The sequence below is a fragment of the Oncorhynchus nerka genome, linkage group LG3 (assembly GCF_034236695.1).
Source record: "Oncorhynchus nerka isolate Pitt River linkage group LG3, Oner_Uvic_2.0, whole genome shotgun sequence".
Taxonomy (NCBI): Eukaryota; Metazoa; Chordata; class Actinopteri; order Salmoniformes; family Salmonidae; genus Oncorhynchus; species Oncorhynchus nerka.
In genome coordinates this window covers 69100443-69244621 of record NC_088398.1, presented here as the reverse complement: position 1 = coordinate 69244621, position 144179 = coordinate 69100443, and the positions used below count along the sequence as shown (strand labels likewise).

General features: G+C 46.0%; 1 protein-coding gene across 1 annotated transcript; it reads right to left on the bottom strand.

The window, feature by feature from the left end:
* Positions 1-42105: 42105 nt before the first annotated feature.
* Positions 42106-136577, bottom strand: LOC115116665 (interphotoreceptor matrix proteoglycan 2-like). Its single transcript, XM_065015072.1, has 19 exons — positions 132135-136577; positions 131794-132045; positions 124833-124999; positions 122971-122996; positions 122795-122827; positions 118580-118617; positions 112780-112985; positions 106181-106239; positions 104154-104174; positions 94896-95149; positions 91081-91139; positions 84900-87026; positions 84411-84665; positions 84036-84255; positions 82581-82791; positions 45434-45622; positions 44337-44538; positions 43969-44048; positions 42106-43298 (listed from the first exon to the last, which is right to left on the bottom strand). Exons 1-19 carry the CDS (start codon positions 132211-132213, stop codon positions 43214-43216), a joined length of 4563 nt encoding a protein of 1520 aa, XP_064871144.1. The 5' UTR covers positions 132214-136577; the 3' UTR covers positions 42106-43213.
* Between the last annotated feature and the right edge of the window lie 7602 nt (positions 136578-144179).

Here is a 144179-nt window from a genome sequence, read left to right as displayed (position 1 = left end):
CCTGAAGATGACAGTCAGGATAGAGCAGAGGACTCTGAACCTGAAGATGACAGTCAGGATAGAGCAGAGGACTCTGAACCTGAAGATGACAGTCAGGATAGAGCAGAGGACTCTGAACCTGAAGATGACAGTCAGGATAGAGCAGAGGACTCTGAACCTGAAGATGACAGTCAGGATAGAGCAGAGGACTCTGAACCCGAAGATGACAGTCAGGATTATAGCAGAGGACTCTGAACCTGAAGATGACAGTCAGGATAGAGCAGAGGACTCTGAACCTGAAGATGACAGTCAGGATAGAGCAGAGGACTCTGAACCTGAAGATGACAGTCAGGATAGAGCAGAGGACTCTGAACCTGAAGATGACAGTCAGGATAGAGCAGAGGACTCTGAACCTGAAGATGACAGTGTCACGAACCGGCTCAAAGCCCGTAACAAAGGGAGACAACGTGGAGATAAGGAGTAGCAAAATATGTATTTATTACCTAAAGCAACTAAGTATAATATACAATGGTGTGTGTAATCAGTAATCAGTAGTGTAAGTGAGTGTTTTGCATGCATGAATGTGATAATGCAGGGTGATGAAAGGTGCCAAAGCAAACAAACAAACAAACGGCCACCAAGAACCACAACACAATCTACAAAGGGTGTCTGCATGGAGAGAGTCTCCTCCATGAATGGGGAAGTGGTGTATTTATCCTGGGAGACACCGGGCCCAGGTGTTTCCCATAGCTGACGACCCTCCCAACTCCGCCCACCAGCATCCTAATAAGGAAATAACAGAGAGAATACGGCAGACAGAGTGGGAGGGTCGTCACAACAGTCAGGATTATAGCAGAGGACTCTGAACCTGAAGACGACAGTCAGGATTATAGCAGAGGACTCTGAACCTGAAGATGACAGTCAGGATAGAGCAGAGGACTCTGAACCTGAAGATGACAGTCAGGATTATAGCAGAGGACTCTGAACCTGAACATGACAGTCAGGATTATAGCAGAGGACTCTGAACCTGAAGATGACAGTCAGGATAGAGCAGAGGACTCTGAACCTGAAGATGACAGTCAGGATAGAGCAGAGGACTCTGAACCTGAAGATGACAGTCAGGATAGAGCAGAGGACTCTGAACCTGAAGATGACAGTCAGGATAGAGCAGAGGACTCTGAACCTGAAGATGACAGTCAGGATAGAGCAGAGGACTCTGAACCTGAAGATGACAGTCAGGATTATAGCAGAGGACTCTGAACCTGAAGATGACAGTCAGGATAGAGCAGAGGACTCTGAACCTGAAGATGACAGTCAGGATTATAGCAGAGGACTCTGAACCTGAAGATGACAGTCAGGATAGAGCAGAGGACTCTGAACCTGAAGATGACAGTCAGGATAGAGCAGAGGACTCTGAACCTGAAGATGACAGTCAGGATAGAGCAGAGGACTCTGAACCTGAAGATGACAGTCAGGATAGAGCAGAGGACTCTGAACCTGAAGATGACAGTCAGGATAGAGCAGAGGACTCTGAACCTGAAGATGACAGTCAGGATAGAGCAGAGGACTGAACCTGAAGATGACAGTCAGGATAGAGCAGAGGACTCTGAACCTGAAGATGACAGTCAGGATTATAGCAGAGGACTCTGAACCTGAAGATGACAGTCAGGATAGAGCAGAGGACTCTGAACCTGAAGATGACAGTCAGGATAGAGCAGAGGACTCTGAACCTGAAGATGACAGTCAGGATAGAGCAGAGGACTCTGAACCTGAAGATGACAGTCAGGATTATAGCAGAGGACTCTGAACCTGAACATGACAGTCAGGATTATAGCAGAGGACTCTGAACCTGAAGATGACAGTCAGGATAGAGCAGAGGACTCTGAACCTGAAGATGAAAGTCAGAATAGAGCAGAGGACTCTGAACCTGAAGATGACAGTCAGGATAGAGCAGAGGACTCTGAACCTGAAGATGACAGTCAGGATAGAGCAGAGGACTCTGAACCTGAAGATGACAGTCAGGATAGAGCAGAGGACTCTGAACCTGAAGATGACAGTCGGGATAGAGCAGAGGACTCTGAACCTGAAGATGACAGTCAGGATAGAGCAGAGGACTCTGAACCCGAAGATGACAGTCAGGATTATAGCAGAGGACTCTGAACCTGAAGATGACAGTCAGGATAGAGCAGAGGACTCTGAACCTGAAGATGACAGTCAGGATTATAGCAGAGGACTCTGAACCTGAAGATGACAGTCAGGATAGAGCAGAGGACTCTGAACCTGAAGATGACAGTCAGGATTATAGCAGAGGACTCTGAACCTGAAGATGACAGTCAGGATAGAGCAGAGGACTCTGAACCTGAAGATGCCAGTCAGAATAGAGCAGAGGACTCTGAACCTGAAGATGACAGTCAGGATAGAGCAGAGGACTCTGAACCTGAAGATGACAGTCAGGATAGAGCAGAGGACTCTGAACCTGAAGATGACAGTCAGGATAGAGCAGAGGACTCTGAACCTGAAGATGACAGTCAGGATAGAGCAGAGGACTCTGAACCCGAAGATGACAGTCAGGATTATAGCAGAGGACTCTGAACCTGAAGATGACAGTCAGGATAGAGCAGAGGACTCTGAACCTGAAGATGACAGTCAGGATAGAGCAGAGGACTCTGAACCTGAAGATGACAGTCAGGATAGAGCAGAGGACTCTGAACCTGAAGATGACAGTCAGGATAGAGCAGAGGACTCTGAACCTGAAGATGACAGTGTCACGAACCGGCTCAAAGCCCGTAACAAAGGGAGACAACGTGGAGATAAGGAGTAGCAAAATATGTATTTATTACCTAAAGCAACTAAGTATAATATACAATGGTGTGTGTAATCAGTAATCAGTAGTGTAAGTGAGTGTTTTGCATGCATGAATGTGATAATGCAGGGTGATGAAAGGTGCCAAAGCAAACAAACAAACAAACGGCCACCAAGAACCACAACACAATCTACAAAGGGTGTCTGCATGGAGAGAGTCTCCTCCATGAATGGGGAAGTGGTGTATTTATCCTGGGAGACACCGGGCCCAGGTGTTTCCCATGTAGCTGACGACCCTCCCAACTCCGCCCACCAGCATCCTAATAAGGAAATAACAGAGAGAATACGGCAGACAGAGTGGGAGGGTCGTCACAACAGTCAGGATTATAGCAGAGGACTCTGAACCTGAAGACGACAGTCAGGATTATAGCAGAGGACTCTGAACCTGAAGATGACAGTCAGGATAGAGCAGAGGACTCTGAACCTGAAGATGACAGTCAGGATTATAGCAGAGGACTCTGAACCTGAACATGACAGTCAGGATTATAGCAGAGGACTCTGAACCTGAAGATGACAGTCAGGATAGAGCAGAGGACTCTGAACCTGAAGATGACAGTCAGGATAGAGCAGAGGACTCTGAACCTGAAGATGACAGTCAGGATAGAGCAGAGGACTCTGAACCTGAAGATGACAGTCAGGATAGAGCAGAGGACTCTGAACCTGAAGATGACAGTCAGGATAGAGCAGAGGACTCTGAACCTGAAGATGACAGTCAGGATAGAGCAGAGGACTCTGAACCTGAAGATGACAGTCAGGATAGAGCAGAGGACTCTGAACCTGAAGATGACAGTCAGGATTATAGCAGAGGACTCTGAATCTGAACATGACAGTCAGGATTATAGCAGAGGACTCTGAACCTGAAGATGACAGTCAGGATAGAGCAGAGGACTCTGAACCTGAAGATGAAAGTCAGAATAGAGCAGAGGACTCTGAACCTGAAGATGACAGTCAGGATAGAGCAGAGGACTCTGAACCTGAAGATGACAGTCAGGATAGAGCAGAGGACTCTGAACCTGAAGATGACAGTCAGGATAGAGCAGAGGACTCTGAACCTGAAGATGACAGTCGGGATAGAGCAGAGGACTCTGAACCTGAAGATGACAGTCAGGATAGAGCAGAGGACTCTGAACCCGAAGATGACAGTCAGGATTATAGCAGAGGACTCTGAACCTGAAGATGACAGTCAGGATAGAGCAGAGGACTCTGAACCTGAAGATGACAGTCAGGATTATAGCAGAGGACTCTGAACCTGAAGATGACAGTCAGGATAGAGCAGAGGACTCTGAACCTGAAGATGACAGTCAGGATTATAGCAGAGGACTCTGAACCTGAAGATGACAGTCAGGATAGAGCAGAGGACTCTGAACCTGAAGATGCCAGTCAGAATAGAGCAGAGGACTCTGAACCTGAAGATGACAGTCAGGATAGAGCAGAGGACTCTGAACCTGAAGATGACAGTCAGGATAGAGCAGAGGACTCTGAACCTGAAGATGACAGTCAGGATAGAGCAGAGGACTCTGAACCTGAAGATGACAGTCAGGATAGAGCAGAGGACTCTGAACCCGAAGATGACAGTCAGGATTATAGCAGAGGACTCTGAACCTGAAGATGACAGTCAGGATAGAGCAGAGGACTCTGAACCTGAAGATGACAGTCAGGATAGAGCAGAGGACTCTGAACCTGAAGATGACAGTCAGGATAGAGCAGAGGACTCTGAACCTGAAGATGACAGTCAGGATAGAGCAGAGGACTCTGAACCTGAAGATGACAGTGTCACGAACCGGCTCAAAGCCCGTAACAAAGGGAGACAACGTGGAGATAAGGAGTAGCAAAATATGTATTTATTACCTAAAGCAACTAAGTATAATATACAATGGTGTGTGTAATCAGTAATCAGTAGTGTAAGTGAGTGTTTTGCATGCATGAATGTGATAATGCAGGGTGATGAAAGGTGCCAAAGCAAACAAACAAACAAACGGCCACCAAGAACCACAACACAATCTACAAAGGGTGTCTGCATGGAGAGAGTCTCCTCCATGAATGGGGAAGTGGTGTATTTATCCTGGGAGACACCGGGCCCAGGTGTTTCCCATGTAGCTGACGACCCTCCCAACTCCGCCCACCAGCATCCTAATAAGGAAATAACAGAGAGAATACGGCAGACAGAGTGGGAGGGTCGTCACAACAGTCAGGATTATAGCAGAGGACTCTGAACCTGAAGACGACAGTCAGGATTATAGCAGAGGACTCTGAACCTGAAGATGACAGTCAGGATAGAGCAGAGGACTCTGAACCTGAAGATGACAGTCAGGATTATAGCAGAGGACTCTGAACCTGAACATGACAGTCAGGATTATAGCAGAGGACTCTGAACCTGAAGATGACAGTCAGGATAGAGCAGAGGACTCTGAACCTGAAGATGACAGTCAGGATAGAGCAGAGGACTCTGAACCTGAAGATGACAGTCAGGATAGAGCAGAGGACTCTGAACCTGAAGATGACAGTCAGGATAGAGCAGAGGACTCTGAACCTGAAGATGACAGTCAGGATAGAGCAGAGGACTCTGAACCTGAAGATGACAGTCAGGATAGAGCAGAGGACTCTGAACCTGAAGATGACAGTCAGGATAGAGCAGAGGACTCTGAACCTGAAGATGACAGTCAGGATTATAGCAGAGGACTCTGAATCTGAACATGACAGTCAGGATTATAGCAGAGGACTCTGAACCTGAAGATGACAGTCAGGATAGAGCAGAGGACTCTGAACCTGAAGATGAAAGTCAGAATAGAGCAGAGGACTCTGAACCTGAAGATGACAGTCAGGATAGAGCAGAGGACTCTGAACCTGAAGATGACAGTCAGGATAGAGCAGAGGACTCTGAACCTGAAGATGACAGTCAGGATAGAGCAGAGGACTCTGAACCTGAAGATGACAGTCGGGATAGAGCAGAGGACTCTGAACCTGAAGATGACAGTCAGGATAGAGCAGAGGACTCTGAACCCGAAGATGACAGTCAGGATTATAGCAGAGGACTCTGAACCTGAAGATGACAGTCAGGATAGAGCAGAGGACTCTGAACCTGAAGATGACAGTCAGGATTATAGCAGAGGACTCTGAACCTGAAGATGACAGTCAGGATAGAGCAGAGGACTCTGAACCTGAAGATGACAGTCAGGATTATAGCAGAGGACTCTGAACCTGAAGATGACAGTCAGGATAGAGCAGAGGACTCTGAACCTGAAGATGCCAGTCAGAATAGAGCAGAGGACTCTGAACCTGAAGATGACAGTCAGGATAGAGCAGAGGACTCTGAACCTGAAGATGACAGTCAGGATAGAGCAGAGGACTCTGAACCTGAAGATGACAGTCAGGATAGAGCAGAGGACTCTGAACCTGAAGATGACAGTCAGGATAGAGCAGAGGACTCTGAACCCGAAGATGACAGTCAGGATTATAGCAGAGGACTCTGAACCTGAAGATGACAGTCAGGATAGAGCAGAGGACTCTGAACCTGAAGATGACAGTCAGGATAGAGCAGAGGACTCTGAACCTGAAGATGACAGTCAGGATAGAGCAGAGGACTCTGAACCTGAAGATGACAGTCAGGATAGAGCAGAGGACTCTGAACCTGAAGATGACAGTGTCACGAACCGGCTCAAAGCCCGTAACAAAGGGAGACAACGTGGAGATAAGGAGTAGCAAAATATGTATTTATTACCTAAAGCAACTAAGTATAATATACAATGGTGTGTGTAATCAGTAATCAGTAGTGTAAGTGAGTGTTTTGCATGCATGAATGTGATAATGCAGGGTGATGAAAGGTGCCAAAGCAAACAAACAAACAAACGGCCACCAAGAACCACAACACAATCTACAAAGGGTGTCTGCATGGAGAGAGTCTCCTCCATGAATGGGGAAGTGGTGTATTTATCCTGGGAGACACCGGGCCCAGGTGTTTCCCATGTAGCTGACGACCCTCCCAACTCCGCCCACCAGCATCCTAATAAGGAAATAACAGAGAGAATACGGCAGACAGAGTGGGAGGGTCGTCACAACAGTCAGGATTATAGCAGAGGACTCTGAACCTGAAGACGACAGTCAGGATTATAGCAGAGGACTCTGAACCTGAAGATGACAGTCAGGATAGAGCAGAGGACTCTGAACCTGAAGATGACAGTCAGGATTATAGCAGAGGACTCTGAACCTGAACATGACAGTCAGGATTATAGCAGAGGACTCTGAACCTGAAGATGACAGTCAGGATAGAGCAGAGGACTCTGAACCTGAAGATGACAGTCAGGATAGAGCAGAGGACTCTGAACCTGAAGATGACAGTCAGGATAGAGCAGAGGACTCTGAACCTGAAGATGACAGTCAGGATAGAGCAGAGGACTCTGAACCTGAAGATGACAGTCAGGATAGAGCAGAGGACTCTGAACCTGAAGATGACAGTCAGGATAGAGCAGAGGACTCTGAACCTGAAGATGACAGTCAGGATAGAGCAGAGGACTCTGAACCTGAAGATGACAGTCAGGATTATAGCAGAGGACTCTGAATCTGAACATGACAGTCAGGATTATAGCAGAGGACTCTGAACCTGAAGATGACAGTCAGGATAGAGCAGAGGACTCTGAACCTGAAGATGAAAGTCAGAATAGAGCAGAGGACTCTGAACCTGAAGATGACAGTCAGGATAGAGCAGAGGACTCTGAACCTGAAGATGACAGTCAGGATAGAGCAGAGGACTCTGAACCTGAAGATGACAGTCAGGATAGAGCAGAGGACTCTGAACCTGAAGATGACAGTCGGGATAGAGCAGAGGACTCTGAACCTGAAGATGACAGTCAGGATAGAGCAGAGGACTCTGAACCCGAAGATGACAGTCAGGATTATAGCAGAGGACTCTGAACCTGAAGATGACAGTCAGGATAGAGCAGAGGACTCTGAACCTGAAGATGACAGTCAGGATTATAGCAGAGGACTCTGAACCTGAAGATGACAGTCAGGATAGAGCAGAGGACTCTGAACCTGAAGATGACAGTCAGGATTATAGCAGAGGACTCTGAACCTGAAGATGACAGTCAGGATAGAGCAGAGGACTCTGAACCTGAAGATGCCAGTCAGAATAGAGCAGAGGACTCTGAACCTGAAGATGACAGTCAGGATAGAGCAGAGGACTCTGAACCTGAAGATGACAGTCAGGATAGAGCAGAGGACTCTGAACCTGAAGATGACAGTCAGGATAGAGCAGAGGACTCTGAACCTGAAGATGACAGTCAGGATAGAGCAGAGGACTCTGAACCCGAAGATGACAGTCAGGATTATAGCAGAGGACTCTGAACCTGAAGATGACAGTCAGGATAGAGCAGAGGACTCTGAACCTGAAGATGACAGTCAGGATAGAGCAGAGGACTCTGAACCTGAAGATGACAGTCAGGATAGAGCAGAGGACTCTGAACCTGAAGATGACAGTGTCACGAACCGGCTCAAAGCCCGTAACAAAGGGAGACAACGTGGAGATAAGGAGTAGCAAAATATGTATTTATTACCTAAAGCAACTAAGTATAATATACAATGGTGTGTGTAATCAGTAATCAGTAGTGTAAGTGAGTGTTTTGCATGCATGAATGTGATAATGCAGGGTGATGAAAGGTGCCAAAGCAAACAAACAAACAAACGGCCACCAAGAACCACAACACAATCTACAAAGGGTGTCTGCATGGAGAGAGTCTCCTCCATGAATGGGGAAGTGGTGTATTTATCCTGGGAGACACCGGGCCCAGGTGTTTCCCATGTAGCTGACGACCCTCCCAACTCCGCCCACCAGCATCCTAATAAGGAAATAACAGAGAGAATACGGCAGACAGAGTGGGAGGGTCGTCACAACAGTCAGGATTATAGCAGAGGACTCTGAACCTGAAGACGACAGTCAGGATTATAGCAGAGGACTCTGAACCTGAAGATGACAGTCAGGATAGAGCAGAGGACTCTGAACCTGAAGATGACAGTCAGGATTATAGCAGAGGACTCTGAACCTGAACATGACAGTCAGGATTATAGCAGAGGACTCTGAACCTGAAGATGACAGTCAGGATAGAGCAGAGGACTCTGAACCTGAAGATGACAGTCAGGATAGAGCAGAGGACTCTGAACCTGAAGATGACAGTCAGGATAGAGCAGAGGACTCTGAACCTGAGGATGACAGTCAGGATAGAGCAGAGGACTCTGAACCTGAAGATGACAGTCAGGATAGAGCAGAGGACTCTGAACCTGAAGATGACAGTCAGGATAGAGCAGAGGACTCTGAACCTGAAGATGACAGTCAGGATAGAGCAGAGGACTCTGAACCCGAAGATGACAGTCAGGATTATAGCAGAGGACTCTGAACCTGAAGATGACAGTCAGGATAGAGCAGAGGACTCTGAACCTGAAGATGACAGTCAGGATTATAGCAGAGGACTCTGAACCTGAAGATGACAGTCAGGATAGAGCAGAGGACTCTGAACCTGAAGATGACAGTCAGGATAGAGCAGAGGACTCTGAACCTGAAGATGACAGTCAGGATAGAGCAGAGGACTCTGAACCTGAAGATGACAGTCAGGATAGAGCAGAGGACTCTGAACCTGAAGATGACAGTCAGGATAGAGCAGAGGACTCTGAACCTGAAGATGACAGTCAGGATTATAGCAGAGGACTCTGAACCTGAAGACGACAGTCAGGATTATAGCAGAGGACTCTGAACCTGAAAATGACATTCAGGATAGAGCAGAGGACTCTGAACCTGAAGATGACAGTCAGGATAGAGCAGAGGACTCTGAACCTGAAGATGACAGTCAGGATAGAGCAGAGGACTCTGAACCTGAAGATGCCAGTCAGGATAGAGCAGAGGACTCTGAACCTGAAGATGACAGTCAGGATAGAGCAGAGGACTCTGAACCTGAAGATGACAGTCAGGATAGAGCAGAGGACTCTGAACCTGAAGATGACAGTCAAGATAGAGCAGAGGACTCTGAACCTGAAGTTGGGTCCCTACAGATGGTAGAACGCAGGTCACAGAATCCAAAAAGAGAGAGGAGACAGCCAGAGTCTCTAACTTATCCTCTCTAGGGGGTGTTGGACAGTAGCGTCCCACCTGGCCAACATCCAGTGAAATTGCAGAGCGCCAAATTCAAAAACAGAAATACTCATTATAAAAAAAATCTGAAAACATACAAGTGTTATACATCGGTTTAAAAATGTACTTCTTGTTAATCCAACCACGGTGTCAGATTTCAAAAAGGCTTTACGGCGAAAGCATACCATGCGATTATCTGAGAACAGAGCCCAGCAGACAAATCATTACAAACAGTTACCAGCCAAGTAGAGGAGTTACACAAGTCCGAAATAGCGATAAAATTAATCCCTTAACTTTGATGATCTTCATATGGTTGCACTCACAAGACTCCTATTTACTCAATAAATGTTTGTTTTGTTCGATAAAGTCCCTCTTCATATCCAAAAACCTCCGTTTTGTTTGTACGTTTTGTTCAGTAATCCACAGGCTCAAAGGCAATCACAACAGGCAGACGAAAAATCTGAAAAGTATCAGTAAAGCTCGCAGAAACATGTCAAACAATGTTTATAATCAATCCTCAGGTTGTTTTTACTCATAATAATCAATCATATTTCAACCGGCTTCATCAATATAAAAGGAAAACAAGAAAGGTGCGAGCGCATGAAAAACCAATGGGAGACTGCAGAGTGGTCTTATTCCCTCGTTTCTCAGAATACAAGCCTGAAACAATTTCTTAAGACTGTTGACATCTAGTGGAAGCCATAGGAAGTGCAATTTGAGTCCTAAGTCAATGAAATCTGTATAGGCAGTCAATGGAAAACTACAAACATTTAAAAAATCCCACTTCCTGGATGGATCTTTCTCAGGTTTTCGTTGGCAGCCCAGTTTCACACAGAGAACGTTTACAGACAAACAGATATCAATGAACTCTTATTGGAGACCTTAGTAAATTAAATAGACTTAGTATCCTCAATTTTTATTATTATTAGTATTTTTTTCACCTTCACTATATTTAACCAGGTAGGCCAGTTGAGAACAAGTTCTCATTTACAACTGCGACCTGGCCAAGATGAAGCAAAGCAGTGTGACAAAAACAAACAACACAGAGTTACACATAAACAAACGTACAGTCAATAACACAATAGACAAATATATGTACAGTGTGTGCAAATGTAGAAGAGTACGGAGGTAGGCAATAAATAGGCAAAATAATTACAATTTAGCAATAACACTGGAGTGATAGATGTGCAGATGATGATGTGCAAGTAGAGATACTGGGGTGCAAAATAGCAAGAGGGTAAGTAATAATATGGGGATGAGGTAGTTGGATGGGCTATTTACAGATTGGCTGTGTACAGGTACAGTGATCGGTAAGCTGCTCTGACAGCTGATGCTTGAAGTTAGAGAGGGAGTTATAAGACTCCAGCTTCAGTGATTTTTGCAATTCGTTCCGGCCAAAGGAAGTGTTGGCTTTGGGGATGACAAGTGAAATATACCTGCTGGAGCGTGTGCTACGGGTGGGTGCTGCTATGGTGACCAGTGAGCTGAAATAAGGTGGGGCTTTACCTAGCAAAGACTTATAGATGACCTGGAGCAAATGGGTTTGCTGACGAATATGTAGTGAGGGCCAGCCAATGAGAGCACACAGGTCGTGGGTAGTGTATGTGGCTTTGGTGACAAAACGGATGGCACTGTGATAGTAGAGTGTTGGAGGCGATTTTGTAAATGACATCTTCAAAGTCGAGGATCGGTAGGATAGTCAGTTTTACAAGGGTATGTTTGGTAGCATGAGTGAAGGAGGCTTTGTTGCAAAATAGGAAGCCAATTCTAGATTTAATTTGGGATAGGAGATGCTTAATGTGAGTCTGGAAGGAGAGTTTACAGTCTAACCAGACACCTAGGTATTTGTAGTTGTCCACATATTCTAAGTCAGAACTGTCCAGAGTAGTGATGCTATTCGGGCGGGAGGGTGCTGGCAGCAATCGGTTGAAGAGCATGCATTTAGTTTTACTTGCATTTAAAAGCGGTATGGCATTGTTGTATGGCATTGAAGCTTGTCTGGAGGTTAGTTAACACAGTGTTCAAAGAAGGGCCAGAAGTGTACAGAATGGTGTCATCTGTGTAGAGGTGGATCAGAGAATTACAAGCAGAAAGAGCGACATTATTGATATATACAGAGAAAAGAGTCAGCCCGAGAATTGAACCCTGTGGCACCCCCATAGAGACTGCCAGAGGTCTGGACAACAGGCCCTCCAATTTGACACACTGAACTCTATCTGAGAAGTAGTTGCTGAACCAGGTGTGGCAGTCATTTGAGAAACCAAGGCAGTTGAGTCTGCCGTTAAGAGTGCGTGGATTGACAGAGTCAAAAGTCTTGGCCAGGTCGATGAAGACGGCTGCACAGTACTGTCTTTTATCGATATTGTTTAGGACCTTGAGCATGGCTGAGGTACACCCATGACCAGCTCGGAAACCAGATTGCATAGTTGAGAAGGTACGGTGCGATTCGAAATGGTCGGTGATCTGTTTTTTTTAAAACATTTTACCCCCCAATTTCGTAGTAGTTAGTAGATAGTAGTTACTATCTTGGCTCATCGCTACAACTCCCGTACGGGCTCGGGAGAGACGAAGGTCGAAAGCCATGTGTCCTCCGAAACACAACCCAAACACACTGCTTCTTAACACAGCGCGCATCCAACCCGGAAGCCAATGTGTCAGAGGAAACACTGTGCACTTGGTGACCTGGTTAGCGTGCACTGCGCCTGGCCCGCCACAGGAGTCCCTAGTGCGCGATGACAATTGTGCATTGCCCCATGTACCTCCCGGTCACAGCCAGCTGCGAAAAAGCCTGGGCTTGAACCCAGAGTGTCTGGTGGCACAGCTAGCACTGCGGTGCAGTGCCCTAGACCACTGGAGTTCAAAAGGGGGGTGAGTGTGGCCAATGTGAAATGGCTAGCTAGTTAGTGGTGGTGAGCACTAATAGTGTTTCAGTCAGTGACATCACTCGCTCTGAGACCTAGAAGTAGTTGTTCCACTTGCTCTGCATGGGCTGGGGCTTTTGTGGCGCGATGGGTAACGATGCTTCGTGAGTGACTGTGGTTGATGTGTTCGAGCCCAGGTTGGGGCGAGCAAAGGCACGGAAACTATACTGTTACACCAACAAGTAGTTGAAGGTGTAATTTACCTGTAGAGTTGCAATGTAGGGGCAACATTTCTCAGGATTGGGAGAATGTGAGATATATGGTCAACATTTACATTTTTAGCTAATCATTTATTTATAGAAGTGTGGTTGTGCTGGTTTAATCAAACAGAGGGGGCTGCTCGCTCTACTGGTTGCCTCACGAGCTCTCACTACTGTAGTGCTCTTGCTAGCTTGTTGTCAGTTGAATGAGTGACAAACCAACTGTAGCTGTACTGAGAAGAGCAACCAGATCTAAAGTCATTGTTTGAAACTTGGTGTCAGGCCCAATAATTCTACTCACCACATCCAATTACAAAAAGGCAACAAAGGCCATGTTGAAACACCTTCTTTAGACATGTTTTACTTGTCTTATATTTTGTTTTGGAATTGACAAAACAAAAATCGTGTTTCAAAAATGTCAGCCACGGGTATTGCCTCCCAGAAAAATGTGCATAAATTTAGGCTGTTGTTTGTGTTTTTTACACAAAAATGTGAGTATAATGTTTGTATGGATGTCAACCCCAACACATGCTCATGTCATTGTTACCAATCAACTGTATTAAAGTAAAAAATGACTTGACTACTAACAATGATTTCTGTAGGCGAGCTATGCTAACCAGCGTTTACGAATGGGAGTTCGTATTCAGTAATCACTTCTTCTAAACCTGAAAAGGGACAACTTCTACATGTTATGCAGCAGAAACAGCCAAATATATCCAAATCGGACTTAAGAAGGCACATTGTGGGCCTGTTATAATACATAAATCATGACAGATTTGACAAATATCCACTTTGTTAGATCAGATTTGATTCATGTGCGCCAACCTGTTCAAGGGAACGTCTGTATTCCATTGATTCCTTTACCGCATCTATAGGGCCCTAAAAATATTGTGTCACCAAGGCAGAACTTGAACTTGTACCCTAAAACTTATGTCACAAAAATAAAACGACTAATATTAATTTATACCATTTCTGTAGCTCTTTTCATAAATCTCAAAGCTCTCCAAAAGCAAAAAACAAACAAGCAATACACCATTATGAGTAGCCTAGCTATAGCTAGGCTACTCATGATGATGTATTGGTTGACCTAGCTAGCTATAGCTAGGCTACTCATGACGATGTATTGGTTGACCTAGCTAGCTATAGCTAGGCTACTCATGATGATATATTGGTTGACCTAGCTAGCTATAGCTAGGCTACTCATGATGATGTATTGGTTGACCTAGCTAACTATAGCTAGGCTACTCATGATGATGAATTGGTTGACCTAGCTAACTATAGTTAGCTAGGTCAACCAATAGAAGCCAAGTATTTGAGTGCATGCATCCTCCAAAGCTGGAGGGACAGTTCATGGCTTCATCAGAGGATGGTGGTCAGGGAGATGGTTGATGAAGATATAGTCTGCTGATGTTCTTGTAGAGGGCTTCTCTGGAAACAAGCCTGAGTCATGTAGCCACTGACAATTTATGGCACACCCACTTGGGTGATGCTTCAGCAGCTCTGGGCACCAGAAATCTCACCAAACACAGTTCAGAGTAGTAGCCAGTCGTCCTCATTACGAGCCCTCTGCCTCAGCACTGCATTCCTCTACTGCAACTCCCATTCCTCTCAAGCTTCAGTTGACTCTTCAATTTATGTTTTCAAAAGATCATGAACCAGCAGCCAGGTGAATCAAAAAAGCTGGCACAATGTCCAGCTGTATCAATCGACTAAAAACGATAAGCCAGCCAGCTAGCCAAACCCAAAAGAGTTGACCTGCCAGTCTATCTGCAAATCTGTGGGTCAAATATGCAATAAAATTCAATGTTTTTAAAAAACAAAACAGCTGATGAAAAAACCCCACTTAGAATTTTTTTTTTTTTAACTAAATATGTACATATTTACGGGAGCTCTCTGCTTAGGTTGTTACTAGGGCGCCGTGTCAACCAACACAAGGGTAATGCACCTTTTAAAGGCCTTGTTGTTCCCGTGTTTGTTGGGACTGCATTCACGATAAACATTGCATATGTTGGCTTTATCCGAAATGACTGCATTGACGACAAAGTGCAATCTGATTGAATCGTGGCCTTAAACTCTAAGGGCTCTATTCAATCAGACCCTCAATAGCTGCCATTCGCATAGCGGTTGTTTTGGTGGTGTCGGAGGTGGGACTACATTAGAGCTGTCAAATCAAAAGGCATTAAACCTAAACCCAAATATTTGATTTCATATAGGGAGAAAACACGTGCATTGTCATGTCACAAAGGGAGAGACAGAGAGAGAGACAGAGAGAGAGACAGAGAGAGACACAGAGACAGAGACAGAGAGTGTGAGCATTGGATATAGGCTTGTCCCAAAAGAGAGACATGTGGTACTGTACTGTAAGCACATCCAAAATCACCCAGCCATTGAAAAATAACTTCCTTTCATTCCCTCAGTGAAATCAGACTGATATTTGAGAGGCCTGATCCCGGAAGGACCTGGACCCACCTGTCTCCCCTAGTCAGAGACACAACAGCTGGGCTGCTGACGCACCAGAGGATGGTTCACTGAAAATCTGTGAAAAATGGTTCCTACACAAAACCACTGAGCTGAGAGGCTTGCTGACAGTGGGGTTGGCAGGGTCATATCTGACAGGTTCAGATCATGTTTTTCCCCCTCCTGACGTGGCACGGCTCAGAGTCAGTTAGAAAGACGATCTGGATGATACTCAGTCTCAATCACTCTGCTAATGGCAAAGAGGACCAGACAATATGTGATTTGTAGGGACAGATACACCAATACATCAAAGCAAGAGGTGGTCTCTCTATAAACTCATTTCTGAGGTTAAAAATATATTTACGTCATTGACGATGACGATCAATGGCAATCTCACAGGTGAGGTAAAGACTTGTAGTGTCAATGGATGAAGTAGTGAAGTTTTCATAATGTGTAACATTGTCTAAGACCTGACGAGTTATGTTACGTCCCCAAACCAATGCCTAGTCTTTACCTCAACATAAAAAAGCCCACTGGTCACAGACGTCAATTCAACGCCTATTCCATGTTGGCTCAACATAATTTCATTCAAATGACATGGAAACAACATTGATTCAACCAGTGTGTGCCCAGTGGGAGTTTGTGGTTCGTACACAAACCTGATTCAACAGTCAGTCATACGCATGGTATAAACCATCTCTTCTCATCTCAACAATCTGTTGTACATTACCTGGAATGTTGTTTGAAAGGGAATGTCTCTTTAACTTATTTTACTCTAACTCTGTTGGGCAGCCTTGTATCAGAGCCAAACCCCTATGTTTAAAATGAACAACTGACATGCACCCAAACACAGATACACACATGCACGCACAAAGAGAGAGAGAGAGAACATCTGTCTGGTTTAGAGCACTAGAGAACAGTTACCTCACCAGCCACTAGGCCTCTGAGTGACAGGGAGAAGCCCCTTGGCAGCATCCCGGAGGACGACAGGGGAATTGAATCATCATAAAGAGCTATAACTTGCTTTTTAGGAGAATGAGGAGCTCTGGCACGAGAGGCAGGGAAGTCGTTGACTTACTGCTGCATACGGTGGCTGATATCATGTGTTACATGGTGAATGTGTCAACACACAGAGATGAAAAGTCCTAATATATGTTTTCAATTTGGAATATAGGAAAGGAGTTCAAAGCTCACCTTTAAGGTTGCTGTGCTCACATCAGCAGTCAGATCATATGCTGTACTGTCTGTATATCACTATCTGGCCAAGCACTGTGGGGTGTTTCCATAGAAATGTACCGGAAGGACTCATGTATCAATGTGGAGTCAACGAGGAGAACACAGCCTGTTGCAAACAGCTATATTGCTATATTGGCACTATTTGTGCCATTTCAGAATAGAATAGACACAACATGACCTCTGGCTGGGGTTCAGACCTATTCTGTGTATGTTCAGAATGTCTACCCACACTTAAACCTATTCAACTCAATGGTTAAGATAAGGATTTGGGATGGTTAAAGTGGTCCTGGCCTGATGATCTAAGACAGAAAGACCAAAAGATCCTTGTCCCATGGTGATGACCTGAAGAGCTCTATCAGCCAATGAACTCACTCTCATCCTGAGACCGCTGCTCTGCTGGCGAGGCACGTGGGCTGAATGGAGCAGTAAATAAAATCAAATAAAATTGCATTTGTCATGAAATGATAACTTGCGACCCCTAACCAACAAAGCAGATTAAAAATCAAAATGTTACAAAAAAAACACTGTAAAAAAGGAAATAAGAAATAAAAGTAAAAAATAATTAAAGAGCAGCAGTAAAATAACGAGGCTATATACAGGGGGTACAGGTACAGAGTCAATGTGCGGGGGCACCGGTCAGTCGAGGTAATTGAGATAGTATGTAAATTTGGGTAGAGTTATTAAAGTGACTATGCATAGATAATAACAGAGAGTAGCAGCAGTGTAAAAGAGGGAGGGGGGGGGGTGTAGCCATTTGATTAGCTGTTCAGGAGTCTTATGGCTTGGGGGTAGAAGCTGTTTAGAAGCCTCTTGAACCTAGACTTGGTGCTCCATTACCACTTGCCGTGCGGTAGCAGAGAGAACAGTCTATGACTAGGGTGGCTGGAGTCTTTGACAATTTTTAGGGCCTTCCTCTGAAACCGCCTGGTACAGAGTCCTGGATGGCTGGATGCTTGGCCCCAGTGATGTACTGGGCCATACGCATTACCTTTTGTAGTGCCTTGCAGTCAGAGGCCGAGCAGTTGCCATACCAGGCAGTGATGCAACCATGCTCTCAATGGTGCAGCTGTAGAACCTTTTGAGGATCTGAGGACCCATGCCAGATCTTTTCAGTCCGCTGAGGGGAAATAGGTTTTGTTGTGCCCTCTTCACAAATGTCTTGGCGTGCTTGGACCATGTTAGTTTGTTGGTGATGTGGACACCAAGGAACTTGAAGCTCTCAACCTGTTCCACGAAATCCCTGTCAACGAGAATGGGGGTGTGCTCGGTCCTCCTTCCTTCCTGTAGTCCACAATCATCTCCTTTGTCTTGATCACGTTGAGGGAGAGGTTGTTGTCCTGGCACCAACCGGCCAGGTCTCTGACCTCTCCCTATAAGCTGTCTCGTCGTTGTCGGTGATCAGGCCTACCGCTGTTGTGTCATCGGCAAACCTAATGATGGTGTTGGAGTCGTGGCTGGCCGTTCAGTCATGAGTGAACAGGGAGTACAGGAGGGGACTGAGCATGCACCCCTGAGGGGCCCCGTGATGAGGATCAGCATGGCGGATGTGTTGTTACCTACCCTCACCACCTGGGGGTGACACGTCAGGAAATCCAGGATCTAGTTGCAGAGGGAGATGTTTAATCCCAGGGTCCTTAGCTTAGTGATGAGCTTTGATGGCACTATGGTTTTGAACGCTGAGCTATAGTCAATGCATAGCATAGGTGTTCCTTTTGTCCAGGAGGGAAAAGGCAGTGTGGAGTGCAATGGAGATTGCATCATCTGTGGATCTGTTTCGGGGGTATGCAAATTGAGTGGGTCTGAGAGTTTCTGGGATAATGGTGTTGTGAGCCATGACCAGCCTTTCAAAGTATTTCATGGCTACAGACGTGAGTGCAATGGGTTGGTAGTAATTTGGTAGGCAAAGGGACTATGGTGGTGTCACACCCTGACCATAGTTTGCTTTGTATGTGTCTATGTTTTGTTTGGTCAGGGTGTGATCTGAGTGGGCATTCTATGTTGTGTGTCTAGTTTGTCTGTTTCTGTGTTTGCCCTGATATGGTTCTCAATCAGAGGCAGGTGTTAGTCATTGTCTCTGATTGGGAACCATATTTAGGTAGCCTGTTTGGTGCTGGGTTTTGTGGGTGATTGTTTCCTGTCTTCGTGTTTGTTGCACCAGATAGGGCTGTTTCGGTTTTTCCACGTTTATTGTTTTGTATTATGTTCAACCACGTTGCATTTTGGTCCGCCTCTCCTTCCCAGGAAGAATCCCGTTACAGAATCACCCACCAAAACACGACCAAGCGGACTGGTATCGGGCAACAGCAACAGCGGCGCAAAGAGGAATGGACATGGGAGGACGAATTGGACGGTAAAGGACCCTGGGCACAGCCAGGAGATTATCGCCGCCCCAAAGAAGAGCTGGAGAGGCGCTGGTATGAGGAGGCAGCACGGCGGCGTGGATGGAAGCCCGAGAGTCAGCCCCAAAAATGTATTGGGGGAGGCACACAGGAAGTGTGGCGAAGCCAGGTAGGAGACCTGCGCCAACTTCCTGTGCTTACCGGGGGGCGAGAGAGACCGGGCAGGCACCGTGTTATGCTGTGAAGTGCACAGTGTTCCCAGTGCGGGTGCATAGCCCGGTGTGGTACATACCAGCTCCGTGTCTCGGCCGGGATAGAGTGGGCCAAGTGCCATGAAGCCGGCTCTACGCATCTGGTCTCCAGTGCGTCTCCTTGGGCCGGCTTACATGGCACCAGCCTTGCGCATGGTGTCCCCGGTTCGCCTGCATAGCCCAGTGCGGGCTATTCCACCTCGCCGCACTGGCAGGGCGACCGGGAGCATTCAACCAGGTAAGGTTGGGCAGGCTCGGTGCTCAAGAGCTCCAGTGTGCCTGCACGGTCCTGTCTATCCGGTACCACCTCCACGCACCAGCCCTCCGGTGGCAGCACCCCGCACCAGGCTGTCTCTCCGTCTCATCCCTACAGGTGCTCCCGCCTGTCCAGCGCTGCCAGAGCCTTCCTCCTCTCCAGCGCTGCCAGAGTCTCCCGCCTGTCCGGCGCTGCCAGAGCTTCTGCCCCTCAGTCCAGAGGTGCCAGAGCTCCTCCGTCTAGCGCTGCCGGAGCCTTCCTCCTCTCCAGCGCTGCCGGAGTCTCCAGTCTGCCCAGCGCCGCCTGAGCTACCCGTCTGCCCAGCGCCATTAGAGTCTCCCGTCTGTCCTGAGCCGCCAGTCTGCAAGGAGCCGCCAGTCCCGCCAGTTTGCCAGGAGCCGCCAGTGCCGCCAGTCAGCCAGGATCCGCCAGTGCCGCCAGTCAGCCAGGATCTGCCAGTGCCGCCAGTCAGCCAGGATCTGCCAGAGACGCCAGTCAGCCAGGATCTGCCAGAGCTGCCAGTCAGCCAGGATCTGCCAGAGCCGCCAGTCAGCCAGGATCTGCCAGAGTCGTCAGCCAGTACGGAGCTACCCCTCTGTCCCGAGCTACCCCTCTGTCCCGAGCTGCTCCTCTGTCCCGAGCTGCCCCTGTGTCCCGAGCTGCCCCTCTGTCCCGAGCTGCCCCTCTGTCCCGAGCTGCCCCTCTGTCCTGAGCTGCCCCTCAGTCCAGTGGGGTCATTTAGAAGGGTCGCCGTGGTTAGGAGGCCACGGAAGCGGACAATGTGGCGGACTAAGACTATGGTGAAGTGGGGGCCACGTCCAGCACCAGAGCCGCCACCGCGGACAGATGCCCACCCAGACTCTCCCCAATAGGTTCAGGTTTTTTTTTGGGGGGGGGGGTACTGTCACACCCTGACCATAGTTTGCTTTGTATGTTTCTATGTTTTGTTTGGTCAGGGTGTGATCTGAGTGGGCATTCTATGTTGTGTGTCTAGTTTGTCTGTTTCTGTGTTTGGCCTGATATGGTTCTCAATCAGAGGCAGGTGTTAGTAATTGTCTCTGATTGGGAACCATATTTAGGTAGCCTGTTTGGTGTTGGGTTTTGTGGGTGATTGTTTCCTGTCTTTGTGTTTGTTGCACCAGATAGTTTATTGTTTTGTATTATGTTCATGTTTAGTTTTCTTATTACAAAACATGAACTTCAACCACGTTGCATTTTGGTCCGCCTCTCCTTCCCAGGAAGAATCCCGTTACAGGTGGTCTGCTTGAAACATGTTGGTATTACAGACTCAAACAGGGAGAGGTTGAAAATGTCAGTGAAGACACTTGCCAGTTGGTCTGTACATGCTCGGAGTACATGGTAATCCATCTGGCCCTGCGGCTTTGTCAATGTTGACCTGCTTTAAGGTCTTACATCTGCTGCGGTGAGCGTGATCACACAGTTGTCCGGAACAGCTGAAGCTCTCATGCGTGTTTCATTGTTACTTGCCTCAAAGCGAGCATTGAAGTAATTTAGCTTGTCTGGTAGACTCATGTCACTGGGCAGCTCTCGGCTGTGCTTCCCTTTGTAGTTTGTAATGGTTAGCAAGCCCTGCCACATCCGACGAGTGTCGGAGCCGGTGTAGTGCGACTCGATCTTAGTCCTATATTTGCCTGTTTTATGGTTCATCAGAGGGCAGACGGGATTTCTTATAAGCTTCCGGGTTAGATTCCCGCTGCTTGAAAGTGGCAGCTCTACCCTTTAGCTCAGTGCGAATGTTGCCTGTAATCCATGGCTTCTGGTTGGGGTATGTATGTACAGTCACTGTGGGCTGACATCATCGATGCACTTATTGATAAATCCAGTGACTGATCTGGTGCGGTGTACTCCTCAATTATTATTTTTTTCACCTTCATTTAACCAGGTAGGCTAGTTGAGAACAAGTTCTCATTTGCAACTGCGACCTGGCCAAGATAAAGCAAAGCAGTTCGACACATACAACAACACAGAGTTACACATGGAATAAACAAACATACAATCAATAATACAGTAGAACAATCTATATACAGCATGTGCAAATGAGGTAGGATAAGAGAGGTAAGGCAATAAATAGGCCATGGTGGCAAAATAATTACAATATAGCAATTAAACACTGGAATGGTAGGATGTGCAGAAGACGAATGTGCAAGTTGAGATACTGCGGTGCAAAGGAGCAAGATAAATAAGTCAATAAATACAGTATGGGGATGAGGTAGATTTGATGGGCTATATACAGATGAGCTATGTAGAGGTGCAGTGATCTGTGAGCTGCTCTGACAGCTGGTGCTTAAAGCTAGTGAGGGAGGTAAGATTCTACAGCTTCAGAGATTTTTGCAGTTCGTTCCGGTCATTGGTGGCGGAGAACTGGAAGGACAGGCGGCCAAACGAAGAATTGGCTTTGGGGGTGTCCAGAGAGATATACCTGCTGGAGCACGTGCTACGGGTGGGTGCTGCTATTGTGACCAGTGAGCTGAGATAAGGCAAGGCTTTACCTAGCAGAGACTTGTAGATGACCTGGAGCCAGTGGGTTTGGCAACGAGTATGAAGTGAGGGCCAGCCAACGAGATCATACAGGTTGCAGTTTTGGGTAGTATATGGGGCTTTAGTGACAAAATGCATGGCACTGTGATAGACTGCATCCAATTTGTTGAGTAGAGTGTTGGAGCCTATTTTGTAAATTGCCGAAGTCGAGGATTGGGATGATGGTCTGTTTTACGGGGGTATGTTTGGCAGCAAGAGTGAAGGATGCTTTGTTGCGAAATAAGAAGCCAATTCTAGATTTCATTTTGGATTGGAGATGTGTAATGTGATTGTGGAAGGAGATTTTACAGTCTAACCAGACACCTAGGTATTTGTAGTTGTCCACATATGCTAAGTCAGAACCGTCCAGAGTAGTGATGCTGGACGGGCGGACAGGTGCGGGCAGCGATCAGTTAAAGAGCATTTGGTTTTACTTGCATTTAACAGCAGTTGGAGGCCAGGGATGGATAATTGTATGACATTGTAGCTCATCTGGATGATAGTTAACACTGTCATGACGTTGGCCTCTTTGGTTATAGCAACCCCATCCCCCTCTCCCTGCCTCCCCCTTGCCTCCTTCAACTAGGCTGCTGTGGTCAGAGGTTGTAAATTCCTGAGAAGACCTCCTCATGGACACACAGTATAGAGAGAGTAGATTTTCATGGAGTACAAGGGAATTTCTTCCACCTCAAAGAACTTGAGGTACGAACAAATTTCATGTTCCTGGTCCGTTTGTCACAACTTGGGAACCTCATGGGAGACGGTGTGGCCACATTACTATAACGCTGTTTATATAATAGCCTCAGATATGAGGTTTACATAAAATTGTTGTATAAGATGAATGAGTGAGTATGATACTGTTTGTATAATTGTGTAATATTATTTTGGACTGTTTAACCTCTTCAACCTATGGGGGCGCTATGTCATTATTGGATAAAAAAACGTGCCCGTTTTAAGCGCAATATTTTGTCACGAAAAGATGCTCGACTATGCATATAATTGCCAGCGTTGGAAAGAAAACACTCTGACGTTTTCAAAACTGCAAAGATATTATCTGTGAGTACCCCAGAACTGATCTTACAGGCGAAACCAAGATGAAACTTCAAACAGGAAATGAACAGGATTTTTGACGCTGTGTTTTACTAACGTCTCCTTATATGGCTGTGAATATGCTGTGAACGAGCTTATGCGCTCTGCCGTTCATCCAAGATGTCTGCAGCCTTGTGGCGTATTTGTAGGCATATCATTGGAAGATTGGCCATAAGAGACTACATTTGCCAGGGGGCCGTCCGGTGTCCTTTGTCTAAATTGGTGCGCAATTGTCAGTAACACTCATTTTGCCATGGGATACAGAAGCAGAAGCACACTTCCAGGAACGATACATCATTGAAGAGATATGTAGAAAAACACCTTGAGGATTGATTCTAAACAACGTTTGCCATGTTTCAGTCGACATTATGGAGTTATTTTGGAAAAAGTTTGGCGTTTTTATAACTGAATTTTGGGGGTTTTTTGGTAGCCAAACATGACGCAGAAAACGGACCGATTTCTCCTGCACAAATAATCTTTCAGGAAAACTGAACATTTGCTATCTAACTGAGAGTCTCCTCATTGAAAACATCCGAAGTTCTTCAAAGGTAAATGATTTATTGAATGTTTTTGCTGGTTTTTGTGAAAATGTTGCCTGGTGATGCTAACGCTAAATGCTAATGCTAAATGCTAACGCTAAATGCTAAATGCTAGTTTTGCTATGGTAGAGAAGCATATTTTTTTTAATCTGAGATGACAGTGTTGTTAACAAAAGGCTAAGCATGAGAGCTAGCATATTGATTTCATTTCATTTGCGATTTTCATGAATAGTTAACGTTGCGTTATGGTAATGGGCTTGAGGCTGTAGTCATGATCCCGGATCCGGGTTGGCTCGACGCAAGAAGTTAATGAAGAAAAATACAATTCCCTTTTGATTTGAACTAAATCAGAGGACCGCCCCTGAGCCCAGTTAGGGTCAGACATCCTGGGACAGCCCTCTTCGGCCCTTCCGAATAAAACCCCCACTCGGGTTTTCGATCAGCAGACCAAGCTTACCTCAATTACGAGATGGCTAAAGGTTGCAGACCATGTTTTTCTCCATTAGGAGGGACAAAGGTTGTAGACCATTGCTGAATCCTTTAACCACACCACGTGGTTAAACTCTTAGACTATCGATACCGACAGAATAAGAACAAGTCTTTGATATTAATTACTAGTCTGCAGCTAGGAATTCAGTATCAATGAACGCGAAGAACGACAACCGCTGAAACATCCATTCTATAACGGATGTCACTCTGAACAATCCACTATAACCACGACAGAAAGAGAGAAGGCGAGAGATGGACAATTCTACAAAAGAAATTAACTTTTCACCAGCGATCAACACGACACACTGAGCGTAAATATATATATTGATTGCAATTGTTCCCGAATGAGTGAGTGTTCATGTGCAAAGGATTAGCATTTCAATTGTTATAAATACCACTCTGTAGTGACTTCTTAGTCGACCCCCACTTCCCCTTTTGTCTAACAAGCCGCCATGCCGGTTTAGCCCACTAGGGCACATTCTATCATTTCATGTAACCACATTTACCTTGTTTGTTTGTTTGTTTATGCATTTCTGTGAATTACTTAGTTAGTAATAAATAAATGTTTTAAGACAATTGATGTATGGATGACTCATAGTGAAGACTGGGTTCGTGCAGATAACCAACAATTTACGACGTTTGGAATGAGACTAACGTGAGGTAAAGTAAATAATTCATTAATTCGAAGAATAATTGATCAGATAAAATATCTGAAAAGTTATTTTAGGAAATCATAACTTTGTAATCTGAATATTTTTCCTTGGTGCCCCAACTTCCTAGTAATTACGGTTACATGATTAATCAGTCAAATTGTGTAATAATTAATTACAGAGAATCTTTGATAAAAAACTATCAGTCTTCAGCTAATGATAGTAACGACACGACAACACAGTGTCCAACGAAGAGCCAGAGGTATACAGAATGGTGTCGTCTGCGTAGAGGTGGATCAAAGAATCATCAGCAGCGAGAGCAACATCATTGATGTATACCGAGAAGAGAGTTGGCCCGAGAATCGAATGCCATCGGAAGAATCCAGGAACATATTCCAGTCTGTGCCAGCAAACAGTCCTTTAGCTTAGCATCTGCTTCATCTGACCAGTATTTATTGACCAATTCACTGATGCTTCTTGCTTTAATTGTTGCTTGTAAGCAAGGATCAGGAGGATAGAATTATGGTCAGATTTTCAAAATGGAGGGCGAGGGAGAGCTTTGTACATGTCTCTGTGTGTGGAGTAAAGGTGGTCTAGATTTTTTTCCCTCTTGTTGCACATTTAACATGCTGGTAGAAATTTGGTGAAGCTGATTTAAGTTTCCCTGCATTAAAGTCCCCGGCCCCTAGGAGTGCCGCCTCTGATTGAGTGTTTTCCTGTTTGCTTATGGCGGTATAGAGCTCATTGAGTGCGGTCTTAGTGCCAGCATTGCCCTGCCCATGCCAACTTAATGTCCATATAATTAATGAGCATACTGCCTCCAGTAGTATACAGGGGAAAAAAGTACAATTACAGCACAACTTTGTCCTGAAGACCTTCTCAAACCTTGTTCGTGTAGAGAGTGACTCATCTTGGATCAGATGCATGAGACTCAGATGACTTAATACGGTTTGTAGACATTATGGCCCTTCACCGTCTTGCCTTAGGTACACATACGCAGACACACACCTAGATCGCTCCACTACACCTGCCATCTGTGTGGGACTTCTCCGTGACCACAGTGTGTGTATACATCATTAGACCCAACACACTGAGCTCCTCCAGGTGGCTCAGTCTGGGCTCAGTTCTCTGGCTATGGGCTCATCTATAGTTAAACAATTAGCCAATCTCTTTTCTATGACCATATTATCAGTAGACAACAGCAGTCCCTAACAAGACCACATGTTTCATACAGTGCTCTCTCTGCGACTATTAGCAGTTTCTTTTGAGAGTTGTGCTGGATCCTGAGCATTCAGGCTGGTTGTAAATCAGCAGCATTTGACAGGACACTGAACAGGGGTCTGTCCTGACATCCTGGAATGAGCTGCTACCTGATTGAGTTATCAAACGACACTCCTGTATCACCGTTAATACGTGTGTGTGTGTGTGTGTGTGTGTGTGTGTGTGTGTGTGTGTGTGTGTGTGTGTGTGTGTGTGTGTGTGTGTGTGTGTGTGTGTGTGTGTGCGTGTGTGTGTGTGCGTGCGTGCGTGGGGTGGTGCTTGGGCTCCATGTCTACCTGACTCAGCGTTTCCTGCTGTACCGTTCTGTGTTCCATTCATCAGAGGCACCAGCGGACCAGGCCTTTTCCTTTAGCACATGTGGGTGATGAAGGAGCTGGGTTGGTTGGATTTATCTGCAATGTCCGTCAGGGAAGTGAGTCCCCCGGGCACGCAGCCATTCAATGGAGTTCCTACATACAGTTTAATAACCAGTCCCTGGGAAAACGATCAACAGGCTAATCAACAGGCTAATTCATCTCTAACAGGTTTTGGAGTTCGTCCAAGCCAAATGTTTCCCCCTCCAGGCGGTACCCATTTCTGTATCTATGTCTGGGTAAGATACACTCTTAGAAAAAAAGGAACCTAAATGGGTTTTTCGGCTGTCCCCATGGGAGAACCCTTTGAAGAATCCTTCTTAGTTCCAGGTAGAACACTTTTGGTTCTTTCCACAGAGCGTTCTAAATGGAATCCAAAATGGTTCTACCTGGAACCAAAAACGGTGTCTCCTATAGGGACAGCCGAATAACCTTTTTGTAAGGGTCATAAAAACCCACAATGTAATAGCATGTCTCTGAAATATGCTCTGAAAATACCCAAATATAACAATGAGGGTGTATAGAGGATTCTAGGTTGGAAAACACATAGCTACCCAGCATTCCAGGACTCGGAAGTTGCACTCAAATATTAAAACAGATACAGGATCAGCTTACCATCTCCAAACCCCAACCATAACCATAACAGGGGAAACACAAACTCGCCTCAGATCTGTGTCCAGGGTAAACTTCATCCTACATTACTTGTACGGAGATGGAGGTGTCAATCTCGGACCTCCAAACACAGACAGGGCCCCCCAGGGGTGGCAAAGAGAATGTCAATAATCACGTTATAATGTGTGGTCACAATCAGGGTTCAAAGTCCACATTAATTATCGGTGGTTCCTGACACATAGTGAGCTGGTCCAACATTGCCACAGTATTCTGAGTTATTATGGGGGTTTCCACATTAAGAGGTCAAACTTGGGGGTGCCAGGATTTGTTATGGGAAGTCATGCTGTGGAAAAAGCTGTCTGACACCACAGTAAGTGCCAACCCTAACATTAGCTAACAGCTTGAGTAAACCCTGGGATTGTGGACAGGACCCGTCCAGAGCCTTCTCTCACAAAGACCAGGCCTTACGCTAGGCAGTAAACATCTCTCACAGAGACCAGGCCTTACACCTGGCATTAAACATCTCACCGAGACCAGGCCTTACTCTAGGCAGTAAACATCTCTCACAGAAACCAGGCCTTACACCTGGCATTAAACATCTCACTGAGACCAGGCCTTACTCTAGGCAGTAAACATCTCACTGAGACCAGGCCTTACACCTGGCATTAAACATCTCACTGAGACCAGGCCTTACACCTGGCATTAAACATCTCACTGAGACCAAGCCTTACTCTAGGCAGTAAACATCTCACTGAGACCAGGCCTTACTCTAGGTAGTAAACATCTCTCACAGAGACCAGGCCTTACACCTGGCATTAAACATCTCACTGAGACCAGGCCTTATTCTAGGCAGTAAACATCTCTCACAGAGACCAGGCCTTACACCTGGCATTAAACATCTCACTGAGACCATGCCTTACTCTAGGCAGTAAACATCTCACTGAGACCAGGCCTTACACCTGGCATTAAACATCTCACTGAGACCAGGCCTTACACCTGGCATTAAACATCTCACTGAGAGCAGGTCTTACACCTGGCATTAAACATCTCACTGAGACCATGCCTTACTCTAGGCAGTAAACATCTCACTGAGACCAGGCCTTACACCTGGCATTAAACATCTCACTGAGACCAGGCCTTACACCTGGCATTAAACATCTCACTGAGAGCAGGTCTTACACCTGGCATTAAACATCTCACTGAGACCAGGCCTTTACACCTGGTATTAAACATCTCACTGAGATCAGGCCTTACTCTAGGCAGTAAACATCTCACTGAGACCAGGCCTTACTCTAGGTAGTAAACATCTCTCACAGAGACCAGGCCTTACACCTGGCATTAAACATCTCACTGAGACCAGGCCTTACTCTAGGCAGTAAACATCTCTCACAGAGACCAGGCGTTACACCTGGCATTAAACATCTCACTGAGACCAGGCCTTACTCTAGGCATTAAACATCTCACTGAGACAAGGCCTTACACCTGGCAGTAAACATCTCACTGAGACCAGGCCTTACACCTGGCATTAAACATCTCACTGAGACCAGGCCTTACACCTGGCATTAAACATCTCACTGAGAGCAGGTCTTACACCTGGCATTAAACATCTCACTGAGACCAGGCCTTACACCTGGTATTAAACATCTCACTGAGATCAGGCCTTACTCTAGGCAGTAAACATCTCACTGAGACCAGGCCTTACTCTAGGCAGTAAACATCTCACTGAGATCAGGCCTTACTCTAGGCAGTAAACATCTCACTGAGACCAGGCCTTACACCTGGCAGTAAACATCTCACTGAGACCAGGCCTTACACCTGGCATTAAACATCTCACTGAGAGCAGGCCTTACACCTGGGATTAAACATCTCACTGAGATCAGGCCTTACTCTAGGCAGTAAACATCTCACTGAGACCAGGCCTTATACCTGGCATTAAACATCTCACTGAGACCAGGCCTTACTCTAGGCAGTAAACATCTCACTGAGACCAGGCCTTACTCTAGGCAGTAAACATCTCACTGAGACCAGGTCTTACACCTGGCATTAAACATCTCACTGAGACCAGGCCTTACTCTAGGCAGTAAACATCTCACTGAGACCAGGCCTTACACCTGGCATTAAACATCTCACTGAGACCAGGCCTTACTCTAGGCAGTAAACATCTCACTGAGACCAGGCCTTACTCTAGGCAGTAAACATCTCACTGAGACCAGGTCTTACACCTGGCATTAAACATCTCACTGAGACCAGGCCTTACACCTGGAATTAAACATCTCACTGAGACCAGGCCTTACTCTAGGCAGTAAACATCTCACTGAGACCAGGCCTTACTCTAGGTAGTAAACATCTCTCACAGAGACCAGGCCTTACACCTGGCATTAAACATCTCACTGAGACCAGGCCTTACTCTAGGCAGTAAACATCTCTCACAGAGACCAGGCCTTACACCTGGCATTAAACATCTCACTGAGACCAGGCCTTACTCTAGGCATTAAACATCTCACTGAGACAAGGCCTTACACCTGGCAGTAAACATCTCACTGAGACCAGGCCTTACACCTGGCATTAAACATCTCACTGAGACCAGGCCTTACACCTGGCATTAAACATCTCACTGAGAGCAGGTCTTACACCTGGCATTAAACATCTCACTGAGACCAGGCCTTACACCTGGTATTAAACATCTCACTGAGATCAGGCCTTACTCTAGGCAGTAAACATCTCACTGAGACCAGGCCTTACTCTAGGCAGTAAACATCTCACTGAGATCAGGCCTTACTCTAGGCAGTAAACATCTCACTGAGACCAGGCCTTACACCTGGCAGTAAACATCTCACTGAGACCAGGCCTTACACCTGGCATTAAACATCTCACTGAGAGCAGGCCTTACACCTGGGATTAAACATCTCACTGAGACCAGGCCTTACTCTAGGCAGTAAACATCTCACTGAGACCAGGCCTTACTCTAGGCAGTAAACATCTCACTGAGACCAGGCCTTACTCTAGGCAGTAAACATCTCACTGAGACCAGGTCTTACACCTGGCATTAAACATCTCACTGAGACCAGGCCTTACTCTAGGCAGTAAACATCTCACTGAGACCAGGCCTTACACCTGGCATTAAACATCTCACTGAGACCAGGCCTTACTCTAGGCAGTAAACATCTCACTGAGACCAGGCCTTAAACCTGGCATTAAACATCTCACTGAGACCAGGCCTTACTCTAGGCAGTAAACATCTCACTGAGACCAGGCCTTACTCTAGGCAGTAAACATCTCACTGAGACCAGGCCTTACACCTGGCATTAAACATCTCACTGAGACCAGGCCTTACACCTGGTATTAAACATCTCACTGAGATCAGGCCTTACTCTAGGCAGTAAACATCTCACTGAGACCAGGCCTTACACCTGGCAGTAAACATCTCACTGAGACCATGCCTTACTCTAGGCAGTAAACATCTCACTGAGACCAGGCCTTACTCTAGGCATTAAACATCTCACTGAGACCAGGCCTTACTCTAGGCAGTAAACATCTCACTAAGACCATGCCTTACTCTAGGCAGTAAACATCTCACTGAGACCATGCCTTACTCTAGGCAGGTAACATCTCACTGAGACCAGGCCTTACTCTAGGCATTAAACATCTCACTGAGATCAGGCCTTACTCTAGGCAGTAAACATCTCACTGAGACCAGGCCTTACTCTAGGCAGTAAACATCTCACTGAGACCAGGCCTTACTCTAGGCAGTAAACATCTCACTGAGACCAGGCCTTACACCTGGCATTAAACATCTCACTGAGACAAGGCCTTACACCTGGCAGTAAACATCTCACTGAGACCAGGCCTTACACCTGGCATTAAACATCTCACTGAGACCAGGCCTTACACCTGGCATTAAACATCTCACTGAGACCAGGTCTTACACCTGGCATTAAACATCTCACTGAGACCAGGCCTTACACCTGGAATTAAACATCTCACTGAGACCAGGCCTTACTCTAGGCAGTAAACATCTCACTGAGACCAGGCCTTACTCTAGGTAGTAAACATCTCTCACAGAGACCAGGCCTTACACCTGGCATTAAACATCTCACTGAGACCAGGCCTTACTCTAGGCAGTAAACATCTCACTGAGACCAGGCCTTACACCTGGCATTAAACATCTCACTGAGACCAGGCCTTACACCTGGTATTAAACATCTCACTGAGATCAGGCCTTACTCTAGGCAGTAAACATCTCACTGAGACCAGGCCTTACACCTGGCAGTAAACATCTCACTGAGACCATGCCTTACTCTAGGCAGTAAACATCTCACTGAGACCAGGCCTTACTCTAGGCATTAAACATCTCACTGAGACCAGGCCTTACTCTAGGCAGTAAACATCTCACTGAGACCATGCCTTACTCTAGGCAGTAAACATCTCACTGAGACCATGCCTTACTCTAGGCAGGTAACATCTCACTGAGACCAGGCCTTACTCTAGGCATTAAACATCTCACTGAGATCAGGCCTTACTCTAGGCAGTAAACATCTCACTGAGACCAGGCCTTATACCTGGCATTAAACATCTCACTGAGACCAGGCCTTACTCTAGGCAGTAAACATCTCACTGAGACCAGGCCTTACTCTAGGCAGTAAACATCTCACTGAGACCAGGCCTTACACCTGGCATTAAACATCTCACTGAGACAAGGCCTTACACATGGCAGTAAACATCTCACTGAGACCAGGCCTTACACCTGGCATTAAACATCTCACTGAGACCAGGCCTTACACCTGGCATTAAACATCTCACTGAGACCAGGTCTTACACCTGGCATTAAACATCTCACTGAGACCAGGCCTTACACCTGGAATTAAACATCTCACTGAGACCAGGCCTTACTCTAGGCAGTAAACATCTCACTGAGACCAGGCCTTACTCTAGGTAGTAAACATCTCTCACAGAGACCAGGCCTTACACCTGGCATTAAACATCTCACTGAGACCAGGCCTTACTCTAGGCAGTAAACATCTCTCACAGAGACCAGGCCTTACACCTGGCATTAAACATCTCACTGAGACCAGGCCTTACTCTAGGCATTAAACATCTCACTGAGACAAGGCCTTACACCTGGCAGTAAACATCTCACTGAGACCAGGCCTTACACCTGGCATTAAACATCTCACTGAGACCAGGCCTTACACCTGGCATTAAACATCTCACTGAGAGCAGGTCTTACACCTGGCATTAAACATCTCACTGAGACCAGGCCTTACACCTGGTATTAAACATCTCACTGAGATCAGGCCTTACTCTAGGCAGTAAACATCTCACTGAGACCAGGCCTTACTCTAGGCAGTAAACATCTCACTGAGATCAGGCCTTACTCTAGGCAGTAAACATCTCACTGAGACCAGGCCTTACACCTGGCAGTAAACATCTCACTGAGACCAGGCCTTACACCTGGCATTAAACATCTCACTGAGAGCAGGCCTTACACCTGGGATTAAACATCTCACTGAGATCAGGCCTTACTCTAGGCAGTAAACATCTCACTGAGACCAGGCCTTATACCTGGCATTAAACATCTCACTGAGACCAGGCCTTACTCTAGGCAGTAAACATCTCACTGAGACCAGGCCTTACTCTAGGCAGTAAACATCTCACTGAGACCAGGCCTTACACCTGGCATTAAACATCTCACTGAGACCAGGCCTTACACCTGGTATTAAACATCTCACTGAGATCAGACCTTACTCTAGGCAGTAAACATCTCACTGAGACCAGGCCTTACTCTAGGCAGTAAACATCTCACTGAGATCAGGCCTTACTCTAGGCATTAAACATCTCACTGAGACCAGGCCTTACACCTGGAATTAAACATCTCACTGAGACCAGGCCTTACTCTAGGCAGTAAACATCTCACTGAGATCAGGCCTTACTCTAGGCAGTAAACATCTCACTGAGACCAGGCCTTACTCTAGGCAGTAAACATCTCACTGAGACCAGGCCTTACTCTAGGCAGTAAACATCTCACTGAGATCAGGCCTTACTCTAGGCAGTAAACATCTCACTGAGATCAGGCCTTACTCTAGGCAGTAAACATCTCACTGAGACCAGGCCTTACACCTGGCATTAAACATCTCACTGAGACCAGGCCTTACTCTAGGCAGTAAACATCTCACTGAGACCAGGCCTTACACCTGGCAGTAAACATCTCACTGAGACCAGGCCTTACACCTGGCATTAAACATCTCACTGAGACCAGGCCTTACACCTGGCATTAAACATCTCACTGAGACCAGGCCTTACTCTAGGCAGTAAACATCTCACTGAGACCAGGCCTTACTCTAGGTAGTAAACATCTCTCACAGAGACCAGGCCTTACACCTGGCATTAAACATCTCACTGAGACCAGGCCTTACTCTAGGCAGTAAACATCTCTCACAGAGACCAGGCCTTACACCTGGCATTAAACATCTCACTGAGACCAGGCCTTACACCTGGCATTAAACATCTCACTGAGACCAGGCCTTACACCTGGCATTAAACATCTCACTGAGACCAGGCCTTTACACCTGGCATTAAACATCTCACTGAGACCAGGCCTTACACCTGGCATTAGACATCTCACTGAGACCAGGCCTTACACCTGGCATTAAACATCTCACTGAGACCAGGCCTTACTCTAGGCAGTAAACATCTCACTGAGACCAGGCCTTACTCTAGGCAGTAAACATCTCACTGAGACCAGGCCTTACACCTGGCATTAAACATCTCACTGAGACCAGGCCTTACACCTGGCATTAAACATCTCACTGAGAGCAGGCCTTACACCTGGGATTAAACATCTCACTGAGATCAGGCCTTACTCTAGGCAGTAAACATCTCACTGAGACCAGGCCTTATACCTGGCATTAAACATCTCACTGAGACCAGGCCTTACTCTAGGCAGTAAACATCTCACTGAGACCAGGCCTTACTCTAGGCAGTAAACATCTCACTGAGACCAGGCCTTACACCTGGCATTAAACATCTCACTGAGACCAGGCCTTACACCTGGTATTAAACATCTCACTGAGATCAGGCCTTACTCTAGGCAGTAAACATCTCACTGAGACCAGGCCTTACACCTGGCAGTAAACATCTCACTGAGACCAGGCCTTACACCTGGCATTAAACATCTCACTGAGAGCAGGCCTTACACCTGGGATTAAACATCTCACTGAGATCAGGCCTTACTCTAGGCAGTAAACATCTCACTGAGACCAGGCCTTATACCTGGCATTAAACATCTCACTGAGACCAGGCCTTACTCTAGGCAGTAAACATCTCACTGAGACCAGGCCTTACTCTAGGCAGTAAACATCTCACTGAGACCAGGTCTTACACCTGGCATTAAACATCTCACTGAGACCAGGCCTTACTCTAGGCAGTAAACATCTCACTGAGACCAGGCCTTACACCTGGCATTAAACATCTCACTGAGACCAGGCCTTACTCTAGGCAGTAAACATCTCACTGAGACCAGGCCTTATACCTGGCATTAAACATCTCACTGAGACCAGGCCTTACTCTAGGCAGTAAACATCTCACTGAGACCAGGCCTTACTCTAGGCAGTAAACATCTCACTGAGACCAGGCCTTACACCTGGCATTAAACATCTCACTGAGACCAGGCCTTACACCTGGTTTTAAACATCTCACTGAGATCAGGCCTTACTCTAGGCAGTAAACATCTCACTGAGACCAGGCCTTACACCTGGCAGTAAACATCTCACTGAGACCATGCCTTACTCTAGGCAGTAAACATCTCACTGAGACCAGGCCTTACTCTAGGCATTAAACATCTCACTGAGACCAGGCCTTACTCTAGGCAGTAAACATCTCACTGAGACCATGCCTTACTCTAGGCAGTAAACATCTCACTGAGACCATGCCTTACTCTAGGCAGGTAACATCTCACTGAGACCAGGCCTTACTCTAGGCATTAAACATCTCACTGAGATCAGGCCTTACTCTAGGCAGTAAACATCTCACTGAGACCAGGCCTTATACCTGGCATTAAACATCTCACTGAGACCAGGCCTTACTCTAGGCAGTAAACATCTCACTGAGACCAGGCCTTACTCTAGGCAGTAAACATCTCACTGAGACCAGGCCTTACACCTGGCATTAAACATCTCACTGAGACCAGGCCTTACACCTGGCATTAAACATCTCACTGAGAGCAGGCCTTACACCTGGGATTAAACATCTCACTGAGATCAGGCCTTACTCTAGGCAGTAAACATCTCACTGAGACCAGGCCTTATACCTGGCATTAAACATCTCACTGAGACCAGGCCTTACTCTAGGCAGTAAACATCTCACTGAGACCAGGCCTTACTCTAGGCAGTAAACATCTCACTGAGACCAGGCCTTACACCTGGCATTAAACATCTCACTGAGACCAGGCCTTACACCTGGTATTAAACATCTCACTGAGATCAGACCTTACTCTAGGCAGTAAACATCTCACTGAGACCAGGCCTTACTCTAGGCAGTAAACATCTCACTGAGATCAGGCCTTACTCTAGGCATTAAACATCTCACTGAGACCAGGCCTTACACCTGGAATTAAACATCTCACTGAGACCAGGCCTTACTCTAGGCAGTAAACATCTCACTGAGATCAGGCCTTACTCTAGGCAGTAAACATCTCACTGAGACCAGGCCTTACTCTAGGCAGTAAACATCTCACTGAGACCAGGCCTTACTCTAGGCAGTAAACATCTCACTGAGATCAGGCCTTACTCTAGGCAGTAAACATCTCACTGAGATCAGGCCTTACTCTAGGCAGTAAACATCTCACTGAGACCAGGCCTTACACCTGGCATTAAACATCTCACTGAGACCAGGCCTTACTCTAGGCAGTAAACATCTCACTGAGACCAGGCCTTACACCTGGCAGTAAAATCTCACTGAGACCAGGCCTTACACCTGGCATTAAACATCTCACTGAGACCAGGCCTTACACCTGGCATTAAACATCTCACTGAGACCAGGCCTTACTCTAGGCAGTAAACATCTCACTGAGACCAGGCCTTACTCTAGGTAGTAAACATCTCTCACAGAGACCAGGCCTTACACCTGGCATTAAACATCTCACTGAGACCAGGCTTTACTCTAGGCAGTAAACATCTCTCACAGAGACCAGGCCTTACACCTGGCATTAAACATCTCACTGAGACCAGGCCTTACACCTGGCATTAAACATCTCACTGAGACCAGGCCTTACACCTGGCATTAAACATCTCACTGAGACCAGGCCTTTACACCTGGCATTAAACATCTCACTGAGACCAGGCCTTACACCTGGCATTAGACATCTCACTGAGACCAGGCCTTACACCTGGCATTAAACATCTCACTGAGACCAGGCCTTACACCTGGCAGTAAACATCTCACTGAGATCAGGCCTTACTCTAGGCAGTAAACATCTCACTGAGACCAGGCCTTACCCTAGGCAGTAAACATCTCACTGAGACCAGGCCTTACACCTGGCAGTAAACATCTCACTGAGACCATGCCTTACTCTAGGCAGTAAACATCTCACTGAGACCATGCCTTACTCTAGGCAGGTAACATCTCACTGAGACCAGGCCTTACTCTAGGCATTAAACATCTCACTGAGATCAGGCCTTACTCTAGGCAGTAAACATCTCACTGAGACCAGGCCTTATACCTGGCATTAAACATCTCACTGAGACCAGGCCTTACTCTAGGCAGTAAACATCTCACTGAGACCAGGCCTTACTCTAGGCAGTAAACATCTCACTGAGACCAGGCCTTACACCTGGCATTAAACATCTCACTGAGACCAGGCCTTACACCTGGCATTAAACATCTCACTGAGAGCAGGCCTTACACCTGGGATTAAACATCTCACTGAGATCAGGCCTTACTCTAGGCAGTAAACATCTCATTGAGACCAGGCCTTATACCTGGCATTAAACATCTCACTGAGACCAGGCCTTACTCTAGGCAGTAAACATCTCACTGAGACCAGGCCTTACTCTAGGCAGTAAACATCTCACTGAGACCAGGCCTTACACCTGGCATTAAACATCTCACTGAGACCAGGCCTTACACCTGGTATTAAACATCTCACTGAGATCAGACCTTACTCTAGGCAGTAAACATCTCACTGAGACCAGGCCTTACTCTAGGCAGTAAACATCTCACTGAGATCAGGCCTTACTCTAGGCATTAAACATCTCACTGAGACCAGGCCTTACACCTGGAATTAAACATCTCACTGAGACCAGGCCTTACTCTAGGCAGTAAACATCTCACTGAGATCAGGCCTTACTCTAGGCAGTAAACATCTCACTGAGACCAGGCCTTACTCTAGGCAGTAAACATCTCACTGAGACCAGGCCTTACTCTAGGCAGTAAACATCTCACTGAGATCAGGCCTTACTCTAGGCAGTAAACATCTCACTGAGATCAGGCCTTACTCTAGGCAGTAAACATCTCACTGAGACCAGGCCTTACACCTGGCATTAAACATCTCACTGAGACCAGGCCTTACTCTAGGCAGTAAACATCTCACTGAGACCAGGCCTTACACCTGGCAGTAAACATCTCACTGAGACCAGGCCTTACACCTGGCATTAAACATCTCACTGAGACCAGGCCTTACACCTGGCATTAAACATCTCACTGAGACCAGGCCTTACTCTAGGCAGTAAACATCTCACTGAGACCAGGCCTTACTCTAGGTAGTAAACATCTCTCACAGAGACCAGGCCTTACACCTGGCATTAAACATCTCACTGAGACCAGGCCTTACTCTAGGCAGTAAACATCTCTCACAGAGACCAGGCCTTACACCTGGCATTAAACATCTCACTGAGACCAGGCCTTACACCTGGCAGTAAACATCTCACTGAGACCAGGCCTTACACCTGGCAGTAAACATCTCACTGAGATCAGGCCTTACTCTAGGCAGTAAACATCTCACTGAGACCAGGCCTTACCCTAGGCAGTAAACATCTCACTGAGACCAGGCCTTACACCTGGCAGTAAACATCTCACTGAGACCATGCCTTACTCTAGGCAGTAAACATCTCACTGAGACCAGGCCTTACTCTAGGCAGTAAACATCTCACTGAGATCAGGCCTTACTCTAGGCAGTAAACATCTCACTGAGACCAGGCCTTACTCTAGGCAGTAAACATCTCACTGAGACCAGGCCTTACTCTAGGCAGTAAACATCTCTCATCACTCCTCATATTGATCAGTTGATCTGTTGAGCAACACAGATCTTTCATAGTTGTTCTCATCATTGTCAAAAGCAATGTGGATGTGAAATAGGTGACAAATGAGAGCAGAGTTTTTTTATTTTAAGTCAGTTAAGAACAAATTCTTATTTACAATGATGCCCTACCGCGACGACACTGGACCAATTGCGCGCCGCCCTATGGGATTCCTGATCACGGCTGGTTGTGATACAGCCCGAGATCAAAGCCGGGTCTGTAGTGACGCCTCTGCGATGCAGTGCCTTAGACTGCTGCGCCACTCGGTCCCCCATAAGAGTGCAGCAGAGTAGAGTAGCTGAGGGCTGCAGAACCCCACAGTGTTAAAACCTGATGAGAGCAGCTCAACTTCTCAGAATTTAGCTGTAGACATGTAGAAGAGGACAGATCTAGAGGAGACGATAGCAGAAAGCAGAACATAGAGAGAGAGAAAAAAGGATGGATAATAGCCATGTGGGGGGCCTTCATGAGCCTGTAAAGCTCCTCCTAACTCAAGGTCCCAGAATGCACTGCAGCTCCATGGGTTTTCCTATGCACCCCTGTCTGCTCCTTCAGACCCAGTCACTGTACTATCCACTACCCAGCTGCAGTAGGCAGCAGGTATGCTCATGTCCCAGACACAATGACAAAGCCCAAGGAACTGTGATGTCCTGTCCTGACGTCACTGCCTGCTGTAGCTGAGTGGGTAGGAATTGACACAATTCTAGGATCAGTTTACCTTCTCAAAATCCTAACCGACACCAGGTCAGTGTTTAGGGGCACCCTCCTATTGTGAGCCAATCTCACTCTGTGTGTGTGTGTGTCTGACAGAGTGCCAGGGATCACCCAGAGTGACTATAGCCAGAGAACTGAGCCCATAGCCAGAGAACTGAGCCCAGACTGAGCCACCTGGAGGAGCTCAGTGTGTTGGGTCTAATGATGTATACACACACTGTGGTCACGGAGAAGTCCCACACAGATGGCAGGTGTAGTGGAGATATCTAGGTGTGTGTCTGCGTATGTGTACCTAAGGCAAGATGGTGAAGGGGCATAATGTCTACAAACCGTATTAAGTCATCTGAGTCTCATGCATCTGATCCAAGATGAGTCACTCTCTACACGAACAAGGCTTGAGAAGGTCTTCAGGACAAAGTTGTGCTGTAATTGTACTTTTTCCCCCTGCATACTACTGGAGGCAGTATGCTCATTAATTATATGGACATTAATTTGGCATGGGCAGGGCAATGTACTGAGGTTAAAGGCAGATAGCCTCCAAATAACACTGACATGGCTCAACCATTTCCAAATGCGGGGTGAACCAAGACGAATCATAGTTAGGAAAGTATCCCCCCCTCTCCTCTTTGTGGTTCTGTCGTCCCTCCTCTGGTGACATCAGGCGGATAAGGCTGTTCCAGGAAGTGAAGCTCTTGTCTCTAATGTGAGCTGTCACAATGCATCAGCCACTTACCTTCAACACATTAGGCCATAATGCCAAGACTTCTCTCTGACACAAACACTGGACTTATACACATTGACTGACCCAACAAATGTATTTTCTATTAGAAGTGACTGAACATGATGCCTAAAGTTCAGTAGAGGTTCCACCAAATTACAGATCATACATCTTGCATGCATTATGGTGTGTGTGAGAGAGCGAGACCGTGCACGCATGTTTGTGTCACATGCAACCATACTAAAGATAGGCGGGTCCTGGTAATGGCAGTATGTGTGATTACTGGCACACATTATTTTATGTACCTCAAGCTGGCTGACCCAATCCACAGCTCCTAATGCTGATCACTTTTTTGGATTAGCGCTCATCAACCCGTCAATACTGGATCATTCGAACAGATTGACGAGCAGAACAGCTCCAATAGATTCAATCAGGTTGAGCCTTAACCAGCGTTGACCAACATCCGCATATCAGATGTTGTGGCGGTGTGACTGCGGTATGAGCTGACATGTTGGTGGGCAGCTCCTCGTGTGTCACAAACCAATCCTCTATTGTCACTATGGTGTTAGAAGTTGAAAACAGCACTAGAAAGTGAAGGCTCTATCGATAATAGAAATAATGACTGTCAAATGTAAAACCATTGATGTTAGGCTGATGCATGTTTTCATGTTCATTTGGATGGAGGGGTTTTGGCCTATCAGTCAAATTAGAGTGTTTGAACTTGTAACACGGCTGTCGGGTCGTAGTCGGGTGTGGTTTTGTTGCATCTAATGGTAGTGTCCTCGATAAGGTTCTAACGCAGTTCCACCTCCGACACTAGCAAAAACAACCACAATGAATATAGCCCTAAATTCAAGTTCTCAGTGAAACTGCTGTAAACAAACCACGTTTCCACAGAACTTACAGACCTTACACAGAACTTACAGACCTTACACAGACCTTACACAGACCTTACACAGACCTTACAGAAAATATGAGCAATCCATGACACAAGTATGTCAACGGGAGACTTCTGTAACAAACACAGCACGAGTCATCATTTAGTATAAAACATGTATTTTTAATCATTGCTTTGTTTTAATCTATATTTTTTAAGAATAAACATTGACAAAACTGCAAGTAGTAATGTAATATTGTAAAAAAAAAAAAAAAATAGACTGTACAATGAAACATGTCAACATTTCAAGCACATTCAAATTGACATTCTAGTGTAAATTACATACCACTAACTTATAAATAGTATTTACATCACAGAGTTCTGTATCCAACCGTTGGCTTTGTGTCCCGATGGAGATGGAGAATGTCGAGAAAACCACTTTATGCACACGAGAAAATGGATATAAAAATGCACACACAGATTGCAAAGGCATGCCTTTGTCATAAGTGGAAAGTAAGCGTATGCTTTACCAGAATAACCTGTGTTTTCACTTACGGGGAGACATACAGAGGACTGGGAGAAGAGGACAGGATAACATGAACCTCAGACATTAAATATCTCCTAGATTTCTGTGGCTACGTCCCAAATTGGACCTTTACCTTATATGGTGCACTACTTCAGGCAAGTGGCGCACTATATAGGGAATAGGAGGCCATTTGAGATTCGTTCTGTATATTCTTATGACCTATGACTATTCACATTCAAAACAAACGTGATAAAGTAAATCTATAGCGTGAAGAGTTGCAACTTTGAGGATTCACTCTGGACATAAGGGTCAAGCATGTGACCCGGTGGAGGAACAGATGAAAGTACCAAAGGAACAACATGGAAACCACTCCTCTCGATGTGAAATGCTAACAGGTTGAAAATCATGGATAATGGTGAAACTAGTGGTTCCAGAATGGACCTTTTTCACATTGCTGGTGAATTCAATTGAAGTAAAAGCTGCAGCTAAGAGTTTGCTTATCCACAGAGCACATGTTGTGTACCCATTTACATTTAATGCTCTTTTTTGAATGTTTTCTATGGCATTATATCTGAAAACAGACAGCCTGATCAAATCTTTGGTTTGCTTTCTTTTCCCTTGAAGATTGTTTCCATTCTAAATGTGTTTTCTTTTATATTTTGGTCCTCGGGCAAAATATTTCTCTCTCTGTGCTCCCTCTCCCCTCTTTTCCCTCTCTCTCTCACCTCTCCCCCCTCTCCCCTCTTTTCCCTCTCTCTCTCACCTCTCCCCTCTTTTCCCCTCTCTCTCTCTCCTCCCCCCTCTTTTCCCCTCTCTCTCTCTCCTCTCCCCTCTCTCTCCCTGTCTCTCTCTAATCTCGCTCGCCATCTCCCTCCCTCTCATAACATTTTATTTATACCGAAAACAAACTGATTCCTGATGTAGAGTGAGAGAGAAAGGGAGAGAAAGAAGGGAATTTATTGCAGCAGAATTCAAATGGAAGATGTACCCCACATTTTCCACTTTTCCTGAAAGAAAGTGCATTACCAGTGCCGTACAGGGCTGAGACTTGAGATTTGCCAACAAAGTGCATCCAGCTAGTTTCTGCCCAACTTCAGGAGAACACTACCGAGGCTTACTACTGGCCAGAAACCCAGACAACAGAGACAGGCCCCATAGCACCAAGGACAGCACAGACACTGGCCAGTCAGCTGCTCTCAATCTCCCACAACCTACAGCTGGGTATAGAACAAGGGCACACAGCTCTGGTCCAGAGGGCAACAATGTCGGCTGGTTTTAGTGCCTGCAGAGGACCTGAGTTACCTGAAGGCCTGAGTTACCTGAAGGCTTGAGTTACCTGAAGGCTTGAGTTACCTGAAGGCCTGAGTTACCTGAAGGCCTGAGTTACCTGAAGGCCTGAGTTACCTGAAGGCTTGAGTTACCTGAAGGCTTGAGTTACCTGAAGGCCTGAGTTACCTGAAGGCCTGAGCTATGCACCCCTGATATAAACCATTCCTTTGAGAACTGGCTCTAGTTCATACATAATATGTACAACAGCAGATAGAGTGACAATGACACGTTAAAGTACACATCCAACATTCACACTTTCCTCAACCACTACGAGCTGAGATATGACGTTAAATGCAAGAGGAAAGACTCTTTATCATGTCTTATCTGCTACCTGAAGAACAGGTATCCTAGACCGCATTGCATTTCGTATGTCATCATTTCAGGTAACAAATATGATTCCAAATGGAGGGAGGCGGGTCTTCCCCCAGAAGGAAGATATCCAATGAGCAGCGGATCTGCCCCCAGCCACCACACCCATTCCAGCAGAGCTCACCCAATCGAGAGAAGACACTGAGAAAAGAGGAAGAAGGGTGGGACAAGAGAATAGGGCACCCCGTTTTTCACAGCATACAGCTGAGAGTCCCGTACAGGTCTACGTGGACACGCTCTCTCTGTGTGTATCAAGAGCGCTCTCTCTGTGTGTATCAAGAGCACTCTCTCTGCGTGTATCCAGGGCACTGTGGAAGACACACACACAAACACACACACACTGATTAGACTGGGCAGTGTGGATACTGAGCAGCAGACACTTGGCACTAACTAAATACAGTACCTCACATACAGACTAGACACACACACACACAGTGACACACATTCGTGCACACACACACATATACACGCAGTCATACATGATCACACTAATACGACTGCAAAATCACCACGCAATGCAACCCAACACACTCACACACTTCTTTTCTCTAACACAGACATACGCTGCCAGTCAAAGTGAGACCAGAGTGACCGTCTGTCTCCACTAACGTGGCCTGTCTCTCTGACACAGACATACACTGTCAGTCAAAGTGAGACCAGAGTGACCGTCTGTCTCCACTAACGTGGCCTGTCTCTCTGACACAGACATACACTGCCAGTCAAAGTGAGACCAGAGTGACCGTCTGTCTCCACTAACGTGGCCTGTCTCTCTGGGACAGACATACGCTGCCAGTCAAAGTGAGACCAGAGTGACCGTCTGTCTCCACTAACGTGACCTGTCTCTCTGACACAGACATACTGTAGCTTGTTAGATGTTTCTGGGATTGGAATTGTCTTCCAACGTCATTCTGATTAAAGTCTGATTTCCACTCTCAGATATCAAGTTAAAGCTGACAGAATGAATTGAGCCACACTCACGTTTGATGCTGCCGCACAAAGTCTGCAAACTGCCGGTCCTTCGCGTAGAGCTCGATGATGCGTATCCTGTCCTGGATTTCCTGTGGAAGAAGGGTGGGTGTGGTTAACATGGTGAGAAATGTTACATGACAGACAGACGTTGTGTCCAATCGGTAGGTCTATGTCCAGAGAGTACAGATTAGATTAAGGAAGGCAACGATACGTATAAAATAAGTATGAGAAGGGATCCCACACATTGGCTATCACCGTCCCTCCACCCCACCAGCGCACGCACGCGCGCGCACACACACACACACACACACACACACACACACACACACACACACACACACACACACACACACACACACACACACACACAAACCTACCTCCTTGGTCAGTTCGCTGTTCTCGTAGATGTGGCGTATTTCCTCGCTGCTGAAGTCTGTGGAGGCCTCGGCGCTGGCGCTGCTGTAGACTGGGGCTTCTGGGTAGCGGCGGTAGTAGTGGCTATAGCCCGTCGTAGCCTCACTCTCATACATGGGGTTGTACTTAGTGGCCCTCTCTAGAGACGGGATACTCTCCCCTCGCCTGGGGGGACAGACAGCGACAGAGAGAGAGAGAAAGAGAGAGAGAGAGAGACAGAGAGAGAGAGAGAGGGAGAGAGAGAGAGAGAGAGAGAGAGGGAGAGAGAGACAGGGAGAGAGGGAGAGAGAGAGAGAGAGGAGCAGAAAGAAAGAGAGAGAGACAGAGAGCGACAGAGCGAGAGAGAGAGAGAGAGAGAGGGAGAGGGAGAGAGAGACAGAGAGAGAGAGGGGGAGAGAGAGAGAAAGAGAGAGGGACAGAGAGAGAGAGGAGCAGAAAGAAAGAGAGAGACAGAGAGCGACAGAGTGAGAGAGAGAGAGAGAGAGAGAGAGAGACAGAGAGCGACAGAGTGAGAGAGAGAGAGAGAGAGAGAGAGAGAGAGAGAGAGAGAGAGGAAGAGACAGAGAGCTACAGCTTAATCTACTAATAGGAGACAGAGACTGACAAGTCTTCTGATTTAATCATGTCTGACCCAGACTTGAATATTCGATGTCCTTCTTACAGTGAATATTCAGACAGGTGCAGTCTGTGGTGGTACTTACAACTAACATGACACCCCTAAAGCAGCTGTATTGTACTGTAGTATAACGTAGAGGCCAGGAGTGTTCCTGACAGGATTAGAGACACCTACACTTTGTTCAGCTACTAACACACAAACATGATTTATTTCATAATTTTTGTCATTTGTCATTACCCAGAGCGACTTACAATAGTGAGCGCATACAATTTTGTACTGGTTCCCCGTGGGAATTGAAACCACAACCCTGGCATTGCAAGCACCAAACTTTACCAACTGAGTCACACAGGACCTCCACACACACATACTGTACACATACAAAACTCGGACTGTACCATCCCTCTGAGAGGCAATGACAAAGGAGTGGTGTGTGTTGACTGTCACCGTAAGGGGTCTTCTGTCTCATCCTTATCGTACTGATCCCGTAGTGTCCTTGCCAGGAAGAAGATCACACCGGAAGCCACCAATAGGAAACCGGCTACGGAGGCAATCGCTATGCCGACCACCAGAGGTTCTGACACGTACTCCTCACAGTGTTCTCCACGGTACCACCAGTTTTCCCCTACACGACATCTAGAACCATAAAGAAACACAGTCAGTGCCACTCACACACACACAGCTAGAACACTACCGGTACTCAACTAAATGACAGCTAGAATAGTAAGAATGATCTGTTAGAGCAACTCAATAACACATATATAAACACACACACACACAGGAACTGGAAATGAAACGTTCAATAGAGGGTGTGTGAACTGGAAATGAAACGTTCCATAGTGGGTGTGTGAACTGGAAATGAAACGTTCCATAGTGGGTGTGTGAACTGGAAATTAAACGTTCCATCGAGGGTGTGTGAACTGGAAATGAAACGTTCCATCGAGGGTGTGTGAACTGGAAATTAAAAGTTCCATAGAGGGTGTGTGAACTGGAAATGAAACGTTCCATAGAGGGTGTGTGAACTGGAAATGAAACGTTCCATAGAGGGTGTGTGAACTGGAAATGAAACGTTCCATCGAGGGTGTGTGAACTGGAAATTGGAAATGAAACGTTCCATAGAGGGTGTGTGAACTGGAAATGAAACGTTCCATAGAGGGTGTGTGAACTGGAAATGAAACGTTCCATAGAGGGTGTGTGAACTGGAAATGAAACGTTCCATAGAGGGTGTGTGAACTGGAAATGAAACGTTCCATCGAGGGTGTGTGAACTGGAAATGAAACGTTCCATCGAGGGTGTGTGAACTGGAAATGAAACGTTCCATAGAGGGTGTGTGAACTGGAAATGAAACGTTCCATAGAGGGTGTGTGAACTGGAAATGAAACGTTCCATCGAGGGTGTGTGAACTGGAAATGAAACGTTCCATCGAGGGTGTGTGAACTGGAAATGAAACGTTCCATAGAGGGTGTGTGAACTGGAAATGAAACGTTCCATAGAGGGTGTGTGAACTGGAAATGAAACGTTCCATAGAGGGTGTGTGAACTGGAAATGAAATGTTCCATAGAGGGTGTGTGAACTGGAAATGAAACGTTCCATAGAGGGTGTGTGAACTGGAAATGAAACGTTACATAGAGGGTGTGTGAACTGGAAATGAAACGTTCCATAAAGGGTGTGTGAACTGGAAATGAAACGTTCCATAGAGGGTGTGTGAACTGGAAATGAAACGTTCCATCGAGGGTGTGTGAACTGGAAATGAAACGTTCCATCGACGTTCCGTCGAGGTGTGTGAACTGGAAATGAAACGTTGGAAACTGAAATGAAACGTTCCGTCGAGGGTGTGTGAACTGGAAATGAAACGTTCCGTCGAGGGTGTGTGAACTGGAAATGAAACGTTCCGTCGAGGGTGTGTGAACTGGAAATGAAACGTTCCGTCGAGTGTGTGTGAACTGAAAATGAAACGTTCCATCGAGGGTGTGTGAACTGGAAATGAAACGTTCCGTCGAGGGTGTGTGAACTGGAAATGAAACGTTCCATAGAGGGTGTGTGAACTGGAAATGAAACGTTCCGTCGAGGGTGTGTGAACTGGAAATGAAACGTTCCGTCGAGGGTGTGTGAACTGGAAATGAAACGTTCCGTCGAGGGTGTGTGAACTGGAAATGAAACGTTCCATAGAGGGTGTGTGAACTGGAAATGAAACGTTCCATAGAGGGTGTGTGAACTGGAAATGAAACGTTCCATAGAGGGTGTGTGAACTGGAAATGAAACGTTCCATAGAGGGTGTGTGAACTGGAAATGAAACGTTCCATAGAGGGTGTGTGAACTGGAAATGAAACGTTCCGTAGAGGGTGTGTGAACTGGAAATGAAACGTTCCATAGAGGGTGTGTGAACTGGAAATGAAACGTTCCGTAGAGGGTGTGTGAACTGGAAATGAAACGTTCCATAGAGGGTGTGTGAACTGGAAATGAAACGTTCCATAGAGGGTGTGTGAACTGGAAATGAAACGAGGTGTGTGAACTGGAAATGAAACGTTCCATAGAGGTGTGTGAACTGGAAATGAAACGTTCCATAGAGGGTGTGTGAACTGGAAATGAAACGTTCCATAGAGGGTGTGTGAACTGGAAATGAAACGTTCCATAGAGGGTGTGTGAACTGGAAATGAAACGTTCCATCGAGGGTGTGTGAACTGGAAATGAAACGTTCCATAGAGGGTGTGTGAACTGGAAATGAAAAACGTTCCATAGAGGGTGTGTGAACTGGAAATGAAACGTTCCATAGAGGGTGTGTGAACTGGAAATGAAACGTTCCATAGAGGGGTGTGAACTGGAAATGAAACGTTCCATAGAGGGTGTGTGAACTGGAAATGAAACGTTCCATAGAGGGTGTGTGAACTGGAAATGAAACGTCGAGGGTGTGTGAACTGGAAATGAAAGGGTGTGTGAACTGGAAATGAAACGTTCCATAGAGGGTGTGTGAACTGGAAATGAAACGTTCCATAGAGGGTGTGTGAACTGGAAATGAAACGTTCCATAGAGGGTGTGTGAACTGGAAATGAAACGTTCCATAGAGGGTGTGTGAACTGGAAATGAAACGTTCCATAGAGGGTGTGTGAACTGAAATGAAACGTTCCATAGAGGGTGTGTGAACTGGAAATGAAACGTTCCATAGAGGGTGTGTGAACTGGAAATGAAACGTTCCATAGAGGGTGTGTGAACTGGAAATGAAACGTTCCATAGAGGGTGTGTGAACTGGAAATGAAACGTTCCATCGAGGGTGTGTGAACTGGAAATGAAACGTTCCATAGAGGGTGTGTGAACTGGAAATGAAACGTTCCATCGAGGTGTGTGAACTGGAAATGAAACGTTCCATAGAGGGTGTGTGAACTGGAAATGAAACGTTCCATAGAGGGTGTGAACTGGAAATGAAACGTTCCATAGAGGGTGTGTGAACTGGAAATGAAACGTTCCATAGAGGGTGTGTGAACTGGAAATGAAACGTTCCATCGAGGGTGTGTGAACTGGAAATGAAACGTTCCATAGAGGTGTGTGAACTGGAAATGAAACGTTCCATAGAGGGTGTGTGAACTGGAAATGAAACGTTCCATAGAGGGTGTGTGAACTGGAAATGAAACGTTCCGTCTGGAAAGGTGTGTGAACTGGAAATGAAACGTTCCATCGAGGTGTGTGAACTGGAAATGAAACGTTCCATCGAGGGTGTGTGAACTGGAAATGAAACGTTCCATAGAGGGTGTGTGAACTGGAAATGAAACGTTCCATAGAGGGTGTGTGAACTGGAAATGAAACGTTCCATAGAGGGTGTGTGAACTGGAAATGAAACGTTCATAGAGGGTGTGTGAACTGGAAATGAAACGTTCCATAGAGGGTGTGAAATGAACTGTGAACTGGAAATGAAACGTTTCATAGAGGGTGTGTGAACTGGAAATGAAACGTTCCATAGAGGGTGTGTGAACTGGAAATGAAACGTTCCGTCGAGGGTGTGTGAACTGGAAATGAAACGTTCCGTCGAGGGTGTGTGAACTGGAAATGAAACGTTCCATCGAGGTGTGTGAACTGGAAATGAAACGTTCCATAGAGGGTGTGTGAACTGGAAATGAAACGTTCCATAGAGGGTGTGTGAACTGGAAATGAAACGTTCCATAGAGGGTGTGTGAACTGGAAATGAAACGTTCCATAGAGGGTGTGTGAACTGGAAATGAAACGTTCCATAGAGGGTGTGTGAACTGGAAATGAAACGTTCCATAGAGGGTGTGTGAACTGGAAATGAAACGTTCTGGAAATGAAACGAGGGTGTGTGAACTGGAAATGAAACGTTCCATCGAGGTGTGTGAACTGGAAATGAAACGTTCCATAGAGGGTGTGTGAACTGGAAATGAAACGTTCCATAGAGGGTGTGTGAACTGAAATGAAATGAGGGGTGTGTGAACTGCGTTCCATAGAGGGTGTGTGAACTGGAAATGAAACGTTCCATAGAGGGTGTGTGAACTGGAAATGAAACGTTCCATCGAGGTGTGTGAACTGGAAATGAAACGTTCCATAAAGGGTGTGTGAACGTTCCATAGAGGGTGTGTGAACTGGAAATGAAACGTTCCATAGAGGGTGTGTGAACTGGAAATGAAACGTTCCATAGGGTGTGTGAACTGGAAATGAAACGTTCCATAGAGGGGTGTGAACTGGAAATGAAACGTTCCATAGAGGGTGTGTGAACTGGAAATGAAACGTTCCATAGAGGTGTGTGAACTGGAAATGAAACGTTCCATAGAGGGTGTGTGAACTGGAAATGAAACGTTCCATAGAGGGTGTGTGAACTGGAAATGAAACGTTCCATAGAGGTGTGTGAACTGGAAATGAAACGTTCCATAGAGGGTGTGTGAACTGGAAATGAAACGTTCCGAGGGTGTGTGAACTGGAAATGAAACGTTCCATAGAGGGTGTGTGAACTGGAAATGAAACGTTCCATAGAGGGTGTGTGAACTGGAAATGAAACGTTCCATAGAGGGTGTGTGAACTGGAAATGAAACGTTCCATAGAGGGTGTGTGAACTGGAAATGAAACGTTCCATAGAGGGTGTGTGAACTGGAAATGAAACGTTCCATAGAGGGTGTGTGAACTGGAAATGAAACGTTCCATAGAGGGTGTGTGAACTGGAAATGAAACGTTCCATAGAGGTGTGTGAACTGGAAATGAAACGTTCCATAGAGGGTGTGTGAACTGGAAATGAAACGTTCCATAGAGGGTGTGTGAACTGGAAATGAAACGTTCCATCGAGGGTGTGTGAACTGGAAATGAAACGTTCCATAGAGGGTGTGTGAACTGGAAATGAAACGTTCCATAGAGGGTGTGTGAACTGGAAATGAAACGTTCCATAGAGGGTGTGTGAACTGGAAATGAAACGTTCCGTCGGGTGTGTGAGGGTGTGTGAACTGGAAATGAAACGTTCCATCGAGGGTGTGTGAACTGGAAATGAAACGTTCCATAGAGGGTGTGTGAACTGGAAATGAAACGTTCCATAGAGGTGTGTGAACTGGAAATGAAACGTTCCATAGAGGGTGTGTGAACTGGAAATGAAACGTTCCATAGAGGGTGTGTGAACTGGAAATGAAACGTTCCATCGAGGGTGTGTGAACTGGAAATGAAACGTTCCATAGAGGGTGTGTGAACTGGAAATGAAACGTTCCATAGAGGGTGTGTGAACTGAAATGAAACGTTCCATAGAGGGTGTGTGAACTGGAAATGAAACGTTCCATAGAGGGTGTGTGAACTGGAAATGAAACGTTCCATAGAGGTGTGTGAACTGGAAATGAAACGTTCCATAGAGGGTGTGTGAACTGGAAATGAAACGTTCCATAGAGGGTGTGTGAACTGGAAATGAAACGTTCCATAGAGGGTGTGTGAACTGGAAATGAAACGTTCCATAGAGGGTGTGTGAACTGGAAATGAAACGTTCCATAGAGGGTGTGTGAACTGGAAATGAAACGTTCCATCGAGGGTGTGTGAACTGGAAATGAAACGTTCCATAGAGGGTGTGTGAACTGGAAATGAAAAACGTTCCGCCGAGGGTGTGTGAACTGGAAATGAAACGTTCCATAGAGGGTGTGTGAACTGGAAATGAAACGTTCCATCGAGGTGTGTGAACTGGAAATGAAACGTTCCATCGAGGGTGTGTGAACTGGAAATGAAACGTTCCATAGAGGGTGTGTGAACTGGAAATGAAACGTTCCATAGAGGGTGTGTGAACTGGAAATGAAACGTTCCATAGAGTGTGTGAACTGGAAATGAAACGTTCCATAGAGGGTGAACTGAAATGAAACGTTCCATAGAGGTGTGTGAACTGGAAATGAAACGTTCCATAGAGGGTGTGTGAACTGGAAATGAAACGTTCCATAGAGGTGTGTGAACTGGAAATGAAACGTTCCATAGAGGGTGTGAACTGGGTGTGTGAACTGGAAATGAAACGTTCCATAGAGGGTGTGTGAACTGGAAATGAAACGTTTCATAGAGGGTGTGTGAACTGGAAATGAAACGTTCCATAGAGGGTGTGTGAACTGGAAATGAAACGTTCCGTCGAGGGTGTGTGAACTGGAAATGAAACGTTAGAGGTGTGTGAACTGGAAATGAAACGTTCCATAGAGGGTGTGTGAACTGGAAATGAAACGTTCCGTAGAGGGTGTGTGAACTGGAAATGAAACGTTCCATAGAGGGTGTGTGAACTGGAAATGAAACGTTCCATAGAGGGTGTGTGAACTGGAAATGAAACGTTCCATAGAGGGTGTGTGAACTGGAAATGAAACGTTCCATAGAGGGTGTGTGAACTGGAAATGAAACGTTCCATAGAACTGGTGTGTGAACTGGAAATGAAACGTTCCATCGAGGGTGTGTGAACTGGAAATGAAACGTTCCATCGAGGTGTGTGAACTGGAAATGAAACGTTCCATAGAGGTGTGTGAACTGGAAATGAAACGTTCCATAGAGGGTGTGTGAACTGGAAATGAAACGTTCCATAGAGGGTGTGTGAACTGGAAATGAAACGTTCCATAGAGGGTGTGTGAACTGGAAATGAAACGTTCCATAGAGGGTGTGTGAACTGGAAATGAAACGTTCCATAGAGGGTGTGTGAACTGGAAATGAAACGTTCCATCGAGGGTGTGTGAACTGGAAATGAAACGTTCCATAGAGGGTGTGTGAACTGGAAATGAAACGTTCCATAGGGTGTGTGAACTGGAAATGAAACGTTCCATAGAGGGTGTGTGAACTGGAAATGAAACGTTCCATAGAGGGTGTGTGAACTGGAAATGAAACGTTCCATAGAGGGTGTGTGAACTGGAAATGAAACGTTCCATAGAGGGTGTGTGAACTGGAAATGAAACGTTCCATAGAGGTGTGTGAACTGGAAATGAAACGTTCCGTCGAGGGTGTGTGAACTGGAAATGAAACGTTCCATCGAGGGTGTGTGAACTGGAAATGAAACGTTCCATCGAGGGTGTGTGAACTGGAAATGAAACGTTCCATCGAGGGTGTGTGAACTGGAAATGAAACGTTCCATAGAGGGTGTGTGAACTGGAAATGAAACGTTCCATAGAGGGTGTGTGAACTGGAAATGAAACGTTCCATAGAGGGTGTGTGAACTGGAAATGAAACGTTCCATAGAGGGTGTGTGAACTGGAAATGAAACGTTCCATAGAGGGTGTGTGAACTGGAAATGAAACGTTCCATAGAGGGTGTGTGAACTGGGTGTGTGAACTGGAAATGAAACGTTCCATAGAGGGTGTGTGAACTGGAAATGAAACGTTCCATAGAGGGTGTGTGAACTGGAAATGAAACGTTCCGTAGAGGGTGTGTGAACTGGAAATGAAACGTTCCATAGAGGGTGTGTGAACTGGAAATGAAACGTTCCATAGAGGTGTGTGAACTGGAAATGAAACGTTCCATAGAGGGTGTGTGAACTGGAAATGAAACGTTCCATAGAGGGTGTGTGAACTGGAAATGAAACGTTCCATAGAGGTGTGTGAACTGGAAATGAAACGTTCCATAGAGGGTGTGTGAACTGGAAATGAAACGTTCCATAGAGGGTGTGTGAACTGGAAATGAAACGTTCCATAGAGGTGTGTGAACTGGAAATGAAACGTTCCATAGAGGTGTGTGAACTGAAATGAAACGTTCCATAGAGGTGTGTGAACTGGAAATGAAACGTTCCATAGAGGGTGTGTGAACTGGAAATGAAACGTTCCATAGAGGGTGTGTGAACTGGAAATGAAACGTTCCATAGAGGTGTGTGAACTGGAAATGAAACGTTCCATAGAGGGTGTGTGAACTGGAAATGAAACGTTCCATAGAGGGTGTGTGAACTGGAAATGAAACGTTCCATAGAGGGTGTGTGAACTGGAAATGAAACGTTGAAACGTTCCATAGAGGGTGTGTGAACTGGAAATGAAACGTTCCATAGAGGGTGTGTGAACTGGAAATGAAACGTTCCATAGAGGGTGTGTGAACTGGAAATGAAACGTTCCATAGAGGTGTGTGAACTGGAAATGAAACGTTCCATAGAGGGTGTGTGAACTGGAAATGAAACGTTCCATAGAGGGTGTGTGAACTGGAAATGAAACGTTCCATAGAGGGTGTGTGAACTGGAAATGAAACGTTCCATAGAGGGTGTGTGAACTGGAAATGAAACGTTCCATAGAGGGTGTGTGAACTGGAAATGAAACGTTCCATAGAGGGTGTGTGAACTGGAAATGAAACGTTCCATAGAGGGTGTGTGAACTGGAAATGAAACGTTCCATCGAGGGTGTGTGAACTGGAAATGAAACGTTCCATAGAGGGTGTGTGAACTGGAAATGAAACGTTCCATAGAGGGTGTGTGAACTGGAAATGAAACGTTCCATAGAGGGTGTGTGAACTGGAAATGAAACGTTCCATAGAGGGTGTGTGAACTGGAAATGAAACGTTCCATAGAGGGTGTGTGAACTGGAAATGAAACGTTCCATAGAGGTGTGTGAACTGGAAATGAAACGTTCCATAGAGGGTGTGTGAACTGGAAATGAAACGTTCCATAGAGGTGTGTGAACTGGAAATGAAACGTTCCATAGAGGGTGTGTGAACTGAAATGAAACGTTGGTGTGTGAACTGGAAATGAAACGTTCCATAGAGGGTGTGTGAACTGGAAATGAAACGTTCCATAGAGGGTGTGTGAACTGGAAATGAAACGTTCCATAGAGGTGTGTGAACTGGAAATGAAACGTTTCCATAGAGGTGTGTGAACTGGAAATGAAACGTTCCATAGAGGTGTGTGAACTGGAAATGAAACGTTCCATGAGGGTGTGTGAACTGGAAATGAAACGTTCCATAGAGGTGTGTGAACTGGAAATGAAACGTTCCATAGAGGGTGTGTGAACTGGAAATGAAACGTTCCATAGAGGGTGTGTGAACTGGAAATGAAACGTTCCATAGAGGGTGTGTGAACTGGAAATGAAACGTTCCATAGAGGGTGTGTGAACTGGAAATGAAACGTTCCATAGAGGGTGTGTGAACTGGAAATGAAACGTTCCATCGAGGGTGTGTGAACTGGAAATGAAACGTTCCATAGAGGGTGTGTGAACTGGAAATGAAACGTTCCTGAAAATGAAACGTTCCATAGAGGGGGTGTGTGAACTGGAAATGAAACGTTCCGTCGAGGGTGTGTGAACTGGAAATGAAACGTTCCATAGAGGGTGTGTGAACTGGAAATGAAACGTTCCATAGGGTGTGTGAACTGGAAATGAAACGTTCCATAGAGGGTGTGAACTGGAAATGAAACGTTCCATAGAGGGTGGTGTGTGAACTGGAAATGAAAGCGTTCCATAGAGGTGTGTGAACTGGAAATGAAACGTTCCATAGAGGGTGTGTGAACTGGAAATGAAACGTTCCATAGAGGTGTGTGAACTGGAAATGAAACGTTCCATAGAGGGTGTGTGAACTGGAAATGAAACGTTCCATCGAGGGTGTGTGAACTGGAAATGAAACGTTCCATAGAGGGTGTGTGAACTGGAAATGAAACGTTCCATCGAGGGTGTGTGAACTGGAAATGAAACGTTCCATAGAGGGTGTGTGAACTGGAAATGAAACGTTCCATGGTGTGTGAACTGGAAATGAAACGTTCTGGAAATGAAAGAGGGTGTGTGAACTGGAAATGAAACGTTCCATAGAGGGTGTGTGAACTGGAAATGAAACGTTCCATAGAGGGTGTGTGAACTGGAAATGAAACGTTCCATAGAGGTGTGTGAACTGGAAATGAAACGTTCCATAGAGGGTGTGTGAACTGGAAATGAAACGTTCCATAGAGGGTGTGTGAACTGGAAATGAAACGTTCCATAGAGGGTGTGTGAACTGGAAATGAAACGTTCCATAGAGGGTGTGTGAACTGGAAATGAAACGTTCCATCGAGGTGTGAACTGGAAATGAAACGTTGGAGGGTGTGTGAACTGGAAATGAAACGTTCCGTCGAGGGTGTGTGAACTGGAAATGAAACGTTCCGTCGAGGGTGTGTGAACTGGAAATGAAACGTTCCATAGAGGGTGTGAACTGGAAATGAAACGTTCCATAGAGGTGTGTGAACTGGAAATGAAACGTTCCATAGAGGGGTGTGTGAACTGGAAATGAAACGTTCCATAGAGGGTGTGTGAACTGGAAATGAAACGTTCCATAGAGGGTGTGTGAACTGGAAATGAAACGTTCCATAGAGGGTGTGTGAACTGGAAATGAAACGTTCCATAGAGGTGTGTGAACTGGAAATGAAACGTTCCATAGAGGGTGTGTGAACTGGAAATGAAACGTTCCATAGAGGTGTGTGTGAACTGGAAATGAAACGTTCCATAGAGGGTGTGTGAACTGGAAATGAAACGTTCCATCGAGGTGTGTGAACTGGAAATGAAACGTTCCATAGAGGGTGTGTGAACTGGAAATGAAACGTTCCATAGAGGGTGTGTGAACTGGAAATGAAACGTTCCATAGAGGGTGTGTGAACTGGAAATGAAACGTTCCATAGAGGGTGTGTGAACTGGAAATGAAACGTTCCATAGAGGGTGTGTGAACTGGAAATGAAACGTTCCATAGAGGGTGTGTGAACTGGAAATGAAACGTTCCATAGAGGGTGTGTGAACTGGAAATGAAACGTTCCATCGAGGGTGTGTGAACTGGAAATGAAACGTTCCATCGAGGGTGTGTGAACTGGAAATGAAACGTTCCATAGAGGGTGTGTGAACTGGAAATGAAACGTTCCGTCGAGGGTGTGTGAACTGGAAATGAAACGTTCCGTCGAGGGTGTGTGAACTGGAAATGAAACGTTCCATAGAGGGTGTGTGAACTGGAAATGAAACGTTCCGTCGAGGGTGTGTGAACTGGAAATGAAACGTTCCGTCGAGGGTGTGTGAACTGGAAATGAAACGTTCCATAGAGGGTGTGTGAACTGGAAATGAAACGTTCCGTAGAGGGTGTGTGAACTGGAAATGAAACGTTCCATAGAGGGTGTGTGAACTGGAAATGAAACGTTCCGTCGAGGGTGTGTGAACTGGAAATGAAACGTTCCGTCGAGGGTGTGTGAACTGGAAATGAAACGTTCCATAGAGGGTGTGTGAACTGGAAATGAAACGTTCCATAGAGGGTGTGTGAACTGGAAATGAAACGTTCCATAGAGGGTGTGTGAACTGGAAATGAAACGTTCCATGAAAGAGGGTGTGTGAACTGGAAATGAAACGTTCCATAGAGGGTGTGTGAACTGGAAATGAAACGTTCCATAGAGGGTGTGTGAACTGGAAATGAAACGTTCCATAGAGGGTGTGTGAACTGGAAATGAAACGTTCCATAGAGGGTGTGTGAACTGGAAATGAAACGTTCCATAGAGGGTGTGTGAACTGGAAATGAAACGTTCCATCGAGGGTGTGTGAACTGGAAATGAAACGTTCCATCGAGGGTGTGTGAACTGGAAATGAAACGTTCCATCGAGGTGTGTGAACTGGAAATGAAACGTTCCATCGAGGGTGTGTGAACTGGAAATGAAACGTTCCATAGAGGGTGTGTGAACTGGAAATGAAACGTTCCATAGAGGGTGTGTGAACTGGAAATGAAACGTTCCATAGAGGGTGTGTGAACTGGAAATGAAACGTTCCATAGAGGGTGTGTGAACTGGAAATGAAACGTTCCATAGAGGGTGTGTGAACTGGAAATGAAACGTTCCATAGAGGGTGTGTGAACTGAAATGAAACGTTCCATAGAGGGTGTGTGAACTGGAAATGAAACGTTCCATCGAGGTGTGTGAACTGGAAATGAAACGTTCCATAGAGGGTGTGAACTGGAAATGAAACGTTCCATAGAGGGTGTGAACTGGAAATGAAACGTTCCATAGAGGGTGTGTGAACTGGAAATGAAACGTTCCATAGAGGGTGTGTGAACTGGAAATGAAACGTTCCATAGAGGGTGTGTGAACTGGAAATGAAACGTTCCATAGAGGGTGTGTGAACTGGAAATGAAACGTTCCATAGAGGGTGTGTGAACTGGAAATGAAACGTTCCATAGAGGGTGTGTGAACTGGAAATGAAACGTTCCATAGAGGGTGTGTGAACTGGAAATGAAACGTTCCATAGAGGGTGTGTGAACTGGAAATGAAACGTTCCATAGAGGGTGTGTGAACTGGAAATGAAACGTTCCATCGAGGGTGTGAACTGGAAATGAAACGTTCCATAGAGGTGTGTGAACTGGAAATGAAACGTTCCATAGAGGTGTGTGAACTGGAAATGAAACGTTCCATAGAGGGTGTGTGAACTGGAAATGAAACGTTCCATAGAGGGTGTGTGAACTGGAAATGAAACGTTCCATAGAGGGTGTGTGAACTGGAAATGAAACGTTCCATAGAGGGTGTGTGAACTGGAAATGAAACGTTCCATAGAGGGTGTGTGAACTGGAAATGAAACGTTCCATAGAGTGGTGTGTGAACTGGGAGGTGTGTGAACTGGAAATGAAAGGGTGCGTTCCATCGAGGGTGTGTGAACTGGAAATGAAACGTTCCATCGAGGGTGTGTGAACTGGAAATGAAAGCGTTCCATAGAGGGTGTGTGAACTGGAAATGAAACGTTCCATAGAGGGTGTGTGAACTGGAAATGAAACGTTCCATCGAGGTGTGTGAACTGGAAATGAAACGTTCCATCGAGGGTGTGTGAACTGGAAATGAAACGTTCCATAGAGGGTGTGTGAACTGGAAATGAAACGTTCCATAGAGGGTGTGTGAACTGGAAATGAAACGTTCCATAGAGGGTGTGTGAACTGGAAATGAAACGTTCCATAGAGGGTGTGTGAACTGGAAATGAAACGTTCCATCGAGGGTGTGTGAACTGGAAATGAAACGTTCCGTCGAGGGTGTGTGAACTGGAAATGAAACGTTCCGTCGAGGGTGTGTGAACTGGAAATGAAACGTTCCATCGAGGGTGTGTGAACTGGAAATGAAACGTTCCATAGAGGGTGTGTGAACTGGAAATGAAACGTTCCATAGAGGGTGTGTGAACTGGAAATGAAACGTTCCATAGAGGTGTGTGAACTGGAAATGAAACGTTCCATAGAGGTGTGTGAACTGGAAATGAAACGTTCCATAGAGGGTGTGTGAACTGGAAATGAAACGTTCCCGAGGGTGTGAAGAAAGGGTGTGTGAACTGGAAATGAAACGTTCCATCGAGGTGTGTGAACTGGAAATGAAACGTTCCATAGAGGGTGTGTGAACTGGAAATGAAACGTTCCATAGGGTGTGTGAACTGGAAATGAAACGTTCCATAGAGTGTGTGAACTGGAAATGAAACGTTCCATAGAGGTGTGTGAACTGGAAATGAAACGTTCCATAGAGGGTGTGTGAACTGGAAATGAAACGTTCCATAGAGGTGTGTGAACTGGAAATGAAACGTTCCATAGAGGGTGTGTGAACTGGAAATGAAACGTTCCATAGAGGGTGTGTGAACTGGAAATGAAACGTTCCGTAGAGGGTGTGTGAACTGGAAATGAAACGTTCCATCGAGGTGTGTGAACTGGAAATGAAACGTTCCATAGAGGGTGTGTGAACTGGAAATGAAACGTTCCTGGAAAAGAGGGTGTGTGAACTGGAAATGAAACGTTCCATAGAGGGTGTGTGAACTGGAAATGAAACGTTCCATAGAGGTGTGTGAACTGGAAATGAAACGTTCCATAGAGGGTGTGTGAACTGGAAATGAAACGTTCCATAGAGGGTGTGTGAACTGGAAATGAAACGTTCCATAGAGGGTGTGTGAACTGGAAATGAAACGTTCCATAGAGGGTGTGTGAACTGGAAATGAAACGTTCCATCGAGGTGTGTGAACTGGAAATGAAACGTTCCATAGAGGGTGTGTGAACTGGAAATGAAACGTTCCATCGAGGGTGTGTGAACTGGAAATGAAACGTTCCATCGAGGGTGTGTGAACTGGAAATGAAACGTTCCATAGAGGGGGTGTGTGAACTGGAAATGAAACGTTCCATAGAGGGTGTGTGAACTGGAAATGAAACGTTCCATAGAGGGTGTGTGAACTGGAAATGAAACGTTCCATAGAGGGTGTGTGAACTGGAAATGAAACGTTCCATAGAGGGTGTGTGAACTGGAAATGAAACGTTCCATAGAGGGTGTGTGAACTGGAAATGAAAGCGTTCCATAGAGGTGTGTGAACTGGAAATGAAACGTTCCATAGAGGGTGTGTGAACTGGAAATGAAACGTTCCGTCGAGGGTGTGTGAACTGGAAATGAAACGTTCCATAGAGGGTGTGTGAACTGGAAATGAAACGTTCCGTCGAGGTGTGTGAACTGGAAATGAAACGTTCCATAGAGGGTGTGTGAACTGGAAATGAAACGTTCCATAGAGGGTGTGTGAACTGGAAATGAAACGTTCCATAGAGGGTGTGTGAACTGGAAATGAAACGTTCCATAGAGGGTGTGTGAACTGGAAATGAAACGTTCCATAGAGGGTGTGTGAACTGGAAATGAAACGTTCCATAGAGGGTGTGTGAACTGGAAATGAAACGTTCCATAGAGGGTGTGTGAACTGGAAATGAAACGTTCCATCGAGGGTGTGTGAACTGGAAATGAAACGTTCCATAGAGGGTGTGTGAACTGGAAATGAAACGTTCCATAGAGGGTGTGTGAACTGGAAATGAAACGTTCCATAGAGGGTGTGTGAACTGGAAATGAAACGTTCCATAGAGGGTGTGTGAACTGGAAATGAAACGTTCCATAGAGGGTGTGTGAACTGGAAATGAAACGTTCCATCGAGGGTGTGTGAACTGGAAATGAAACGTTCCATCGAGGGTGTGTGAACTGGAAATGAAACGTTCCATAGAGGGTGTGTGAACTGGAAATGAAACGTTCCATAGAGGTGTGTGAACTGGAAATGAAACGTTCCATAGAGGGTGTGTGAACTGGAAATGAAACGTTCCATAGAGGGTGTGTGAACTGGAAATGAAACGTTCCATAGAGGGTGTGTGAACTGGAAATGAAACGTTCCATAGAGGTGTGTGAACTGGAAATGAAACGTTCCATAGAGGGTGTGAACTGGAAATGAAACGTTCCATAGAGGGTGTGTGAACTGGAAATGAAACGTTCCATCGAGGTGTGTGAACTGGAAATGAAACGTTCCATAGAGGGTGTGTGAACTGGAAATGAAACGTTCCATCGAGGGTGTGTGAACTGGAAATGAAACGTTCCATAGAGGGTGTGTGAACTGGAAATGAAACGTTCCATAGAGGGTGTGTGAACTGGAAATGAAACGTTCCATAGAGGGTGTGTGAACTGGAAATGAAACGTTCCATAGAGGGTGTGAACTGGAAATGAAACGTTCCATAGAGGGTGGTGAACTGAAATGAACTGGAAACTGGAAATGAAACGTTCCATAGAGGGTGTGTGAACTGGAAATGAAACGTTCCATAGAGGGTGTGTGAACTGGAAATGAAACGTTGAAACGTTGGCCATAGAGGGTGTGTGAACTGGAAATGAAACGTTCCATAGAGGGTGTGTGAACTGAAATGAAACGTTCCATAGAGGGTGTGTGAACTGGAAATGAAACGTTCCATAGAGGGTGTGTGAACTGGAAATGAAACGTTCCATAGAGGTGTGTGAACTGGAAATGAAACGTTCCATAGAGGGTGTGTGAACTGGAAATGAAACGTAGAGGGTGTGTGAACTGGAAATGAAACGTTCCGTGAAAGAGGGTGTGTGAACTGGAAATGAAACGTTCCATAGAGGGTGTGTGAACTGGAAATGAAACGTTCCGTCGAGGGTGTGTGAACTGGAAATGAAACGTTCCATAGAGGGTGTGTGAACTGGAAATGAAACGTTCCGTAGAGGGTGTGTGAACTGGAAATGAAACGTTCCATAGAGGGTGTGGGTGTGTGAACTGGAAATGAAACGTTCCATAGAGGGTGTGTGAACTGGAAATGAAACGTTCCATAGAGGGTGTGTGAACTGGAAATGAAACGTTCCATAGAGGGTGTGTGAACTGGAAATGAAACGTTCCATAGAGGTGTGTGAACTGGAAATGAAACGTTCCATCGAGGGTGTGTGAACTGGAAATGAAACGTTCCATAGAGGGTGTGTGAACTGGAAATGAAACGTTCCATAGAGGGTGTGTGAACTGGAAATGAAACGTTCCATAGAGGTGTGTGAACTGGAAATGAAACGTTCCATAGAGGGTGTGTGAACTGGAAATGAAACGTTCCATAGAGGGTGTGTGAACTGAACGTTCCTGGAACTGGAAATGAAACGTTCCATAGAGGGTGTGTGAACTGGAAATGAAACGTTCCATAGAGGGTGTGTGAACTGGAAATGAAACGTTCCATAGAGGGTGTGTGAACTGGAAATGAAACGTTCCATCGAGGGTGTGTGAACTGGAAATGAAACGTTCCATCGAGGGTGGGAAATGTGTGAACTGGAAATGAAACGTTCCATAGAGGGTGTGTGAACTGGAAATGAAACGTTCCATAGAGGTGTGTGAACTGGAAATGAAACGTTCCATAGAGGGTGTGTGAACTGGAAATGAAACGTTCCATAGAGGGTGTGTGAACTGGAAATGAAACGTTCCATAGAGGTGTGTGAACTGGAAATGAAACGTTCCATAGAGGGTGTGTGAACTGGAAATGAAACGTTCCATAGAGGGTGTGTGAACTGGAAATGAAACGTTCCATAGAGGGTGTGTGAACTGGAAATGAAACGTTCCATAGAGGTGTGTGAACTGGAAATGAAACGTTCCATCGAGGGTGTGTGAACTGGAAATGGAGAGGGTGTGTGAACTGGAAATGAAACGTTCCATCGAGGGTGTGTGAACTGGAAATGAAACGTTCCATAGAGGGTGTGTGAACTGGAAATGAAACGTTCCATCGAGGGTGTGTGAACTGGAAATGAAACGTTCCATAGAGGGTGTGTGAACTGGAAATGAAACGTTCCATAGAGGGTGTGTGAACTGGAAATGAAACGTTCCATAGAGGGTGTGTGAACTGGAAATGAAACGTTCCATAGAGGGTGTGTGAACTGGAAATGAAACGTTCCATAGAGGGTGTGTGAACTGGAAATGAAACGTTCCATAGAGGGTGTGTGAACTGGAAATGAAACGTTCCATAGAGGGTGTGTGAACTGGAAATGAAACGTTCCATAGAGGGTGTGTGAACTGGAAATGAAACGTTCCATAGAGGGTGTGTGAACTGGAAATGAAACGTTCCATAGAGGGTGTGTGAACGTTCCATAGAGGGTGTGTGAACTGGAAATGAAACGTTCCATAGAGGGTGTGTGAACTGGAAATGAAACGTTCCATAGAGGGTGTGTGAACTGGAAATGAAACGTTCCATAGAGGTGTGTGAACTGGAAATGAAACGTTCCATAGAGGGTGTGTGAACTGGAAATGAAACGTTCCATCGAGGGTGTGTGAACTGGAAATGAAACGTTCCATAGAGGGTGTGTGAACTGGAAATGAAACGTTCCATAGAGGTGTGTGAACTGGAAATGAAACGTTCCATAGAGGGTGTGTGAACTGGAAATGAAACGTTCCATAGAGGGTGTGTGAACTGGAAATGAAACGTTCCATCGAGGGTGTGTGAACTGGAAATGAAACGTTCCATAGAGGGTGTGTGAACTGGAAATGAAACGTTCCATAGAGGGTGTGTGAACTGGAAATGAAACGTTCCATCGAGGGTGTGTGAACTGGAAATGAAACGTTCCATAGAGGGTGTGTGAACTGGAAATGAAACGTTCCATAGAGGGTGTGTGAACTGGAAATGAAACGTTCCATAGAGGGTGTGTGAACTGGAAATGAAACGTTCCATAGAGGGTGTGTGAACTGGAAATGAAACGTTCCATAGAGGGTGTGTGAACTGGAAATGAAACGTTCCATAGAGGGTGTGTGAACTGGAAATGAAACGTTCCATAGAGGGTGTGTGAACTGGAAATGAAACGTTCCATCGAGGGTGTGTGAACTGGAAATGAAACGTTCCATAGAGGGTGTGTGAACTGGAAATGAAACGTTCCATAGAGGGTGTGTGAACTGGAAATGAAACGTTCATAGAGGGTGTGTGAACTGGAAATGAAACGTTCCATCGAGGGTGTGAACTGGAAATGAAACGTTCCATAGAGGGTGTGTGAACTGGAAATGAAACGTTCCATAGAGGGTGTGTGAACTGAAATGAAATCGAAACTGGAAATGAAACGTTCCATAGAGGGTGTGTGAACTGGAAATGAAACGTTCCATAGAGGGTGTGTGAACTGGAAATGAAACGTTCCATAGAGGGTGTGTGAACTGGAAATGAAACGTTCCATAGAGGGTGTGTGAACTGGAAATGAAACGTTCCATAGAGGGTGTGTGAACTGGAAATGAAACGTTCCATAGAGGGTGTGTGAACTGGAAATGAAACGTTCCATAGAGGTGTGTGAACTGGAAATGAAACGTTCCATCGAGGTGTGTGAACTGGAAATGAAACGTTCCATCGAGGGTGTGTGAACTGGAAATGAAACGTTCCATAGAGGGTGTGTGAACTGGAAATGAAACGTTCCATAGAGAAATGAAACGTGTGAACTGGAAATGAAACGTTCCATAGAGGGTGTGTGAACTGGAAATGAAACGTTCCATAGAGGGTGTGTGAACTGGAAATGAAACGTTCCATAGAGGGTGTGTGAACTGGAAATGAAACGTTCCATAGAGGTGTGTGAACTGGAAATGAAACGTTCCATAGAGGGTGTGTGAACTGGAAATGAAACGTTCCATAGAGGGTGTGTGAACTGGAAATGAAACGTTCCATAGAGGGTGTGTGAACTGGAAATGAAACGTTCCATAGAGGGTGTGTGAACTGGAAATGAAACGTTCCATAGAGGGTGTGTGAACTGGAAATGAAACGTTCCATAGAGGGTGTGTGAACTGGAAATGAAACGTTCCATAGAGGTGTGTGAACTGGAAATGAAACGTTCCATAGAGGGTGTGTGAACTGGAAATGAAACGTTCCATAGAGGGTGTGTGAACTGGAAATGAAACGTTCCATAGAGGGTGTGAACTGGAAATGAAACGTTCCATAGAGGGTGTGTGAACTGGAAATGAAACGTTCCATCGAGGGTGTGTGAACTGGAAATGAAACGTTCCATCGAGGGTGTGTGAACTGGAAATGAAACGTTCCATAGAGGGTGTGTGAACTGGAAATGAAACGTTCCATCGAGGGTGTGTGAACTGGAAATGAAACGTTCCATAGAGGGTGTGTGAACTGGAAATGAAACGTTCCATAGAGGGGTGTGTGAACTGGAAATGAAACGTTCCATAGAGGGTGTGTGAACTGGAAATGAAACGTTCCATAGAGGGTGTGTGAACTGGAAATGAAACGTTCCATAGAGGGTGTGTGAACTGGAAATGAAACGTTCCATAGAGGGTGTGTGAACTGGAAATGAAACGTTCCCGAGGGTGTGTGAACTGGAAATGAAACGTTCCATAGAGGGTGTGTGAACTGGAAATGAAACGTTCCATAGAGGGTGTGAACTGGAAATGAAAACGTTCCATAGAGGGTGTGTGAACTGGAAATGAAACGTTCCATAGAGGGTGTGTGAACTGGAAATGAAACGTTCCATAGAGGGTGTGTGAACTGGAAATGAAACGTTCCATAGAGGGTGTGTGAACTGGAAATGAAACGTTCCATAGAGGGTGTGTGAACTGGAAATGAAACGTTCCATAGAGGTGTGTGAACTGGAAATGAAACGTTCCATAGAGGGTGTGAACTGAAAATAGAGGGTGTGTGAACTGGAAATGAAACGTTCCATCGGGTGTGTGAACTGGAAATGAAACGTTCCATAGAGGGTGTGTGAACTGGAAATGAAACGTTCCATAGAGGGTGTGTGAACTGGAAATGAAACGTTCCATAGAGGGTGTGTGAACTGGAAATGAAACGTTCCATAGAGGTGTGTGAACTGGAAATGAAACGTTCCATAGAGGGTGTGTGAACTGGAAATGAAACGTTCCATAGAGGGTGTGTGAACTGGAAATGAAACGTTCCATAGAGGGTGTGAACTGGAAATGAAACGTTCCATAGAGGGTGTGTGAACTGGAAATGAAACGTTCCATAGAGGGTGTGTGAACTGGAAATGAAACGTTCCATAGAGGGTGTGTGAACTGGAAATGAAACGTTCCATCGAGGGTGTGTGAACTGGAAATGAAACGTTCCATAGAGGGTGTGTGAACTGGAAATGAAACGTTCCATAGAGGTGTGTGAACTGGAAATGAAACGTTCCAGAGAGGGTGTGTGAACTGGAAATGAAACGTTCCATCGAAAGGGTGTGTGAACTGGAAATGAAACGTTCCATCGAGGGTGTGTGAACTGGAAATGAAACGTTCCATAGAGGGTGTGTGAACTGGAAATGAAACGTTCCATAGAGGGTGTGTGAACTGGAAATGAAACGTTCCATAGAGGGTGTGTGAACTGGAAATGAAACGTTCCATAGAGGGTGTGTGAACTGGAAATGAAACGTTCCATAGAGGTGTGTGAACTGGAAATGAAACGTTCCATAGAGGGTGTGTGAACTGGAAATGAAACGTTCCATAGAGGGTGTGTGAACTGGAAATGAAACGTTCCATAGAGGGTGTGTGAACTGGAAATGAAACGTTCCATAGAGGGTGTGAACTGGAAATGAAACGTTCCATAGAGGGTGTGTGAACTGGAAATGAAACGTTCCATAGAGGGTGTGTGAACTGGAAATGAAACGTTCCATAGAGGTGTGTGAACTGGAAATGAAACGTTCCATAGAGGGTGTGTGAACTGGAAATGAAACGTTCCATCGAGGGTGTGTGAACTGGAAATGAAACGTTCCATAGAGGGTGTGTGAACTGGAAATGAAACGTTCCGAGGGTGTGTGAACTGGAAATGAAACGTTCCATCGAGGGTGTGTGAACTGGAAATGAAACGTTCCATAGAGGGTGTGTGAACTGGAAATGAAACGTTCCATAGAGGGTGTGTGAACTGGAAATGAAACGTTCCATAGAGGGTGTGTGAACTGGAAATGAAACGTTCCATAGAGGGTGTGTGAACTGGAAATGAAACGTTCCATAGAGGGTGTGTGAACTGGAAATGAAACGTTCCATAGAGGGTGTGTGAACTGGAAATGAAACGTTCCATAGAGGGTGTGTGAACTGGAAATGAAACGTTCCATAGAGGGTGTGTGAACTGGAAATGAAACGTTCCATAGAGGGGTGTGTGAACTGGAAATGAAACGTTCCATAGAGGGTGTGTGAACTGGAAATGAAACGTTCCATCGAGGGTGTGTGAACTGGAAATGAAACGTTCCATAGAGGGTGTGTGAACTGGAAATGAAACGTTCCATAGAGGGTGTGTGAACTGGAAATGAAACGTTCCATAGAGGTGTGTGAACTGGAAATGAAACGTTCCATAGAGGGTGTGTGAACTGGAAATGAAACGTTCCATAGAGGGTGTGTGAACTGGAAATGAAACGTTCCATAGAGGTGTGTGAACTGGAAATGAAACGTTCCATCGAGGGTGTGTGAACTGGAAATGAAACGTTCCATAGAGGTGTGTGAACTGGAAATGAAACGTTCCATAGAGGGTGTGTGAACTGGAAATGAAACGTTCCATAGAGGGTGTGTGAACTGGAAATGAAACGTTCCATGAAAGAGGTGTGTGAACTGGAAATGAAACGTTCCATAGAGGGTGTGTGAACTGGAAATGAAACGTTCCATAGAGGGTGTGTGAACTGGAAATGAAACGTTCCATAGAGGTGTGTGAACTGGAAATGAAACGTTCCATAGAGGGTGTGTGAACTGGAAATGAAACGTTCCATAGAGGGTGTGTGAACTGGAAATGAAACGTTCCATAGAGGGTGTGTGAACTGGAAATGAAACGTTCCATAGAGGGTGTGTGAACTGGAAATGAAACGTTCCATAGAGGGTGTGTGAACTGGAAATGAAACGTTCCATAGAGGGTGTGTGAACTGGAAATGAAACGTTCCATAGAGGGTGTGTGAACTGGAAATGAAACGTTCCATAGAGGGTGTGTGAACTGGAAATGAAACGTTCCATAGAGGTGTGTGAACTGGAAATGAAACGTTCCATAGAGGGTGTGTGAACTGGAAATGAAACGTTCCATAGAGGGTGTGTGAACTGGAAATGAAACGTTCCATAGAGGGTGTGTGAACTGGAAATGAAACGTTCCATAGAGGGTGTGTGAACTGGAAATGAAACGTTCCATAGAGGGTGTGTGAACTGGAAATGAAACGTTCCATAGAGGGTGTGTGAACTGGAAATGAAACGTTCCATAGAGGGTGTGTGAACTGGAAATGAAACGTTCCATAGAGGGTGTGTGAACTGGAAATGAAACGTTCCATAGAGGGTGTGTGAACTGGAAATGAAACGTTCCATAGAGGGTGTGTGAACTGGAAATGAAACGTTCCATAGAGGGTGTGTGAACTGGAAATGAAACGTTCCATAGAGGGTGTGTGAACTGGAAATGAAACGTTCCATCGAGGGTGTGTGAACTGGAAATGAAACGTTCCATCGAGGTGTGTGAACTGGAAATGAAACGTTCCATAGAGGGTGTGTGAACTGGAAATGAAACGTTCCATAGAGGGTGTGTGAACTGGTGAAACGTTCCATAGAGGGTGTGAACTGGAAATGAAACGTTCCATAGAGGGTGTGTGAACTGGAAATGAAACGTTCCATAGAGGGTGTGTGAACTGGAAATGAAACGTTCCATAGAGGGTGTGTGAACTGGAAATGAAACGTTCCATAGAGGGTGTGTGAACTGGAAATGAAACGTTCCATAGAGGGTGTGTGAACTGGAAATGAAACGTTCCATAGAGGGTGTGTGAACTGGAAATGAAACGTTCCATCGAGGGTGTGTGAACTGGAAATGAAACGTTCCATCGAGAGGGTGTGTGAACTGGAAATGAAACGTTCCATAGAGGGTGTGTGAACTGGAAATGAAACGTTCCATAGAGGGTGTGTGAACTGAAATGAAACGTTCCATAGAGGGTGTGTGAACTGGAAATGAAACGTTCCATAGAGGGTGTGTGAACTGGAAATGAAACGTTCCATAGAGGGTGTGTGAACTGGAAATGAAACGTTCCATAGAGGGTGTGTGAACTGAAATGAAACGTTCCATAGAGGGTGTGTGAACTGGAAATGAAACGTTCCATAGAGGGTGTGAACTGGAAATGAAACGTTCCATAGAGGTGTGTGAACTGGAAATGAAACGTTCCATAGAGGGTGTGTGAACTGGAAATGAAACGTTCCATCGAGGGTGTGTGAACTGGAAATGAAACGTTCCATAGAGGGTGTGTGAACTGGAAATGAAACGTTCCATAGAGGGTGTGTGAACTGGAAATGAAACGTTCCATCGAGGTGTGTGAACTGGAAATGAAACGTTCCATAGAGGGTGTGTGAACTGGAAATGAAACGTTCCATAGAGGGTGTGTGAACTGGAAATGAAACGTTCCATAGAGGGTGTGTGAACTGGAAATGAAACGTTCCATCGAGGGTGTGTGAACTGGAAATGAAACGTTCCATAGAGGTGTGTGAACTGGAAATGAAACGTTCCATAGAGGGTGTGTGAACTGGAAATGAAACGTTCCATAGAGGGTGTGTGAACTGGAAATGAAACGTTCCATCGAGGGTGTGTGAACTGGAAATGAAACGTTCCATAGAGGTGTGTGAACTGAAATGAAACGTTCCATAGAGGGGTGTGAACTGGAAATGAAACGTTCCATAGAGGGTGTGTGAACTGGAAATGAAACGTTCCATAGAGGGTGTGTGAACTGGAAATGAAACGTTCCATAGAGGGTGTGTGAACTGGAAATGAAACGTTCCATAGAGGTGTGTGAACTGGAAATGAAACGTTCCATAGAGGGTGTGAACTGGAAATGAAACGTTCCATAGAGGGTGTGTGAACTGGAAATGAAACGTTCCATAGAGGGTGTGTGAACTGGAAATGAAACGTTCCATAGAGGGTGTGTGAACTGGAAATGAAACGTTCCATAGAGGGTGTGTGAACTGGAAATGAAACGTTCCATAGAGGGTGTGTGAACTGGAAATGAAACGTTCCATAGAGGGTGTGTGAACTGGAAATGAAACGTTCCATAGAGGGTGTGTGAACTGGAAATGAAACGTTCCATCGAGGGTGTGTGAACTGGAAATGAAACGTTCCATAGAGGGTGTGTGAACTGGAAATGAAACGTTCCATAGAGGGTGTGTGAACTGGAAATGAAACGTTCCATAGAGGGTGTGTGAACTGGAAATGAAACGTTCCATAGAGGGTGTGTGAACTGGAAATGAAACGTTCCATAGAGGGTGTGTGAACTGGAAATGAAACGTTCCATAGAGGGTGTGTGAACTGGAAATGAAACGTTCCATAGAGGGTGTGTGAACTGGAAATGAAACGTTCCATAGAGGGTGTGTGAACTGGAAATGAAACGTTCCATAGAGGGTGTGTGAACTGGAAATGAAACGTTCCATAGAGGGTGTGTGAACTGGAAATGAAACGTTCCATCGAGGTGTGTGAACTGGAAATGAAACGTTCCATAGAGGGTGTGTGAACTGGAAATGAAACGTTCCATCGAGGGTGTGTGAACTGGAAATGAAACGTTCCATAGAGGGTGTGTGAACTGGAAATGAAACGTTCCATAGAGGGTGTGTGAACTGGAAATGAAACGTTCCATAGAGGGTGTGTGAACTGGAAATGAAACGTTCCATAGAGGGTGTGTGAACTGGAAATGAAACGTTCCATAGAGGGTGTGTGAACTGGAAATGAAACGTTCCATAGAGGGTGTGTGAACTGGAAATGAAACGTTCCATAGAGGGTGTGTGAACTGGAAATGAAACGTTCCATAGAGGGTGTGTGAACTGGAAATGAAACGTTCCATCGAGGGTGTGTGAACTGGAAATGAAACGTTCCATAGAGGGTGTGTGAACTGGAAATGAAACGTTCCATCGAGGGTGTGTGAACTGGAAATGAAACGTTCCATAGAGGGTGTGTGAACTGGAAATGAAACGTTCCATAGAGGTGTGTGAACTGGAAATGAAACGTTCCATAGAGGGTGTGTGAACTGGAAATGAAACGTTCCATAGAGGGTGTGTGAACTGGAAATGAAACGTTCCATAGAGGGTGTGTGAACTGGAAATGAAACGTTCCATAGAGGGTGTGTGAACTGGAAATGAAACGTTCCATAGAGGGTGTGTGAACTGGAAATGAAACGGAGGGTGTGTGAACTGGAAATGAAACGTTCCATAGAGGGTGTGTGAACTGGAAATGAAACGTTCCATAGAGGGTGTGTGAACTGGAAATGAAACGAGGGTGTGTGAACTGGAAATGAAACGTTCCATAGAGGTGTGTGAACTGGAAATGAAACGTTCCATAGAGGGTGTGTGAACTGGAAATGAAACGTTCCATAGAGGGTGTGTGAACTGGAAATGAAACGTTCCATAGAGGGTGTGTGAACTGGAAATGAAACGTTCCATAGAGGGTGTGTGAACTGGAAATGAAACGTTCCATCGAGGGTGTGTGAACTGGAAATGAAACGTTCCATAGAGGGTGTGTGAACTGGAAATGAAACGTTCCATAGAGGTGTGTGAACTGGAAATGAAACGTTCCATAGAGGGTGTGAACTGGAAATGAAACGTTCCATAGAGGGTGTGTGAACTGGAAATGAAACGTTCCATAGAGGGTGTGTGAACTGGAAATGAAACGTTCCATAGAGGGTGTGTGAACTGGAAATGAAACGTTCCGAGGGTGTGAACTGGAAATGAAACGTTCCATAGAGGGTGTGTGAACTGGAAATGAAACGTTCCATAGAGGGTGTGTGAACTGGAAATGAAACGTTCCATAGAGGGTGTGTGAACTGGAAATGAAACGTTCCATAGAGGGTGTGTGAACTGGAAATGAAACGTTCCATAGAGGGTGTGTGAACTGGAAATGAAACGTTCCATAGAGGGTGTGTGAACTGAAATGAAACGTTCCATAGAGGGTGTGTGAACTGGAAATGAAACGTTCCATAGAGGGTGTGTGAACTGGAAATGAAACGTTCCATAGAGGGTGTGTGAACTGGAAATGAAACGTTCCATAGAGGGTGTGTGAACTGGAAATGAAACGTTCCATAGAGGGTGTGTGAACTGGAAATGAAACGTTCCATAGAGGGTGTGTGAACTGGAAATGAAACGTTCCATAGAGGGTGTGTGAACTGGAAATGAAACGTTCCATAGAGGGTGTGTGAACTGGAAATGAAACGTTCCATAGAGGGTGTGTGAACTGAAATGAAACGTTCCAGAGGGTGTGTGAACTGGAAATGAAACGTTCCATAGAGGGTGTGTGAACTGGAAATGAAACGTTCCATCGAGGGTGTGTGAACTGGAAATGAAACGTTCCATCGAGGGTGTGTGAACTGGAAATGAAACGTTCCATAGAGGGTGTGTGAACTGGAAATGAAACGTTCCATAGAGGGTGTGTGAACTGGAAATGAAACGTTCCATAGAGGGTGTGTGAACTGGAAATGAAACGTTCCATAGAGGGTGTGTGAACTGGAAATGAAACGTTCCATAGAGGGTGTGTGAACTGGAAATGAAACGTTCCATAGAGGGTGTGAACTGGAAATGAAACGTTCCATAGAGGGTGTGTGAACTGAAATGAAACGTTCCATAGAGGGTGTGTGAACTGAAATGAAACGTTCCATAGAGGGTGTGTGAACTGGAAATGAAACGTTCCATAGAGGGTGTGTGAACTGGAAATGAAACGTTCCATAGAGGGTGTGTGAACTGGAAATGAAACGTTCCATAGAGGGTGTGTGAACTGGAAATGAAACGTTCCATAGAGGGTGTGTGAACTGGAAATGAAACGTTCCATAGAGGGTGTGTGAACTGGAAATGAAACGTTCCATAGAGGGTGTGTGAACTGGAAATGAAACGTTCCATAGAGGGTGTGTGAACTGGAAATGAAACGTTCCATAGAGGGTGTGAACTGGAAATGAAACGTTCCATAGAGGGTGTGTGAACTGGAAATGAAACGTTCCATAGAGGGTGTGTGAACTGGAAATGAAACGTTCCATAGAGGGTGTGTGAACTGGAAATGAAACGTTCCATAGAGGGTGTGTGAACTGGAAATGAAACGTTCCATCGAGGGTGTGTGAACTGGAAATGAAACGTTCCATAGAGGGTGTGTGAACTGGAAATGAAACGTTCCATAGAGGGTGTGTGAACTGGAAATGAAACGTTCCATAGAGGGTGTGTGAACTGGAAATGAAACGTTCCATAGAGGGTGTGTGAACTGGAAATGAAACGTTCCATAGAGGGTGTGTGAACTGGAAATGAAACGTTCCATAGAGGGTGTGTGAACTGGAAATGAAACGTTCCATAGAGGGTGTGTGAACTGGAAATGAAACGTTCCATAGAGGGTGTGTGAACTGGAAATGAAACGTTCCATAGAGGGTGTGTGAACTGGAAATGAAACGTTCCATCGAGGTGTGTGAACTGGAAATGAAACGTTCCATAGAGGGTGTGTGAACTGGAAATGAAACGTTCCATAGAGGGTGTGTGAACTGGAAATGAAACGTTCCATCGAGGGTGTGTGAACTGGAAATGAAACGTTCCATAGAGGGTGTGTGAACTGGAAATGAAACGTTCCATCGAGGGTGTGTGAACTGGAAATGAAACGTTCCATCGAGGGTGTGTGAACTGGAAATGAAACGTTCCATCGAGGGTGTGTGAACTGGAAATGAAACGTTCCATAGAGGGTGTGTGAACTGGAAATGAAACGTTCCATAGAGGGTGTGTGAACTGGAAATGAAACGTTCCATAGAGGGTGTGTGAACTGGAAATGAAACGTTCCATAGAGGGTGTGTGAACTGAAATGAAACGTTCCATAGAGGGTGTGTGAACTGGAAATGAAACGTTCCATAGAGGGTGTGTGAACTGGAAATGAAACGTTCCATAGAGGGGTGTGAACTGGAAATGAAACGTTCCATAGAGGGTGTGTGAACTGGAAATGAAACGTTCCAGAGGGTGTGTGAACTGGAAATGAAACGTTCCATAGAGGGGTGTGAACTGAAATGAACTGGAAATGAAACGTTCCATGAAATGAAGAGGGTGTGTGAACTGGAAATGAAACGTTCCATAGAGGGTGTGTGAACTGGAAATGAAACGAAGGGTGTGTGAACTGGAAATGAAACGTTCCATAGAGGGTGTGTGAACTGGAAATGAAACGTTCCATAGAGGGTGTGTGAACTGGAAATGAAACGTTCCATAGAGGGTGTGTGAACTGGAAATGAAACGTTCCATAGAGGGTGTGTGAACTGGAAATGAAACGTTCCATAGAGGGTGTGTGAACTGGAAATGAAACGTTCCATAGAGGGTGTGTGAACTGAAATGAAACGTTCCATCGAGGGTGTGTGAACTGGAAATGAAACGTTCCATAGAGGGTGTGTGAACTGGAAATGAAACGTTCCATAGAGGGGTGTGAACTGGAAATGAAACGTTCCATAGAGGGTGTGTGAACTGGAAATGAAACGTTCCATAGAGGGTGTGTGAACTGGAAATGAAACGTTCCATAGAGGGTGTGTGAACTGGAAATGAAACGTTCCATAGAGGGTGTGTGAACTGGAAATGAAACGTTCCATAGAGGGTGTGAACTGGAAATGAAACGTTCCATAGAGGGTGTGTGAACTGGAAATGAAACGTTCCATAGAGGGTGTGTGAACTGGAAATGAAACGTTCCATAGAGGGTGTGTGAACTGGAAATGAAACGTTCCATAGAGGGTGTGTGAACTGAAATGAAACGTTCCATAGAGGGTGTGTGAACTGGAAATGAAACGTTCCATAGAGGGTGTGTGAACTGGAAATGAAACGTTCCATAGAGGGTGTGTGAACTGGAAATGAAACGTTCCATCGAGGGTGTGTGAACTGGAAATGAAACGTTCCATAGAGGGTGTGTGAACTGGAAATGAAACGTTCCATCGAGGGTGTGTGAACTGAAATGAAAATGAAACTGGAAATGAAACGTTCCATAGAGGGTGTGTGAACTGGAAATGAAACGTTCCATAGAGGGTGTGTGAACTGGAAATGAAACGTTCCATAGAGGGTGTGTGAACTGGAAATGAAACGTTCCATGGACGGGTGTGTGAACTGGAAATGAAACGTTCCATAGAGGGTGTGAACTGGAAATGAAACGTTCCATAGAGGGGGTGTCCATAGAGGGTGTGTGAACTGGAAATGAAACGTTCCATAGAGGGTGTGTGAACTGGAAATGAAACGTTCCATAGAGGGTGTGTGAACTGGAAATGAAACGTTCCATAGAGGGTGTGTGAACTGGAAATGAAACGTTCCATCGAGGGTGTGTGAACTGGAAATGAAACGTTCCATAGAGGGTGTGTGAACTGGAAATGAAACGTTCCATAGAGGGTGTGTGAACTGGAAATGAAACGTTCCATAGAGGGTGTGTGAACTGGAAATGAAACGTTCCATAGAGGGTGTGTGAACTGGAAATGAAACGTTCCATAGAGGGTGTGTGAACTGGAAATGAAACGTTCCATAGAGGGTGTGTGAACTGGAAATGAAACGTTCCATAGAGGGTGTGTGAACTGGAAATGAAACGTTCCATAGAGGGTGTGTGAACTGGAAATGAAACGTCCATAGAGGGTGTGTGAACTGGAAATGAAACGTTCCATAGAGGGTGTGTGAACTGGAAATGAAACGTTCCATAGAGGGTGTGTGAACTGGAAATGAAACGTTCCATAGAGGGTGTGTGAACTGGAAATGAAACGTTCCATCGAGGGTGTGTGAACTGGAAATGAAACGTTCCATAGAGGGTGTGTGAACTGAAATGAAACGAGGGTGTGAACTGGAAATGAAACGTTCCATAGAGGGTGTGTGAACTGGAAATGAAACGTTCCATAGAGGGTGTGTGAACTGGAGGGGTGTGAACTGGAAATGAAACGTTCCATAGAGGGTGTGTGAACTGGAAATGAAATGAAACGTTCCATAGAGGGTGTGTGAACTGGAAATGAAACGTTCCATAGAGGGTGTGTGAACTGGAAATGAAACGTTCCGTCGAGGGTGTGTGACCTGGAAATGAAACGTTCCGTCGAGGGTGTGTGAACTGGAAATGAAACGTTCCATAGAGGGTGTGTGAACTGGAAATGAAACGTTCCATAGAGGGTGTGTGAACTGGAAATGAAACGTTCCATAGAGGGTGTGTGAACTGGAAATGAAACGTTCCATAGAGGGTGTGTGAACTGAAATGAAACGAGAGGGTGTGTGAACTGGAAATGAAACGTTCCATAGAGGGTGTGAAATGAAACTGGAACTGGAAATGAAACGTTCCATAGAGGGTGTGAACTGGAAATGAAACGTTCCGTAGAGGGTGTGTGAACTGGAAATGAAACGTTCCATAGAGGGTGTGTGAACTGGAAATGAAACGTTCCATAGAGGGTGTGTGAACTGGAAATGAAACGTTCCATCGAGGGTGTGTGAACTGGAAATGAAACGTTCCATCGAGGGTGTGTGAACTGGAAATGAAACGTTCCATAGAGGGTGTGTGAACTGGAAATGAAACGTTCATAGAGGGTGTGTGAACTGGAAATGAAACGTTCCATAGAGGGTGTGAACTGGAAATGAACTGAAATGAAACGTTCCATAGAGGGTGTGTGAACTGAAATGAAACGTTCCATAGAGGGTGTGTGAACTGGAAATGAAACGTTCCATAGAGGGTGTGTGAACTGGAAATGAAACGTTCCATAGAGGGTGTGAACTGGAAATGAAACTGAGGTGTGTGAACTGGAAATGAAACGTTCCATAGAGGGTGTGTGAACTGGAAATGAAACGTTCCATCAGAGGGTGTGTGAACTGAAATGAAACGTTCCATAGAGGGTGTGTGAACTGGAAATGAAACGTTCCATAGAGGGGGTGTGAAATGAACTGGAAATGAAACGTTCCATAGAGGGTGTGTGAACTGGAAATGAAACGTTCCGAGGGTGTGAACTAGAAAGGGTCCATAGAGGGTGTGTGAACTGGAAATGAAACGTTCCATAGAGGGTGTGTGAACTGGAAATGAAACGTTCCATAGAGGGTGTGTGAACTGGAAATGAAACGTTCCATAGAGGGTGTGTGAACTGGAAATGAAACGTTCCATAGAGGGTGTGTGAACTGGAAATGAAACGTTCCATGAGAGGGTGTGTGAACTGGAAATGAAACGTTCCATAGAGGGTGTGTGAACTGGAAATGAAATGAGGGTGTGAACTGAAATGAAACGTTCCATAGAGGGTGTGAACTGGAAATGAAACGTTCCATAGAGGGTGTGTGAACTGGAAATGAAACGTTCCATAGAGGTGTGTGAACTGGAAATGAAACGTTCCATAGAGGGTGTGTGAACTGGAAATGAAACGTTCCATAGAGGGTGTGAACTGGAAATGTGAACTGGAAATGAAACGTTCCATAGAGGGTGTGTGAACTGGAAATGAAACGTTCCATAGAGGGTGTGTGAACTGGAAATGAAACGTTCCATAGAGGGTGTGTGAACTGGAAATGAAACGTTCCATAGAGGGTGTGAACTGAAATGAAACGTTCCTAGAAACTGAAATGAAACGTTCCATAGAGGTGTGAACTGGAAATGAAAACTGGAAAATGAAACGTTCCATAGAGGGTGTGTGAACTGGAAATGAAACGTTCCATAGAGGGTGTGTGAACTGGAAATGAAACGTTCCGTAGACGTCCATAGAGGGTGTGTGAACTGGAAATGAAACGAGGGTGTGTGAACTGGAAATGAAACGTTCCATAGAGGGGTGAACTGAAATGAAAACTGTGAACTGGAAATGAAACGTTCCTGGAAATGAAACGTTCCAGAGGGTGTGTGAACTGGAAATGAAACGTTCCATAGAGGGTGTGTGAACTGGAAATGAAACGTTCCATAGAGGGTGTGTGAACTGGAAATGAAACGTTCCATAGAGGGTGTGTGAACTGGAAATGAAACGTTCCATCGAGGGTGTGAACTGAAATGAAACGTTCCATAGAGGGTGTGTGAACTGGAAATGAAACGTTCCATAGAGGGTGTGTGAACTGGAAATGAAACGTTCCATAGAGGGTGTGTGAACTGAAATGAAACGTTCCATAGAGGGTGTGTGAACTGGAAATGAAACGTTCCATAGAGGAGAACTGGAAATGAAACGTTCCATAGAGGGTGTGAACTGGAAATGAAACGTTCCATAGAGGGTGTGTGAACTGGAAATGAAACGTTCCATAGAGGGTGTGAACTGGAAATGAAACGTTCCATCGAGGGTGTGTGAACTGGAAATGAAACGTTCCATAGAGGGTGTGTGAACTGGAAATGAAACGTTCCATAGAGGGTGTGTGAACTGGAAATGAAACGTTCCATCGAGGGTGTGTGAACTGGAAATGAAACGTTCCATAGAGGGTGTGTGAACTGGAAATGAAACGTTCCATAGAGGGTGTGTGAACTGGAAATGAAACGTTCCATAGAGGGTGTGAACTGGAAATGAAACGTTCCATAGAGGGTGTGAACTGGAAATGAAACGTTCCATAGAGGGTGTGTGAACTGGAAATGAAACGTTCCATAGAGGGTGTGTGAACTGGAAATGAAACGTTCCATAGAGGGTGTGTGAACTGGAAATGAAACGTTCCATAGAGGGTGTGTGAACTGGAAATGAAACGTTCCATCGAGGGTGTGTGAACTGGAAATGAAACGTTCCATAGAGGGTGTGTGAACTGGAAATGAAACGTTCCATCGAGGTGTGTGAACTGGAAATGAAACGTTCCATAGAGGGTGTGTGAACTGAAATGAAACGTTCCATCGAGGGTGTGTGAACTGGAAATGAAACGTTCCATCGAGGGTGTGAACTGTTCCAACTGGAACTGGAAATGAAACGTTCCATAGAGGGTGTGTGAACTGGAAATGAAACGTTCCATAGAGGGTGTGTGAACTGGAAATGAAACGTTCCATAGAGGGTGTGTGAACTGGAAATGAAACGTTCCATCGAGGGTGTGTGAACTGGAAATGAAACGTTCCATAGAGGGTGTGTGAACTGGAAATGAAACGTTCCATAGAGGGTGAACTGAAATGAAACTGGAAACTGAAATGAAACGTTCCATAGAGGGTGTGTGAACTGGAAATGAAACGTTCCATCGAGGGTGTGAACTGGAAATGAAACGTTCCATAGAGGGTGTGTGAACTGGAAATGAAACGTTCCATAGAGGGTGTGTGAACTGGAAATGAAACGTTCCATAGAGGGTGTGAACTGGAAATGTCCATCGAGGTGTGTGAACTGAAATGAAACGTTCCATCGAGGGTGTGTGAACTGGAAATGAAACGTTCCATAGAGGGTGTGTGAACTGGAAATGAAACGTTCCATAGAGGGTGTGTGAACTGGAAATGAAACGTTCCATAGAGGGTGTGTGAACTGGAAATGAAACGTTCCATAGAGGGTGTGTGAACTGGAAATGAAACGTTCCATCGAGGGTGTGTGAACTGGAAATGAAACGTTCCATAGAGGGTGTGTGAACTGGAAATGAAACGTTCCATAGAGGGTGTGTGAACTGGAAATGAAACGTTCCATCGAGGGTGTGTGAACTGGAAATGAAACGTTCCATAGAGGGTGTGTGAACTGGAAATGAAACGTTCCATAGAGGGTGTGTGAACTGGAAATGAAACGTTCCATAGAGGGTGTGTGAACTGGAAATGAAACGTTCCATAGAGGGTGTGTGAACTGGAAATGAAACGTTCCATAGAGGGTGTGTGAACTGGAAATGAAACGTTCCATAGAGGGTGTGTGAACTGGAAATGAAACGTTCCATCGAGGGTGTGTGAACTGGAAATGAAACGTTCCATAGAGGGTGTGTGAACTGGAAATGAAACGTTCCATAGAGGGTGTGTGAACTGGAAATGAAACGTTCCATAGAGGGTGTGTGAACTGGAAATGAAACGTTCCATAGAGGGTGTGTGAACTGGAAATGAAACGTTCCATAGAGGGTGTGTGAACTGGAAATGAAACGTTCCATAGAGGGTGTGTGAACTGAAATGAAACGTTCCATGGAGGGTGTGTGAACTGGAAATGAAACGTTCCATAGAGGGTGTGTGAACTGGAAATGAAACGTTCCATAGAGGGTGTGTGAACTGGAAATGAAACGTTCCATAGAGGGTGTGTGAACTGGAAATGAAACGTTCCATAGAGGGTGTGAACTGGAAATGAAACGTTCCATCGAGGGTGTGTGAACTGGAAATGAAACGTTCCATCGAGGGTGTGTGAACTGGAAATGAAACGTTCCATAGAGGTGTGTGAACTGGAAATGAAACGTTCCATAGAGGGTGTGTGAACTGGAAATGAAACGTTCCATAGAGGGGTGTGAACTGGAAATGAAACGTTCCATCGAGGGTGTGTGAACTGGAAATGAAACGTTCCATCGAGGGTGTGTGAACTGGAAATGAAACGTTCCATCGAGGGTGTGTGAACTGGAAATGAAACGTTCCATAGAGGGTGTGTGAACTGGAAATGAAACGTTCCATCGAGGGTGTGTGAACTGGAAATGAAACGTTCCATAGAGGGTGTGTGAACTGGAAATGAAACGTTCCATAGAGGGTGTGTGAACTGGAAATGAAACGTTCCATAGAGGGTGTGTGAACTGGAAATGAAACGTTCCATAGAGGGTGTGTGAACTGGAAATGAAACGTTCCATAGAGGGTGTGTGAACTGGAAATGAAACGTTCCATAGAGGGTGTGAACTGGAAATGAAACGTTCCATAGAGGTGTGTGAACTGGAAATGAAACGTTCCATAGAGGGTGTGTGAACTGGAAATGAAACGTTCCATAGAGGTGTGTGAACTGGAAATGAAACGTTCCATCGAGGGTGTGTGAACTGGAAATGAAACGTTCCATCGAGGTGTGTGAACTGGAAATGAAACGTTCCATCGAGGGGTGTGAACTGGAAATGAAACGTTCCATAGAGGGTGTGTGAACTGGAAATGAAACGTTCCAGAGGGTGTGTGAACTGGAAATGAAACGTTCCATCGAGGGTGTGTGAACTGGAAATGAAACGTTCCATAGAGGGTGTGTGAACTGGAAATGAAACGTTCCATAGAGGGTGTGTGAACTGGAAATGAAACGTTCCATAGAGGGTGTGTGAACTGGAAATGAAACGTTCCATAGAGGGTGTGTGAACTGGAAATGAAACGTTCCATAGAGGGTGTGTGAACTGGAAATGAAACGTTCCATAGAGGGTGTGTGAACTGGAAATGAAACGTTCCATAGAGGGTGTGTGAACTGGAAATGAAACGTTCCATAGAGGGTGTGTGAACTGGAAATGAAACGTTCCATGGAGGGTGTGTGAACTGGAAATGAAACGTTCCCTCGAGGGTGTGTGAACTGGAAATGAAACGTTCCGTAGAGGGTGTGTGAACTGGAAATGAAACGTTCCATCGAGGGTGTGTGAACTGGAAATGAAACGTTCCATAGAGGGTGTGTGAACTGGAAATGAAACGTTCCATCGAGGGTGTGTGAACTGGAAATGAAACGTTCCATAGAGGGTGTGTGAACTGGAAATGAAACGTTCCATCGAGGGTGTGTGAACTGGAAATGAAACGTTCCATAGAGGGTGTGTGAACTGGAAATGAAACGTTCCATAGAGGGTGTGTGAACTGGAAATGAAACGTTCCATAGAGGGTGTGTGAACTGGAAATGAAACGTTCCATCGAGGGTGTGTGAACTGGAAATGAAACGTTCCATCGAGGGTGTGTGAACTGGAAATGAAACGTTCCATAGAGGGTGTGTGAACTGGAAATGAAACGTTCCATAGAGGGTGTGTGAACTGGAAATGAAACGTTCCATCGAGGGTGTGTGAACTGGAAATGAAACGTTCCATCGAGGGTGTGTGAACTGGAAATGAAACGTTCCATAGAGGGTGTGTGAACTGGAAATGAAACGTTCCATAGAGGGTGTGTGAACTGGAAATGAAACGTTCCATAGAGGGTGTGTGAACTGGAAATGAAACGTTCCATAGAGGGTGTGTGAACTGGAAATGAAACGTTCCATAGAGGGTGTGTGAACTGGAAATGAAACGTTCCATAGAGGGTGTGTGAACTGGAAATGAAACGTTCCATAGAGGCTGTGTGAACTGGAAATGAAACGTTCCATAGAGGGTGTGTGAACTGGAAATGAAACGTTCCATAGAGGGTGTGTGAACTGGAAATGAAACGTTAACATAGAGGGTGTGTGAACTGGAAATGAAACGTTCCATCGAGGGTGTGTGAACTGGAAATGAAACGTTCCATCGAGGGTGTGTGAACTGGAAATGAAACGTTCCATAGAGGGTGTGTGAACTGGAAATGAAACGTTCCATAGAGGGTGTGTGAACTGGAAATGAAACGTTCCATAGAGGGTGTGTGAACTGGAAATGAAACGTTCCATAGAGGGTGTGTGAACTGGAAATGAAACGTTCCATAGAGGGTGTGTGAACTGGAAATGAAACGTTCCATAGAGGGTGTGTGAACTGGAAATGAAACGTTCCATAGAGGGTGTGTGAACTGTAAATGAAACGTTCGGTCGAGGGTGTGTGAACTGGAAATGAAACGTTCCGTCGAGGGTGTGTGAACTGGAAATGAAACGTTCCGTCGAGGGTGTGTGAACTGGAAATGAAACGTTCCATAGAGGGTGTGTAAACTGGAAATGAAACGTTCCGTAGAGGGTGTGTGAACTGGAAATGAAACGTTCCGTAGAGGGTGTGTGAACTGGAAATGAAACGTTTCGTAGAGGGTGTGTGAACTGGAAATGAAACGTTCCGTAGAGGGTGTGTGAACTGGAAATGAAACGTTTCATAGAGGGTGTGTGAACTGGAAATGAAACGTTCCATAGAGGGTGTGAGAACTTGTGATGGTGGGTGTGAAACAGAGGATTCACACTCATGTTGGCACACAAATATGTTTATGCACACTGTGTGTGTACATGAATGTGAGCGTGTTCATTATGTCAGTATGTCAGAGTCTGCTTTACAATATGGAAATGTATTGTAATTGAATAAAGAGTGGGATCAGTGCCCCCCCCACACACACACACACCTACCTGCAGATGGCCCCCTGTCCAGGTATGATGTCACACTTCCCGTCATTCATACAGAAGTCTGTCTGTAGGTCACATATGCTCTGACAGGGCAGTCCGTCCACACTGAAGTACCCAGCGTTACACACACACTCCGCCTCGCCAGACCAGCGGTTCACAGAACACTGTGCAAACTCATTACACGCCTGGAACTTACACTGGTTCGCCTGGTCACCTGGCAACAACACACAGGAAGTGTTAGGGTAGATACAGTCAACTCCTGATAAGTGCACATTGGATAAATCCAGTTCACCAGTTCCAATTCAAATACATTATTTTGAATTGCTCTGGATATTTATTTGAAGTTTAGTCCTGAGTCATAGAATACAGTATATACTGCATAGTTTCTCCTTGCATTAGAACGGGGGGATATAACAACTAGTAGAGGTAAAAGGTTATTATAAGAACATTATATAATCCTAGAAACGCCATGTTGGGATATAATCATAATAAGATTTAGCTATTTTTGTTGTGATTGACTCAGACAGATTATGACGGCTCATCTGTCATGATGAGACAAAAACAGTCATCAGTCTAAGGCCTAGAGTCTATTATCTAAGTCTATTATCTAAGGCCTCATATGATCCCATACTGACAACCACAAACAAACACACCATCACTGTCACATACAGTCAAACAGTCCCGCTAGTCTCTGAGCCTCTAGGAGAAAGAGGAAAAGATTACACACATACAAATGTATTACAGGATGGTATATTGATGCATGCGTCATATGTTCAATACCTTCATAAACTTAATATACTGTATAACTTAACATAACTTCACCTCATGATGCCAATAACAAGTATCACCAAAGAAAATACAAAATGTCCAATGGGAGGGAAGAGGAAGTGGATGTCTTCTCACAGTTTGCTATTCCACAGTGGGATATGGATTATCTTGCTGTAGTTACATAATCAGTGTGACCAAGACATTGAGTAATTGAAGGAACGCCTGAGAATGCCCGAGACATTTAACACCTAGCTTACACACACACACACACACACACACACACACACACACACACACACACACACACACACACACACACACACACACACACACACACACACACACACACACACACACACAAAGATACCTGCAGTCTCTGATTTTGAAAAGTGACTCATTCTCTTTGTCTTCAGTCTAGATTAGAACCTCCCTGGAGAGAGCTTTCATGACAAAATGTATCCATCTACCATGCTTATAACTGAGAATCCATGTGCCATGCTTTTAACTGACAATCCATGTGCCATGCTTTTAACTGACAATCCATGTGCCATGCTTTTAACTGACAATCCATGTGGATATGCACATTTTAATGCATTTGAACTCCCCAAAACCAAAAGGAGGAGTGCCTAGGAATAATTAGGAACCCTCCGTTGTGTCTCTGGTGAAATATGTGGTCGTTGTCAAGCTTACCTGACTCTACGTCCAGTGAGTACTTGTCGATGGCCAGGTTCATGGTCTTGTAGGCTGTGTTAGCGAAGTCTTCCAGGATCAGGTAGACTACGTTGTTGACGCCGCGAGGCACCGGCTTCCCGAACTTCATCCGGCTGTTGACCACAATACTCCCGTTCCGGAAGTTCAGGATCTCCAGGTTCTGGAAGTTACTAAGGTTGGACTGGAGGTAGGGGAGCAGCTAGAGGGGGGCAGGGAGAGACGGAGGGATGGAGAGAGAGAGAGATACAGAGAGAGCGCACCCTCTACATATAGTATCACACATCAAGTAAAACATCTATTTCTAATTGTCTACAGGGGGAAAGGGGGAATAAAGGCTTAAAATGAATAGCTCACCAGCTCTATGAACCTTTGTTCCAGGGCCTTGTATTCCGGGGAGCTCTTATTGAAGAGGTCATCTGAGAACTTCATGTTGGTTACCCTCAGACTGAAGAACACCATCAGCGCCCGCCCAGGGTTGATTGGCATGGCAACGCTGTGGTCCACACCATGTACCCCTCCAGAGGGGTACCCGCTGCTTCCCTCCTCTGTTTGGTTGGTGCCACCGAAGGGGACCAGGTCATAGTCTGTCACAGGGTCGATCGTCTGTAGCTGGTTTAACAGACATGAAACAATTCATGGTGCAATTGGTCAATGTGGAACAACATTTGGTAGCTTTTATGATACAACAAGGAAATGTCTGCGCTAACAGATGAATAGACTAAGTAAAGTACCATAACAAGGGGAGTTTTTCCTAGTCAGGTTACATGGTCACTCAGACAGGAAAAACTCAGGATCCTGACTAATGTCCATTACAACCATCATCTCTCCATCATCTTTTATTACCTCTAGAGTGATGGAAATGTCTGGGCCAGGGTAATACTTGGCAGGTGTGAGAGCTGGGGTGACCCCCTGGTCCTTTGCTTCTGCCTCCGGTTCTGGGGCTGTGTCTAGGCCCGTGGCCTCTATTGCCTCTTCTTCTACTATGGCATCAGAGACTTGGGTGAAGGGCGACTCCTTCTCTGCAGAAAGAGTGGTAGGGTAAGCGGCCTCTGAAACAGCCTCGTCGACCAACATTATCTCATCTTCTACCAGGTCCTCCACCGAGGTCTCAGTCATGTCCAGAAGTTCCATCACCACTTCTTCTTTTGCCACCTCTTCCTCCACCTCCAAGGCATCCTCTCCAGTTACTGGCTCCTCGATGATTGGTCCGTCCTCTAAGCTCTTAACTTCCTCTCCATATCCTGATATTTCTGGATGACCCAACACCTCGTTAGCCTCTTCTTCAGGCTCATCTGGGGGTACAGTCTCCATGGCATTCTCGGGGACATTAAGGCTCTCAGCTGGCTCGGGATCTTCCATCGTTTCCACAGGGACAAAGGCAGGTTTCACTTCCTCCAACTCTTCTATGGTCTCTGTCTCTAGGATGTAGTACTCAAGGTTTTCTGAGGGTTCAGCTTCTTCTTCTAGAACCTCTGCAGTATCAGAGACCTCCACTACTTCCTCCTCTACCTCCTCTTCCTCAGGGACCTCCACTGCTTCCTCCTCTACCACCTTTACCTCAGAGACCTCCACTGCTTCCTCTTCTACCTCCTCTTCCTCAGAGACCTCCACTGCTTCCTCCTCTTCCTCAGGGACCTCCACTGCTTCCTCCTCTTCCTCAGGGACCTCCACTGCTTCCTCCTCTTCCTCAGGGACCTCCACTGCTTCCTCCTCTACCTCCTCTTCCTCAGGGACCTCCACTGCTTCCTCCTCTTCCTGAGGGACCTCCACTACTTCCTCCTCTACCTCCTCTTCCTCAGGGACCTCCACTGCTTCCTCCTCTTCCTCAGGGACCTCCACTACTTCCTCCTCTACCTCCTCTTCCTCAGGGACCTCCACTGCTTCCTCCTCTACCACCTCTTCCTCAGGGACCTCCACTACTTCCTCTTCTACCACCTCTTCCTCAGGAACCTCCACTGCTTCCTCCTCTACCTCTTCTTCCTCGGGGACCTCCACTGCTTCCTCCTCTTCCGCAGGGACCTCCACTGCTTCCTCCTTTACCTCCTCTTCCTCAGGGACCTCCACTGCTTCCTCCTTTACCTCCTCTTCCTCAGGGACCTCCACTGCTTCCTCCTTTACCTCCTCTTCCTCAGGGACCTCCACTACTTCCTCCTCTACCTCCTCTTCCTCAGGGACCTCCACTGCTTCCTCCTCTACCTCCTCTTCCTCAGGGACCTCCACTGCTTCCTCCTCTACCACCTCTTCCTCAGGGACCTCCACTACTTCCTCCTCTACCTCCTCTTCCTCAGGGACCTCCACTGCTTCCTCTTCTACCTGCTCTTCCTCAGGGACCTCCACTGCTTCCTGCTTTACCTCCTCTTCCTCAGGGACCTCCACTGCTTCCTCCTTTAGCTCCTCTTCCTCAGGGACCTCCACTGCTTCCTCCTCTACCTCCTCTTCCTCAGGGACCTCCACTGGTTCCTCCTCTATCTCCTCTTCCTCAGGGACCTCCACTGCTTCCTCTTCTACCTGCTCTTCCTCAGGGACCTCCGATTCTGCTTCCTCTGTTAAGATCTCTTCCTCTATGATCACCTCTTCCAAAACTACCTCTTCTTCTATGGTATGTTCCTCTTCTGCAGCTGAGGCTGGCTCTTCTTCTTCCTCGGGCTGGAAGGGCAGGTCCTCAAGTCTGTCAACACCTGACCCAGAGGCCTCTATCTCCAGAGGAGGCTTGGGGAGCGTAGTGCCCTCTGGCTGCTCGGGGGAGATAGGGTCTGCAGGGAGGAGCTCCAGGGGAGGGCTCTCTATAGCCACAGTGTTCCCCAACAGCAGACCCTCCTCCTCCATCCCCGTGTCATCGATGGTCACCTCTGGCTCAGGGGGGAGGGTCACACTCTCCTCCAGAACGATGACATCATTCTCCCCTGTCGCCACATCCTCAGCTTTAACCTCAGAGGCATCTGGGGTCATCTCAGTAGCCAAGATTTCCTCCTGGACATTAGAGGAGAAACACATTATAACCTAAACTGTCACACAATTAGGTTGGAGTTCCATTCCATTTCAGTCAATTCAGGACATGGAATTGACCCCAACCCTGAACTCCATACTATTATAATCAAAATTGTGAATTATCGGTTTCCATGCCTTAATGACTGACAAAAATGAATTACTTACATACACATCATTTGCATATTGTTATTAAGTTTAATCTACCTACATGGTGTGACAGCTACTCCAAGGCATAACACTACCTGATAAAACTTGAATTGGAAAAGGCAGCTTCTGTCTGATAGAGAGAACTCTAAAGTCTAAGATATTGTAGTCTGTTTCTGGGCAGCTCGATGCCTAGTGCTTCTGTTATGTGTAGTTGGCTGTAAATGCCAGTTACTGACTGGTAGTTTGCCAACCTCTTCCAGTTCATGTAATTACTCCAATTAATCATGTAGAGCCTTAGCAGGCAAGTAAAGCAGACCCAGTTACACTCCAAGACCAAGACTGGAGCTCCCTGCTCTGTTTATCACAATACAGCTGCTAGTCTACTGGCAGAATCCACAAAGATCATAGGGTCCTGCATTCACAAACTGAGTGATAACCTCCCTCTCTCTCTCGCTCTTTCTCCCTCCCTCTCTTTCTCTCTCTCCCTCCCCCTCTCTCTCTCTCTCTCTCTCTCTCGCTGTAACTCTGCAGCCCCAGAATAGTAGTGGATTATTATATCAAGAGCCAATCTAATCCTCAAAGCCTTCACCTCATCCCTTACATCCAGGAGAGCCCTGGTTAACACCACCTATCAGCAGTCTCACCACTAGACAGGAGAGTCCTGGTTAACACCACCTAGCAGCAGTCGCACCACTAGACAGGAGAGTCCTGGTTAACACCACCTATCAGCAGTCTCACCACTAGACAGGAGAGTCCTGGTTAACACCACCTAGCAGCAGTCTCCCCACTAGACAGGAGAGTCCTGGTTAACACCACCTAGCAGCAATCGCACCACTAGACAGGAGAGTCCTGGTTAACACCACCTAGCAGCAGTCTCACCACTAGACAGGAGAGTCCTGGTTAACACCACCTAGCAGCTGTCTCACCACTAGACAGGAGAGCCCTGGTTAACACCACCTATCAGCAGTCTCACCACTAGACAGGAGAGTCCTGGTTAACACCACCTAGCAGCTGTCTCACCACTAGACAGGAGAGTCCTGGTTAACACCACCTAGCAGCTGTCTCACCACTAGACAGGAGAGTCCTGGTTAACACCACCTAGCAGCAGTCTCACCACTAGACAGGAGAGTCCTGGTTAACACCACCTAGCAGCAGTCGCACCACTAGACAGGAGAGTCCTGGTTAACACCACCTAGCAGCAGTCTCACCACTAGACAGGAGAGTCCTGGTTAACACCACCTAGCAGCAGTCTCACCACTAGACAGGAGAGTCCTGGTTAACACCACCTAGCAGCAGTCTCACCACTAGACAGGAGAGTCCTGGTTAACACCACCTAGCAGCAGTCTCACCACTAGACAGGAGAGTCCTGGTTAACACCGCCTAGCAGCAGTCTCACCACTAGACAGGAGAGTCCTGGTTAACACCACCTAGCAGCAGTCTCACCACTAGACAGGAGAGTCCTGGTTAACACCACCTAGCAGCAGTCTCACCACTAGACAGGAGAGTCCTGGTTAACACCACCTAGCAGCAGTCTCACCACTAGACAGGAGAGTCCTGGTTAACACCGCCTAGCAGCAGTCTCACCACTAGACAGGAGAGTCCTGGTTAACACCACCTAGCAGCAGTCTCACCACTAGACAGGAGAGTCCTGGTTAAAACCACCTAGCAGCAGTCGCACCACTAGACAGGAGAGTCCTGGTTAACACCACCTAGCAGCAGTCTCACCACTAGACAGGAGAGTCCTGGTTAACACCACCTAGCAGCTGTCTCACCACTAGACAGGAGAGCCCTGGTTAACACCACCTATCAGCAGTCTCACCACTAGACAGGAGAGTCCTGGTTAACACCACCTAGCAGCTGTCTCACCACTAGACAGGAGAGTCCTGGTTAACACCACCTAGCAGCAGTCTCACCACTAGACAGGAGAGTCCTGGTTAACACCACCTAGCAGCAGTCGCACCACTAGACAGGAGAGTCCTGGTTAACACCACCTAGCAGCAGTCTCACCACTAGACAGGAGAGTCCTGGTTAACACCGCCTAGCAGCAGTCTCACCACTAGACAGGAGAGTCCTGGTTAACACCACCTAGCAGCAGTCTCACCACTAGACAGGAGAGTCCTGGTTAACACCACCTAGCAGCAGTCTCACCACTAGACAGGAGAGTCCTGGTTAACACCACCTAGCAGCAGTCTCACCACTAGACAGGAGAGTCCTGGTTAACACCGCCAGCAGCAGTCTCACCACTAGACAGGAGAGTCCTGGTTAACACCACCTAGCAGCAGTCTCACCACTAGACAGGAGAGTCCTGGTTAAAACCACCTAGCAGCAGTCGCACCACTAGACAGGAGAGTCCTGGTTAACACCACCTAGCAGCAGTCTCACCACTAGACAGGAGAGTCCTGGTTAACACCACCTAGCAGCTGTCTCACCACTAGACAGGAGAGCCCTGGTTAACACCACCTATCAGCAGTCTCACCACTAGACAGGAGAGTCCTGGTTAACACCACCTAGCAGCTGTCTCACCACTAGACAGGAGAGTCCTGGTTAACACCACCTAGCAGCAGTCTCACCACTAGACAGGAGAGTCCTGGTTAACACCACCTAGCAGCAGTCGCACCACTAGACAGGAGAGTCCTGGTTAACACCACCTAGCAGCAGTCTCACCACTAGACAGGAGAGTCCTGGTTAACACCACCTAGCAGCAGTCTCACCACTAGACAGGAGAGTCCTGGTTAACACCACCTAGCAGCAGTCTCACCACTAGACAGGAGAGTCCTGGTTAACACCACCTAGCAGCAGTCTCACCACTAGACAGGAGAGTCCTGGTTAACACCGCCTAGCAGCAGTCTCACCACTAGACAGGAGAGTCCTGGTTAACACCACCTAGCAGCAGTCTCACCACTAGACAGGAGAGTCCTGGTTAACACCACCTAGCAGCAGTCGCACCACTAGACAGGAGAGTCCTGGTTAACACCACCTAGCAGCAGTCTCACCACTAGACAGGAGAGTCCTGGTTAACACCACCTAGCAGCAGTCTCACCACTAGACAGGAGAGTCCTGGTTAACACCACCTACAGCAGTCTCACCACTAGACAGGAGAGTCCTGGTTAACACCGCCTAGCAGCAGTCTCACCACTAGACAGGAGAGTCCTGGTTAACACCACCTAGCAGCAGTCTCACCACTAGACAGGAGAGTCCTGGTTAACACCGCCTAGCAGCAGTCTCACCACTAGACAGGAGAGTCCTGGTTAACACCGCCTAGCAGCAGTCTCACCACTAGACAGGAGAGTCCTGGTTAACACCGCCTAGCAGCAGTCTCACCACTAGACAGGAGAGTCCTGGTTAACACCGCCTAGCAGCAGTCTCACCACTAGACAGGAGAGTCCTGGTTAACACCACCTAGCAGCAGTCGCACCACTAGACAGGAGAGTCCTGGTTAACACCACCTAGCAGCAGTCTCACCACTAGACAGGAGAGTCCTGGTTAACACCACCTAGCAGCAGTCTCACCACTAGACAGGAGAGTCCTGGTTAACACCACCTACAGCAGTCTCACCACTAGACAGGAGAGTCCTGGTTAACACCACCTAGCAGCAGTCTCACCACTAGACAGGAGAGTCCTGGTTAACACCACCTAGCAGCAGTCTCACCACTAGACAGGAGAGTCCTGGTTAACACCACCTAGCAGCAGTCTCAGTAAGACACTGCCTCCACCACAACATTGTAATATACTCCATGCTGACAAGCAATCCTCTGTGGATTTGTTTTTGATATTTATATAGCTGAACGCTCAGCATACATCATCACAGCCATATAGGATTCTGCCTCTCACTGCTTCCAGGAAATAACCTCTGGACCAACTGGAGGTCAAGGGTCAAAGGCTGACTTACCAAGCAGTCATCCTTGGTAATTCCAGCCGTGGACTCGATGGACTCAGGAACACTAGACACTGTAGAGTCAAAGAGGACAGAGTCAATACTGTGAGTCATAGGGAGGCCTATTCATTCAAACCTGATCATTAAAACAACAACAGGTTCTTCCCTATAGCGGAGGGAGGTAGCCTAGTGGTTAGGAGCGTTGGGCCAGTAACCAAAGGGTTGTTGGTTTAACAACTGCTCCCTGGGCGCCCATGATTTCCACTGATTCAGAGGGGTTGTGTTAAATGCGGAAGACACATTTCAGTTGAATGCATTCAGTTGTGTAACTAACTACGTATCCCCTTTCCCTTCCCACACTTGAGTCCATGCACCCAACAAAGATAGCAGTTGGAAACCAAACTTAACTGCATAATAAGTCAAACTTTCTCTAATAATGTACTAGAGGAATGACGTTTAAACCCTCTCCATCTTTTCTGTATAATCCATTTGTCCTCTCCCCAGTCCTGACAGCGGTGGTGCCGACTATGTGTTTACCTAAGAGGAAACTAATCACCTACTACTAATCACCCTAGAGATCTATCCCCTATACCTGCCACTATGGGCCAAGACCATTACTGCATTTACCATCAGGCCTGGAGCCTGGGACTGGAGCCTGGTGGCGACAGCTTGGAACCAAGCAGTGCCTGTAAGTCACCACACACTGTGCCAGGCAGGCATCTGACATTATTTACCCCTCATATCAGATGTCTCGGCACATAATGAATCAGGCCGTGAGACGGCATCCATCTTCAGGGAAACACAGTAAACTAATGACAGCAACTCTTTTACAACACTGTCAGGGAGAATTCCAATAGACCAGGGAGATGGTATTATCATCATTACCATAGAACGTGTTCCATTCGCTGGACAAAACCCTGCCAGGAGTTAGAGCTAACCTACTTACTGGCTAGCTAAATCTAGTCTCTGTGTGTGTGTGTGTGTGTGTGTGTGTGTGTGTGTGTGTGTGTGTGTGTGTGTGTGTGTGTGTGTGTGTGTGTGTGTGTGTGTGTGTGTGTGTGTGTGTGTGTGTGTGTGTGTGTGTGTGTGTGTGTGTGTGCGTGCGTGCGTAACTGAAGCACTGGAACCCAGCAAAAATAATAGATGAAGTAGAGAGAGAGAGAGAGAGAGAGAGAGAGAGAGAGGTAAGGGCTCTGATTTTTCAAATCCAGTTGTCTCACTTCTATCAAAGACTGTTTAATGAGCTAGATTTAACTGTTGCAGAGTAAAATCATAGTCCCAATAAATGAGGAGTCTGTTATTTGTTCATCAAAAAGGACCCACTTCTGAACAGAAATCACCACAAAACACTGGGTAAGACAAAGCGCTGTTGAATAGAATGAAGGAAATCAGGCCCCAGAGAGCCAGTGACAGGATAGGTGGAGGTGGGACAACTAAGGTACGTTGGGGCTGGCTATGGTGGAACTAGGTGTCTTACAATCAGATACAGTGACCCAATTGGTGATGTTGGCTTTATTGTATTGTGTTTGGTCCCATGTAATTGTATTGTATATTTAAGCAATATGGCTCGAGGAGGCGTGGTATATGGCCAATAAACTACAGCTATGGGCTGTTCTTAAGCAAGACGCAACACAGAGTGCCTGTATACAGCCCTTAGCTGTGGTATATTGGCCATATAAGGTGCCTTATTGCTATTATAAACTGGTTGCCAACGTAATTCGACCAGTAAATTGTCATGTTTTGTCATACCCATGGTATACGGTCTGTTATACAACGAGTGGGTCTAATCCTGGATGCTGATCGATTAAAACCGCATTCCAGGCGGTGTCTATTCCACAAGTTAGCTCAGGCTAAATCTATGATGTTGAAATGCCTATTTACTCTGTTCTGACTGCACAATCCACTGTCTCGTCAGCCCAGCCAGGCAATTTACAAACTAGATCTACACTGAAAAAAGCATCTATACATTATCTTGTATTTCTTTTAGACTAACACTTAGTTTTCAACAGCAGAGATTTGTAATAACCTTGCTGTCTGTCTCTCTGACATTTGGTTTTCAACAGCAGAGATTTGTAATAACCTTGCTGTCTGTCTCTCTGACATTTAGTTTTCAACAGCAGAGATTTGTAATAACCTTGCTGTCTGTCTCTCTGACATTTGGTTTTCAACAGCAGAGATTTGTAATAACCTTACTGTCTGTCTCTCTGACATTTGGTTTTCAACAGCAGAGATTTATATAAACCTTGCTGTCTGTCTCTCTGACATTTGCAACATTGTTTCAACATTGAAATTCAATCTTCAGCTGTCCCATAGTAATGAACGTGTCAGGAGTCAGGATGAGACAGACAGGCTGGCAGCTTTTCTCAGCCAGTCAAAATCATTTATCAGCATTATTTTTATGGATATATAAAAAATAAAAAAATGAAATGCAGATAGTTTACTGTCATTACAGCTTCAGTTTGAAGTGATTGTGTAGTTCTGTCCTTGAGCCGTTCTTGTCTATTGATGTTCTATATTATGTTTCATGTTCTGTGTGGACCCCAGGAAGAGTAGATGCTGCTAACACAACAGTTCATTATAGTGGTTTTGCTGTGTATGGTAGTGTATATATACAGTGTATTGTACAGTAGTGTTTGGTAGTGCTGTATGTCTTACCACTCCTGATAAAATACCAAAATACAAAAAAAGTGTTCGCTGAACAGTGGCCTGGCGAGAGAGAAGATTTTCTATGCCAGGTGAAATCGCATGTCATTAGCTCATTGTTATGAATGAATCCCAAAAAATCACTAGAAAACAACTTAAACGCAAAGCTACTTTGCTGTTACTATGGCCCCACTGTTTTAATTTTTTTTATTTTACCCTTATTTTACCAGGTAAGTTGACTGAGAACACATTCTCATGTACAGCAAAGACCTGTGGAATAGTTACAGGGGAGAGGAGGGGGGATGAATGAGCCAATTGGAAGCGGGTGATTAGGTGACCATGATGGTATGAGGGCCAGATTGGGAATTTAGCCAGGACACTGGGGTTAACACCACTACTCTTATAAGTGCCATGGGATCTTTTACTGACCACAGAGAGTCAGGACACCCGTTTCGCATCCCATTCCAAAGACGGCACCCTACAGAGGGCAATGGGATATTTTTTAGACCAGAGGAAAGGGTGCCTCCTACTGGCCCTTCAACACCACTTCGTTTGAGGTGACTGTGTTTGCCAAAGTTGGCCAGCTGGCAAGCAAGGGGTAAGAATGTTGCCAGCTGGCAAGCAAGGGGTAAGAATGTTGCCAGCCATCATGGCAATGGAACATTTAGAACGAATGACTGTGTCGCATCCATAGATTTAGAACAAAAAGGCTTAACGACTGGGTCACGTGTCTGACAACCGAACCGATAGAATGACCAGCCAGTTTGGATAGTAACCCTAGATTTGTGTCGGGACTATATCTCCTTGAAGGATGAAATAGTTTGAACAAATTCATCAAAATAATGTTTTTAATGAAAATATTTAAATCATTATTTGAATAGGTTGGTAACCCGTTAAAAGTGATAATGCCCTTGAAGCCGATGTTTGGAGGATATATATTGGCTTTGTCTCGGGTCTAACAACACCCATGCCAAACACCAGCATCTTGGGCATTCTCAGTTAAATATATCACAGCGTTCAGCGAATCCGGATTCAGGGCTCAAACCACCTGGTTCATAATGTATATTTTACCACTCATAGTTAGTCTGGCTACAGTGCCAGAGTACTGTGTATAGTCATTTTACTGTGTATGGTAGTGTATAGACAGTGTATTGCACGGCAGTGTTGAGTAGTGCGGTGTGTCTTACCACTCTCTAGATGCAGTAAGTCAGGGTCCAGGGCCAGGGTTGTGTCTCTGATGATGTTGTCATTTAGCAGGGCCTCAGTGATGTTGTTCCTGAAGTCAGTGATGTTGTAGACCACTGTGGGCCTCTCCTTCAGCTCTCTGTAGGAGTTCTCCACCAGGTTGGACTGCAGGGTCAGGTAGTCCAACTGCTCACTGCTCACCCCCTCCCCGTCCACCTCCACCGTCACCGCATAGACCACCACTACGCCATCCAACCTGCACAGGCAATACATGTACAGATACATCAGTCAGTTAATCTGTCAGTTGATCTGTCAATCAATCTAGCAATCTAGTAAATATACACTACCGTTCAAAAGCTTGGGGTCACTTAGACATTTCCTTGTTTTTGAAATAAAAGCACATTTAGTGTCCATTAAAATAACATCAAATTGATTGGAAATACAGTGTAGACATTCTTAATGTTGTAAATTACTATTGTAGCTGGAAACGGCAGATTGTTTATGGAATATCTACATAGGTGTACAGAGGCCCATTATCAGCAACCACCACTCCTGTGTTCCAATGGCACGTTGTGTTAGCTAATCCAAGTTTATCATTTTAAAATGCTAATTGATCTGATCAATTTGATGTTATTTTAAATGGACAAAAACAAGGAAATGTTTAAGTGACCCCAAGCTTTTGAAAGGTAGTGTATATCCATCCATTCATCCACCATCAACATCTATCCACCCATACACCCATGGAAAACCCATCAAATTTCACTATCAATTGATACATAATTTTATTGATCAGTTTATGAATCTACTGTCTATAATATGATTATCTAGAATCAGAGTCTCTAACAGGAAAACAGTTTCCCTGGGAAGAGTAGAGTTCCAAACACAGTACTTTTTTGGACTATTCTGAAATGATAGATGGTAGTGTGATAGATTTACACCCTTCTAAAGCATCATCTATAACTTCCATGACTTCCATCCAACAAGCCCAGCCACCCGAGTGATCAATATGGTCATAAACACGACAAACACCCCACAACAGACTCTTGATGTGGAACCTGACTGTGTGGAAAAAGCCATCTATCAGACTTCATATGGCTTCAGAGAGCCCTTCTCTTCTCCCTGTGACCTAGATCTCTCAGCAGGCTTGGCTTGGCCCAGTATGAGGCACATGCCTGTAATCGGCACACTGCACCACCACATCCCAGATCCCAGTTTTCCTGCTGACAGCTCACACTGGGAAAACGGTACGAACACTTTCACAAGTGTTTAATGACACTTGAAACTAGTTGATGTTCTTTTTATACTCTTCTGCTGCTGGCCCTACTGCAGAGCTCCGGTCAGATCCACACTGTAGCGCTGCTGACCTGGGAATCTGGAATGACCACTCAGAAGAGAGCAAGGCTTTTCTTAGTAAAGTCCCACGTAATTGCATGAGCAGAGGACTGCTGCATGACTCGTGCGTGTGTGCGTATCTCTCCATACCGGTCTGTCCCAGATGTTGACAGTGACAGGCCAGGAAGCTGATTGCAGTGGGCATAAAGCCTCCGAGATGAGCTCCTCTCCTGGGTTGGGGTTAGGTAGCAGCCATAAAGCGCCATAGATGAGCTCCTCTCCTGGATTGGGGTTAGGTAGCAGCCATAAAGCGCCATAGATGAGCTCCTCTCCTGGGTTGGGGTTAGGTAGCAGCCATAAAGCGCCATAGATGAGCTCCTCTCTTGGGTTGGGGTTAGGTAGCAGCCATAAAGCGCCATAGATGAGCTCCTCTCCTGGGTTGGGGTTAGGTAGCAGCCATAAAGCGCCATAGATGAGCTCCTCTCCTGGGTTGGGGTTAGGTAGCAGCCATAAAGCGCCATAGATGAGCTCCTCTCCTGGGTTGGGGTTAGGTAGCAGCCATAAAGCGCCATAGATGAGCTCCTCTCCTGGGTTGGGGTTAGGTAGCAGCCATAAAGCGCCATAGATGAGCTCCTCTCCTGGGTTGGGGTTAGGTAGCAGCCATAAAGCGCCATAGATGAGCTCCTCTCCTGGGTTGGGGTTAAGAAGCAGCTGGTTCATTGTCAAGCCATGCCCTTATCCTTCTTACCAGGTGAGCGACCACCCTAACACCATTAAAGGGATACTTTGGGATTTTAACAATGAGGCCCTTTATCTACTTCCCCAGAGTCAGATGAACTCATGGATACCATGTTAATGTCTCTGTGTCCAGTATGAAGGAAGTTAGAGGTAGTCTGGCGAGCCAATGATTGGAAGTCTATGGGTATCATCACAACTTCACACGAACCTACACACACTTACAGATAAAGCCAGCATGGATCTCACATGACCCTCAGAAACACACACACACACATACACACACAAATTTAAATAGGTTCTCTGGCACAAAATTAGTATCAGCCAATTAAAATCTCTCTCTTTCTTCAGCCTTGCACACAACACACTGCTATTGCGTTTCTCGTGGCCAGTGATTTTAAAGCAGGGAAATTGAAATCCTTTTTAGCTCATTTTTACCAGCATGTCACCTCTAGACAACTCTAAACCACACTTATTCCACACACAAGGCTCTGCCCCGCCCTCCTTTTGGCAAATCAATCCATAACTCTATCTTTCTGCTTCCTGCTTACAAAAAAACAAAAACTTAGAGAGGATATCATGTTAATTACTATTGAAATAATATGACTACAGGTTCATCTGCCTCAGCTACAGCCCATTCTGGTGAGAAGCTGCTATAGACCACCAAGTGCTAACAGTCCGTATCTGGATAACGTGTGAAATGCTTGATAATGTATGTGACATCAACAGATAGATAGATTTTCTGGGTGATTTAAATATTGACTGGCTGCCCACTTAAGAGAAAGCTTATTTAACTAGTGCTTGCAACCTGGTTCAGGCTATCAGTCAACCTATCAGGGTAGTTACAAACAGCACAGGAATGAAATCATCAACATGTATTGATCACATCTTTATTAATGCTGCAGAAATTAGCTTTGAAAGTAGTATCCAGAGCCATTAGATGTAGTGATCACAATATAGTAGCCATATCTAGGAAAACCAAAGTTCCAAAGGCTGGGCCTGATATAGTGTATAAGAGTTCATAGAAGACATTTTGTAGGGATTCCTATGTTGTTGATGTAAAGAATGTGTGTTGGTCTGTGGTGTGTAATGAGAAGCAACCAGACGCTACACTTGCCACATTTACGAAATTGCTTATCACAGTTACTAACAAGCATGCACACATTAAGAAAATTAAGAAAAACAGTTACATCCCTGTGGATTGATGAGGAATTGAAAAATAGAGAGGGATGAGGTAAAATAAATGGCAAATCATTCTGGCTGCACAACTGATTGGCAAATGTTCTGCAAATTGAGAAATCATGTGATTAAACTGAATAAAAAGAAGAAGAAACTACACTATGAAACAAAGGAAAATGACAAAGAATGATAGTAAAAAGCTTAGGAGCACCTTAAATAACATTTTGGGTAAAAAGGCCATTTTCATTATTTATTATTTATTTATTTATTTATATTCACAAAACCCACTGATATTGCCAACTACTTTAATGATTTTGTTCATTGGTAAGATTAGCAAACTTAGGCATGACATGCCAGCAACAAATGCTGACACTACACATCCAAGTATATCTGACCAAATTATGAAAGACAAGCATTGTAATTTTGAATTCTGTAAAGTGAGTGTGGAAGAGGTGAAAAAATATTGTTGTCTATCAACAATGACAAGCCACCTGGGTCTGACAACTTGGATGGAAGATTACTGAGGATAATAGCGGATGATATTGCCACTCCTATTTGCCATATCTTCAATTTTAGCCTACTAGAAAGTGTGTGCCCTCAGGCCGGGAGGGAAGCAAAAAGTCATTCCTCTACCTAAGAATAGTAAAGCCCCCTTTACTGACTCAAATAGCTGACCAATCAGCCTGTTACCAATGCTTAGTACATTTTTGGAAAAAGGTTTGACCAGATACAGTGCTATTTTACAGTAAACAAATTGACAACAGACTTTCAGCACATTCAACAAGCACAGCACTTACACAAATGGCTGATGATTGGCTGAAAGAAATTGATGATAAAAAAATTGTAGGGGCTGTTTTGTTAAACTTCAGTGCGGCTTTCGACATTATCGATCATAGTCTGTTGATGGAAAAACGTATGTGTCATGGCTTTACACCCCCTACTATATTCTGGATAAAGAGTTACTGTACTTGTCTAACATAACACAGAGGGTGTTCTTTAATGGAAGCCTATCCAACATAATCCAGGTAGAATCAGGAATTCCCCAGGGCAGGTGTCTAGGCCCCTTACTTTTTTCAATCTTGACTAACGACATGCCACTGTCTTTGAGTAAAGCAGTTAGTTTCAGAATGGGTGGCAAGGAATTAGTTATTCCCAAATATTAAAACAATTAAAGCATTGCATTTGAGACAAATCATTCATTAAACCCTAAACCTCAACCAAATCTTGTAATGAATAATGTGGAAATTGAGCAAGTGACTAAACTGCTTGGAGTAAGTCTGGATTGTAAACTGTCATGGTCCAAATACAACAGTAGCTAAGATGGGGAGAAGTTTGCCAATAATAAAGCACTGCTCTGCCTTCTTAACAGCATTATCAACAAAGTAGGTCCTAGTTTTGTCGCTCCTGGACTACTGTTCAGTCGTGTGGTCATGTGCCACCAAGAGGGACTTCAATTAGCTCAGAAAACAGGGCAGCACGGCTGTTCCTTAGATGTACACAGAGAGCTAACATTAATAATATGCATGTCACTCTCTCCTGGCTCAAAGTGGAAGAGAGACTGACTTCATTCCTACTTGTATTTGTGAGAGGTATTGACATGTTGAATGCACCAAGCTGTCTGTTTGAACTATTGGCACACAGCTCAGACATCAGTGCATACCCCACAAGACATGCCACCAGAGGTCTCTTCACAGTCCCCATGTCCAGAACAGACTATGGGAGGCGCACAGTACTACATTGAGCCATGACTACATGGAACTCTATTCCATATCATGTAACTAATGCATGCAGTAAAATAAAATTTGATTTAAAAAAACAGATATAAATACACCTTATGGAACAGAGGGACTGTGAAGCAACACAAACATAAGCACAGACACATGCATACACACACACGATAACATATACACTATACACACATGTACACATGGATTTTGTGTTGCAGATATGTGGTAGTAGAGTAGGGGCCTGAGGGCACACACTTATTAATGTATTGTGAAATCTGTTGTGAATGTATTGTAATGTTTCTAAAAATTGTACAATTGCCTTAATTTTGCTGGACCCCAGGAAGAGTACATTTACATTTACATTTAAGTCATTTAGCAGACGCTCTTATCCAGAGCGACTTACAAATTGGTGCGTTCACCTTAAGACATCCAGTGGAACAGCCACTTTACAATAGTGCATCTAAATCTTTTAAGGGGGGTGAGAAGGATTACTTTATCCTATCCTAGGTATTCCTGAAAGAGGTGGGGTTTCAAGTGTCTCCGGAAGGTGGTGATTGACTCCGCTGTCCTGGCGTCGTGAGGGAGTTTGTTCCACCATTGGGGGGCCAGAGCAGCGAACAGTTTTGACTGGGCTGCGCGGGAACTGTACTTCCTCAGTGGTAGGGAGGCGAGCAGGCCAGAGGTGGATGAACGCAGTGCCCTTGTTTGGGTGTAGGGCCTGATCAGAGCCTGGAGGTACTGAGGTGCCGTTCCCCTCACAGCTCCGTAGGCAAGCACCATGGTCTTGTAGCGGATGCGAGCTTCAACTGGAAGCCAGTGGAGAGAGCGGAGGAGCGGGGTGACGTGAGAGAACTTGGGAAGGTTGAACACCAGACGGGCTGCGGCGTTCTGGATGAGTTGTAGGGGTTTAATGGCACAGGCAGGGAGCCCAGCCAACAGCGAGTTGCAGTAATCCAGACGGGAGATGACAAGTGCCTGGATTAGGACCTGCGCCGCTTCCTGTGTGAGGCAGGGTCGTACTCTGCGGATGTTGTAGAGCATGAACCTACAAGAACGGGCCACCGCCTTGATGTTAGTTGAGAACGACAGGGTGTTGTCCAGGATCACGCCAAGGTTCTTAGCGCTCTGGGAGGAGGACACAATGGAGTTGTCAACCGTGATGGCGAGATCATGGAACGGGCAGTCCTTCCCCGGGAGGAAGAGCAGCTCCGTCTTGCCGAGGTTCAGCTTGAGGTGGTGATCCGTCATCCACACTGATATGTCTGCCAGACATGCAGAGATGCGATTCGCCACCTGGTCATCAGAAGGGGGAAAGGAGAAGATTAATTGTGTGTCGTCTGCATAGCAATGATAGGAGAGACCATGTGAGGTTATGACAGAGCCAAGTGACTTGGTGTATAGCGAGAATAGGAGAGGGCCTAGAACAGAGCCCTGGGGGACGCCAGTGGTGAGAGCGCGTGGTGAGGAGACAGATTCTCGCCACGCCACCTGGTAGGAGCGACCTGTGAGGTAGGACGCAATCCAAGCGTGGGCCGCGCCGGAGATGCCCAACTCGGAGAGGGTGGAGAGGAGGATCTGATGGTTCACAGTATCGAAGGCAGCCGATAGGTCTAGTAGCTGCTGCCTTGGCATCAAATTGTCAAAGACTCCAGCCACCCAAACAATAGTCTGTTCTCTCTGCTACCATAGAGCAAACAGTTCCAGGGCACCAAGTCTGGAAACAACAGGACCTTTGAACAGCTACCCCCAAGCCGTAAGGCTGCTCAACAACACTGCTAAATAACTCATCAAATGGCTACGCGAATTGCCTGCATTTACCTTTTTTACTAACTCTCTCGCACTGACTCTATGCACAAACATTGGACACTACCCACACTCACACATACTTACACTTTGACCACAACACCCATATACACACACACACACACACACACATAACATGCACACACAAGCATACTGATGTCATACACACACACACATTTTCACACTCACCACATACGCTCCTGCTACTGCTCCACATACACTCCTGCTACTGCTCCACATACACTCCTGCTACTGCTCCACATGCACTCCTGCTACTGCTCCACATGCACTCCTGCTACTGCTCCACATACACTCCTGCTACTGCTCCACATACACTCCTGCTACTGCTCCACATACACTCCTGCTACTGCTCCACATGCACTCCTGCTACTGCTCCACATGCACTCCTGCTACTGCTCCACATACACTCCTGCTACTGCTCCACATACACTCCTGCTACTGCTCCACATGCACTCCTGCTACTGCTCCACATGCACTCCTGCTACTGCTCCACATGCACTCCTGCTACTGCTCCACATGCACTCCTGCTACTGCTCCACATGCACTCCTGCTACTGCTCCACATGCACTCCTGCTACTGCTCAGTCTTATCTATCCTGTTGCCCAGTCACTTTACCCTCAGCTATGCGTACATAGCTACCTCAATTACCTCGTACCCCTGCACATCGACTCGGTACTGGTATTTCCTGTGTATAGCCATGTTATTTTTTACTCGTTATTGTTATTCAATATTCACTATGTATTTATTCCTCGTGTCACTATTTCTATTTGATCTTCTTTATCTTTATCTCTGCATTGTTGGAAATGGCCCATGAGTAAGCATTTCACTGTCGTTTACGAAGCATGTGACAAACACGTTTTTATTCGATAAGCTAATAATATTATTAATAAGCAATATTACATGGACATGTACACCTTTTATACCTTTTATAAAGGAACTCAGTCTGGCTTTAAACGTACTCTTGAGGGCCTCCTGAGTGGCGCAGTGGTCTAAGGCAGTGCATCGCAGTGCTAGCTGTACCACTAGAGATTCTGGGTTTGAGTCCAGGCTCTGTCGCAGCCGGCCGCGACCGGGAGACTCATGGGGAGGCGCACAATTGGCCCAGCGTCGTCCGGGTTAGGGGAGGGTTTGGCTGGCAGGGATGTCCTTGTCCCATTGCTCACTAGCGATTCCTGTGACGGGCTAGGCAGCAGTGCACGCTGACACGGTTGCCACGTGCACAGTGTTTCCTCTGACACATTGGTGCGGCTGGCTTCCGGGTTAAGTGGGCATTGTTTCAAGAAGCAGTACGGCTTGGTTGGGTTGTGTTTCAGAGGCTATCGACCTTCGCCTCTCCCGAGTCCATACAGGAGTTGCAGCGATGAGACAAGACTGTAACTACCAATTGGATACACAAGGTGCACAAGAATGCACCTTGTGTATCATCAGGGTAGTGCATCATCAGTTCCTCTTGTCATGTTAGTCATTGCATAGAGAGCTATTTATATATTATTTAGAAATGTCCTGATCAACTAGCCTATGTCAGCTAATGTTTTTTTAGTAGATAGATATTTTTGTCATTATTTGGTAACTGAAAAATCACTTGAATACACATTAGACATACCAAAATGTATAGAATTGCAATACATTTAGCTTTAAAACAGCTAAATGTTCTTTGCACCCCATGACAAAATGTGTAGAATTGCAGGAAATAAGCTTAAAACCTGCACAATTTTCTCCACCATCAAGAGGGGTGTGAACAGTTTGTGTCATGAACAGTGCCTGTGAACATATAAATAGACGTGGTAAAAGTGTGAGAACCCCCTGGTCTAGATGACTGTTGTTTGACAAATCCATAAGGCTCTTTGTTTTTTAAATTAATGTTAAATGTACATGTTTTTTCCATAAAAGCACATGGATGTGTGTGAAACAGATAAACAAGTAGGATTTTGTCATATTTGAAAAAACGTGAAAACGTTGTCTAATGTTAGTAGTAGCTAGTAGCCTAGTCAAGGATGCATCAATGCAATATTGGCACACACCATTTTGTCACAGACCAACGAAACAAAAGTAAACCTTGAATCTTTAGGTTTTAAATATCCCTGTAGTGGCTAGGGTTGACTTATTTCAAAAAATGCCATTGGTTGGTGGATACAAAGTCTAAGATCTTTGATAGGCTTATGAAGAATTTGTGATCAGTGCCACCTGTTGAGGTTAGCATATGGCTGACGTGTGCCATGTTATCTGATGGAAACAGCTTCAATTTAGCTTTCTGTTGCCTGCAAGTAAATCAACGAATTGAATTGGCTGATATGCATTTTGTGCCAGAGAATCTGTTTAAATGGAAATGGTTGCTTATGTTCGCAAGTATGGACACACACACAAACACTCAAGACTAGGTTATCCTTAACCACAGAGCTAGGGTCAGATTACTAGCCTACTGGCTATACACATCCAAGACTACAGGTAAGGGTCTATACTCACCCTTGGGCATCCTTCTGAAACCTGAAAACAAATAAAAAACTAGATCTCAGGCGTCCCGAGTGGAGCAGCGGTCTAACACACTGCATCGCAGTGCTAGAGGTGTCACTACAGACCCAGGTTCGATCCCGGGCTGTATTACAACCGGCCGTGATCGGGAGTCCCATAGGGCGGTGCACAATTGGCCCAGTGTCATACGGGTTAGGGGAGGCTTTGGCCGGGGGGCTTTACTTGGCTCATCGCGCTCTAGTGACTCCTTGTGGCGGGCTGTGCGCCTGCAGGCTGACGCCAGTCGTCAGGTGAACAGTGTTTCATGTGCGGCTGGTTTCCCGGTTAAGCGGGCGGGTATTAAGAAGTGTGGTTTTGCAGGTCATGTTTCGGAAGACGCATGACTCGACCTTCGCCTTCCGAGCCCGTTGGGGAGTTACAGCGATGAGACAAGATAGAAAAGGGGGTAAAATACACAAAATTAAATAAATGAAAATAGATCACAGACTCTAAATATGACCTCCCTATTTGACCTCTAGGTTTTATGGGTATCATAACTCATACTGTGGTACTCTATCAAGGGAGGATGGGCTCATGATAAAGACTGAAATGGAGTAAATGGAATGGGATCAAACACAGGAAACCATGTGTTTGATGTATTTAATACTATTCCAATCTTTAAACTCCAGCCAATACTATGACCCCGTACTCCACAACTAAGATGCCACCAACCTCCTGTGTTCTCTATAGCCCTACCGTTTATGCATTCGAATGGCTGATGCGCTTCCCTCAATTCTTTACTTTTATTGTAATGCCAGACACTCAAGATTGTAAAACGCTGACAATTGCGCAACAATTTGAGTTGAGGAATAAATCACACAGAAGTGAAAAGCTGGGACCCTGCTCTTTTCAATAATTGCAGTCAGAACTGTTGTATTTTCCCAAGATTGCATTTGGGAATATTGTGCAGCGACTGAGTTTATTAGAACCCATTTCTTCCCTTGCACCAATCAGCTGTGTGCGGAGTTGCACACACTTGCTACCAGACAGGTTATATTAAGCTGATAAATAAATAACATAGCTCATGAACAGCTTCTAAATAATTATATAGGCCTAGACTACATAATAGTATTACTCGGCCCTTTGTATTTAACCAACAAGAGATTTATGTAACTAATGTTTATGTCTTGACAAGCAAGCAGCTCCATAATGTCGGCCTGTGTAAATCTTTCTGTGTCTGATATGAAAAAAGACTAAAGCAGGTGGAGGACTTTTGAATGCGAGGGCCGATGTTCAACTCTGAGTCGATACGCTTCCCGCCTCCGGCTGGCTTTACTCAAGACTGAGAGGGAAGGTTCTGACATTCTTACTTCCACTTGGAAACCGAATGCTGGTTGATAACAAAAAGCTGGATTAAATACCAATACATTTTTTGTTGTTGTGTTGGAGTTTTAACATGTTGGCTACTGACCCAAGCGAACCATATGAAAACTTGATTAACTGGCCCGGGGAGCTCGGCAGATGTTGCCAGGCCAGCCAGTCTCCTGAGATAATCCACTCCCTGTAGGCTACTCCACGTCATGTGCCAAAGAAATAACACCACCTGCTGTAGAAGACAGATTTTGGGCCCAGTCATTCCTCTTGCTTTGTAAATACTGGATCTCTATGACAAGACACATCATTCAATGTCGGCAAAATCGGGCCAGTCATGTATGACATATCGCGTGTGAGTAACGGACGGACATGGAACGGAGACCGATCCACGGTCCCCTCCCCGATTTCATGGTGGGGACAACTAAACACACTTTATCTAAAGAAATTATGTTTGACAAAGATCAGGTGAGAAGGTCAGGTCAGTGTATCAAATCAATGGCCTACACCACACAGGTGTGTGTGTTTTATCCAACTCTTCAGATTATTGCTGTCATGCCATACACATGTCCAGTATAGCATTTCAATGATAGCTAAGGGAGTTGGCTGAACTAAATCACATCCTAATGTGACCAGGACCAGGCAAATACACCACTACAGTAGAGACTGACCTGAACTCCAGCACAGTCACACTCTTCAAGCCTGGCAGTCCCCCCAGAGCATCTTCTATCTGCAAACACAACGAGGTCACCTTGAGTTCAACAGTTAATTCTGAGGATATTGCTAGTTTGTGTCCTCTTTTTATTTATTTATTTTATTTAACCGTTATTTTATAGCTCTTTTTAATTCCGTTATTTTACTTTAATTCCATTATTTTACTTGTAGATTTGTGTGTATTGTTGTGAATTGTTAGACACTACTGCAATGTTGGAGCTAGGAACTCAAGCATTTCACTACAACCACAATAACATTTGCTAAATATGTGACCAATACAATTTGGTTTGATTTGATTTGATTTCTAGCATGGCCATCTAGTGACTACTCACTCAGACCTCTGATTGAACCTTGTTGCTGGATGCTAGTGAGTGTTTTGTGAAGAGAACCATGGTTTTGCTGACTCATGGACCCAGCATTATGGAACACCTCCTCAGTGACAAAGTTTAATTACGTTTCAGTGTGCCAACAACCCTGCCATTACACCCTCTCCTACCTTTCCCAATCAATGTGGCAAATACCCTGCTTTTGCAATCACTATTACTCTGACACACTTGGCAACACAGCCAACTTCTTTAATCGTCAGATGTCCGTCCCTCTCCTCCTCCTGTCTCTCTCCTTCTTTCATTGTCTATCTCCCTCCCCCTTTCCATACACAGAATGATAAAAGTTTAATAGCCGTGGGAATTAGGGGTGCTGAAGGCGCTGCACTGTGCACCCCATCCGTCTAACTACTTCCCGCGGGCTATGGACAGAGTAATAATGAGTACATTAACGGCTTCCAGGGGAGAGTCGAAAACATCTTATTTTCCCAGCAGCAGTAAAATGTCTGACCTATTTGTTCTCAGTCAAAAAGCCTTGATGGTGGAGGAAAGTTATTTGTGTGTGAGTGAGTGTGTGTGTCCTGCTTTCTCTATTCCAGTCTCTCTTGCGGCCTCAAGCTACATCATAAACTCTAACTTTCAGCATCTTTTCACACAGAGTATGCAGTATGCCTAGTGTACAATACCAACAGTCAAATGAAGGGAATTTAAAACTGTGTGGGTTCTTTATAGTGCCCTGACTGTGTGTGTTAAAATGAATAACTCTGGCCTCAGAGCCTACAAACAAAGTGATGGATTAGGAGATGGCAGAAGAGGACAAAGGGGATGGAGAGAGTAGAAAAGGTTGAGGGAGGATTAGAGAGAAGATTTAGAGGAGATACAGATGACAGGAGGAGCGAGATGAAAGGATAGTGAGAAAGGAGAAGGAAAGAGTGGAAGAAATAAGAGGAGTACTGTAAAGGAGTGAAGTGGAGAATTGAGAGAAGGAACGCTGAAAGAGAAAGGAACAGCCCATTAGCAGCCTTAAAACCTCATTCTGGCACATTCTTTACAAAAAAGGTCAAATGCAGCTAATGTTTTTCTCAATACATTGCTGTCAATGGGAAAAGATGATTGTCACAGGGTTGATGTTTATCAATACATTGCAGTCAATGGGAAAAGATGATTGTCACAGGGTTGATGTTTATCAATACATTGCAGTCAATGGGAAAAGATGAGTGTCAGATGGTTGATGTCTAAGTGAATACCTTGCATTCAATAAGGAAAGATGAACATCACAATACGGACGCATAGAGAAAGACTTCATAGACATGACGCTCCTCTCTCGCACTGTACCTCCCTCTTTCTCCTCCCTCTCTCTCTTTCCCCCCTCCCAACTTTACCCTCTCTCCCTCTGTCTCCCCTCTCTCCCTTCTCCTCATTTTATCTCCTTCCTTCTTTCCCCCCTCCTCTCGCCTCCCTCCTCTCGCTTCCTCCTCTCGCTCCCTCCCCTCGCCTCCCACCTCTCGCTCCCTCCCCTCGCCTCCCACCTCTCGCTACCTCCCCTCGCCTCCCACCTCTCGCTCCCACCTCTCGCTCCCTCCTCTCGCTCCCTCCCCTCGCCTCCCACCTCTCGCTCCCTCCCCTCGCCTCCCACCTCTCGCTCCCTCCCCTCGCCTCCCACCTCTCGCTCCCACCTCTCGCTCCCTCCCCTCGCCTCCCACCTCTCGCTCCCTCCTCTCGCTCCCTCCTCTCGCTCCCTCCTCTCGCCTCTCGCCCCCTCCTCCCGCCTCTCGCCCCCAGGCAGGCAGGCAGGCAGACAGACTCTAAACCTTAGCCTAGCTGTCCACATCCCGGCTCAACCCCAGCCATAACCATAACACATTTGCCTTCACATTTTGGCTCAGCTCTTGGAGTTAGGGTTGAGCTGGGATGTGGACAATAAGTTAGTGTTGGGTTATGGCTAGCATTAGGGTTGAGATGAGAGTGAACATGAAGCGAGGTTTAGGGTTGAGCTGGGAGTGGACATGAAGCGAGGGTTAGGGTTGAGCTGGGAGTGGACATGAAGCTAGGGTTAGGGTTGAGCTGGGAGTGGACATGAAGCGAGGGTTAGGGTTGAGCTGGGAGTGGACATGAAGCTAGGGTTAAGGTTGAGCTGGGAGTGGACATGAAGCTAGGGTTAAGGTTGAGCTGGGAGTGAACATGAAGCGAGGGTTAGGGTTGAGCTGGGAGTGGACATGAAGCGAGGGTTAGGGTTGAGCTGGGAGTGGACATGAAGCTAGGGTTAGGGTTGAGCTGGGAGTGGACATGAAGCTAGGGTTAAGGTTGAGCTGGGAGTGGACATGCAGCTAGGGTTAAGGTTGAGCTGGGAGTGGACATGAAGCTAGGGTTAAGGTTGAGCTGGGACTGGACATGAAGCTAGGGTTAAGGTTGAGCTGGGAGTGGACATGAAGCTAGGGTTAAGGTTGAGCTGGGAGTGAACATGAAGCTAGGGTTAGGTTGGGGCTAGGGTTATGGTTGAGCTGGGAGTGAACATGAAGCTAGGGTTAGGTTGGGGCTAGGGTTATGGTTGAGCTGGGAGTGAACATGAAGCTAGGGTTAGGTTGGGGCTAGGGTTATGGTTGAGCTGGGAGTGAACATGAAGCTAGGGTTAGGTTGAGCTGGGAGTGGACATGAAGCGAGGGTTAGGGTTGAGCTGGGAGTGGACATGAAGCTAGGGTTAAGGTTGAGCTGGGAGTGAACATGAAGCTAGGGTTAGGTTGGGGCTAGGGTTATGGTTGAGCTGGGAGTGAACATGAAGCTAGGGTTAGGTTGAGCTGGGAGTGGACATGAAGCGAGGGTTAGGGTTGAGCTGGGAGTGGACATGAAGCTAGGGTTAGGTTGGGGATAGGGTTAAGGTTGAGCTGGGAGTGGACATAGGGTTAAGGTTGAGCTGGGAGTGAACATGAAGCTAGGGTTAAGGTTGAGCTGGGAGTGGACATGAAGCTAGGGTTAAGGTTGAGCTGGGAGTGGACATGAAGCTAGGGTTAAGGTTGAGCTGGGAGTGAACATGAAGCTAGGGTTAGGTTGGGGCTAGGGTTAAGGTTGAGCTGGGAGTGGACATGAAGCTAGGGTTAAGGTTGAGCTGGGAGTGGACATGAAGCTAGGGTTAAGGTTGAGCTGGGAGTGAACATGAAGCTAGGGTTAAGGTTGAGCTGGGAGTGGACATAGGGTTAAGGTTGAGCTGGGAGTGAACATGAAGCTAGGGTTAAGGTTGAGCTGGGAGTGGACATGAAGCTAGGGTTAAGGTTGAGCTGGGAGTGGACATGAAGCTAGGGTTAAGGTTGAGCTGGGAGTGAACATGAAGCTAGGGTTAGGTTGGGGCTAGGGTTAAGGTTGAGCTGGGAGTGGACATGAAGCTAGGGTTAAGGTTGAGCTGGGAGTGGTCATGAAGCTAGGGTTAGGTTGGGGCTAGGGTTATGGTTGAGCTGGGAGTGAACATGAAGCTAGGGTTAGGTTGGGGCTAGGGTTATGGTTGAGCTGTGAGTGAACATGAAGCTAGGGTTAGGTTGAGCTGGGAGTGGACATGAAGCTAGGGTTAGGTTGAGCTGGGAGTGGACATGAAGCTAGGGTTAGGGTTGAACCGGGATGTGGACATGAAGCTAGGGTTAGGGTTGAGCTGAGAGTGGACATGAAGCTAGGGTTAGGTTGGGGCTAGGGTTATGGTTGAGCTGGGAGTGAACATGAAGCTAGGGTTAGGTTGAGCTGGGAGTGGACATGAAGCGAGGGTTAGGGTTGAGCTGGGAGTGGACATGAAGCTAGGGTTAGGTTGGGGCTAGGGTTAAGGTTGAGCTGGGAGTGGACATGAAGCTAGGGTTAAGGTTGAGCTGGGAGTGGACATAGGGTTAAGGTTGAGCTGGGAGTGAACATGAAGCTAGGGTTAAGGTTGAGCTGGGAGTGGACATGAAGCTAGGGTTAAGGTTGAGCTGGGAGTGGACATGAAGCTAGGGTTAAGGTTGAGCTGGGAGTGAACATGAAGCTAGGGTTAGGTTGGGGCTAGGGTTAAGGTTGAGCTGGGAGTGGACATGAAGCTAGGGTTAAGGTTGAGCTGGGAGTGGACATGAAGCTAGGGTTAAGGTTGAGCTGGGAGTGAACATGAAGCTAGGGTTAGGTTGAGCTGGGAGTGGTCATGAAGCTAGGGTTAGGTTGGGGCTAGGGTTATGGTTGAGCTGGGAGTGAACATGAAGCTAGGGTTAGGTTGGGGCTAGGGTTATGGTTGAGCTGGGAGTGAACATGAAGCTAGGGTTAGGTTGAGCTGGGAGTGGACATGAAGCTCGGGTTAGGTTGAGCTGGGAGTGGACATGAAGCTAGGGTTAGGGTTGAACCGGGATGTGGACATGAAGCTAGGGTTAGGGTTGAGCTGGGAGTGGACATGAAGCTAGGGTTAGGTTGGGGCTAGGGTTAGGGTTGAGCTGGGAGTGGACATGAAGCTAGGGTTAGGGTTGAGCTGGGAGTGGACATGAAGCTAGGGTTCAGGTTGAGCTGGGAGTGGACATGAAGCTAGGGTTAGGGTTGAACCGGGATGTGGACATGAAGCTAGGGTTAGGGTTGAGCTGGGAGTGGACATGAAGCTAGGGTTAGGTTGGGGCTAGGGTTAGGGTTGAGCTGGGAGTGGACATGAAGCTAGGGTTAGGGTTGAGCTGGGAGTGGACATGAAGCGAGGGTTAGAGCCTCAATCCTAGACATAACCCTAACCGTAATCAATTAACAATTAATTTGCCCCTCTCCCCACTACATGGCAGAAAGGTAGGTCTCACATGAAGACTGGTCTAGAGTTAATGTGTTTTAGAGTGACATTGGCAGAACAGCTGAGGCTAGAAGCAAAATGAATGTATGGTCTTGTTCAACAGACGCTTCCTGATGAACGCCAGCCTACCATGCAAAATTTACTCTTGACAGTGAAAACTTTGTCCCACCGAGATTAAGGCCTTTCTTCCATAGAAAATCATTACCTACAGCCCTCACATAACCATAATGCCCCCATGGCCTGCGATTGAGCTAGCTAACCGTCCTTGTACACATCCAATCGTGACCTTATAGGGATGCCCTATGTTGAGGCTCAGCTTCCTGTGGCAAAAGGAATCCTCAACATGGTCCTTCACTCTCCCTGCAGTTACACAAAAGCACGGTCTTCCATCCTCTGTAGAATGGTAAGTTCTGAATGTAAAGTCTTGAAACACAGGGCATCGTTAAAAAGTGTCCCACGGAGGCCGTACATTGAATTGCAGCTTCCTGCGACTAGAGGGAAGTACTTAATTGGGGATCATAGGGGTGGTTTCAACGGGTTAAAAAGGTTTAATCTTCCCAAATTGTACATATTTGTGATCAGGGGACCATCATGACACGGCATATGTAATTTGAAGTCAATCGACCCAAAATCATTTTTGACCTCCATTGGACACAATGGTCTTGCAGATCCAGAAACAAAGAGCCTTTTTATGAATTCTGGAATTAATTCTGAAGAGGATTTGTGTCACATTTTTTCAATTGACTTGAAAACTTGAAACTGTCTGCCAGCCTGCCTTTCTGTCTGTCTGTGTCTGTGAGAAAATGGAGGGGGATGAGAGAGAAAGAAGGGGGAGAGTGAGGGATGAGGAGAGAGGGGAAAGAGGGAGAGGGTGTAGGAGGGGGGAGAGAAAGCAGAAGGGGGAGAGAGAGAGTCAACATACAGCCAGAGGTGGGAGAGAGAAGGGATAGAGAGAGATGAGAGGAAGGGGAGGCAGGGAAAGGAGAGAGACAGAATGCAGGGGAGGAGGAAGAGAGAGAAGGGGAGAGTGAGGGATGAGGACAGAGGGGAAAGAGGGAGAGGGTGTAGGAGGGGGGAGAGAAAGCAGAAGGGGGAGAGAGAGAGTCAACATACAGCCAGAGGTGGGAGAGAGGAGGGATAGAGAGAGATGAGAGGAAGGGGAGGCAGAGAAAGGAGAGAGACAGAATGGAGGGGGAGGAGGATGAGAGAGAAGGGGAGAGAAAGAGGGAGAGAGGAGAATAAACAAGAAAATTGTCAACCCTGTGACACTTATCTTTCCCATTGATTGCAATGTATTGAGAAAAACATCATCAAAACATTACCTCTCTTCTTTTTCTTTTTTTTACGGGCCAGGATAAAGATTTCCTATGATATCATGTTGGGAGGAAAGAATGTGAAGTAGGAATGAGTGAATGAGGTAGAGAGAAGGAGAGAGATAAAGAGGGAAACAGACATTTCTGAGTCGTACCTTGTCAATGAACTGCTGGTTGAGTGTCTGGTACTGGAAGCTGGCAGTGTCTCTTAGAGCATCGCTGTACCTCTCTCCCTTCAGCAAGATACTCAGCTCAACCACCTGCTCCAACTGGGCCCGAGTAGGCCACTCCAACACTTCCATCTCTATGTCATTGGTGGGTTCTGTGGGAAGCTCCACCTCTGCCCCTTCTCTGATGACCTCTGGGGGTTAGGGAGAGAAAGGTTGGTGTTTTTAAGAAAGCAGCACTTTTCTTATAACACTGATGTCTGATTCAACTTAATCAAGCTCTTTATATTTAGTTAATTAGCCGACTCGGGTACATTGGTAATGGTCTGGAACAAAAGCCTGCACAAAGTTGTGGGACCCAGATCAGTATGTTCTTTAGACAAATCCTGGTAAGTGTACCTAGGGCTGTTGAGGTGACCATAATGCCGCCACACAGAGAGTCATGACCGCAGTGAAATTCCATGTGACTGTTCATGGTAATCTCCTCTTATGCACTCAGGACATGTGCTGGTATTAACCAACTCACTAATGAACATCAGGTCCTAATGGCCTGGTACTCAGGCCTCTATTGTCCTTCCATCAGGTCCTAATGGCCTGATACTCAGGGCTCTATTGTCAGTCCATCAGGTCCTAATGGCCTGGTACTCGGGGCTCTATTGTCCCTCCATCAGTTTCTAATGGCCTGATACTCAGCCCTATATTGTCTCTCCATCAGGTCCTAATGGCCTGGTACTCAGGGCTGTGTTGTCATTCCATCAGGTCCTAATGGCCTGGTACTCAGGTCTCTACTGTCCCTCCATCAGGTCCTAATGTCCTGGTACTCAGTTCTCTACTGTCCCTCCATCAGGTCCTAATGACCTGGTACTCAGCGATCTATTGTCTCTCCATCAGGTCCTAATGGCCTGGTACTCAGGGCTCTGTTGTCCTTCCATTAGGTCCTAATGGCCTGGTACTCGGGTATCTACTGTCCCTCCATCAGGTCCTAATGGCCTGGTACTCAGGGCTCTATTGTCCCTCCATCAGGTCCTAATGGCCTGGTACTCAGCGATCTATTGTCCCTCTATCAGGTCCTAATGGCCTGGTACTCGGGGCTCTATTATCCCTCCATCAGGTCCTAATGGTCTGGTACTCAGGGCTCTGTTGTCCCTCCATCAGGTCCTAATGGTCTGGTACTCAGGGCTCTGTTGTCCCTCCATCAGGTCCTAATGGTCTGGTACTCAGGGCTCTGTTGTCCCTCCATCAGGTCCTAATGGTCTGGTACTCAGGGCTCTGTTGTCCCTCCATCAGGTCCTAATGGTCTGGTACTCAGGGCTCTGTTGTCCTTCCATCAGGTCCTAATGGCCTGGTACTCAGGGCTCTGTTGTCCTTCCATCAGGTCCTAATGGTCTGGTACTCAGGGCTCTGTTGTCCCTCCATCAGGTCCTAATGGCCTGGTACTCAGGGCTCTGTTGTCCTTCCATCAGGTCCTAATGGCCTGGTACTCAGGGCTCTGTTGTCCTTCCATCAGGTCCTAATGGCCTGGTACTCAGGGCTCTGTTGTCCTTCCATCAGGTCCTAATGGCCTGGTACTCAGGGCTCTGTTGTCCTTCCATCAGGTCCTAATGGCCTGGTACTCAGGTCTCTACTGTCCCTCTAACAACTCTGACATCAATCTAAAATCACATCAAACACTTATCATCAAAACAGTATCATGCTTTTAAAACTCACCTCACTGTGATTGATCAATTTGAAGAAGTACTACAGGTTGAAACTGAGTGGAAAACATGGTCATTGTGGATGTTGTTTCAAAGCCAAACAATGAAATGGACGGCACTTTCTAAGGTGATGATTAATTAAAAATACCCATATGCATATTAGAGTTAATGCATCGGCACTGGCCTAAACAGTATACGAGCCCAATCCCCCCCCAAAAAGCTGAATTAAAATAATGATTGTGGCATTACACAATACATAGCCTACCCGAATTATTATTATTTTTTAAACTGATTTAAGATGTATTTGGTACAGAATTGGTTTAGCCTACAGTTCATTCGAAAATATTCAAATCCCTTGACTTTTTCCAAATTTTGATACGTTACATCCTTATTCTAAAATGGATTTTTTTTTTAAATGTCACCGAGTCAATTTACACACAACACCCTGTAATGACAAAGCAAAAACCTTTACATAAGTATTCAGACTTTTTACTCAGTACTTTGTTGAATCACCTTTGGAAGCGATTACAGCCTTAAGTCTTCCTGGGTATGACACGACAAGCTTGGCACACCTGTATTTGGGGTGTTCTCCCATTCTTCTCTGCAGATCCTCTCAAGCTCTGTCAGGTTGGATGGGGAGCGTCTCTGCACAGCTATTTTCAGGTCTCTCCAGAGATGTTCGATCCGGTTCAAGTTCGTGCTCCAGCTGGGCCACTCAAGGACATTCAGAGACTTGTCCCGAAGCCACTCCTGCGTTGTCTTGGCTGTGAGCTTAGGGTCGCTGTCCTGTTGGAATGTGAACCTTCTCCCCAGTCTGAGGTCCTGGGCGCTCTGGAACAGGTTTTCATCAAGGATCTCTCTGTACTTTGCGCCATTCATCTTTCCCTCGATCCTGACTAGTCTCTCAGTCCCTGTCACTGAAAAACATCCCCACAGCATGACGCTGCCACCACCATCCTTCACCGTAGGATGGTGCCAGGTTTCCTCCAGATGTGATGCTTGGCATTCAGGCCAAAGAGTTCAATCTTGTTTTCATCAGACCAGAGAATCTTGTTTCTCATGGTCTGAGTCCTTTGGTGCCTTTTGGCAAACTCCAAGCGGGCTGCCATGTGCCTTTTACTGAGGAGTGGCATCCATCTGGCCACTCCACCATAAAAGTCTGATTGGTGGGATGCTGCAGAGATGGTTGTCCTTCTGGAAGGTTCTCCCATCTTCACAGAGGAACTCTAGAGTTCTGTCAGAGTGACCGTCAGGTTCTTTGCTCCAACATGCACTGTCAACTGTGGGACCTTATATAGACAGGTGTGTGTCTCTCCAAATCATGTCCAATCAATTGAATTTACCACAGCTGGACTCCAGTCAAGTCTTTTTCATTATGAGGTAGTGAGTTTAGATTTATGAGGGAAAAATGTTGTATGTAATTATGTAATCAAATTTAGAATAATGCTGTAACGTCACAAAATGTGAAAAAAGTCAAGGGGTCTGAATACCTGCATACTCCAGAATGCACTGTATACTCCAAAATTGAGCAAATTCTAGTAATCGCCTTTGAGGGCATTTAAAAAATATTTTTATAATTAATCGGCTGACACATTACCTTTAGCTACAGAATATCTCACCAACATGTTTTCCATCTCCTCCCCTCTCTCTTTCATTCCATTCTCGAGCGCGCAGAGAGAGGGTCTGTCAACAGTTTCATTAAATATGTTTCTTGTGAAAACATGTTACTATCGATGAACAGGGTTGGAGAGCCCATGGCATACAGAGTACTGGGTAGCTGCAGGAACAGAGTTGGATAGCCCATGGCATACAGAGTACTGGGTAGCTGCAGGAACAGAGTTGGAGAGCCCATGGCATACAGAGTACTGGGTAGCTGCAGGAACAGAGTTGGATAGCCCATGGCATACAGAGTACTGGGTAGCTGCAGGAACAGGGTTGGAGAGCCCATGGCATACAGAGTACTGGGTAGCTGCAGGAACAGGGTTGGAGAGCCCATGACATACAGAGTACTGGGTAGCTGCAGGAACAGAGTTGGAGAGCCCATGACATACAGAGTACTGGATAGCTGCAGGAACAGGGTTGGAGAGCCCATGGCATACAGAGTACTGGGTAGCTGCAGGAACAGAGTTGGAGAGCCCATGGCATACAGAGTACTGGGTAGCTGCAGGAACAGAGTTGGAGAGCCCATGGCATACAGAGTACTGGGTAGCTGCAGGAACAGGGTTGGAGAGCCCATGGCATACAGAGTACTGGGTAGCTGCAGGAACAGAGTTGGAGAGCCCATGGCATACAGAGTACTGGGTAGCTGCAGGAACAGGTTTGGAGAGCCCATGGCATACAGAGTACTGGGTAGCTGCAGGAACAGAGTTTGAGAGCCCATGGCATACAGAGTACTGGGTAGCTGCAGGAACAGAGTTGGAGAGCCCATGGCATACAGAGTACTGGGTAGCTGCAAGAACAGAGTTGGATAGCCCATGGCATACAGAGTACTGGGTAGCTGCAGGAACAGAGTTGGAGAGCCCATGGCATACAGAGTACTGGGTAGCTGCAGGAACAGGGTTGGAGAGCCCATGGCATACAGAGTACTGGGTAGCTGCAGGAACAGAGTTGGATAGCCCATGGCATACAGAGTTTGGGCGGAATATCACCTGTTACGCAGCAAGAGGCTGCATGGTCCTCAAACAGTGGTTGATGCATGGAGTGAAATAACCACAGTAACCTACCCAGCATGATTGAAAAACAAACCAGCAGGAAAGTGGCCTCCAATCACTATTAGAGTGCATATGGACGACATGTCTTTTTACCCCTATTCCTGCCCCTGTTCCTGCCCCGGTTCCTGCCCCTGTTCCTGCCCCAGTTCCTGCCCCTGTTCCTGCCCCTGTTCCTGCCCCAGTTCCTGCCCCGGTTCCTGCCCCTGTTCCTGCCCCGGTTCCTGCCCCGGTTCCTGCCCCGGTCCCTGCCCCTGTTCCTGCCCCTGTTCCTGCCCCGGTTCCTGCCCCGGTTCCTGCCCCTGTTCCTGTTCCTGCCCCGGTTCCTGCCCCTGTTCCTGCCCCAGTTCCTGCCCATTTCATAACGGGCCATTCTAAATCAAAACAAATTGTACATATTAGTAAAGACAAGATTAAATTGAGAATAATCTGATGGGTGAAAATATGAGCACTTGATGAGAGAAGAGCTGTGCAGCCTGAGGAAAGGAACAGAGCACAAGCTTTTTTTGCGACTTTCTTAAAATCATCAACAGCCTATAGTCGCATCATGCAGCCCATATATGTTTTGATTTCTATGGTTCGTGTCATTCACAACTAAAGTTACCTAATAACTCTAAATGTATCTTATAGAACCTGTTTCAAATGATCACTTTTACCTCAACATAACCACTTCATATGTACACTCACTCTGTAATGGGAAAAATATCCTTTCTGTTATATTCAGCTAAGATGAATTATATTCTTCTTACTATAAAATCATATAAGATGAAATAATAGAATGGGACTTATAAGCATATCTTGTCTGCTAAATGAATACGCCTACATCCTATGGCACGGAGCATAGCCAGATAACATACAACTCATATGCTGTTCTTCTGAAATACATTTTCTTCATATCATAATGGTCCTTTAGACCTGACTAAAATGAATAATGGATTTATTGTGATGGTGTATATTAGATTAATATATTAGACTTTTGTATGCGGGTTGTATGCATGGAGGACTGGAGATGCTTGACGTGTTTATGCTAATTAAAAGTAAAATTACCATGAGACCGGCAGTCTTTTGCACGACAATTAACCAGCTGATGAAATTTCATGACTGCCACAGCACTATGTGCACCACAACACATCGATAGTCAGAGGCATTGCTTGGCTTGAGCCTGTAATGTGGGGCAAGAAATCAATAGCCAGAGGGGTTGGTGTGAGTGAACTGTGTGGATGCGCTGCTTACTAATGTGGATTAGACAGCCATAGTGGGCTATTACCGGTGTGAGCACGTCACAGAGCAGAGAGAAGGAGATGGAGAGAGAGAGAGGTAACAGAGAGAGAAAGGATGGAGGGATAAAGAAGTTATAAAAGGTGTGTGTGTGTGTATGACACTGACCTCCTTGAGCCTCCTGTTCTGTGGCTGGAGTTGAGGTGCTGTGGAAAAACAACAGTCACTCACAGTTGAGAGTTTTCCCTCAGAGATCCAATCAAATCAAATTATAATAGTTAAGAAGCACAAAACTATCTGGTGTTCTACTTGTAGTGGAGCCATAGAGGTAGATACTGTGTATCTGCAGCCATAGAGGTAGATACCATGTATCTGCAGCCATAGAGGTAGATACTGTGTACCTGCAGCCATAGAGGTAGATACTGTGTATCTGCAGCCATAGAGATAGATACTGTGTATCTGCAGCCATAGAGATAGATACTGTGTATCTGCAGCCATAGAGATAGATACTATGTATCTGCAGCCATAGAGGTAGATACTGTGTATCTGCAGCCATAGAGATAGATACTGTGTATCTGCAGCCATAGAGATAGATACTGTGTATCTGCAGCCATAGAGATAGATACTATGTATCTGCAGCCATAGAGATAGATACTGTGTATCTGCAGCCATAGAGATAGATACTGTGTATCTGCAGCCATAGAGATAGATACTATGTATCTGCAGCCATAGAGATAGATACTGTGTATCTGCAGCCATAGAGATAGATACTATGTATCTGCAGCCATAGAGATAGATACTGTGTATCTGCAGCCATAGAGATAGATACTATGTATCTGCAGCCATAGAGGTAAATACTGTGTACCTGCAGCCATAGAGGTAGACACTATGTATCTGCAGCCATAGAGGTAGATACTGTGTATCTGCAGCCATAGAGGTAGATACCATGTACCTGCAGCCATAGAGGTAGATACTATGTACCTGCAGCCATAGAGGTAGATACTGTGTACCTGCAGCCATAGAGGTAGATACTGTGTACCTGCAGCCATAGAGATATATACCATGTACCTGCAGCCATAGAGATATATACCATGTATCTGCAGCCATAGAGGTAGATACTATGTACCTGCAGCCATAGAGATATATACCATGTATCTGCAGCCATAGAGGTAGATACTGTGTACCTGCAGCCATAGAGATATATACCATGTATCTGCAGCCATAGAGGTAGATACTGTGTACCTGCAGCCATAGAGGTAGATACTGTGTACCTGCAGCCATAGAGGTAGATACTGTGTACCTGCAGCCATAGAGGTAGATACTGTGTACCTGCAGCCATAGAGGTAGATACTGTGTACCTGCAGCCATAGAGATAGATACTGTGTACCTGCAGCCATAGAGGTAGATACTGTGTACCTGCAGCCATAGAGGTAGATACTATGTACCTGCAGCCATAGAGGTAGATACTGTGTATCTGCAGCCATAGAGGTAGATAATATGTACCTGCAGCCATAGAGATAGATACTGTGTACCTGCAGCCATAGAGGTAGATACTGTGTATCTGCAGCCATAGAGGTAGATACTGTGTACCTGCAGCCATAGAGGTAGATACTGTGTATCTGCAGCCAGAGAGATAGATACTGTGTACCTGCAGCCATAGAGATAGATACTGTGTACCTGCAGCCATAGAGATAGATACTGTGTACCTGCAGCCATAGAGGTAGATACTGTGTACCTGCAGCCATAGAGATAGATACTGTGTACCTGCAGCCATAGAGGTAGATACTGTGTACCTGCAGCCATAGAGGTAGATACTATGTACCTGCAGCCATAGAGGTAGATACTGTGTATCTGCAGCCATAGAGGTAGATACTATGTACCTGCAGCCATAGAGATAGATACTGTGTACCTGCAGCCATAGAGGTAGATACTGTGTATCTGCAGCCATAGAGGTAGATACTGTGTACCTGCAGCCATAGAGGTAGATACTGTGTATCTGCAGCCAGAGAGATAGATACTGTGTACCTGCAGCCATATAGATAGATACTGTGTACCTGCAGCCATAGAGATAGATACTGTGTACCTGCAGCCATAGAGGTAGATACTGTGTACCTGCAGCCATAGAGATAGATACTGTGTACCTGCAGCCATAGAGGTAGATACTGTGTACCTACAGCCATAGAGATAGATACTGTGTACCTGCAGCCATAGAGATAGATACTGTGTACCTGCAGCCATAGAGATAGATACTGTGTACCTGCAGCCATAGAGATAGATACTGTGTATCTGCAGCCATAGAGGTAGATACTGTGTACCTGCAGCCAGAGAGGTAGATACCATGTATCTGCAGCCATAGAGATAGATACTGTGTACCTGCAGCCATAGAGGTAGATACCATGTACCTGCAGCCATAGAGGTAGATACCATGTACCTGCAGCCATAGAGATAGATACTATGTACCTGCAGCCATAGAGGTAGATACTGTGTACCTGCAGCCATAGAGGTAGATACTGTGTACCTGCAGCCATAGAGATAGATACCATGTACCTGCAGCCATAGAGGTAGATACCATGTATCTGCAGCCATAGAGATAGATACTGTGTACCTGCAGCCATAGAGGTAGATACCATGTACCTGCAGCCATAGAGGTAGATACTGTGTACCTGCAGCCATAGAGATAGATACTGTGTATCTGCAGCCAGAGAGGTAGATACTGTGTACCTGCAGCCATAGAGGTAGATACTGTGTATCTGCAGCCAGAGAGGTAGATACTATGTATCTGCAGCCATAGAGGTAGATACTATGTATCTGCAGCCATAGAGATAGATACTATGTATCTGCAGCCATAGAGATAGATACTGTGTACCTGCAGCCATAGAGGTAGATACTATGTATCTGCAGCCATAGAGATAGATACTGTGTACCTGCAGCCATAGAGGTAGACACTATGTATCTGCAGCCATAGAGGTAGATACTGTGTACCTGCAGCCATAGAGGTAGATACTGTGTATCTGCAGCCATAGAGATAGATACTGTGTATCTGCAGCCAGAGAGGTAGATACTGTGTACCTGCAGCCATAGAGGTAGATACTGTGTATCTGCAGCCAGAGAGGTAGATACTGTGTACCTGCAGCCATAGAGGTAGATACTGTGTATCTGCAGCCAGAGAGGTAGATACTATGTATCTGCAGCCATAGAGGTAGATACTATGTATCTGCAGCCATAGAGATAGATACTATGTATCTGCAGCCATAGAGATAGATACTGTGTACCTGCAGCCATAGAGGTAGATACTATGTATCTGCAGCCATAGAGATAGATACTGTGTACCTGCAGCCATAGAGGTAGACACTATGTATCTGCAGCCATAGAGGTAGATACTGTGTACCTGCAGCCATAGAGGTAGATACTGTGTATCTGCAGCCATAGAGATAGATACTGTGTATCTGCAGCCAGAGAGGTAGATACTGTGTACCTGCAGCCATAGAGGTAGATACTGTGTATCTGCAGCCATAGAGATAGATACTGTGTATCTGCAGCCAGAGAGGTAGATACTATGTACCTGCAGCCATAGAGGTAGATACTATGTACCTGCAGCCATAGAGGTAGATACTATGTATCTGCAGCCATAGAGGTAGATACTGTGTACCTGCAGCCATAGAGGTAGATACCATGTACCTGCAGCCATAGAGGTAGATACCATGTACCTGCAGCCATAGAGGTAGATACCATGTACCTGCAGCCATAGAGGTAGATACCATGTACCTGCAGCCATAGAGGTAGATACCATGTACCTGCAGCCATAGAGGTAGATACCATGTATCTGCAGCCATAGAGGTAGATACTGTGTATCTGCAGCCATAGAGGTAGATACTGTGTACCTGCAGCCATAGAGGTAGATACTGTGTATCTGCAGCCATAGAGGTAGATACCATGTACCTGCAGCCATAGAGATAGATACCGTGTATCTGCAGCCATAGAGATACAGTAGATACCGTTTATCTGTTTATACAATGTGCCAAGCTTTTAGCGTCATACCCAAGAAACTCGAGGGTGTAATCACTGCCAAAGGTGCTTCAACAAAGTACTGAGTAAAGGGTCTGAATTCTTATGTAAATGTGATATTTCCGTTTTTAATTTTGAATGCATTTGCAAACATGTCTAGAAACCGGTTTTTGCTTCGTCATTATGGGGTGTTGTGTGTAGATTGACGAGGATGATTGTTTTTTGGATCCATTTAAGTATAAGGTGGTAGCATAACAAAATGTGTAAAAAGTCAAGGGGTCTGAAAATGTTCCCAAATGAACTGTATGGCCACAGCAATGGGGGAGAGGATGAGGAGTAATATGGCCAGGTAAGTTTGAAGAACATTCAGAACTTTACCTGCACATATGTAGCCATGAGTTGTTGGGCTCACTACAGTTGGTGGAGCAGGAGTAGAGAGAGCAGCAATGGGGGAAAGAATGACACATGTAAGACAAGGGTAATGCACAGTGAATACGCTCCAAGAAATGTTACAATGGCAATGAAAGTAACTAGGACAGGATGACATACTTTACCTTGTTGACCCTGTCAGCCACATTCTCTGAAATGGCAAAGATGGAAGATAGAAATTATACAACAGCAAGTAACGGTTGAAGCGTGAATATAGTAGTTACACACACACATACAAAATAACAGCTGAAAGCCATCACTGTTTGGATGAATAACGATGTGGAAGTTGCAGACATACAGTACCAGTCAAACGTTTGGACACACCTACTCAATGCAGTCATGACACACACCTCATGTTTATATGGCTGTTTATATGGCTGAGGACTGTAGCATATCCAGAGCCTTCAGAAAGTATTCATTCCCCTTGACTTATTCCACATTTGACTATTTTCTACATTGTAGAATAATAATGAACACATCAAAACTATGGAATAACACACATGGAATCATGAAACTAAAAGTGTTAAGCAAATCAAAATATATTTTAGACTCTTTAAAGTAGCCACCCTTTGCCTTGATGACAGCTTTACACACTCTTGTCATTCTCTCAACCAGCTTCACCTGAAATGCTTTTCCAACAGTCTTAAAGGAGTTCCCTTATGATGAGCACTTGTTGGCTGCTTTTCCTTCTTTCTGCCGTCCAACTCATCCCAAACCATCTTAAAAATTGGGTTGAGGTCGGTGATTGTAGAGGCCAGGTCATCTGATGCAGTACTCCATCACTCTCCTTCTTGGTCAAATAGCCCTTACACAACCTGGAGGTGTGTTGGGTCATTGTCCTGTTGAAAAATAAATGATAGTCCTAATAAGCGCTAACCAGATGGGATGGCGTGTGCCAGAATGCTGTGGTAGACATGCTGGTAAAGTGTCCCTTGAATTCTAAATAGATCACAGACAGTGTCACCAGCAAAGCATCCCCACACCATCACACCTCCTCCATGCTTCATGGTGGGAACGACACACATGTGGAGATCATCCATTCACCTACTCTGTGTCTCACAAAGACACGGCGGTTTGAACCAAAAATCTCAAATGTGGACTCATTAGACCAAAGAACAGATTTCCACCAGTCTAATGTCCATTGCTCGTATTTCTTGGCACAAGCAAGTTTCTTCTTCTTATTGGTCCTTTAGTAGTGGTTTCTATGCAGCAATTCGACCATGAAGGCCTGATTCAAGCAGTCTCCTCTGAACAGTTGATGTTGAGATGTCTCTGCTACTTGAACTCTGTGAAGCATTTATTTGGGCTGCAGTTTCTAAGGCTGGTAACTCTAATTAACTTATCTTCTGCAGCAGCGGTAACTCTGGGTCTTCCATTCCTGTGGGGGTCCTCATGAGAGCCAGTTTCATCGCAGCGCTTGATGCTTTTTGTGACAGCATTTGAAGAAACTTTCAAAGTACTTCAAATTTTCCGAATTGACTGACCTTCATGTCTTTAAGTAATAATGGACTGTAGTTTCTCTTTGCTCATTTGAGCTGTTCTTGCCATAATAAGGACTTGGTCTTTTACCAAATAGGGAAAAATATATATTCTGTATACCAACCCTGCCTTGTCACAACACAACTGATTGGCTCAAATGCATTAAGAAGGAAATACATTCCATAAATTAACTTTTAACAAGGCACACCTGTTAATTGAAATGCATTCCAGGTGACCACCTCATGAGGCTGGTTGAGAGAATGCCAAGAATGTGCAATGCTGTCATCAAGGCAAAGGGTGGCTACTTTGAAGAATCTAAAATATGTTTTGACATGGTTACTACATGTTTCCATGTGGGTTATTTCATAGTTTTGGTGTGTTCACTATTATTCTACGGTGTAGAAAATAGTAAAAATAAAGAAAAACCCTTGAATGAGTTAGTGTGTCCAAACTTTTGACTGGTACTGTACATGATGATGGTAATTTCATGGAGACTGGAGAGACTCACACTCTCAACCAGGGCCAGGTGCTCCTTTGATTGGCTAAAGTTTTTGCCCATCGCCAGAGCAGTGGCTGTGCCGTCCAGGCATTGGCTCATCCAGGTCTGGTACTCTTCCTGGTTTGGGAGGCGGTCCCAGAAGATCTTGAAGGCCTCCCACACCGTCTCCTGACACACTGAACACACACGCCACACACAGGTCACATATTGGCGAAAGAACCCATTCTTTCTGTCTCTGAGGATTACAAGGGGCATTGATGAAAACTGCAGTACGCAGGCTGTGGCTGTCTAATTCTAGAGCTGTGACCCCTGAGGTAAATCTTAGCTGGCATATTAGCTCATGTGTCGATCACAGTGTGACTATAAGTGTTACAGTACATACCCCCCACCAGGTCAGAGTTAACTGATTCCATGTTTAGCCCTGCCACAGCAGGGTTGTGGTTAAGCAGACTTGCTGTGTGCCTATCTGCCTGACCTCAGTATCACTCTCCACTGTCATGCCAATGCCAAACCAGTGATGTAACCCTTCTCCATAAATCAGCTTACAAGTCACCAACCCAATGACCTGCAGCTACCTACCCAACCCTTACTGCTTTTCCTCTACATCTACACTCTTAAGAAAAAGGGTTCCAAAAGGGTTCTTCGTGTCCCCATAGGATAACCAATTTTTTTACTTCCAGGTAGAACCCTTTTGGGTGCCATGTAGAACCCTCTATGGAAATCGTTTTACATGGAACCCAAAGAGGTTCTACCTGAAAGCAAAACATTGGTTATCCTATGGGGACAGCCAAAAACCCTTTTAGCTTCTAGATAGCACTTTTTTTCTAAGAATGTACTGTCTCATCCCTGGACCCAAAGTATTTCCCCAATCCCCATATCATCAAGCTTCTCCTGGGTTAATACAGTTAAAGATGAGTTCATACAGCAAAGTATCTGCCCCAACCCATAATGCTGTCCCAACTATTCTCTTCCCAATTCAGCTCATCTACATGGGAGGGGCCGTGCACCGATATAATATTGCAGTATATTTCCTCAATCACTGTGCTTACCTCACCTACCTGCATCTATACTCTTACATTCACCAACCACAGCCCCCATCTACAGAGCAACAGGGTGGGATTTGTTCCAGTCCAGCTGGAGGAAGGTCTTGATGAGCAGATGTTGAATTGAATCAGGTCTGTTAGTAAGTGCTGGGCTGAAACTAAAGTTTTGGTTGCCAAATTGGACCAATCTCTTGAAAGTCATTAGTTAATTTATTTACTGTACAAAGAAAACATCCTGGAATAGCTTGGTAGCACTTTATAATAACAGCACGTTATAAAGCATTCATAATGGATTTGTAAATCATTTATTCATCGGTGCTCCATTCAAATAAAATCTAATGAATTCAAGTTTTATTGGTCACATACACATGTCTAGCTGATGTTATTGTTGGTGTAGAGAAATGCTTGTGTTCCTAGCTCCAACAGTGCAGGAATATCTAACCATTCACAACAATACACACAAATCTAAAAGTAAAATAATGGAATTAAGAATATGTCAATATTAGGGAGAGCAACGTCAGAACGGCATTGATGTTTATTATACATCCTTATAAACCATTTACTTGTCACATCCTGACCATAGAGAGTCCTTATTTTCTTTGGTAGAATAGGTCAGGGCGTGACGGGGGGTTAGTCTAGTTTATTATTTATATGTGGGGTTCTAGGTTTGTTTTTCTATGTTGGTGATTGTGTATGATTCCCAATTAGAGGCAGCTGGTAATCGTTGTCTCTAATTGGGGATCATATTTAAGTAGCTGTTTATGCCACCTGTGTTTGTGGTATATTGTTTTGAGTTAGTGCACATAGCATCTCTGTAGTCACGGTTCATTGTTAGTTTATTGTTTGTTTCTTTTTGTCTTTGCTAAGTTTCACTTTATCATTAAATTATGTGGAACTCAACATCCGCTGCGACTCGGTCCGATATTAATTCTAACGAACGTGACATTACTACTAATCATTAGTTAAGTATTTTGTGGGCTGTATTGAGTGGCCAGTGTAATTTCTCACAAAAAGATGGACACGTCATGAGTAGACATTCCAACAAAACCAGATGCTCCTTAAGGTCTCAAAATATTCTAGAACATATCAATGGTAAAACAATAAGCACACAACACAGGACGTTAAAGGAAATATATCCAACATTTTATTCACACAAACGGTTGTGAAACAACTGTTGCAAGGACTTGAGGTAGAGTTGCAACATTAATGTTTTGCTAAAGTTGGCAACCTCGCAACCGTGAACTAATCATTCAACAGGGAGATGTAGCCTACACACAACAGCTGGCTGAGCCGGATCCTTTTTGTTATTTCATTACTACAAATATGGTGATTGAGGTATACATGTTTGATGTACGGTTTGCAGGTAGAAATGTTACATACTGTATACAACATTTAAATCTTCCAGTGCTTCAGTCTTTTAACCGCAGACAAATAGCAACAACAAAATGACACCGCGGTGCAAGAGCAGCAACACAGATGAATGAATAACAGCGCACACGGGAAAATACAGCTTCTGTTGTGATCAAAGCAAAAATAGCTTATATGAAAGTAAGAGAGTAAACATTGTTTCTAGTTGAGGTTAGTTACAAGTCAAGTGTTTGGCTTTGCATCCTTCAAAAGATTGACTAGTGACTGAAGTGACCTCTGAGGAAGAGCCTGGCCAATCAGATCAATTAGACAACACAACTGAAAAATGTACATTTTCCAAATGAGAGGCTTGCATGAACTATTCTGTATGCATGCTAAGCATTGGACAACTGATGAATTGGAGCTTCATGTCAAATATTGTAACGGCTCTCGTTTGTTGAATGAAGAGTGGACCAAGACGCAGCGTGGAAATGTTCATGATTTTAATATTTAAAAAAACACTCAAACAAAATAACAAACGTGAAAGCGAACAGTTCTGTCAGGCAAAAACCACTAAACAGAAAACAAGATCCCACAAAACCCAAAAGGAAAAATAACAACTTATATATGATCCCGAATCAGAGACAAAGATAGACAGCTGCCTCTGATTGGGAACCCCACTCGGCCAAAAACAAAGAAATAGAAAACATAGACTTTCCCACCTGAGTCACACCCTGACCTAACCAAACATAGAGAATAATAAGGATCTCTAAGGTCAGGGCATGACAAATATAATGTTCATTAGTATCACATGGAATTATTGTCCTAAAATGAAAAGTCATGTAATAGTTATCATTTTTTCCATAGCATCTCATCTCTATAGTAGGTCGTTGGCGAGTATTTTTCGTCAGTTATTGTTGACAAGATTAACACTGCCATGTCAGCTAAAGCTTTTTAAATTGGTAAAGTACTCTAGTAAACTAACTTGTAGTGATCATAGTTGAATTACCAACCGGGCACGCTCCCCAACTAAATGTATCTTGGGGCCCACAAAAGGCTAGGCCCTAAGACAATGATGCCCTAAGGCCCTAAGACAATGATGCCCTAAGGCCCTAAGACAATGCCTCCATCCGCTGCTACCAAGAAACGCTTATGTTAGCATTTTTTAAAAAAGAAGGTATTTTACTCAGCATACTCAGTGTGTCTGAAGTGTGTCATATCACACTACTACAACAGTGGGACTGTTTTGGAATAAAAGTTTCAATATATTTTGTGTGCTTATTGTTTAACCATCGATATCTTCTAAGGGCCATTTTGAGCATCAGGTACTGCTGGAATGTCTACCAATGGCATGTCCATCTTTTTGTGAGAAATTACATTGGTCACTCAAAACATTTACAAAATATTTATAATGTGTAAATAGCCAACACAATTTTTTTTAAACTAATGATTATTAAATGATGTAAACCATATGCCATGGCCATCTCCGTTACCAGAGCTTAACCCAATTGAACACTTACAGGAGATTCTGGAGTGACATCTGAGACGTTTTCCACCACCATTAACAAATCTCCAAATGATGGAATTAAGGACCTACAGATAACTACCAAAATAAAGGAAACGGCAACATAACGTGTCATAATAAGGCATTGAGCCAGAACAGCTTCAATGCACCTTGGAATAGATTCTACAAGCGTCTGGAACTCTACTGGAGGGATGTGACACCATTCTTCCAACAGAAATGACATCATTTAGAGTTTTGTTAATGGTGGTGGAAAACGCTGTCTCAGGCGTCGCTCCAGAATCTCCTGTAAGTGTTCTGGTAACGGAGACGGCCGTGGCATATGGTTTACATCATTTTCATGCTCATCAAACTATTCAGTAACTACACGTGCCCTGTGGATGGGGCATTGTCCTGCTATGGGGGTATAGCCATGGTAGCCAAATTAATAGCCTGCCCAGCATTTTTATACATGACCCTAAGAATGATGGGATGTTAATCGCTTAATTAACTCAGGAACCACACCCGTGTGGATGCGCCTGCTTTCAATATACTTTGTATCCCTCATTTACTGTTTCCATTATTTTGGCAGTTACTTGTATATTAAACATTTTGTGAATGATCTTATGAATCGTTATTAAATACTTTAAAAGTTGTTTATAAATGTGTGAATAACTAGGTTACCAACATTTACAATTATGGGAGTAATTAATGAATAAATGGTTTACTAATCCTTTATAAATGCTTTATTATGTGGAGTTGTAAAGTGCTACCAATAACTTTACTATTCATCGCAAGACAATGCCGGGAGACTCCAGAGTTCGCCAAAAAGCCAAGGATGGAATGTTAGCAACCCTCTAACTTAGTCCAGCCAGGTCAGTGTCTCAGTAACCCACAAGACTGGAATCCCATACAGAGCTATCCTGCACACTGACGACTGATTAGTCCCACTACAGGCCCTACAGACCCACTCACTCCACCATCTCAAAACCCTAAGCCTCTCTCTCTCTCTCACCTTGAGTGGCTGGACATATGTTGTGAGAGTTGACTTTTAACCCGCCTGCTCACGCCCAACATCCTTCTGAGTCAGGAATGTCTCTCCCTCCCCCTCTGTGTAGGTGCTGCTACCTGGCTCAAGTCTCTAAAATGGGCTGATCCTCACATACAGTGCGACCTACAGTGTGACATACTTATTGTCAGGAAATTCATCTAAAGTAGAGCAGATGTTGCCTGCAAATTGGATGTTGGATAGGGAAAATACTTTAGGTTGAGACCCAAATCGCAATGCTGTGATAACACACACACACCTCATGTTTTTAGGGCTGTAGACTATAGCATATACAGTGCCTTCATAAAATATTCATACCTATTCCACATTTTGTTGTGTTACAGCCTGAATCTCAAATATAAAATATATTTTGATTGGTTTAATACTATTTTGATTGCTACATAATTCCATATGTGCTATTTCATAGTTTTGATGTCTTCACTATTATTCTACAATGTAGAATAATAGTCAAAAAAATAAACTGCAATGAGTAGGTGTGTCCAAACTTTTGCCTGGTACTTTAAGAATTCACACCCTTGAGTCAATACATGTTAGAATCACGTTTGGCAACGATTACATCTGTGAGTATTTCTGGGTAAGTCTCTAAGAGTTTTGCACACCTGGACTCTACAATAATTGCACATTATTCTGTAAAAAAATATTCAAGCTCTGACAAGTTGGTTATTGATCGTTGCTAGACAGCCATTTTCATGTCTTGCCATAGATTTTCAAGCTGATTTAAGTCAAACTGTAGCTAGACCACTCAGGAACATTCAATGTCATTTTGGTGAGCAATTCCAGTGTATATTTGGACTTGTGTTTTAGGTTATTGTCCTGCTGAAAGGTGAATTTGTCTCCCAGTGTCTGTTGGTATGCAGACTGAACCAGGCTATCCTGTAGGATTTTGCCTGTGCTTAGCTCTATTCCATTTATTTTAATTTTAAAATAACTCCCTAGTCCAAGCCGATGACAAGCATACCCATAACATGATGCAGCCACCACCATGCTTGAAAATATGAAGAGTGGTACTCAGTGATGTGTTTTGTTGGATTTGCCTTAAACATAACACTTTGTATTCAGGACATACAGTTATTTTACTCCTGAATCACAATTTTACTTCAGCGCCTAATTGCAAACAGGATGCATGTTTTGTAATATTCTGTACAGGCTTCCTTCTTTTCACTCTGTCATTTAGGTTAGTATTGTGGAGTAACAATGTTGTTGATCCATCCCCAGTTTTCTCCTATCACAGCCATTAAACTCTGTTTTAAAGTCACCATTGGGCTCATGTTGTAATCCCTGAGCGGTTTCCTTCCTCTTCGGCAACTGAGTTAGGAAGGACGCCTGTATCTTTGTAGTGACTGGGTATATGGTTACACCATCCAAAGTGTAATTAATAACTTCACCATGATCAAAGGGATATTTCATCCCTGCTTTTTATTTCTACCCATCTACCAATAGGTGCCCTTCTTTGCGAGGCATTGGAAACCGTCCTTGGTCTTTGTGGTTGAATCTGTGTTTGAAATGTACTGCTTGAATGAGGGACCTTACAGATAATTGTATGTGTGGGGTACAGAGATGAGGTAGTCATTAAAAAATGATGTTAAACACTATTATTGCACACAGAGTGAGTCCATTCAACTTATTATGTGACTTGTTAAGCAAATTTGTACTCCTGAACTTATTTAGGCTTGCCATAACAAAGGGGTTGAATACTTATTGACACAAGACATTTTAACTTTTAATTTGAAAACAATTTGTTAAAATGTATAAAAACATAATTCCACTTTGACATTATGGGGTATTGTGTGTAGGCCAGTGACACAAAATCTCAATTTAATCCATTTTAAATGCAGGCTGTTTACACAAAAAAATTGAAAAGTCAAGGGGTGTGAATAATTTCTGAAGCCACTGTAGGCCTTCTCTATGGTCTGGGTAGGGGTTCACACGCGCAGACTTGCCACCTCAGATTTGGGGAGGGCCACTTCTTCCTCCATCATTATACATACAGGTGAGTGGTGGTGGTCTTACCTCGCAGGTGAAAGTAGCTGAGGTGATTTGAAATGGATTGTTGCACGCTCTCTTCAGCACAAAGTTTGACCCCGCTGGGGAAAAGCACGTTGCGCTTCTGCCGGAGGATAGCGCCATGGTCCTTGTGTGAGACCTTGAGGAGAGGTGAATGAACTATGCTTTGAGGAACCGATAGAATAGGTGATATTCTAACTGTTTTGTAATATAGATCCTGTCCGTCAGGAAGAAGAGGTCCTTCCCCAGATGCAGCGTCTGTGATAAAATGATAAAATGCATTAGACAACAAATCCATCTTAATTGCGAAAGTGTAGCTTGACTGTTTGTTAGGCCTGCATACATACCTGTTCTTACTCCCAAGAGTTCAAACGCTAAGATGAACGAAAGTGTACACAAAAGGCATTTCAATGAAGAGTCCGACATCTTAAATCCGTAGTGGTTTTAACTCCGAAGGGTTGAAAAGGGGTCACGTTGACATGACAGGTACTTCCTTTGAAATCGTACAACAATGTTAGGCCCTCCTTATGAGTTTGCATAGTTCAGAATCCAGAAAATGTATATGTTTTTTTAACCAGTCATTCTGAAGTGATTCTCTCCTCCTTGCTTATGTCGGCTGAGGAAGGTGTGTTCCATGGTGCTACCGAACAGCTCCAGGTCAGGGCTCAGGCTCAGCTAGGCAGATGGCCCATTGAGAGAGATTTTGTTCTCTAATCTTGTTTGCTAAGCCCTTTATAGCAGCTTGTCAAGAAGATACTGGTGTAATACTGGAAAGGGTGCTTAGTGCGAGGGAAACGTGGAAGGAGAGAGAGGGGAAAGGGGGGAAGGGTGAAGAGGCCACCCGCAGAGAGATATGGCTTTAAGTGCAAAGATAGGCTCCTCCATTAATGAAGACAGGTAGCAGACAATCCTGGTCAAAACTAACCTCATCTCAAGGCTGGGGCTGGCTGAGGCCTATTTTTTCAGACTTTCATTAGAACTAATGGATAGCCTACATCACCAGTGGTTCAATTAAGAATCATCTTGCGGACTAAATCTGGGGGTAATGTTAATTCAGGTGTATGATCCACCTTGTCCACCTTTCAGCTGGACAATAACCTAAAGGAACCAGTCGCTCAGCACTGTTTTTATCCCTCATATAGCCTATAGGGTCAGGCGTTCTTCTTGACCATGTGACCTAGACCAGGAAACTGAGCTCAACCATGGGAGAATCTCAATTGCATACTCCTCGCATCCTCTCTCCTTGCCACCTCCTCAAAACCCATTGGAGGAGAAGGTCAGAGGGAAGGGACCTCTGGTTCTCATCCGATGGGTTTTGAGGAGACGAGGAGAGGAGTATGCAATTGAGATCTTGCCCATAATGCCATAGCCAGATCTGTTTGTGCTTTAGCCAGCCCCTTGATCATTCATTCATTCATGTTGTGTCAACGAGACTGGTCCAGTAAAGTTGGTTCACTGCACAATGAAATTGGAGAAGCATTTATAAAAACATATGTAATAGCCTCTATCGTAATCGCTCCTCTTTCACCCCAGCTGCCAAAATAACCCTGAATCAGATGACCATCCTACCCATGCCAGATTACGGAAATGTACATTTATAGATCGGCAGGTAAGGGTGCTCTCGAGCGGCTAGATGTTCTTTACCATTCGGCCATCAGATTTGCCACTAATGCTCCTTATAGGACACATCACTGCACTCTATAGTCCTCTGTAAACTGTATACCCGTCGCAAGACCCACTGGTTGATGCTTATTTATAAAACCCTCTTAGGCCTCACACCCCCCTATCTGAGATATCTTCTACATACAACACCCGTTCTGCCAGTCACATTCTGTTAAAGGTCCCCAAAGCACACACATCCCTGGGTCGCTCTTCTTTTCAGTTTCCTGCAGCTAGCGACTGGAACGAGCTGCAACAAACACTCAAACTGGACAGTTTTATCTCCATCTCTTCATTCAAAGACCCAGTCATGGACACTCTTACTGACAATTGTCGTTGCTTCGTGTTATGTATTGTTGTCTCTACCTTCTTGGCCTTTGTGCTGTTGTCAGTGCCCAATCATGTTTGTTTTGTGCTGCTACCATGTTGTGCTGCTGCCATGTTGTCATGTTTTGCTGCCATGCTATGTTGTTGTCTTAGGTCTTTATGTAGTGTTGAGGTGTCTCTCTTGTTGTGATGTGTGTTTTGTCCTATATTATTTTATCCCAACCCCCGAAGGAGGCCTTTTGCCTTCTGGTAGGCCATCATTGTAAATAACAATGTGTTCTTAACTGACTTGCCTAGTTAAATAAAAATCATCAGGGCAAAATAGGTGCTGTCTGAATTTAGGGAGCCTCACCTCAGATAACGTCAAGCAATTCAGGTCCCAGTATTACCATATATGTTATAAATACACAACCTGGGTACACACACACAGAAATTAGAAATTAGATTAGCATCGCACTGTCAACCTTTGACCCATAGATGCCATGGCTTCATGCTATACATGAAGTGCATTTGGAAAGTATTCAGACACCTTGACTTTTTCCACATTGTTACGTTACAGCCTTCTTCTAAAATGAATGAAAAAAAAAACATCCTCATCAATCTACACACAATACTGTGTGTACCGGCAGGATAGAAGAGCGACGTCTGGTAAGACAAGGGGTAGAGGACTATGTATTTTTGTAAATAACAGCTGGTGCACGATATCCAAGGAAGTCTCGAGCTATTGCTCGGCAGAGGTAGAGTATCTCAAAATCAAATCAAATCAAATTCATTTATATAGCCCTTCGTACATCAGCTGATGTCTCAAAGTGCTGTACAGAAACCCAGCCTAAAACCTCAAACAGCAAGCAATGCAGGTGTAGAAGCACGGTGGCTAGGAAAAACTCCCTAGAAAGGCCAAAACCTAGGAAGAAACCTAGAGAGGAACCAGGCTATGTGGGGTGGCCAGTCCTCTTCTGGCTGTGCCGGGTGGAGATTATAACAGAACATGGCCAAGATGTTCAAACCTTCATGAATGACCAGCATGGTCAAATAATAATAATCACAGTAGTTGTCGAGGGTGCAGCAAGTCAGCACCTCAGGAGTAAATGTCAGTTGGCTTTTCATAGAGATACTCTCAATGATTGGCTACCACTCCTGCGGTCTGGGACGGGTAGCACTCCAGCAAGGAGTCATCATGCCAGGTAGTCCTGGGACATGGTCCTAGGGCTCAGGTCCTCCGAGAGAGAGAAAAAAAGAGAGAATTAGAGAGCATACTTAAATTCACACAGGACACCGGATAAGACAGGAGAAATACTCCAGATATAACAGACTGACCCTAGCCCCCAACACATAAACTACCGCAGCATAAAAACTGGAGGCTGAGACAGGAGGGGTCTGGAGAGACTGTGGCCCCATCCGATGATACCCCGGACAGGACCAAACAGGCAGGATATAACCCCACCCACCTTGTCAAAGCACAGCCCCCACACCACAAGAGGGATATCTTCAACCATCAACTTACCATCTTGAGACAAGCCCACAAAGATCTCCGCCACGGCACAACCCAAGGGGGAGCGCCAACCCAGACAGGAAGATCACATCAGTGACTCAACCCACTCAAGTGACGCACCCCTCCTAGGGACGGCATGGAAGAGCACCAGTAAGCCAGTGACTCAGCCCCTGTAATAGGGTTAGAGGCAGAGAATCCCAGTGGAGAGAGGGGAACCGGCCAGGCAGAGACAGCAAGGGCGGTTCAGGGTTACAAGGGGCACTGCAATTTAAAACTAGATTTCGCAGTTTTTTAAATTATATGTCTACACTATTAAATTTGGAAGATTATGATAATACACTTTTTGTGGAAGAACTATTTGAAAAAATGGCTGGAATTTCAGCCTGGTCAGGTGGGATGGAATTTTTGGACCAGATCATGATGTCACAATCTGATCTGATCATAATAGACCAATGACCGTTGATCTGGGTAAGGGGGTAGGCTCTAGTCCATCAGCCAATCATGGCTGTGTATATAAATATCTTCAAATTTGTTTCCTAAAGCCCACAGGATCAGACTAGGCATTTTGGACAAAAGTTTTAAAAAATACAGGGGGGCTTTAACAGTTACATAACAGAAAATGTAGGTCAATGACCCTCAATTCAGCTTAATAATGGGAAAGGGATACCTGCACAACTGAATGCATTCAACCGAAATGTGAATTAATTAATCAACATTATCAGCACCCAGGGAGCAGTTCTTGTTGGGGCTTAACTACCTTGGGGATTCAAACTAGCGACCTTTTGGTTACTGGCCCAATACTCTTAACCGCTAGGCTACCTGCTGCCCAGTGGGTGGACAGGCAAATTAACTTCAGCTAATCAACTTACTGTAGCACTTACTGTTGCACGCAACCACTCTGTTGTACAACAGTAACCTACTAGGCCATCACCTGTGTAACGTATATAGAAAACTTTGGTTTTGGGGAGGATTTATTCACCATAGATAAGCTCGTTGGTTGCAATGCAATTGTTTTGGAACTTCCATTGCCAACTTGGCAGCAATTCCATCTAGCCAATCAGAGAGCAAAGTGGAGATATTTTATATTGCTACCCATCTGATCTTATCAGGTCACCTCAGGGGCCTAAATATTCTCAGATTGTGTCCCAGGCTGTGGGCCAAACAATTAGCTAGAGCCAGGACCATTGTGCATGGAGTGGTGACTCACCCTGTAATGCCCTGCATAGCCCCACTCACTCTGTAATGCCCTGCATAGCCCCACTCACTCCGTAATGCCCTGCATAGCCCCACTCACTCTGTAATGCCCTGCATAGCCCCACTCACCCTGTAATGCCCTGCATAGCCCCACTCACCCTGTAATGTCCTGCATAGCCCCACTCACTCTGTAATGCCCCTGCCCCACATAATGCCCCATAGCCCTCACTCTGTAATGCCCTGCATAGCCCCACTCACTCTGTAATGCCCTGCATAGCCCCACTCACTCTGTAATGCCCTGCATAGCCCCACCCTGTAACTCAGCCCCACTCACTCTGTAATGCCCTGCATAGCCCCACTCACTCTGTAATGCCCTGCATAGCCCCACTCACTCTGTAATGCCCTGCATAGCCCATAGCCCCACTAGCCCCACTCACCCTGTAATGCCCTGCATAGCCCCACTCACTCTGTAATGCCCTGCATAGCCCCACTCACTCTGTAATGCCCTGCATAGCCCCACTCACTCTGTAATGCCCTGCATAGCCCCACTCACTCTGTAATGCCCTGCATAGCCCCACTCACTCTGTAATGCCCTGCATAGCCCCACTCACTCTGTAATGCCCTGCCCCACTCACTCTGTAATGCCCCACTCACTCTGTAAATGCCCTGCATAGCCCCACTCACCATGCCCTGCATAGCCCCACTCACTCTGTAATGCCCTGCATAGCCCCTGTAATGCCTGCATAGCCCCACTCACTCTGTAATGCCCTGCATAGCCCCACTCACCCTGTAATGCCCTGCATAGCCCCACTCACTCTGTAATGCCCTGCATAGCCCCACTCACTCTGTAATGCCCTGCATAGCCCCACTCACTCTGTAATGCCCTGCATAGCCCCACTCACTCTGTAATGCCCTGCATAGCCCCACTCACTCTGTAATGCCCTGCATAGCCCCACTCACTCTGTAATGCCCTGCATAGCCCCACTCACTCTGTAATGCATAGCCCCCTCACTCCCTGCATAGCCCCACTCACTCTGTAATGCCCTGCATAGCCCCACTCACTCTGTAATGCCCTGCATAGCCCCACTCACTCTGTAATGCCTGCATAGCCCCACTCACTCTGTAATGCCCTGCATAGCCCCACTCACTCTGTAATGCCCTGCATAGCCCCACCACTCACCCTGTAATGCCCTAGCCCCACTCACTCTGTAATGCCCTAGCCCCACTCACTCTGTAATGCCCTGCATAGCCCCACTCACTCCTGTAATGCCTGCATAGCCCCACTCACTCTGTAATAGCCCCACTCACTCTGTAATGCCCTGCATAGCCCCACTCACCCTGTAATGCCCTGCATAGCCCCACTCATGTCCCCTGTAATGCCCTGCATAGCCCCACTCACTCTGTAATGCCCTGCATAGCCCCACTCACTCTGTAAATAGCCCCACTCACTCTGTAATGCCCTGCATAGCCCCACTCCCATGCCCTGCATAGCCCCACTCACCCTGTAATGCCCTGCATAGCCCCACTCACTCTGTAATGTCCTGCATAGCCCCACTCACTCTGTAATGCCCTGCATAGCCCCACTCACTCTGTAATGCCCTGCATAGCCCCACTCACTCTGTAATGCCCTGCATAGCCCCACTCACTCTGTAATGCCCTGCATAGCCCCACTCACTCTGTAATGCCCTGCATAGCCCCACTCACTCTGTAATGCCCTGCATAGCCCCACTCACTCACTCTGTAATGCCCTGCATAGCCCCACTCACTCTGTAATGCCCTGCATAGCCCCACTCACTCTGTAATGCCCTGCATAGCCCCACTCACTCTGTAATGCCCTGCATAGCCCCACTCACTCTGTAATGCCCTGCATAGCCCCACTCACCCTGTAATGCCCCTGCATAGCCCCACTCACTCTGTAATGCCCTGCATAGCCCCACTCACTCTGTAATGCCCTGCATAGCCCCACTCACTCTGTAATGCCCTGCATAGCCCCACTCACTCTGTAATGCCCTGCATAGCCCCACTCACTCTGTAAATAGCCCTGCATAGCCCCACTCACCCTGTAATGCCCTGCATAGCCCCACTCACTCTGTAATGCCCTGCATAGCCCCACTCACTCTGTAATGCCCTGCATAGCCCCACTAGCCCCACTCACCCTGTAAATAGCCCCACTCACTCCCTGCATAGCCCCACTCACTCTGTAATGCCCTGCATAGCCCCACTCACCCTGTAATGCCCTGCATAGCCCCACCCTGTAATGCCCTGCATAGCCCCACTCACTCTGTAATGCCCTGCATAGCCCCACTCACTCTGTAATGCCCTGCATAGCCCCACTCACTCTGTAATGCCCTGCATAGCCCCACTCACTCCCTCTGTAATGCCCTGCATAGCCCCACTCACTCTGTAATGCCCTGCATAGCTCTGTAATGCCCTGCATAGCCCCACTCACTCTGTAATGCCCTGCATAGCCCCACTCACTGCTGTAATGCCCTGCATAGCCCCACTCACTCTGTAATGCCCTGCATAGCCCCACTCACTCTGTAATGCCCTGCATAGCCCTCTGTAATGCCCTGCATAGCCCCACTCACTCTGTAATGCCCTGCATAGCCCCACCACTCACATAGCCCCACTCACTCTGTAATGCCCTGCATAGCCCCACTCACTCTGTAATGCCCTGCATAGCCCCACTCACTCTGTAATGCCCTGCATAGCCCCACTCACTCTGTAAATGCCCCACTCACTCCCTGCATAGCCCCACTCACTCTGTAATGCCCTGCCCCACTCATAGCCCCACTCACTCTGTAATGCCCTGCATAGCCCCACTCACTCTGTAATGCCCTGCATAGCCCCACTCACTCTGTAATGCCCTGCATAGCCCCACTCACTCTGTAATGCCCTGCATAGCCCCACTCACTCTGTAATGCCCTGCATAGCCCCACTCACTCTGTAATGCCCTGCATAGCCCCACTCACTCTGTAATGCCCTGCATAGCCCCACTCACTCTGTAATGCCCTGCATAGCCCCACTCACTCTGTAATGCCCCATAGCCCCACTCACTCTGTAATGCCTGCATAGCCCCACTCACCCTGTAATGCCCTGCATAGCCCCACTCACTCTGTAAATGCTGTAATGCCCTGCATAGCCCCACTCACTCTGTAATGCCTGCATAGCCCCACTCACCCTGTAATGCCCTGCATAGCCCCACTCACTCTGTAATGCCCTGCATAGCCCCACTCACTCTGTAATGCCCTGCATAGCCCCACTCACCCTGTAATGCCCTGCATAGCCCCACTCACTCTGTAATGCCCTGCATAGCCCCACTCACCTGTAATGCCCTGCATAGCCCCACTCACTCTGTAATGCCCTGCATAGCCCCATCACTCTGTAATGCCCCAGCCCTCACTCTGTAATGCCATGCACCCTAGTAATAGCCCACTCACTCTGTAATGCCTGCATAGCCCCACTCACTCTGTAATGCCCTGCATAGCCCCACTCACTCTGTAATGCCCTGCATAGCCCCACTCACTCTGTAATGCCCTGCATAGCCCCACTCACTCTGTAATGCCTTGCATAGCACCCTGTAGCCCCACTCACTCTGTAATGCCCTGCATAGCCCCACTCACCTGTAATGCCCTGCATAGCCCCACTCACTCTGTAATGCCCTGCATAGCCCCACTCACTCTGTAATGCCCTGCATAGCCCCACTCACTCTGTAATGCCCTGCATAGCCCCACTCACTCTGTAATGCCCTGCATAGCCCCACTCACTCTGTAATGCCCTGCATAGCCCCACTCACTCTGTAATGTCCTGCATAGCCCCACTCACTCTGTAATGCCCTGCATAGCCCCACTCACCCTGTAATGCCCTGCATAGCCCCACTCTGTAATGCCCTGCATAGCCCCACTCACTCTGTAATGCCCTGCATAGCCCCACTCACTCTGTAATGCCCTGCATAGCCCCTGTAATGCCCTGCATAGCCCCACTCTGTAATGCCCTGCATAGCCCTGCATACTCTGTAATGCCACTCTGTAATGCCCATGCATAGCCCCACTCACTCTGTAATGCCCTGCATAGCCCCACTCACTCTGTAATGCCCTGCATAGCCCCACTCACTCTGTAATGCCCTGCATAGCCCCACTCACTCTGTAAATGCCCTGCATAGCCCCACTCACTCTGTAATGCCCTGCATAGCCCACTCACTCTGTAATGCCCTGCATAGCCCCTCACTCTGTAATGCCCTGCATAGCCCCACTCACTCTGTAATGCCCTGCATAGCCCCCTCACTCTGTAATGCCCTGCATAGCCCCACTCACTCTGTAATGCCCTGCATAGCCCCACTCTCACTCTGTAATGCCCTGCATAGCCCCACTCACTCTGTAATGCCCTGCCCCACTCACTCATAGCCCCACTCACTCTGTAAATGCCCTGCATAGCCCCACTCACTCTGTAATGCCCTGCATAGCCCCACTCACTCTGTAATGCCCTGCATAGCCCCACTCACTCTGTAATGCCCTGCATAGCCCCACTCACTCTGTAATGCCCTGCATAGCCCCACTCACTCTGTAATGCCCTGCATAGCCCCACTCTGTAATGCCCTGCATAGCCCCACTCACTCTGTAATGCCCTGCATAGCCCCACTCACTCTGTAATGCCCTGCATAGCCCCACTCACTCTGTAATGCCCTGCATAGCCCCACTCACTCTGTAATGCCCTGCATAGCCCCACTCACTCTGTAATGCCCTGCATAGCCCCACTCACTCTGTAATGCCCTGCATAGCTCACTCTGTAATGCCCTGCATCACTCTGTAATGCCCTGCATAGCCCCACTCACTCTGTAATGTCCTGCATAGCCCCACTCACTCTGTAATGCCCTGCATAGCCCCACTCACTCTGTAATGCCCTGCATAGCCCCACTCACTCTGTAATGCCCTGCATAGCCCCACTCACTCTGTAATGCCCTGCATAGCCCCACTCACTCTGTAATGCCCTGCATAGCCCTCACATAGCCCCACTCTGTAATGCCCCACTCACTCCCTGCATAGCCCCACTCACTCTGTAATGCCCTGCATAGCCCCACTCACTCTGTAATGCCCTGCATAGCCCCACTCCCTGTAATGCCCTGCATAGCCCCCTCACTCTGTAATGCCCTGCATAGCCCCACTCACTCTGTAATGCCCTGCATAGCCCCCCCACTCACTCTGTAATGCCCTGCATAGCCCCCCCATGCCCTCACTCTGTCACTCTGTAATGCCCTGGCCCACTCATGTCCTGCATAGCCCCACTCACTCTGTAATGCCCTGCATAGCCCCACTCACTCTGTAATGCCTTGCATGCCCCACTCACCCTGCATAGCCCCACTCACTCTGTAATGCCCTGCATAGCCCCTGTAATGCCCTGCATAGCCCCACTCACCCTGTAATGCCCTGCATAGCCCCACTCACTCTGTAATGCCCTGCATAGCCCCACTCACTCTGTAATGCCCTGCATAGCCCCACTCACTCTGTAATGCCCTGCATAGCCCCACTCACTCTGTAATGCCCTGCATAGCCCCACTCACTCTGTAATGCCCTGCATAGCCCCACTCACTCTGTAATGCCCTGCATAGCCCCACTCACTCTGTAATGCCCTGCATAGCCCCACTCACTCTGTAATGCCTGCTGTAATAGCCCCACTCACTCTGTAATGCCCTGCATAGCCCCACTCACTCTGTAATGCCCCACTCACTCTGTAATGCCCTGCATAGCCCCACCCCACTCACTCACCCTGTAATGCCCTGCATAGCCCCACTCACTCTGTAAGCCCCACTCACTCTGTAATGCCCTGCATAGCCCCACTCACTCTGTAATGCCCCATAGCCCCACTCACCCTGTAATGCCCTGCAGCCCCACTCACTCTGTAATGCCCTGCATAGCCCCACTCACTCTGTAATGCCCTGCATAGCCCCACTCACTCTGTAATGCCCCTAGCCCCACTCACTCTGTATGCCCCCCACTCACTCTGTAATGCCCTGCATAGCCCCACTCACTCTGTAATGCCCTGCATAGCCCCACTCACTCTGTAATGCCCTGCATAGCCCCACTCACTCTGTAATGCCCTGCATAGCCCCACTCACTCTGTAATGCCCTGCATAGCCCCACTCACTCTGTAATGCCCTGCATAGCCCCACTCACTCTGTAATGCCCTGCATAGCCCCAGCCCCACTCACTCTGTAATGCCCTGCATAGCCCCACTCACTCTGTAATGCCCTGCATAGCCCCCCACTCTGTAACTCTGTAATGCCCTGCATAGCCCCACTCACTCTGTAATGCCCTGCATAGCCCCACTCACTCTGTAATGCCCTGCATAGCCCCACTCACTCTGTAATGCCCTGCATAGCCCCACTCCCTGTAACTCACTCTGTAATGCCCTGCATAGCCCCACTCACTCTGTAATGCCCTGCATAGCCCCACTCACTCTGTAATGCCTTGCATAGCCCCACTCACTCTGTAATGCCCTGCATAGCCCCACTCACTCTGTAATGCCCTGCATAGCCCCACTCACTCTGTAATGCCCTGCATAGCCCCACTCACTCTGTAATGCCCTGCATAGCCCCACTCACTCTGTAATGCCCTGCATAGCCCCACTCACTCTGTAATGCCCTGCATAGCCCCACTCACTCTGTAATGCCCTGCATAGCCCCACTCACTCTGTAATGCCCTGCATAGCCCCACTCACTCTGTAATGCCTTGCATAGCCCCACTCACTCTGTAATGCCCTGCATAGCCCCACTCACTCTGTAATGCCCTGCATAGCCCCAGCCCTCACTCTGTAATGCCCTGCATAGCCCCACTCACTCTGTAATGCCCTGCATAGCCCCACTCACTCTGTAATGCCCTGCATAGCCCCACTCACTCTGTAATGCCCTGCATAGCCCCACTCACTCTGTAATGCCCTGCATAGCCCCACTCACTCTGTAATGCCCTGCATAGCCCCACTCACTCTGTAATGCCTGTAATGCCCTGCATAGCCCCACTCACTCTGTAATGCCCTGCATAGCCCCACTCACTCTGTAATGCCCTGCATAGCCCCACTCACTCTGTAATGCCCTGCATAGCCCCACTCACTCTGTAATGCCCTGCATAGCCCCACTCACTCTGTAATGCCCTGCATAGCCCCACTCACTCTGTAATGCCCTGCATAGCCCCACTCACTCTGTAATGCCCTGCATAGCCCCACTCACTCTGTAATGCCCTGCATAGCCCCACTCACTCTGTAAATAGCCCCACTCACTCTGTAATGCCCTGCATAGCCCCACTCACTCTGTAATGCCCTGCATAGCCCCACATAGCCCACTCTGTAATGCCCTGCATAGCCCCACTCACTCTGTAATGCCCTGCATAGCCCCACTCACTCTGTAATGCCCTGCATAGCCCCACTCACTCTGTAATGCCCTGCATAGCCCCACTCACTCTGTAATGCCCTGCATAGCCCCACTCACTCTGTAATGCCCTGCATAGCCCCACTCACTCTGTAATGCCCTGCATAGCCCCACTCACTCTGTAATGCCCTGCATAGCCCCTCACTCTGTAATGCCCTGCATAGCCCCACTCACTCTGTAATGCCCTGCATAGCCCCACTCACTCTGTAATGCCCTGCATAGCCCCACTCACTCTGTAATGCCCTGCATAGCCCCACTCACTCTGTAATGCCCTGCACTCTGTAAGCATAGCCCCACTCACTC

Bases quoted from the DNA above. Each gene is read 5' to 3' on its own strand.
- LOC115116665 (XM_065015072.1), bottom strand. From the start codon at position 132,213: ATGTCGGACTCTTCATTGAAATGCCTTTTGTGTACACTTTCGTTCATC. The intron at 122,828-122,970 runs GTAAAGTATGTC...CACCAACTGTAG, and splicing joins TGGCTGACAGGGTCAACAAG to TGAGCCCAACAACTCATGGC. The intron at 84,256-84,410 runs GTGAGCTATTCA...GCCCCCCTCTAG, and splicing joins AACAAAGGTTCATAGAGCTG to CTGCTCCCCTACCTCCAGTC.